This window comes from Phoenix dactylifera, chromosome 18 (assembly GCF_009389715.1).
Source record: "Phoenix dactylifera cultivar Barhee BC4 chromosome 18, palm_55x_up_171113_PBpolish2nd_filt_p, whole genome shotgun sequence".
Lineage (NCBI taxonomy): Eukaryota > Viridiplantae > Streptophyta > Magnoliopsida > Arecales > Arecaceae > Phoenix > Phoenix dactylifera.
In genome coordinates this window covers 7,458,985-7,578,376 of record NC_052409.1, presented here as the reverse complement: position 1 = coordinate 7,578,376, position 119,392 = coordinate 7,458,985, and the positions used below count along the sequence as shown (strand labels likewise).

At 39.8% G+C, this 119,392-nt stretch overlaps 7 protein-coding genes and 1 long non-coding RNA gene across 14 annotated transcripts; 3 read left to right on the top strand and 5 right to left on the bottom strand.

Moving 5' to 3' along the window:
• Nucleotides 1-4,472: 4,472 nt before the first annotated feature.
• On the bottom strand, nucleotides 4,473-5,301 carry LOC120104447. Its single transcript, XR_005506872.1, has 2 exons — nucleotides 4,966-5,301; nucleotides 4,473-4,887 (listed from the first exon to the last, which is right to left on the bottom strand). It is a non-coding gene; the product is annotated as an uncharacterized LOC120104447 (long non-coding RNA).
• A 20,656-nt stretch (nucleotides 5,302-25,957) lies between these two features.
• LOC120104476 lies at nucleotides 25,958-26,311 on the top strand. Its single transcript, XM_039115674.1, has one exon. The coding sequence runs from the start codon at nucleotides 25,958-25,960 to the stop codon at nucleotides 26,309-26,311; it is 354 nt and encodes a 117-aa protein (XP_038971602.1).
• A 5,503-nt stretch (nucleotides 26,312-31,814) lies between these two features.
• On the bottom strand, nucleotides 31,815-33,671 carry LOC103715826 (homeobox-leucine zipper protein HAT4-like). Its single transcript, XM_017844873.2, has 4 exons — nucleotides 33,459-33,671; nucleotides 32,974-33,281; nucleotides 32,797-32,876; nucleotides 31,815-32,487 (listed from the first exon to the last, which is right to left on the bottom strand). The coding sequence occupies exons 1-4, from the start codon at nucleotides 33,604-33,606 to the stop codon at nucleotides 32,124-32,126; spliced, it is 900 nt and encodes a 299-aa protein (XP_017700362.2). The 5' UTR covers nucleotides 33,607-33,671; the 3' UTR covers nucleotides 31,815-32,123.
• Nucleotides 33,672-42,511: 8,840 nt separating this feature from the next.
• LOC103715812 (phosphatidylinositol N-acetylglucosaminyltransferase subunit C) lies at nucleotides 42,512-53,895 on the bottom strand. 2 transcript variants are annotated; one of them, XM_017844868.3, is made up of 2 exons: nucleotides 53,533-53,895; nucleotides 42,512-43,856 (listed from the first exon to the last, which is right to left on the bottom strand). In XM_017844868.3, exon 2 carries the CDS (start codon nucleotides 43,672-43,674, stop codon nucleotides 42,766-42,768), a length of 909 nt encoding a protein of 302 aa, XP_017700357.1. In that variant the 5' UTR covers nucleotides 43,675-43,856; nucleotides 53,533-53,895; the 3' UTR covers nucleotides 42,512-42,765. The 2 variants fall into 2 exon arrangements, with proteins under 2 accessions (XP_017700357.1, XP_038971506.1); XM_039115578.1 differs by lacking the exon at nucleotides 53,533-53,895 and adding an exon at nucleotides 50,255-51,415.
• A 2,244-nt stretch (nucleotides 53,896-56,139) lies between these two features.
• Nucleotides 56,140-67,969, top strand: LOC103715811 (acid phosphatase 1-like). The gene is made up of 3 exons (XM_008803570.3): nucleotides 56,140-57,262; nucleotides 61,342-61,551; nucleotides 67,514-67,969. Exons 1-3 carry the CDS (start codon nucleotides 56,847-56,849, stop codon nucleotides 67,689-67,691), a joined length of 804 nt encoding a protein of 267 aa, XP_008801792.2. The 5' UTR covers nucleotides 56,140-56,846; the 3' UTR covers nucleotides 67,692-67,969.
• Nucleotides 67,683-89,860, top strand: LOC103715810 (lipid droplet phospholipase 1-like). 6 transcript variants are annotated; one of them, XM_039115577.1, is made up of 10 exons: nucleotides 67,683-67,786; nucleotides 71,255-71,322; nucleotides 77,848-77,918; nucleotides 78,078-78,311; nucleotides 82,789-82,952; nucleotides 83,057-83,112; nucleotides 83,221-83,273; nucleotides 83,415-83,535; nucleotides 89,210-89,307; nucleotides 89,390-89,860. In XM_039115577.1, the coding sequence occupies exons 2-10, from the start codon at nucleotides 71,295-71,297 to the stop codon at nucleotides 89,459-89,461; spliced, it is 897 nt and encodes a 298-aa protein (XP_038971505.1). In that variant the 5' UTR covers nucleotides 67,683-67,786; nucleotides 71,255-71,294; the 3' UTR covers nucleotides 89,462-89,860. The 6 variants fall into 6 exon arrangements, 3 of the variants coding, with proteins under 3 accessions (XP_038971505.1, XP_008801790.1, XP_026663777.1); XR_003387304.2 differs by lacking the exon at nucleotides 67,683-67,786 and adding an exon at nucleotides 69,841-70,247 and having other exon boundaries at nucleotides 89,131-89,307; nucleotides 89,390-89,754; XR_003387306.2 differs by lacking the exon at nucleotides 67,683-67,786 and adding an exon at nucleotides 69,842-70,247 and having other exon boundaries at nucleotides 89,136-89,307; nucleotides 89,390-89,431.
• A 7,293-nt stretch (nucleotides 89,861-97,153) lies between these two features.
• Nucleotides 97,154-103,000, bottom strand: LOC103715809. The gene is made up of 4 exons (XM_008803567.3): nucleotides 102,907-103,000; nucleotides 101,006-101,111; nucleotides 100,838-100,898; nucleotides 97,154-97,637 (listed from the first exon to the last, which is right to left on the bottom strand). The coding sequence occupies exons 1-4, from the start codon at nucleotides 102,938-102,940 to the stop codon at nucleotides 97,353-97,355; spliced, it is 486 nt and encodes a 161-aa protein (XP_008801789.1). The 5' UTR covers nucleotides 102,941-103,000; the 3' UTR covers nucleotides 97,154-97,352.
• A 2,117-nt stretch (nucleotides 103,001-105,117) lies between these two features.
• On the bottom strand, nucleotides 105,118-105,840 carry LOC103715808 (ethylene-responsive transcription factor 5-like). The gene has a single exon (XM_008803566.4). It carries the CDS (start codon nucleotides 105,838-105,840, stop codon nucleotides 105,118-105,120), a length of 723 nt encoding a protein of 240 aa, XP_008801788.2.
• Nucleotides 105,841-119,392: the final 13,552 nt, after the last annotated feature.

The following is a 119,392-nucleotide window of genomic DNA, read 5'->3' as shown; positions in this document are numbered from 1 at the left end:
GAAATCATGTCCCTCTTTCTTTCCAAATGGAATAGCAAACCATGGTAGCCGAGTTAGTCCCAGACCACTTGGTATATATATAATATATACATATACATATACATATACGTATACATATACATATACATATTGCGCTAGGACGGGCGATTCATATCTGACGAATATGAATATACCTAATAAAATCAAAGAATAAAAAATCTCGGAGTGCCCGAGGCAGCTCCCCATCTCAGCCTATACGGTACTACCCGTATGGCTGGCCACATAGGCGGCCACCCAATCCGCAGCCCCATTAGTTTCACGGAAGACATGCTTGGCCTGAAAGGCCACTCCATCCCTCGTCATGGCTCAGATGTCACGAAGCAAAGGGTGGTCATCATCCGCACCCTCCGGGCCCCCTGGATCCATTTGATAACCGTGGTCAAGTCATCCTCCAGGATGACTAAGCGAGCTCGCAAATCTAGCCGGGCATGTCAAAGGCCTGCCCATGCCGCAGACCACTTGGTATTTGATAAGGTCTTTTTGCTAGAGCTCTGCAGCTTTGCAGCAAAAGTTGGAGGATGGACTCTCTTCTGCTAAAGCAAAAGGAGCATCCTGAACTATTGGGCCATTTTTTAGAATAGGAGCATCTCTGATCATCTTAATGAGTTCAAACATGTGAATGTTATTAGCTATATCCTTTTTGTTCACCATATAGAGTTATTATTGCATTGATGTAATTATTAGCCAATGTGGTGAACGGAAATGTTGGATCGTAGATAGCTTCAACTAGAAAATAGTATTTTCCCAAGTTAGCATGTCATATGCAAATGATTCTACTCACTCTATACTATGAAAATGTAATACCAATTTGACACAATTCAAAAAATGACAACTTCCAACTATGTTTGTTTAGTTTATTATATGGATTTATGACATTACTTGACGTAGTCATTAAACGATACTAAGAGATGCTAAATTGTAATGCTCTAGTCCACAGAAATTTGTTGTTATATATTTTAGTCCCACATAGGCGTAAGCAAAAGAAGCCTCCCACTCTTCTACTACTGTAAGAGCCTGGTCCGAATGACCGGCCCTTCTTCCCGATCCCGTCGAAACATAGACTTCTAGGTGGTATTTGGTGGCCCAAATGGGATCACTGAGGTGATCTTAGATCACCAGCAATCCTTATCTCGGAATAATCTAATCCTGATTATTTAAGATCAACACTTTTGGTATGCTATGTTTCAGTGATTAAGAATTTTCAGGTATCTATGAGTAACCTGTTTGGTATTCCACGAAAATTCAAAATCACTCACCATATAATGCCAAATTACCCTGATATATTCCATAAAAATATATTTATTATTCATATAAAATATGCTATAATAAAATATTAATATATTTATTTACACATTAATCATTACTATAATTTATAAAATATATATTTATTAGTTTTATAAATTATCAATCCTATAAAGATATATTAATTATTATTATAGAATTATTATTTTTATTTTATACTTATAATATATTATTTTTAATATAAATAATTATTGTAATTAGAAAAATAATATAATAATATAATTAATAATATATTATTAATATAATATATGATATCAATATAATATAATATTGATATAATATATTAACGGTATATTGACATACCAATTTTTTCTGTTGGACCGAGAGGCATTTTTCTTGTCGACTTTCAACCCATGATCATCGCCCTGGAGTGGTCTTGGATTTCCGACCTCAAAGGCGAAAATCCGATCACTGGGTTAAATCATGATTTGAGGGATTGAGGTAATTTGGGATCACTGTCATGTAGGATCACTATAGTATAACCACATGCAGTGATCTCATCATTTCCACCCATGTCATCCTTGATCTGTAGATGATCATTCCATACCAAATGCCCCTCTAGGGTCCATCGAACTCCGACAATGCCATAGGAATTGGTCTACGAAAGCCCCCTCTTTTCTTCCTCTAATCATCTCGCACCCAAACCCCAATCAATCGTTGGCGAATTCTGTCGAGTTCCCTTAGATTTCCATTGACAGTTCTCTATAAGCCACTATCGATACCTCATCGGAAACAAGGTAATGAACCTCAAACCACTCTTCCTATCTTTTTCCCATTCTAATATGGTGCCACTTGCTCCACCATGATTTGGGTCCAAGGCTCTTTCCGAAGCTTCAGTCAAGCTCCTGGTGAGCTCTGTTGCCGTAATAGAGTTTCGGCTACCGGTCGGTGAGGCAAAATACCTTAGTTTATCCCTATTTTGAGCCGATCTATCATTAGTTCCTTTGTTCTTTTCTCCACTCTCGCCAACATGGCCATTGTTGCCGTTGTGAACTTCGTCTGAGGCTATGCTTGGGCGGATGTTCGCCACCGCCATCTCGAGATTTCCTTCATCTTGATCCAAACAAGGTTGCCCCTTTCCTCTGCTCACTCTCTTTCTCTCTCTATATGTGTTATGGACTGGTGGAGGGTCCAAACATCTAGGTTGTCCCTAGGAGGAGTTTAGGGTCGACATTATGTAGCCCTAAGAGCGGTGTTGGCCCGATCTTGTTACAATCATCTACCATATATTTCTATAATCTTCTATTGTTCATGGTCAGTTACAATTATTTTAATATTGAGATCCGATTCTATTGGTAAGCAACCATCTCGGCAAGAAGGTGTTCAGCATGATACTTTGTCTCCGTGTTCATAGATTGAAGGGTGGATCAGTATTTAGTTGAGTTTGTCACCGATAGAGATAAGAATTTCTATACACAATTATCTATATAGATATATGTATTTTTATAACATGAATTGATGGTTGGTTTTGTAATATTTGACGCATGATTTCTGATTAATTTCTAATATGAATATATAAGTATATATTTCTTTATTGTTTATACATAGCAAATATCAATGATTTTGGTTGCTTGAAACATAATTTTGGTTACTTGGAATATCATTTTGATTGTTTGGAATATGATGCTGGTAGTTTTGAATTTGGTAAGAAATATAATATAAAATTATATTTTTTTTGACATGGAAGAAATTGAATAACTTGATTGCTGAGTAAAAAGAATTTGGACTAGCTATATTATGGATTGTCATATACATGTCGAATTGTAACACTTTAATTTGCCGTTATGGGCTCAAGCATAAGTATTATGGATTGCTAGTTATGGATTGAATCATGATATTTTGGTTTTCCACCATAGGCCAAAGTGTGGATATTATGGTTTGCCGCCACAAGTCGAAGTGTGAGACTATGATTTGCTAGTCATGGGTCAAAGCATAACCGTAAATAGTCCAATCAGAAAGATAATTATTGTTCGAAAATCTGGACAGTAAAAGAAGAAAAGATATATAAAACTACTATTCAACAAAAGTTTTAGGATGATGATATATTTGATACATTTTCTTGAATAGGATATATTTTTGATGATGGACATTTGTATTTGCATATCCATATAGATTTATTTGAGCTATACTGAATAGTCGGTATTATATTTCATAATTTCTTTTCTGCATCATTATTATATGGTATATAGCTAATCTTTTTTAAAATTTATTTTTTCTATATTGGTGTGAATGTGGGAGATTCTTACTAGGTTATAAAGCTCACATCATCTTTTCTCTTTTTATTTCAGAGTTGCAGGATGCTTAGTCTTGGATAAGTTGGGCATGGAGTTCGAGCAATTAAGTTATTGGTTAGAGAGTTGATTTTTCTTTTTGATCCCAGATAAATTTTTGAATTTTGTAATTGAGTAAACTTTGCTTGTGATGGATTTATTTAGTTAGACTATCATTGTTATATTTTATGATTAATTTAATTATTTTGGTGCTGTTGGAAATTTCATTCATCTTATAGATCTTGCATGATCTCTAGGGTATCACTCTAGGATTTATGCAGCTGTGTTATGTGGCTGACCTGAGTGATGGATTTGAGGTGGGACAATTGTAATGCCTAACATTTTCTACAAATACTTTGAGAGGCAGAGAGAGATTATACATAAACTCCTCTAGCTACTTATACCATGACCATTTTAAAATTTTCTAACACTACACAAATAATTTTAAGCAATAGCTTTTTATCTATTTTTACTGTGAATTTTATCCATTACTTACCTATCATTTACTTGATTAGCAACCAAAGCAGAAGAACAGCAGAAGCAGCCTCCCACATAAGAAGGGTTGGTAGATGCAGGTCTAAGTGGGCCTTCCTAGCCTTATCCATCTTAATTATTGGAAACTTCTGAGTGGGACTCCCTGGCCTTCCAAAAATCATCACATTTGTTACCTGGTAACCACATTTTACAACAGAAAAGATGAAGAAAATATGGGAGGTGATGAGAGCAGAGAAATGTATGACATGAGGTCTACTTTTCTTGCTTGGCTGTCAAATTCTGGGAAGATTGGAGGATTGATGATATACTGCACTTCTATTGGTTGTACCAGTAGGCTGCGAGAACTTTCAATTTTGAGACACGGGATAATCGCCAAACCTTTCAAATGTTCGTCTAGAGAAAATATAAGTTTCTTGCAGACTTCTCCTTCTTCCTTTCTTCAAGAAATACAGACATATGTTCCACTTATAAAACAAAGATGGACTTACTTCACAAAAACCTCCTCTCAGATTCCATGCATGCCCAATTTCGCAGGACCCAGCAACAATCCCCTTCAAGGATGAGTATGGCCTGGTGTGATTTTCCTTCAGTGGATATCACATGTTTTGCTCCACGAAAGTTTCATCAGCACTGATACTTGGGATAATCGGTTGTCGCTGGAGAATCGCAGGGAATCTCAAGTTGGTAGGTGCGTTACATCTCGCAAGAATTTTGCTTGTCGAATTCAAAACCACTCACTGAAGCAGAGATTCAAAACCAGAAAGCACGACCACAAGTTGTCCTTCATTACACAAGCAGAGATTAAAACAAGCTTTCTGAACATTTACCCTCTATGCATGCATGCAGCTGAGATATGTACCTGTAATATTTATGATGGCCACCTTAATGTCATGGCATCAAAACCATAGAGTCAAGCCTCACCAATCGTCTCCAGATGGGTGCAGGTGCTGATAGGATGCTGGTTATAGTTGTGTAAAGCTGCTGAAGCTTAGCAATCAGAACAACTAATTGCCGGCATGGTGGAATTATGAGGGTGAAAGGTATGATGCAGATACCCAATTGCAATATGAACATCTCACAAACTCTTCCTGCTTGAGATTTAGCAGCTGCAGGATTCAATAATTCTTTGCCAACGGTCTGTTATATTTATAACCTTCTTGTTTCCAAGAGCTGATACATCCTAGGATGCTTTTACTTATTCATCTTAATCTTTCTTGCTAGCTGTTTCACCATTTCTAATCATTTCCTAGAACATATAAAACTTTTTATCAGGTCGGCCCTTTGTAGTTTATATTATTCTATGTACATTATTATTGGCAAGGGAAAGGGATGTGGATGCTTCCTCAATGGTTTTTGTGACTTTCTTAGCGGGTCCTAGCTTGGAGATTTTCACATTCTAGCAAGAAATTTGGCTTGTAGCAGAAGCAAAGCCTTATCCTCATTTCTTCCTTCTAGAAATCACCTAATAACTGCATTAAGCTTTTATCCTGACCTATTTTATGTCATTTCTTGTCTCCATCATATCTTATTAGACAGGAGTGCCTAGGGGAAAAAATAGTATTTTTGGCCTTGCGTTTTCATTTGATGCAGACTACAAAGCCATTTTGGTTTCTTTCAAGAAGGACTATCTCACAGGATGTGCTGTTATTTGTCACACCACTTGCAAATACCATATATTCCTTTCCCCTAAATATCTGGATGAGCAGATGGGAAGATATGAGGCCTGATACAGATCAGAATTGTCTACTGCTGCATGCTGATCTATGGGTGACATCTGCAGTTAATTATGTCTTGAGAGAGATCTTTTGCCAGCTACATCCAGTTCTCAACTATCACACATCTATCAAACGAATTCAAACAATCAAATTGTGGATTTGGATCAGACCCAAAAGCTTAAGCTGACAGAATAAAGTAAATTTATTTATATATTTTATTTTTTTTTACACTATTCCTCACATGTAGGCGGACTTTTTTTTAATGGATGAGCCCAACGTGTGAAAGTTTTAATAATAAAGTTAAAAAGTGCAGAGACAGTTCGAACTCAGAACTTCTGCTTTGATACCAAATTAAAATCACTACTTGTTATAAAAGTTTAAGTTGATATGATGAAATAAATTTATTTATATATTTTATGTTTTTTTACCGTCCATGAGAGTTGATCATTAGTTCTTTTGCATAGTCTTTTGGATTGGTAGCTTAAATTTATGGTTCTCATACCTGCATGGCTTTGTATTGCTTGTGTCCATATGGTTTTGGAAGTTTGCTTTAGTTACACTTTGTCATGATAACATGGAACAATCATCAACAGCAGTTTGGCATCCTTGAGCAGACAAAACAAAAGGATGAGTATGTCCTTATGCTAAATAGTTACTTCTCGATTGAAGTCACATGCATGTTGTTGGCAAATAATGGAGCTAGGGACAAGATTCAGAAATCCAAAATATATGGGGTCTACAATTAGTAGGTGGAAAGAGAGAAAAATTTTCCTTTTGCACCAAAATGTGCACTTGGAGAAGCTGTTCTTTGGTGAACATTTGATGGCGATATTATCATTTTGGCCCTGAAAGTCATCCAATCCCAACCCCTCAATGATTCCAGGTTAAAAAAAAAGGCTGGGTGGGAGCCATGAGAATGACAAAAAGGAAAAAGATTTTCATAGGCATTAAATAAAGGCATGTTTGGATACTCCAGCAAATCTGATAGCAATTGTACATTGAATTGTCTATTTAAGTATGAGCTTGTATCAATCAAACACCACCTAACCCACATACCATAGAAATAAAAAAAAGAGACTTTTATAGATTTTTTTTTATTCCTGCAGCCTAAAGATTAAGATTTGAGCTGGATTTGGACAGGCTTGTAAAAGATGCTACCTAGATGGGCCAACGGGCCAATTTTTATAGAATTTTTAGCTCTGTACAATTATCCAAACAGACCCCTAAGAAAAAATCCTAACTGTTGGAAAATGCAATTGGCCAGTCCTAAATTCCTCTGTTGCACAAAAGGGAAGATATTCTTTCTTTCTTTATTTGTTTTTTTTTTTTCTAGTACATTTGCAGGTTAGCAAGCCTTGAACAGAAATAACCAAAGGACCCAGCACAATGAAACACAATCAAAATCCATAAGTATCTGCAATCAGAACCAGGTAGTCCATGTCACTCTCCACTCCTCTGTTCACCATCCAATTAGTAGACTGGTTTCCTTCTCTAAAAGAGGTGAGAAGTTGAGTGCACTTTTGAATTGCCAAATGTCCCGGAGAAGAGGTAGATGATTGGGATTGTTTAAGCTGTTTTTTACTAGTCCACTGCCCTACAGTCAAGGAATCACCCTCCATCCAAGTCTATGTTGCTTTGTACACATATACTACAGTGCAAAGTCCCTCCCAAGATGCTATAAGTTCTTCAGTTGGTTGCATCAATTAATGGGCCTTTGTGATCTCGAAGTAAAGAGCCCACACCCGAAATTCTTCACAAATCCATCAAAATTTAGCTTCACTACTCCAAGGGCTTGGGGGTTCCAAGTTACCAAATTAGTGTTTGAAGGGGGGTCAAAAGGATGAAGTCTTCCTTCTAATGAGCTGCCATGAATTCTTTGACAAGGAAATGAGTTTTTCTTCATAGTATACTAGCAGTGCTAAAGCTCCTATCCTTTATTTTTCTGATTGACCAGATGAACCAACCAATGTATAAAATGGTAGATTAATGCTCTCATTTAGGTTCCAAGTAGAATGAAACCGGAGAAGATGATCAAAAGAGTCAGTAGGTAACTGAATGTTGTTCTAACTAATGAATTTATTCCAAAGAGAGGATGCTTACTGACATTTTAATATTGTTAGCATAATTTTAAGGATTACGTAACAATTTGTATTAATTTATAAATTTTTTTTTTTGTTAGTGTGATTTTGTATCAGTCAGTATTAGTCTTATTTCTTAGCATGATCTTGTTAGAGTGATTTTAGGGATCGCATAACAACTTGTATCAACGAATATTATTTTTCTTTATTAGCATGACCCTATATCAGCCTATATATATATATATTTTTGTATAGAGTCTGTACATGAGTATATGTAACCCCTGAGATGTATCGACTGTACTCGAACATAGCAATAAAATTTCTTTTCTCTCTCACTTTATCTCTTGTTTTTCTTTTTTTTAGCAAATATTTTAACATGATATGAGAGCTACCGATCACCTAATCTGCCATTACCATCTTTTCTGTCTTTGTTGTGGCCGTCGTTGCCATGTCTAAAAGCTTTGAAGACTCCCATTACCGATCTATTGATCTCTGTTCCCAAGTGAATCAACACCCAAAGATCCTCTATTTCTAGGTGAATCCATAGATTCTCTGTTTTTCAGTAGAGCCTCTATAATCTAGTGAATCAACATTCGAAGATCTCATTAGTAGATATGCATATCCTCTATTTCTGGTAGATTAATATCCGAAGATTTTTTATTTTCTAATAGATCTGCAGCTCCTCTTCACTACTTTTTTTCTCAGCTTCGGATCTTTAGTCATCCTTCCTCACCGTCGCTCGACCCCTTTCTCTGTATCTCCAATTTTATTTGCCACCTCCGGCTCCTTTACCATCCAGTGCAAGATATTTTGCTCCTCTTCCATAGTACCGTCGTCTACGAGGATCGTCGATCTTTGGTTTTCTTCTTTCTGAGCTCTATCATCGCTGCAACTTCCATCTTCTATGTGTCTTCTCATTGCTACATCATCAACAAGTCAATCAGCCACATTGACAGTCTGACACATCGACAGATATATCAGTTTACTATGTTAATCAGTCATGTTAGTGGACGCATTAGTCTACCACGTTAGTTAGCTATGTTAGTATTGCCAAATGCATCAGTTTGTTGTGTTAGCTTTCTGATTTGCCACATTAGTTTCTAAGCTCAACTCTTTCTTCAAGGCTGCCCAAGAATCAACATGCGGACGCCCCACGCCCATGTCATCAGCCACTCGGGTTCGCCACCACAGTTTGGCATCCGAGTTTAGGTACATAGTGGACATATCCACTTGGTCTCTCTCGGGCACTTTCATTGCGTTGAAGTAATTCTCAAGATCCCATATGAAATTTTCCAGCTCTTTAGCATTTTTTGATCCGCCAAAGCTCTTGGGCTCCGGGACCCTAACTCTTCCCCCTTGGTCCGGGTTGGAGGATGTTGAAGGAGCATTCAGCACAGCCCTCTTCAACAGCAGGATTTTCTCCTCCAAGGCGCGCATCCGATCTGTCAGCGGAGTCACCAAATTGGCATGCTCAGCCCTTTGGTGCTCAGCCCACGCGCTCACGTCTTGGACCAAATCATCAAGAGAAGTTTCCAAGGAAACTAACCGTTCATGATGCTCGGTGTAGATAGAAACCAAATCTGGGATTTCTTCTTCACCTGTGTTGCCCACTAGTTCTTCCAGCCGCACGACCCTCTCGATCAATGTCATGGCTCAAGAACTTCCAAGAATTCACCGAATCAGTGCACAAGGCTCTGATACCACCTGTCACACCCTTGAAAAGGTCGGAATGGAGTAACCAAATTTTTTTTGAGTTCTCCCTCTTTTCGGTGTGCGGCACTAAGGTAATGCCCCTGCCAAAGCCTCAGTCAACCTTCCACACTTGCTCACAGCTTAGGATCAAGCCCGCACGCCTTCGGCCCAACCCTTGGACACTTAGCCAATCACTCACACACCCTATCTCAGAGATGCACGAGGATGAAGGGAAAGGAGCCTTTCATTTCCACTTATCATTGCAAAATCCTCCCTCACAAGCCGAGGGAATAGCTTAGCTTCCGACGCTCCGAAAAACCCTTCCAGCCCACACAATTGGCTCGGCCAAACACCCCTTGGCCGTGGCCTGCACTTAGCCACACTTGGCCTAAGTGTTGGCCGATGGAATCCCTCAAGGCAAACCCTTTTTCTTGGAATCCCACACTCGGCCTGCACCCAGAAATCTTCCAAGTGCCCAAGCTCACCTCAACGTAAGCTCTCTCGGACTCCACAGGAATTCCAACTTCAGCTCTCAACCAAGCCCTTCACAAGCTAGCCTAAGAGCCTTCCTTCCTTCCCTCAACCGGCCATAACCTAAGCCCTTTTATAGGCATCCCTTGGGTCGGTTACATAGGCAGTTACAAGGTAGTTGAGCCCATCCAACCGCCTAACCAATTAACCACCTAACTGTTTCAGTTGAGTCGGTTGCAACTCCCCCAACTAATTTCGGTTAGCTGTTGCAACCGTTTCTTGATTCTTGTCTCAGCCCATGTGTCATCAGCCAAGTCAGCCAACCAGCCATGGCCTTGTCCGCCCAGCACCTTGGTTCCTTGTCCGCTCGCATATCCAGACCAGCCGGCAGCCCCATGTCGCTTGGTCTGGCTGGGTGTCTTGCGGTCTGGCTGCAGCCCAGGCTGCATTCCAGGCACCGCACGGCATTCGGCCTGCGCGCGCTCCGCTGCGCACGCCCGTGCTCAGTCCCGCGCGCCCCGCGCGCGCTCATCATTGCCACGGCGGTCGGCTGCACGCGCGCCTGCGCGCATCCCCATTTGGTCTCGGCGAGGTTTGCCGCATCCGGCCCGTCCGCGCGCGCCATTCGGCCCGTCCACGCGCGCCATTCGGCCCGCGCGCGCCATTCGGCCCGTCCGCGCGCGTTGCGCGCGCCATCCGTCCAAGCCGTCCAGTCGTGCGCGCGGGCGCACGGCCTGGCCTGTGTGCGCGCGTCTTGCGCGCCAGGCCAGCCCCATGCCAACTCTGTGTGCGCGCCCTGCGCGCGCCTGGCCTTGGCACGGCCAGACTTCGACGCGCTAGCCCACGCGCCGATGCTCCCAAGCCCGACCTGGTCTCCTCATGGCCAGCCTTTGGTGGGCGTCTGTCCTGCGCATAGGGCAGCGCCCATGCCGGCTGTGCACGCCCTCCGCACAGCCTTTTGCCCGGCCCTGCCGCGCCCAACTGCGCGCGGCCAAAACATGGGCCGAACATCCATGCCCGCTGTGCCACCTGCGCACAGCTTCCGTCACGCCTGGCCCTGCCGTGCCACCTGCGCATGGCCGAAGCTTGGACCGAGCGTCCATGCGCGCGTGCCCCCGCGCGCTAGACCTGATGGCGTGACAATCCTCCCCCGGCCGAAGTGGTCGACGCCCTCGTCGACTCCTCCTGCAAGAAAGAGAAAATCTGCTCCTCCAACTGCCACAAGTTAGCCGCTTGCTGCCATGTAGTCTCCGCCACGCCTTCGCCTTGCCATTGCACCAAAACTTCCGTATCTTTCCCCACCTTGCAGTGCTCAAGTATCCTGTCAATAGCCTTAGGGTACTCCTTGCCAATAGTCAGTGGCTCCTTCCTAGGAACCACCCGGTCTTCATCATGACTCACATGGTAAGGCTGCAAGAAACTTACATGAAAAGTGGGGTAAATCTTCAATCTTTCCGGCAATTTGAGCTTATAGGCCACTGCCCCAACTCTTGCCGTCACCCTGAAAGGTCCATCATACTTTCGCATAAGTCCTCGGTGAAGCTTAACCTTGCCTATTTTCTTCCAAATCGGTGGCGTGATCTTCAACAACACAAGATCACCCACCTGAAATTCCAATGGCCTCCTCTTCCGGTCAGCAAACTTTTTCATCGTCCGGATTGCCTTGGAAAGGCTTTCCTTGGCATTCTCAATCAACTCCTCCTTGTCTTGTGCCATTCCATGAGCAGCTGGGCATTCGCTTGTCTCATCTTGCAGCACCACATCCAAAGGGGACACGGGCTGAAAACCCATGCTCAACTCGGCTGGGCTCATCCCCGTGGAGGAGGTCCGGTTGATGTTGTAGCTGAATTGTGCCGGTTCCAACAAATCCACCCAATTCCTCTGGCTGGCTGTCACATAATGCCTCAAATATTCTTCTAACAGCCCATTGATTCTCTCCGTTTGGCCATCTGTTTGGGGATGGTATGCGGTGGAAAAGTACAGCTCGGTGCCCATGGTTTTAAAGAGTTGCACCCAGAATTTCTCTGTGAACCTAGGGTCACGGTCGCATACCACATCGCCAGGCACACCGAAGTTCTTCACCACGCCATTGAAAAACAAGTTTGCTGCAATGTCTACTGGGCATGGGAAAGGCGCAGCCATAAAGACTGCATATTTGGAGAAACGGTCGACCACCACAAAGACCGATCTCATTCCCCTCACTTCCGGGAACCCAGTGATGAAATCCATGGACAATGACACCCACGACTTCACTGGAATAGGCAGTGGCTGCAACAGTCCGGCATTTCTTTTCCTCTCTACCTTATCTATTTGGCACACATGGCAAGTCTTCACAAAGTGCTCCACATCGGCCTCCATCTTTGGCCAATAATAGGACCGAGACAAGAGCGCCATCATGCGCTCGGCTCCTGGATGACCCGCCCACTGTGGGTCATGGCTTTCCTTCAGCAAAGCCCTTCTACGGCCGCCACCCTTTGGCACAAATAGTCTCTTCCTACGAGCCAACAGCAGCCCGTCCTCAATCCAAAATTTTTGGACTGTGCCCGCCTGCACTTCTTGCAGCAACTTAGCATACTCTGCATCCTTGGCCGCTGCCTCCTTCAGCTGAGCCCTGAAAGTGCTATGAAATGCAGTGAGGGCAGCCACATACCCTTCTGCATGCTTTCTGCTCAAGGCGTCGGCGACAAGGTTTTGCTTGCCCGGTCGGTGCACCCAATCGAAGCAAAACTCAGCAAGATATTCTTGCCATCGGGCTTGCTTGGGTGTAAGCTTCTTTTGAGTGGCAAAGTAAGTGTTGGCCACATTATCAGTGATGATCTTGAAGCATGTCCCGAACAAGTAATGACGCCATTTTTCCAAGCAATGGATCACTACCGTCATCTCCTTCTCATGCACCGAATACCTTTGTTCCGTGTCATTGAGCTTCTGGCTCTCAAATGCCACCGGATGACCGTCCTGTGTCAAAACACCCCCAATTGCAACATTAGAAGCATCAGTGCTTACCTCGAATGGCCTCTCAAAATCTGGGAGTGCAAGCATCGGTTCATGTGAGATTGAGGCCTTTAGCTCCTCAAAGGCTTCGTTGCATCGGGTAGACCACGCCCAAGCCACATCCTTCTTTAGGAGATCCGTGAGGGGACTCACGATCTTGGAATATCCTTTGATAAACTTCCGATAGTAGTTTACAAGTCCCAAGAAGGCCCGCAATTCACTAATTTTGGTTGGAGCCGGCCACTGTTGAATGGCCTTAATCTTGTCTTCCTCCATGTAAATTCGGCCCTTGCTAATTCAGTGTCCCAAGAAGGAAATCCCCTCTTGGCCGAATTGGCACTTCTCCTTCTTGAGATACAACTTGTTGTCCCTCAAAGCTTTGAATACATAATGCAAGTGTTCTAGATGTTCTTCCAAAGAATTGCTAAAAATAACAATGTCATCTAGATACACTACAACAAACTTATCTAAGAAGGGATAAAGCACATCGTTCATTAGATTGCAAAATGTGGCCGGTGCATTGGTTAGCCCGAAGGGCATCACCAAAAATTCAAAAGCTCCATACCTCGTGACACATGTGGTCTTGGCCTCATCCCCTTCGGCAATTCTCACTTGCCAATAGCCGGATTGTAGGTCGAGCTTTGTGAAATAGGACACCTTTGCCAACCTATCAAAAAGATCCGCTGCGTTAGGGATGGGATAATGGTTCTTTACCGTCACCTTGTTAAGTGCCCGATAGTCGATGCACATCCTCAAGGACCCGTCCTTTTTTCTTTGGAAAAGCACCGGCGCCCCAAATGGTGCTTTGGACGGCTGAATCAGTCGGGCCTCCAGCAGCTCATCAAGCTGCTTCCTCAGCTCCGCCAGCTCCAAGGGAGCCATTCGGTAAGGGGCCTTAGCTGGTGGCATAGCCCCTAGCATCAGCTCGATCTGATGATCCACCGGCCGTCTCGGTGGAAGTTCCTTTGGCAGCTCCGTTGGCATGATGTCAACGAAGTCACCCAGCATTTTCTGGACCACTGCAGGTATTTCCTGCGGTTCCTCAATCTACACCTCCCGCAAGGCAGCAAGGAAGGTGCTCTCGCCTTGCTTCAAGCCTTTCTTGGCTTGCTTGGCTGTGATCATAGTGCCTTTGCCTTTCTCAGCCAGCGCCCATGCTTCTGTCGGGACAAAGCATGGCACCCTCTCGTCGCCCAACATGACGCCCCTCAAGGAGGCATCAAGCATGCCTTAGCCGATGGAAAAAATTCCATCCCAAGTATCAAATCGAAGTCGTCAAGGAGGACAACCATCAGAGAACATGCCCCCTTCCAAGACCCGAGCTCGAGGGTGCATTCGGCCACTCCTTTGACCGGCATAGCCCCCGAATTCACTACTTTGATCTTGCTGGGACTGTCGGCCACTTTCAGCCGCATCAACTTCGCTTGCCGCTGCGACATGAAATTGTTTGTCGCATCGGTGTCCAGCATGGCTCGGACCTTCACCCCATTAATCTTCACCTGGGTATACATCAAGCCTGAGTAAAGAGGGGGTACCTTTTTAGCAGTGAGCGCACTGACCACCTGCAGTGGGTTCACTCTCGGCGTGCCTTCCTCTGGCACTGCAGAATCCTGCACCGGCAAGGCATTGACAGTCTTTTACTTTGGGTAATTCCTAGCAAGATGGGGCTCGCCACATATGAAACAGCCCCATGGAGCCTTGCCCTTCTCCTGTTGCTGCTTTCGGTTCGGCCCAGCAGCAGGTGCTTTATTCTTTTTGGCAGCAAAAGGCTTCTTCTGTTTTGGCCATGTCTTGGCCGATTTGGCACCCGTGTCTTTTGCCTTCTTCGGCCCACTGTTCGAGTTGGAGGCACGATAGTCCACCAGCCCCTCAGCAGCTGCCATGGCCGAAGGAATATCCCGAACTCCTTGGCGTCGGAGTTCGGTCTGTGCCCAAGGCTGTAATCTGCTCAGAAAACTGAACAACTTATCTTCTTCGGACATGTTGGTGATATCCAACATGAGGGAGCTGAAATCCTTGACATACTCCCTCGTAGACCCTGTCAACCGAAGCTTTTTGAGGTTCTCCCTTGCAATCCACGAGGTGTTGCAAGGCAAGAATTGATCCCTCAACTCTTTCTTCAAGGCTGCCCAAGAATCAACATGCGGACGCCCCGCGCCCATGTCATCAGCCACTCGGGTTCGCCACCACAGTTTGGCATCCGAGTTTAGGTACATAGTGGCCATATCCACTTGGTCTCTCTCGGGTACTTTCATTGCCTTGAAGTAATTCTCAAGATCCCATATGAAATTTTTCAGCTCTTTGGTATTTCTTGATCCGCCAAAGCTCTTGGGCTCCGGGACCCTAACTCTTCCCCCTATCTCCGGGTTGGAGGATGTCGAAGGAGCATTCAGCACGCCCTCTTCAACAGCAGGATTTTCTCCACCAAGGCGCGCATCCGATCTGTCAGCGAAGTCACCAAATTGGCATGCTCAGCCCTTTAGTGCTCAGCCCGCACGCTCACGTCTTGGACCAAATCATCAAGAGAAGTTTCCAAGGAAACTAACCATTTATGATGCTCGGTGTAGATAGAAACCAAATCTAGAATTTCTTCTTCACCCGGGTTGCCCACTAGTTCTTCCAGCCGCACGACCCTCTCGGTCAATGTCATGGCTCAAGAACTTCCAAGAATTCACCGAATCAGTGCACAAGGCTCTGATACCACCTGTCACACCCTTGAAAAGGTCGGAATGGAGTAACCAAATTTTTCTTAAGTTCTCCCTCTTTTTGGTGTGCGGCACTAAGGCAATGCCCCTGCCAAAGCCTCAGTCAACCTTCCACACTTGCTCACAGCTTAAGATCAACCCGGCACGCCTTCGGCCCAACCCTTGGACACTTAGCCAATCACTCACACACCCTATCTCAGAGATGCACGAGGATGAAGGGAAAGGAGCCTTTCATTTCCACTTATCATTGCAAAATCCTCCCTCACAAGCCGAGGGAATAGCTTAGCTTCCGATGCTCCGAAAAACCCTTCCAGCCCACACAATTGGCTCGGCCAAACACCCCTTGGCCGTGGCCTGCACTTAGCCACACTTGGCCTAAGTGTTGGCCGATGGAATCCCTCAAGGCAAACCCTTTTTCTTGGAGTCCCACACTCGGCCTGCACCCAGAAATCCTCCAAGTGCCCGAGCTCACCTTAGCCTAAGCTCTCTCAGACTCCACAGGAATTCCAACTTCAGCTCTCAACCAAGCCCTTCACAAGCTAGCCTAAGAGCCTTCCTTCCTTCTCTCAACCGGCCAGAACCCAAGCTCTTTTATAGGCATCCCTTGGGTCGGTTACATAGGCAGTTACAAGGTAGTTGAGCCCATCCAACCGCCTAACCAATTAACCACCTAACTATTTCAGTTGAGTCGGTTGCAACTCCCCCAACTGACTTCGGTTAGCTGTTGCAACCGTTTCTTGATTCTAGGCTCAGCCCATGTGTCATCAGCCAAGTCAGCCAACCAGCCATGGCCTTGTCCGCCCAGCACCTTTGGTTCCTTGTCCGCCCGCGTGTCCAGATCAGCCGGCAGCCCCATGTCGCTTGGTCTGGCTGGGTGTCTTGCGGTCTGGCTGCAGTCCAGGCCGCTGTCGCCTAGCCTGGTCAGCTGTCACACCAAGGCACCGCACGGCATTCGGACTGCGCGCGCTCATCATTGCCACGGCGGTCGGCTGCGCGCGCGCCTGCGTGCAGCCCCATTTGGTCTCGGCGAGGTTTGCCGCATCCGGCCCATCCGCGCGCGTCGCCCGCGCACGCCATTCGGCCCGTCGGCGCGCGTCGCCCGCGCGCGCCATCCGGCCCGTCCGCGCGCGTTGCGCGCGCCATCCGTTCAAGCCGTCCAGTCGTGTATGCGCGGGCGCACGGCCTGGCCTGTGTGCGCGCGTATTGTGCGCCAGGCCAGCCCCATGCCAACTCTGTGTGCGCGCCCTGCGCGCGCCTGGCCTTGGCATGGCCAAACTTCGACACGCTCGCCCGCGCGCCGATGCTCCCAAGCCCGACTTGGTCTCCTCATGGCCAGCCTTTGGCAGGCATCTGTCCTGCGCGCAGGGCAGTGCCCATGCCGGCTGTGCACGCCCTCCGCACAGCCTTTTGCCCGACCCTGCTGCGCCCTCCTGCGCGCGGCCAAAACATGGGCCGAACATCCATGCCCGCTGTGCCACCTGCACACAGCTTCCGTCGCGCCCGGCCCTGCCGTGCCACCTGCGCACGGCCGAAGCTTGGACCGAGCGTCCATGCGGCGTGCCCCCACGCGCTAGACCTGATGGCGTGACAATCATTCTGTTCTACCATAACAAATTTTGTATTATCATATCAGCTGGACACATCAGTTTGCTATATTAGATTTTGAGTTGCTATATCAACTCCTAATCTACTACATCAGCTTCTAAGTTGCTATAACAGTTTATGTTCTGCCACATTAGGCTCTATGCTGCCATGTTAGCTCTTAATCTACTACCACACCAGTCTCTATATTGCTCAGTCCTAATTTATCACGTCAGCTTCTAAGCTACTACTTCTGCTTTTGATCTAGTACATGAGTTTCTGGATGCATTCGTGATCTGGTTTATAACTCAAATTGGCACCTATAATACCATTTTGAATTTGACAGAGATGTTAGCGTAATTTTAGGGATCACATAATAACCTGTATTAGCCCATAATTTTTTTTTTATTAGTGCAATCCTGTATTGATTAGTATTATTATTTTTTGTTAGTATGATCTTATTAGAGTGATTTTAAGGATCACATAACAACTTATATGAGCGAGTATTATTTTTCTTTATTAGCATAATCTTATATCAGTCTATATTATTTTTTTGTATTGAGTCTACACGAGTATATATAATCCCTGAAATATATCGAATATACTAGAATAGAGTAATAAAATTTCTTTTCACTCTCACTTTGTCTTTTATTTTTTTCTGCAAATATTTTAACATGGTATTAGAGCTACCGATCACTTAATCTGTTGCCACCATCTCTTCTATCTTTGTTATGGCCGTCGTTGGCATGTCTTTGAAGACTCTCATTGTTCTCAAGTAAATCAACACCCGAAGATCCTTTATTTTTTTGTGGGTCTGCAGATCTTTTATTTTTTAATGAATCAACTTTCGAAGATCTTATTAGTAGATCTACATATCATCTATTTTTGATAGATTAATATCCAAAGATTTTTTATTTTCTAATGGATCCGCAAATCCTCTCTACTATTTTTTTTTCTCGCCTTTAGATCTTTAGTCGTCTTTTCTCACCGTCGCTCGACCCCTTTCTCTGTATCTCCCATTTCATTTGCTACCTTCAGCTCCTTCAGCATCCAGTTCAAGATCTTTTGCTCCTCTTTCATCATATCTCTATATACGAGGATTGTCGATCTTCGATTGTTTTCTCTCTGAGCTCTATCTCTACTACATCTATCATCTTCTATATGTCTTCTCGCTGCTACATCATTAAACAAGTTAATTTGCCACATTGACAGACACGTCAGTCTGTCCTGTTAGTCAAACATATCAACAGATATACCAGTTTGTTATGTTAGTCAGTCATTTCAGCAGACGCATTAGTCTACTGTGTCAGTTAGCTACGTTAGCAATGCCAAACATATCAGTTTGCTACGCTAGCTTCTTGATCTACCGCATCAGTTTCTAAGTTGTCATGTCAGCTTTTGTTTTGCTATATCAAATTTTGTATTGTCATACCAGATTGAGACATCAATCTGCTATACCGGCTTTTCAGGAGGTAACATAGAAGATGACTTGGGGAAATCCCAGGTTTTTTCAGCTGTAATCATATCCCCTACTTTTTGGTAGTCATGTGAATTCAGTGAAGCTCGAAGGGAGTGTCAAGCATTGCATGAGAACCACAGTTGGTCGTAAAGGCTGCCATCATTTCTTCATCCAATAATCCAGATGAAACTGTTTAATAATAGGTGCAGCATCCAAACAGCTGAACAACATTTACCCCGTCTGTAACCATCCCGAGAGCCTCTAAATCTATGCTTCGATCCTACTACTTGGCTCCACAAAGTATCAGATGAAGGACTAGCTGACTGACTGCTTTAGCTAAGAGAGCTGTTCATCTGGTTCTTAGATGATGAAGTCCAAGTCCTCCAACATGTTTGGGTTTGCATGTAGAATCGCATGCGACCAAATGCTATTTCCTTTTTGTCAGAAAGAAAGACCCCATAAAAAAAGAGCTCATGTTCTAGCCAACACTGACTCGCACTGAAACACTTGCAGCAGCGTATCAAGGAATTGACGCCATTTCTATCTCTCAAGTCTGCCATGAATCTTATCTCTCTCAAGTCTGCCATGAATCTTGTCCACTGAATAACCAAAGTAAAAAAAAAAACATGATTTGTTTTCCAGAGAGAGGAGCTCCCAGATAATGCCACACACCACCACTACTAGAAATGCCAGAGGCCATTGAGTTCTCAGTTCTTATATATGTTTAAGGTCCCGGATATGTCGATGGAATGAAATATAAGTGGATTTAATGACACGGTGAAATGTTGTGAGGTCATTTATGGTTCAGAAACAAACATATGCTTGGACTCTGGTTATTACATTTTTTTAAGGTATATGGTTCATTAACAATAGAGCGAATTCTCAAATTAGCAGTCATAGTATTCGCTATAATGCATTAAATTGATATAAATCATGTATTTCTATCCACTTAAATGTATAGAACTATAGATTAGATACCTCTAAAATGTAACTTTTGATCCTTGTGCAGTTTATAAGAATGTAAGTTTGCCCTGGAAAATGATTCATAATAAATTGTGCAGCGACAATATTGGAGCTTCAAAACATATTAGGAGGAAACTTTTTCGCTAGAGAGAGAGAGAGAGGGAGGAGAGAGAGAGAGCCGCGTCAACAATCGTGCGATCTGAGGCATTTCGCCGAATAGGTGTGGGATGCGAAGATGCCTGGAAGCAGGTCGAAGGGTAAGGAGCCTCTGGAAACAGGAAGGCTGGAGGAGGTGAGGCGCCAAGCTCCCCAGAATGTGGCAAAGGGCCCGACGAGGCACACATTGTGGACCAACGATCGGATCTCCAATGAAGAGTTGGAAGCATTACAGAGATCGTTTATAGAGATCTTCGAGGTGCCAGCAGAGCTGTTGGAGAAGATAAGAAGACCATGGCAGAGCACGACGGTGTTCATGTGGAGCATCAGAAGGAAGGTACCGGTCGACTGGGTGGCGAGGGAGGTACGACGGAGGGAAAATCTGGCCTATGAGGTGGAATGCTTTACTATGTCGGATGGTGTTCTTACCGTCCGATTTGCCTGCGAGAAGGATCGAGACGCCGCCCTGATGAGTGGTCCGTGGCTGGTGGCCGGTCAACTGTTTGTTATGGAGAGATGGAGGCCAAACTACATCACCAGAGCATCCAAGGTTGGTAGAGTGGTGGTGTGGCTACGACTTCCCCGTTTGCCCCTGGACTATTGGGAGAAGGAGATAATACTCCGCATGGCGGCCAGGGCAGGGAGACCTCTAGCATTGGACGGTGTCACGGATCAGGGGAAGAAGCGGGGATTCGCTAGGGTGAAGATCGAGTTAGATATCAACGCTCCCCTTAAGCCAGGCATGTTTGTTAATGGTGTTGTGGAGGGTCGCAAGGAAAAATTCTGGCAGGCGTTCGTATATGAGAACATGCCTAAGTTTTGCTTCAGATGTGGGCATGTTGGCCATAGAAGGGCAAAATGTGTGTCCAACCCTAGTGCGGCGGCGGTTGAGGAGGAGATAAGAGGAAGTAGCGGAGACGGAAGCGCCAGAGAAGGGAGAACACCACTGAAGACCACCATTCCGGTGGGGGGAACGGAATCTGAGAAGGAAGGAAACTTGTTGTATGGCCCATGGCTGGCTACACCGCATCGAGCATGCAAGGGCGCCCAAGCTGGATGGCCGGAAAGGGAGGGAAGAAGCCTGAGGGCCCGACCAGCTCCGGCTTGGCACAGGGCCCTCCTGTCTTGGCTCCGAACCCAAGTGGAAAAGGGTCGAACCTACCCATCTCACCGCCAGACCTGGAGGGGTGGCAAACTCCATCCAAAGTGGCCCAGCAGCGATCGTCGGAGAAGCCAATAGTAGGCGATATAGCAGGCGGAATCATGGATTCGAACGGGATTGCAGTGGGCGGGGGCACCATTGGGACGATGGTCTCCCACTCAGGCTGGGCTGGGAAGGGCCTAGTAGAGGCCCAACGGGAGGCACCTATTGGGAGAGGCCCTTCAGTTGGCCTACCGAAGGAGTCCAACGGGCCGGCCCAGATGCAAGCTCGCTCAAGTGGCCTAGTGACTTCTCCAAGGCCCATTCGTCCCAGGCTTTGGATGGCCAGACGTCTTCATCTTCGCTCAGGCCCTTGCTCCCAGGGGTGTTGGGTCCGGCAATCTCCCGCCCGATTACAAGCTCCGAGTGACAGCGCGGGGTGGAAGGGGTTCGCCGGCGGAGCCGAAGTTCGCCTCCACCCCTGGCAGCAACATGCAGCCGCCGGATCGGAGTAACCGAAGCCGAGGAGAGCCGAAAACCGAGGACCCCAAAGAAGCCTTGGAGGGGGGTGTCTCAGGCTATGCCAGTGACGACTGGCTGGAGGAAGCGGACGGCGACGGGCAGGACTCCGGGCCAGACGAGCCTACTTTTTCCGGACATGGGAGGTCTCTATCTGTGGGTGGAAGGGATGAAGAGCAACGAGTGGGGGATGGCACAAGTGGATTGGATGGGATTTCATTGGGTAAGGCGTGCCGGTTGGCATGACATCCAAACAATGGCGACGTCGATGGCAAACCTGGGGATGCTGATGCGGGTGCTGAAGGCTCCACCCGGTGGCCCTTTCTTCATTCCTCCTCAGCGGCCACGGTGACCAACCAACCTGCATCAAACTCCCCGGACCCTGTAGCGTGCCATTTGGCACAGGGCACAATGCAGGGGGATTTAGCAAAGGAGGGCCATGTGATGACCCAAAGATTGATTTAAAGATTGATTTTGATGATCACAAAACCTTGAAGTATAAATACTAATGTTTGTGTTGCAAGGAGAAAGATATTTATTTTGCAAGGAACATAGCAAGTTGGAAGAACACAAGAAGGCCTCCAAAGCTCTCAAGAAAAGTTGGAAGAAAGTTACAAATTATTGGCCCAAGTTTCAAGTTCAAAGGATTCAATTTGGAGGAGCAAATTCAAAGGAAAATTCAAAAGAATAGTCTTCGAGTCGACTCCTGAGGAATTCGAGTCAACTCCGATGCTTGTCGAGTCAGCTCCAGAGTAGAACGAGTCGACTCCAGGGAGTAACAGACAGAAAGACAGAAAAGATATTTTGGACCCTGAGAGGCGAGTCGACTCCTAAAGAACTCGAGTCGACTCCAATAGCTGGCAAGTCAACTCCTAAGGAAAACAAGGCAAAAGTCAGAGAGCGATTTTCGACCCTGAGATTCGAGTCGACTCCTGTGGAATGCGAGTCGACTCCAATGGTTGGCAGGTCGACTCCAAAGAAAGCGAGAGTCGACTCTCAGTGGAACACAAAGAAAAAATCAGAGGACAGTTTTCGGACTCTGAGATTCGAGTCGACTCCCAGACAGCTCGAGTCGACTCCAAGGCAGCGCTACACCAAAATGGCAGAAGGCTGTGTTTCGGAAACTGAGAGCCGAGTCGACTCCGGAACAGTTTGAGTCGACTCCAAGACCAGACAAGCCAAAAATGCAGAGGATCAGTTTTCGGGCTCTGAGAGCCGAGTCGACTCCAAGAGAATCCGAGTCGACTCGAGGAAGAAAATCAGAAAGTATGTCCTCTGAATTCATGGGATGAGCCGACTCCGAAGATGCCAAGTCAGCTCCAGATGTTGGCGAGTCGACTCCAGGTTAAGACGAGTCGACTCCCAGTCGAGGATGCACAATAATTCAAATTTGGAACAGTGGCCGAGTCGTCTTCAGTAAAGCACGAGTCGACTCCTGCAACAGACGAGTCGACTCCTGATCGCGCGAGTCGACTCCGATCCCAACGGTAATATTGTCAGGAAGTGCAGACTATGTCCAACGGCTCTATTTTTGTCTCTAACGGCTATATTCTTGTTTCCACGCCATCTAAAGCTATAAAAACAAGAAGAGAGCTAGGGAAGAACTTATGGAAGTGGGAAAGAACATTTAGAGAAGAGATCTCAAAGAGATTACAAGAGAAATCTCTCATAAGCACAAAAGGGCCATCCAAAGTGAAATAGAGAGAAGAAGAGCATCCAAGCGAATCCCAAAGCTTCCTCTCCATCCGTGTGCTGCCTCGGTGATCCTCTACTTCGTGCCAAATCAGAAGAGGGTCAAGTAAAGAAGAAGCCGAGCTCCTTCATCTTCAAAACTCGTTTGAGGGCTTCTCTTTACTCTATTTGGTTATATTGTTATATTTGCTTGTTTAAGAAGCTTTGATTTGTTTTTAAACCTTTGTTTTAATATCTTGTAACTTGATTCAATCAAGGGATTAAATCAAGGGGTTAAGGTTTGTTGGTGAGCCAAAGGAAAAACCAACGGTAATAGGTTTGTTGGTGAGCCTAGGTTGAAACCAACGGTGTAAGGGTTCGATTGTGATCCCGGAAAAACAATCGGGGTGGTTCTAGTCGGTGAGCCTGGGAAAACCGACCGAGTTCGTTGTGACCTCGTAAAACAACAAGTTGGGTTGTGAGCTTGTAAAACAACCGGCTGTAATCTGTAGGATTATAGTGAAATTCCCAAGAGGTCTTGGGGAGTGGATGTAGGTGCTGGGGTGCACCGAACCACTATATGTTTGTTGTGTTTGTAATGCCTCTTGTCATTGTCTAACTAACGCACTTACTTACTTAGATAAATTGCTTGCTTAACTCTTATCCGCACATCCTTTAGTTGCAAGCATATTCAATCAAGTCACATTCTATACATCAAACTGTTGCTAAGTTTAACTTTCACTGTGCATCTATACAACTTAGCATAATTAATCAAAAACTTTAAGAAGTAGGTTAAAAGATTTAAAAGACCCAATTCACCCCCCCCCCCCCCTCTTGGGTTGTATCTACTGGGCAACACCATGTGTAGAGAGGGGAGCTCGACTGTGGTGGAAGAGGAATGCCTGTTGGAGGGCAACAAGAGGGATCAGAGGGCTGTGGTAAGGGCCCTGTAGACCTGGCGTGCCAATTGGCACAGGTGAACAATGAAGGGAGGCATCTTCAACTATTGCTCCATATGATGGCTTCTGCAAAGGAGGCAAATCACAATGTTGTGGTGAATGAAGGGGAGATGAGCGTGGAGGTATCTTGTGGTAGCAGTTTCGGGGAAGTGGGCCGTGCCGCTTCGTTGAGTGCATCATGAAGTTGCTCATATGAAATTGCCAAAGAGCGGGGAAGCCTTCCTTTGCCCCGGCTTTCTGCAGGTTGGTCCAATAACACAACCAAGACATTTGTGTTTTATTGTAGATTCGGTTATCGGGGAGTAATCTACAGAAGGCAAAGAGGGCGGTGCCGAGGTCGTGGGATTTTTATGCAGTGGAGTCTCAAGGCTTGTCAGAAGGTATTATTGTTACTTGGGCTTAGAGCAAGTATAGAATTGATGTCTTCAATGTTTGTATTCAAGAGATGATTATGGTAATCTCGGAAGGTAGTAGCACTCCATGGGTCCTTGCAACTATGGGTCCTTGCAACTATGTGTGCTAGCACTAATTTTAGGGAGAGGAGGATTTTGTGGGAGGAGGCCTCCCAAATAATCAGTCAGGGTCACCCGATGTTGGTGGCAGGTGACTTCAACTACATTGTCGGTCCTCAGGAGAAGATGGGGGAGGGACCATTCACTTACAAAAAGAAGATTAAGGAGTTTCAGAAATTTATTGACTCAAATGGATTGGTTGATCTGGGCTTCTTGGGCCCGAGGTTCACTTGGTGCAATAATCAGCAGGGACGGGCTCGAGTGTGGGAGAGACTAGACAGAGCTTGTGCTACTGCTGGGTGGGTTCAGTGCTTTTCAGATCATCATGTTAGACACCTACCGAGGATAGCGTCGGACCACTGTCCATTACTAGTGAGTACTAAGGAGCTTATTCCTGTCTGTTTCCCTTTTAGAGTTGAGAAGTTCTGGCTTGGTTATCCGCGATCCTGGAAGATGGTTAGTGAGGCATGGAGGATACCAGTCAAGGGAGATGCTATGTACCGGATATCCCAGAGGCTAGAATTGACGAGGCGGCTGAGAAGATGGAACCGTGAGGAGGTGGGGAATATTTTCAAAAGGATTGAGGACTCAGAGGAGGCCATTACCAGATTACAGTCTTAAGAGGTACAGAGTAGAGGTTTATCGGAGGAGGTGGGGGAGCTCAAATCACACTTGGCACTACATATTTCCTTCTCAGACAGCAGGAGATACTTTGGAGACAGAAGTCAAGAGTACAGTGGATTTTGAAGAGGGATCGGAATACCAGATTCTTCCATCAGGCGACATTGATCAGAAGGCATCAGAACATGATTAGAGTCATCAGAGGTGAGGATGGACAGTTGTCGGAGGATTCAGATATGATTCCGAGGATTTTGGAGATTTTTTTTAGGGCTAGGTGGACTGAGAAGATAGGGAGTGGGAGCCTAGTGGATACCCCGAGGCCTATGATTGGGGCGACGGAGGAGGAGACTGCAGCACTCATCAGACCGGTATCGAAGAGGAAGATTAGGGAGACGGTCTGGTCCCTTGAGGGGGACAAGGTCCCAGGGCCGGACGGCTTTCCTCTGTTGTTCTTTTAGAGGTATTGGACGATTGTGGGACAAGATGTGATGACAGTCATACAACAGTTCTTCAGTACAGTTACACTGTCTACTGACTGGCAGAGGACATTCATCACATTGATACCGAAGCGGTAGGATACTACTGAGCCGGGCTATTTTCACCCGATTAGCCTGTGCATGACCCTGTACAAGGCTACGGCAAAGATACTTGCTGTTAGGTTGAGGGACATTCTTCCGAGGTTGATTAGTCCGGAGCAGAGGGCTTTTGTGGGAGGACGGAGTATCACAGATAATGTGCTTATTGCTCAGGAGTTTATGTTTGACCTTCGCAGGGCCCCGATGAGGAGGAGTTTGATGGGAATCAAGCTTGATATGGAGAGGGCCTACGGCAGGATGAGATGGGATCTTGTGCAGCAGTCTTTGCAGGGATTTGGATGGCGTTCTCGAGAGATGGATCAGCTGGGTCATGGGATGTGTGCGGGGTGCTTCTTTCGCCATTTTGGTGAATGGAACGTCATCCTGTTTCTTTGAGTCTTTTAGAGGGTTGCGCCAAGAATGTCCCCTGTCCCCCCTGCTCTTCATTATCTATGCGGATGCATTCTCGAGAGCTTTTAGCCATGTTGTGTCCATGCATGAGTTAGAGGTTTACAGGTCAATGGAGGGGGTTGCTCCGATTTCTCACTTGTTCTTTGTCGATGATTGTTTATTGCTAGCCCAGTCGTCTCGGCAGGCCATGAAAGTCATTAGCAGAATCCTCCGGGACCATTGTGCAGTGTCGGGTCAGTGTGTCATTTTGTCTAAATCAGCTATATGTTTCAAGCCGAAGACTAGATTGGTAGTGAAGAACTCTATTCTGAAGATTTTGGGGGTGGGTGAGTAGAAGGGCGCATTGATATACCTGGAAATCCCACTCTCAGGTCAGCGGCTGCGTAGTAGGGATTGCTCCTCTCTGGAGTTTAGTATCGGGCATAGACTAGAGGGATGGTGTCACGACCCCCGACCCGTTCCCGGCGGGCCGCCGCGACGGTCCTAGGGTGCGGGTAGGCATAAGGCCACCAGCCACCGCGTAGAATCCTACTACCCATCAATCATCAATAAATTCTGAAAATTTTGGCATGATGCATGCACAAAACGATCACCTTTTCCTATGGTGACCTGTCAGGATTATCTCATTACATACAACAACACTACCTGTCAGAGCAGCAATCACATAATTTGTCACATAATGAACCTGGACAATATATATCAATACATCATCACAGGCATATAACTCATCTGTATAAAAATCTAGTTCCCATTCCATCCATGGTCAAACCCATATCCACAACAAGATTTATGACTGTAACTATATACTATATACAATAGAAGGTTTATAATACACCAAAATGTATAAACCTCTCGCTACATTATACTATACTATGAAGCGGCACAGCTAGCAGGCAACCACTAATCCTGCTCCTCTCTATACAATACCTGCCCTGCAATCAAAAATATCAAACTGAAGAGTGAGTATGTGAATACTCAGTGAGTTGAGTAGAGAGTACTATGCACATGAGACAAGATATAATTATGGCTCGAGGTGAAATCTCAAGAGCATATGAGCAGTTGTCAAGAACAGGATACACATAACTCAATATAAGAAATAAGGAGTAAATCATCACAATCCCAATCAGTTCATCTGGAGCATATATAGAATAATCAAATAAGTATGTATAATAACATGAATATGCACAACAGGTCATAGTACTGAATCATATAAATCAGGTGTCAATAGGCTGAATCATCAACAAGACAGCTATCAGGAGGTGGGTTTTACGCCCCAGGCGAACCAGCAACAACTCCCTACTGTCACATACATATGCAGGATAAGACACCATATCGATAATGTAAATGCTAGACAGCTGTCGGAAGGTGGGTTTTACGCCCCAGGCGAACCAGCAACAACTTCCTACTGTCACATGCATATGCAGGATAAGACACCATACCGATAATATAAATACTAGACAGCTATCGGGAGGTGAGTTTTACGCCCAAGCGAACCAGCAACAACTCCCCACTATCACATGCATATGCAGAATAAGACACCATACTGATAGTATAAATGCTAGACAGCTATCAGAAGGTGGATTTTACGCCCCAGGCGAACCAGCAACAACTTCCTACTGTCATATGCATATGCAGGATAAGACACCACACTGATCATGTAAATGCTGGCCAGTATCCAGAACAGAAATTCATCTTACATCTATATACTAAACGGCACCTCGTGGGAATTCTACATCCGCGGAAAGCCATACTGCACCTTGCGGGGTCTTACTATGCCCGGCGGCAAGCAGAATATAAGTCGTAGGACCGGCCGATCCTACGCCTAGGGCCGTGTCTCCCCTAGGAAGGGACTGGGCACCGCCCATCCAGAAGGCTACTATGTGCACAAAGGCCGATGTTCAACCCTCATTGACTATAGGTGTCCTGCAGATACTGCCAAGCCATGCATAAATGCCATAATGCACCCTCCCAATACTCTACTAAAAAGGAGTATGATCAAGACTACCATTCACTCGACTCCGACCCAATCATAAACTAACATCAGGGTTGGGAGTGAGGGTCAAGGAAGTGCAATACAACTCAATATACCACTAAAAAGGCTCTACAAATCTTTGAAATAGAGGAAATGAAATCAATTTACAAAAGAAATTATTTCACAATTCGGAATCAATTTGATTACTCATCAACCCCTCATAATTCCTCTCAATGTTCTCTCAAATGCATGTACAGAATAATCAAGCATGGAGAATCAAGATTATAGAGGAATCTACTACAACAATTAATCAATAAGCTCAGGTGGAATCAAGTCACACTTGGCAACATTCATGAAAATGAATAAGGAATGTGCTCATGGTGCAAAGTACAAACTCCCACTCACCTGTCAATCTGGCACAGTCCTGATACGCCTCCAAAAATCTACAGTAGGCAGTGAAAAACTTCTTTCTCTTGTTCCCTAGCTTCTTGCCCAACTGTGACATGCATTTACAATACATTTAGTCTTGTATCAAGGGCCATAATCTACGTGCCAATTATAATATAGGGAACTTTAATTGATTCAACTCCCCCGTTCCCTAAATCTTTTCTTTTCTTTCTTCTTTTTCTTTTTAATTAATTAACTCACCATTTATGTGTATTAGGAACTCCCTTGCATGAGTACAAGGTCCCTTTTAGCTTGATCTAGGCTTAATACCCTATTATAGCATGAAATTCCCTATTTTTCCACCCGGATGAACAGTAATCCGAACCGACAGCCGGTTACTTCATCCCGGGTTTGATCCACTTTCTAGACTCCAAATTTGATGAAATTTTTACCTAACATTCTACACTTATAGAAAATTCCAAAAAGATAATATGCATCACCATCGGAGGCCGATTGACCCCCGAAATAATTCGCCGAAGTTGGGACTTCGATAAAATTTTTCCGTAGTGCCGGAAAAATTTGTCGAAATCCGATTCTTCCTCTTTTAACCATCTCTACAACCCTTATCCGACCTCTCTAGACTACATCCACCCTTTGTATAGCCTAATATCATCAAAAGACTAGATAGGGACGGATATTTACCTTTTTCTTTTTGGAAATCGAGGTTCTTGCGTAGAGGGGAAGGAGACCTACGTTTTTTCCTTCAGCTGGAAGTGCAACCGGGATCTCTTTCCTCCTCGAATCCCCTTCCTCTTCTTCTTTCTTCTTCTTCTTCTTCTTCTCTTTTTCTTTCTTTCTTTCTTTCCTCTGTTTCATGCCTGAGACTCCCTTCCTCTCTCTCTCTCTGTTTCATTCCGTCTGAGACCAACTCAAACCCTCCAATTAAATCACATCAAGCACTATTCACCTTTTGTTTAATATTATTAAATTCCTATTTTACCCCTAACACTTCAACATATCTACCATTATGCCATTAATTTTTGATTCCTTCCCATTTTACCCTTACCACTTCAACGCATCTACAACTATGCCATTATCTTTTGATTCCTTCCAATTTTATCCATTATATCAATTTTAAAGGACTATTCTATCCCTTTTTATATAAAAAAAAATTTGGGGTTATTACAGATGGCAGATGCACACATTATCGATGATGGGAAGGATTACCTTAGTTCGATCAGTTCTTACCTCGATCCCTATTTACCTTCTCTCCAACTTCTTCATTCCAGTGGCATTTCTGAGGACTCTTGAGCAGATCTTTAGAAACTTTATCTGGGGGAGGAGTAGTGGCAGGGGCGGTATCCACTTGTTGGCATGAGAGGTAGTGTGTCAGCCGACCAGAATTAGAGGTTTGGGGATGCAGTCATTGGTGGTGAGACTGGAGGTTCTAGCGACACGTCATGTAGCTAGATTTATGCTAGAGCCTGATAGTATGTGGTCCTCGTTGATGAGGGCTAAGTATGATACTTTGTTGCCTAGGACACGGGCTGGCCGTCACCACTCACAAGTTTGGAGAGAGAAATAGGCCAGAGCTATGTTGGTGCTTTCGGAGATCAGATGGGCCATTGAGGATGGGTGATCTATTGATGTTTTGGAAGACAATTGGGTGACTGCAGTCGATCAGTCGTTTGCCGACCATGGTGGATTCGGCGAGGCTGAGTGGATACAGAGTTTGTGACTTGATGGACCCTGCTGGGGTCAGTGGAGGGTTGGACTGATTCGGGAGGTGCTTGGGGAGCAGTTAATAGAGTTGGTTTTGGCTCTACCGGTACCAGCCCGGGAGGAGTCAGACAGGTTAGTATGGATGCCATCAGGCCGGACACGGGTACGGGCTAGGGATCTTCATGCTCTGTTCAGTAGGAAGTCAGCTCGGTAGATTAAGGAAGAATGGATTTAGAGGATATGGGTTCACCCGCATGTAGCGCTCTTTATTTGGAAGGTGGCATGGGGGTGTCTACCGACCAGAAGTCTGCTAGTACGGTGATGAGTGTGGGTCACCCAGTTCTGTGAGGTGTGTACGGAGATTGAGAAGACTGTTGATCATGCTCTTCTGCAGTGCCCCAAGGCGAGAGAGATATGGAATAGATCACCTGTACCGTTACCCTGATTGGTGGAGATGGCACAGGATCTGATCCATGTGCTGAGAGTTTCTATGCAGAGCCCCAGACTCTGAGAGGGAGGATTTTCAGAGCATATTTGGCTTATCATATTTAGCTGGATAGGAATGCAGGCATATTTGAGGATAGGAGGTCGCTTCCGAGGCTAGTGGTGGATAGAGCTATACTGTACGCGAGGGAGGTTACCGCAGCTGCTGTATTGTTTACTACTGAGATGACCAGGGACATCTGGGGCACTCTTTCTGCTGTTGCAGCGCCCAGATTCGCCCTTGTTTCTTGGGTGCCCCTACCCCTTAGTCATCTCAAAGTGAACTTCGATGGTAGTATGTCGGTGGATGGTGTATCTGGAGGCGTCGGATTTGTGATCAGAGACTCCTTTGGTAGGCTGGTAGCAGCTGGGGGTCGGCGCACCCGTAGGCTGGCTCAGGAGATGGGTGGCTTGCAGGCCGCACATGTGTTTCGGAAAACGAACAGGGCAGCAGACTAGGTCGCTTTCTTCGTTGTCCGATATTTCGGAGATTTTTTTTGGACTTCTATAGGAGATTCCCTTTCCTTTATACTCTTTATATTTTCGTAACTTAGCAGGATGCACTTACGTTAGAGCTACATATTGTCACTTTTACCGAAGAAGAAGAAGAAGAAGAAGAAGAAGACACATCTTAGGAGGTCCCTTATTGACTGCAGATGAATTGATATTTGTTATCCTGGGCCAATGCCATCTCTGTTTGCAAGGCTATTCTGGGTATCAACTTCTTCATCTCATGACAACTTCCGAGGCACTCTCCACCATCACATCAATCCACAAGCAATAGTAGATTATAATACACAAAAAACAAGTGAATCCCGATACTAAACTGTTAATTAATAGAGACAATGGAAAGGGAAGTGAAAACTTAAAAATAGATGATGTTTTCTTTTGTCATTTTGATTTCTGACTCAACGAAGATATCTCTCACTGCAGAAATGCTTACTTTAATTGATTAGTATATATTAAAATAGCAACAAATTAATGGATTGGCACATGCCCGTCAAAAAAAAAAAAAAAAGACGGGAGTTTATTTTATCAGCCTCATCCATCATGATCACATGGGAGGAAGATTTTTCGTTCTCCAATTCCATCTTCATCTTCTACCATGCTAACAACGTATTTTTGCATCAATTGGTACAATTTTTTTCATATATCCTGGAGCCACTAGTGATGGTCATTTCTTAGTTTTGAGTTAGCATTTCAAACAATTTGAGATGTCATTTAAGAATAGCTTTAGGAGCTGCGATTGAGATAGGCAGATCCAAAAGGAGCCAAGGCCCATGGATTTGGATTCGAGTAGGGCGCGGCAAGGAACAAGCGGTGGTGCTGGCGGTTTGCCGGTGGAGACGAAGAGGTGGCGGTGGCGGTGGTGGAGGAGGAGTTGGATGACTTTGAGGGGGAGATCACTCGCTGGCAAGAAGGACAGATGGTGAGGGTGGTGGGAGGCATCATGTTCACCGGCAGCTGCATCGGTGACAGCAGCTTCAGCGCCCTCAGCTCGGCAGCTTCCTTCTGTAACCTTCTGTTTTCTTGTGTCAGCCTCTCACACCACCTCTTCAAGTACTCACAATCCACCTCATTCTGCTTCAGCTTGGTCCTATAACAATTTCACAAACCGTTGTCATATCTATTTCCATGTTTCTTCTATAATATGCTTCTATCAATATTATGCTTGGAGGTTTTTAGATCAAAATCATGATTTTATCATCTTCTTTGCTTATAAAAATATTCACAACTAAAAACAAATGAACAGTAGAAATTTTTCTTCTTTTTTCTTTTTTTGCTCTAGAAATTTTTTAAATTTTTTATTTCACAAGTAAAGACTTGAAGCTGTAAAAAGGTCAGAATTTATCGGATCTAGTAATATCATGATTTTATGGTAAATAGTTTACTTTAAGGTATTTACCTTGCTCTTCTGTTCTGGAACCACACTTCCACCTGCCTTGGCCTAAGGTTGAGCTGTTTTGCCAACGCAATCTTCTGCTTCTGCTCATTCATCACCAGCATAACATCAGCAAACTTACAAACTTCCATTGAAACCAAATAGAATGAGAAGTAGAATGAGATAGAAAAAGGAGCTTACTGGACTAAGGGTATTGTGCTCCTTGAAGCACTCCTCAAGAACAGCAGACTGCTCCTTGGAGAGCCGGAGCTTCTTCCGTGAGCCCTCTCCATCCTCCTCATCACTGACCCCTCTCGAGCTCGTCCTCTCAAGCCCATGAACCACGACGCCACTGGAAAATGGATCTCTCTCACTCCTCTTTCCACTCACACTCGAAAGCGTGCTACCGGGTGACGACGCCTCCTCCCCCTCCTCCTCCTCGAGAACACTCTCTGCCCCCGGCTTCCGGTTCACATCGATCCCCTTCAGCATCGGCTGCGCCTCCTCTACTGCATTGCATGAAATCCACGTTCAGACTTTGGACTCTTCTTTTCAGAACTTTTTTAAGATAACAATAAGCATTATATATGGATACTCATTTACCAAGAATCCCTATTTAGAACTATCTTTGCCAAATCTTGTAACAAAATATGCGAGATATGTGTAGATTTTACATTACAAAGTACCTGAAGAATGAAGAAGATTATTGATCCATTGTGGCTTTTGGCAGAGGGGGAATGGGGAATGAGAGTAGGTGGAAGAAGGCAGGGGGAAGGGGTTTTGAGAAGGGTGGAGGCTCAAGCTAAGGCGTAGATCAACCTTTTCTTGCATCATCTTAATTTGGTCTCAAATTTTTTGCGGCCTTCTCCTTTCACTCTTCAGAACGAAGGGAAAGTGAGAATGGGTTCAGCTTTGAGAGGATGGGTTGGGTGTGTTGGGGTTTAAGAAGAAGAGAGAGAGAGAGAGAGAGAGAGAGAGAGAGAGAAGGTGTTGTGGCCACTCTCCTTCCATAATGGCTTAGTTGACAGAGGTTTCACCAATAATGGCCATCATGATTCATGGTTTTTTTTAAAGGTGATATCGGAGGTTGAGTTGGCCATGGGGTGAGAGAGGAGTCGTCAACCGAGCCCTGAAAACCCGGCGGCTTCGCAGTTTGAGAGATTGACTCCTCTGGGTCCTAGGCTCCAAGTAACTTGTCGTATTCTAATAACATTTGGTTATACCAACGAACAGTCAAACAAAAATAAACTGAGGTGTAACTTGGAAATGACAAATAGATAATGTATATCTTGTGAAAGACTTTTATACGGTGATCCATTGGATACAAAAAGTGGATCATTGCGAAGATAGCCATCTGTTGATTTATGAAACTTGCAAGCTCATCAAAAAAGTAGAATTTTTTCAGACAGCATATGTGTTTCACGAGGCAAACTGAACTGTAGATGCTTTCTTTATTGTTCAGCATTTCAAAAAATTTATTTAGATTAGAGCTGTTAATTTTTTTATTATTTTTTTCACTTGACAGATTGTACTTTATAAGATCATTTTTTTCGATTTCGATTAGAGTAACCGACCACTAAACTCCGCAGCGTCGTTGCCCTTTTCGGGTGCCGCTGGTAACTTTTGAGCGGTAACAAGTGTAAATTTATGTACTTAGTGAGCTGTTCTTAAATTCGTGCAGCTGGGAAGAGTTCCCACTTTGCTCTTGTGGCCGAGCCGGTGGGCAGGTGCAAGAGGGACGGCGGCTCGAGCCGGGAGAGAACGTTGAGATCACGCGGTCAAGGGTACCAACGAAACGCACGTGTGGTCCAAAACGACTTTGTGGGGCCTACAAAACCGGTCGTGCGTGTCATCTTGGTCTTGCCGGTCCTTTCCCCGACACCCCCATTCCCCGAAATCACTGGGCTCCTCTCAATGTCGCATCCACCCCTCTCCCCTCTTTCCCACTTTTTCCTTCTCTATTGCATTGCCATCCTTTTTTTTTTTTATGACTGATAAACCGCTGGAAAAATTATATTTTTAGTCCTTTAAATTTAAATTTAATTTTTAGTAAAATTTTAAATTTTTAGAAATACAAATTTAATTTTTATTATTTTATTTTTATTTTTTTATTTCAATCATTTTTTCACTAAAAATTTCAACTGGCATTAACCAATAATTTTGTGGTCGACTATGTGGCATAACCCACTTAGATAGATAATTTCTAGGCCAATTAGTGATGATGTATTATTTTTTTTCTTACTGGTACTATTGCCAGCATATGGATGATGATGTGCATAATATATGAAAAATTTTATTTTGATGATATAACATATAGGCAATTATATGGCATATGGATAATGATGTGGCACATAGCATGTGCCACATCGAAATTTTCTGCCTAAAAGTGTCAAACCGCCGATTGTCACATTATCATTCATTTACCATAAATTATATTTTTGGTCCTCTAAGTTTTGCAAATATTTTTACATGGTCCTTATAGTTTAAAATTTTTAATTAGATTTCTCGATTTTCAAATATGATTTAATATAGCTTTTTTCGTTAACTCGACCGCAATTTTTGACATTGGGAACGTGCAAAAACCTTCAATTATGACCCATATGCCCTTGTTCCTCCTTCTGGGCCTCTTTCCAATCGCCTGGCCTTCCTCCTCCTACTAATTCGAGGTTTTTAAACTATAGGGATCATATAAAAATATTTGAAAAACTTAGAGCACCAAAAATATAATTTATGGTATGTGGGCGATTATGTGGCATATAGGTGATGACATATCACTCGATGATTGGACACTTTTGAGCAAAAAATGTCATTGTTGTGTGCTACATCATCGCCCGTTATGACGTCACTACCCATATTGCACATCATCACCCATACGACACGCCATCAAAATGATCCATTATGTCATGTCATCATCTATATGCCGATAGTAGCGCCAGCAAAAAAAAAAATTGTCACATCATCACCAATCAGCCACGAATTACCTATTTAAATGATTTATGCCACGTAGTCGGCCATATAATTATTAGTTAATGCCGGTAAAAATTTCTGATGAAAGAAAATAGCAAAAATTGGAGAAAAATATGCTATTAAAATAGTCATAAAATAATAAGGACCAAATTTGAGCTCTATAAAATTTCGAGACTTATTAAAATTCTGACCTAAACTTCAAGGACTTAAAGCATAATTTATCACAAACTTTTTCAAGTCAATAAATGCACTTTTTGGTTCATAAACTAGTTGAAGTACTTGCTAGTCTCCCAAGAAAATCATCGCTAACTAGCACATATAATCATTCTATCGTTCTAGTCTAATAATATTTATAAAAATTATATTTCACAACTTATATGGTCAATTCAAATTTTATTGTCTTTTTGTTAATGATAAATAAAATTGCTTATATTGATAGAATCATCACAACTAAAATAAAATCTCACAAAATGAGTCATGCGCGTGATATATAACTTTTTTAAAAGCATATGCCATTAATCTATGCAAAGAACGTTGCTAAACTAAAATTAAACTCAGCTTGCACTAAGACAAATAAATTCATAAACAATGAAAATATAATCAAATATAATTTACATTATACACTATATTTTTAATTATATTCCTATCTTTATTATATGTGAAGTCCTCAAGGGAATAAACAATGTTGATCTATCAGCAATTTGGCCTATATCAAGAACAAAAATAAAATAGTTTTTGTAAGGTAATAATCCGCTTTGCTTTACTCTTTTGATTACGAGCAACTTGAAGCTACATGTACGTTCTTGGGGATGAATAACTTATGCGAACCAGCAGTAAATAAATTAATAATATAGGATAGAATGGTTAAAAAGGTCACACTTATAGCACGTTTAGGAAGGCATCCATGAGCACTGATATACATTGAACAATCCCATCCACTAGATTTCTTCCATCATATTTATTTTTATTTTTATTTTTATTTTTATTTTTGCTAAAAGATAGGAGGGGGGGGGGGGGGGGGGGGGGGCGCGAGGTGAAACTCCGCCCGCGTAGCAGTCTCCATTGGACCCTTCTTTCAACAGAAAATATTCGATGCGGATAGACGGGATGGTCATCCTTTACTTATACTCTTTCCGACCTGTGGGTTGCCCCACATATGAGTACGTCATCTCAGAGCCATCTCAGTACAGGCGGACTAGATGACAATTCCACTGGATAGATCAGACGGGGGCATCCGGTCTTCACATTCTTCTATCATATTTGATAGGGTTATTTTGGAAGAAGTGACGCTTAGTCGATAGAATAGCAACTTAATTAAAGAATGATGATTAAATCTGAGATTTTATGGGGAATGATGATTAAGTGTGCCCCCACCTTGTGCCTGCAAGCTGTCCCACGTGTTTTCCGATGTCGCCTACGCGCCCCGCCCCCCGAACGAGGTCACACGTGCTCCCCACTTGGCCCCCGCATGCTCTGTCTCTCTCTCCTCACACACTTCTTCGGGTTCCAAAAGCCAAAATCCAAACCCGTTAAAAAGTATTCGTTATCAACCACAAATGAAATATTTATACATATAAAGAATATTGATAAAAAATTATCAACCACAACTAACGCATGATTCCTGTTGGTATTCCTTATTGTAGGGAAATACTAATTATTGGGAAAAAAGTGGATCACCCGGAGCACATGGTCAAAGCACCGAAATTCGGTGGCGAGCGTGACGACGGTAAGCATACATACTCTCAGCAGTCATGACCTCAGCGCGCACGACCTCAGAAGCTCCTCCTTCTCGATTCGCGGTCATCCCCGGATCCAATTTCCAGCAGCACCAATAATTTTAAGGTAATATTTTCGGCGCCATGTTTTGTTATTTGTATATAAAAATGTAATAGTGGCTAGCAGAAGTACATTTTTTGATCTATTTTTTTCAAAAAAAAATATTACTTCAGTTTATTCACTTTTCTATGTATACTTTATTTTGGCAGATATAATTACTATTCTTTGATGAAAAAAAGTATACGAAGTTATGCTAGCATTGATATAATTGAGGGCACCAACCAAGGAGTTTAAGCAAGATTTGCATTAAATCTAGTTCATCTAGTCATGTTTGACTCAGTTATGCTAGACTTTATGAGATTAATATTCATCTTAGCTCGAGATTGTACTCTTATACCATCCATTATAGTTAGATAGATCAATTAATTCAAAATATTGTAATGGAAAATCAAATCAAACTTCGCTTATAAAGTTTAGATCTTCTCCGATTTGGAGTTGAATGAAGAGGATTGATTCATCAATTAAGTCCATTCAATTACAGCCAGCGCGACTCTCCATGTTAGTGCTGAATTTGAGAGAATCCGGACTCCTAATATGGCGGACCGTTGCAATTGCCGGTTCATAGTCTAAGTTACTTTGTGAGTTTGGATACGGGTTCGACCGATATCGACCAGAACCCGGTAGCACCTGTTTAACCGCAAGAGCTAGGTCAAAGTCAAAAGTTTGACGGCCCCGCAGACCTAACCACATGCAGTAATGGTTGTAATTAACTTAAAGGAACCATGTGGAGCTTACGTGGAATCCCAGGGTAAGCCAGCCATGCAAAAGGTACGGCCTAAAGGGATCACACGTGGGTGGACGGTCAGTGGCCCCCTCCACACGAATGAGATCCCAACGGTCAAACACCACCCGGAAGCAACTCATTGGAGTAGGGTTGTTAATGAGCCGAGCTGCTCAGACTAGGCTCAGTAAAAGCCCGGTTCGGTAAAAGTCCGGCTCGGACTTGGCTCGTTAGTCAAACGAGCTCGAGCCCGAGCAGCTCACGAGCCCAAACGAGGTCTAGTCTCCCACTAAAAGATTTTATTTCATCACCATAATTCATAAAAATCTGACCACATAGAGAAAAATAGCCTGTTATCGCGAGCTCGGGCTCGTTCTGGAGCTCGTAATTGAAACTAGAGCTGATCACGGGCCTTCTGGCCCGCCCAGCCCGGTTCGAAATTTTTCGGGCTTGGGCATTAAAAAAGGCCCATGGGTCGGGCCTGGGCAGGAAAAGCAGCCTGACCAAAAAAATCGGGCCAGGCCTGGTCAGGCCATTCTGGCTCATTTCCAGATTCCAAACAAAGAAAAAATCGGGCCTGTCGGATCGGGCCTGGATAAAAATTTAAGCTCGACAGTCGGGCCGGGCCGGGCCTGGGCAAGGCCATCGGGCTTAATTTCTGCTGTAGAGCCCGATCCGAGCCCAGTCCAACTCGGATTTTGATCAGCTCTAACTGAAACGAGCTTTACGAGCTCAAACCCGAGCCTTTGCTTTGCCAAGCAAGCCCGAGCTCGAGCCCAATACAGAGCTCGTTACCGAGCCCGAGCCCGAGCTTCTGTGAAACGAGCCGAGCCGAGCTGTCGGCTCGTTAACAGCCCTACTTCCAAGGAGCTTCTTCTCATGTTGAAATTAAAAAAATTGGAGCCACTGAGTTGGCCACACGTGCCGAGGAGAGTCCTCACCCTGCAACTGAGCTGCCAGGTCCATTGGATCGAATCTCGACCGCTGGTTTGGAAGATTTGGTGGCTTTTGGAGCCTTGGACATGCAAGTGGTGCATTGGCACGGGGAGCGCACGTGCCAGCAGCCAGCTGGGTATGTTAGGCTGTCTTCTCTAGTGTACGGAAGCATGAGTGGCATTTTAGTTATATCGGCTAGAGTGGCATTTGGAACTAACCATAGAGTTGAGGCCTTGTCGTATACATGCAGGCTATTCAAGAATTGTTGAATTTGACACCATGCTTCACGTATAATTTTATACCACAACAAAGATACGACCAAAATAACTTTTTTTTTTTGAGATGCATACGAAGGACAGTAATACATCATTCTGACCTCTTTCAAGTGGAGAGAGATGCCAACTTGCTAGTTAGGGCAAGTTGGCATGATGATAAATTACTTTAGGTTTTGATATATTTGATGTAGGTGAGAAGAAGGAGTAGTTGTGATCATCCTATCTAATTGAAGTTTTCTTCTAATATATATGTATGTAATCTCACAAATCATCCCCCGTTTTAGCTAGATATCTTAGGGACGCCGTCTCTTCCTATTATAATAAAAACTCTTTCATTTCATTTCCACTCTGACGCTCGACTCCTTGCATTTAATAATTTTTCTTTTAAAAAATCGAGGCTGAGTCCTGTCTAACTCTGATTACCATGGAAGCACTCCAAACATGTCTTCCATCTATATTTTGGATATAAAAGCATATGTGTTGCACATGCACAGTATTAGTTTTAATAAAGAGAACAACATAAGGGAGAGTTCAACCAAGACGGATGCATTCAAGTATACATTCATAACATTGTCCTCAAATGATGTGATTTTGAATGCTAAGACCAATTCAACATTAACTTAGAAGTTTGATTTGTGACCAGTCAAATAAAGATTCTAGGTAAGACCATCCCATGCCTGCTCGAGCTATGTCCTTTGAATCGACAGTTCTTTATCAAGGCAAGGCCTAGAGAACCGCATGAGTGCACTAAAGCTATTATCTGCCCTCACACCTAGGAAACCATTCGATTCGATTGCGTGAGGTGTCATGTCAGAGGAAAGGTGACGCCCAGTGGACGCCCTCCTTGGAGGGAAAGAAAGGTTCCTTAGACTACAAGGAAAGGCAGATACCACTTCCAAATCCATACAGAACTTTTACATAAATCTTTAGCATACAGAATGATAAATCGTACCAATTTGAATTTGCAGAAGAAGACTGGTGTTAAGTCATGGTGGTGGTGAACTTGTCTCCATTTGTGATTGTGTAGATTCGAAGATATGCATGTTGGAACTTTATAGTTCTTTTTGATGATGATTGCCTAGGACTATGCCATGTAGAATATAATCCCATTAGTTGTTTCTCCAAGCATGTCACTTAGAACTATTACTTAGAATGTGTGATGCTCAAATGCCTCCTAGGTCCTTTTTGTTTATTTAAGGGGATGATGTTTCCTAGGTCCTGTTCGAATGATCTATACATTGTTGGAGCATCTAATTCCAGTTTTAGTTGGAGAAATATGATGAGAACCAAGTGGACATCATTGAGCATGGAAAATAAGCCCAAGACCTACCCTTGAATCATCTTTTTGGTGTGGATTCCCTGTCAATGGTTACAAAGTTAAAGGGCTTTGTCTCCAAATCATTCCACTAACCAAGCTGGATCACATGAAATGGTACGAGACAACAACAGAACGTTGAGCACAATCAGTATGTCCGCCATGTGTGGTGTCAGAAGGGCTTTGGTGCTGACCATGCAAATTAAAGGTTCATGCACACGTTATTGAGGCCCATTGAACTGTTCAACTAAAACTTTTGTATATAGTTTTGATATTTTATATAATTTAAGAGAGATAAAAAATGGGTGAGAAGAAGACTAAATAGAGTAGTAATCATATTCTATAGCAAATTAGGCTAATAAATGAATACATTCATTTGTAGCATGAGATGTAGAAAGGTCCAAACTGATGTACAATCTCTTGCTGAATCCATTCTTTTTCTTTTCTTTTCTTTTCTTTTTCATTTTGATAAACAATCCTTTCCCTTTAAAAACCTTAACCTGATTGATGCTTATTAATTGTGGTTATTTAGACATTATTTTTGAGGTATTATTTCATTATGACAGCTATTGCACGTGAAGAATAAGAATACTCAATACCTGAGCATTAGCTCATGGTACACCCTCTCGCCTTCAAGCGAGCAGTCCTAAAGTGGTGTTAACCCTCAAGACTTAATCCTGCCCGTTCGGGAATTTTTTGAAGTACAAAATTATAGTCATGCAACCAATAGAACTTAGACTAACCAGGTGCTTGGTAGGGTAGCTCTGGCCTCCTCGATCTTAAAGGCAAACAATGACTCAAGCAAATAACAGGCTTACGACATTATTTTTATAATGGGGACCCATGCAAGTTTATGTTTAGTCTCACATTAATTGTATACCGGATAGATCTTGAATACTTATATTGGGCTATCCCGTACCTGTTCGCTCTCCAGATCTAGTCAATCACCGTGGAGGGATCACCCTCAAAGAATAGACTGTCGGCCTAGCACCCATCAACAGAGATGGCCACCCGTTGATACGGGACACCTACAGATTGGTGTGGAAGTTGACCTCTTGCCAAATAACACATGTGTATCGAAAGACGAACAGTGCAACAGACTAGATCGTCTCTTATATTGCCCGGCATTTCGAGGAGGTCATGTGGACAAGCTTAACATGCAATCCACACCCATGTACTATTTACTTTCGCTTGATCCGATAGATTGTACTCACATTAGAACTCCATAAAATGAAATGCCGGTTTGATCAAAAAAAATATATTATATAGAGCTAAAAAATCTAAGTAATGCTTTCTAACTAGTAATTTTAAATTAGATCCATCATTGTTATAAATAGCATTTGAGTAGGCTCAATTTATAGTCCACGTGGCGAAAAAAACACTGTAGCATAGCTTTTGTGGGGCTGATCGCAGACCAAAATGATGTTTGTGATTGGATTTGCAGTATATGTGATTTAATTTAATTAGATCTAGACTCTTAACCAGGCATGACCTCTACAGCCTAACCCCATAAGCTGTCCTGGGTTCATGCAACTCTACGAATGAGCATTACTTAAAATAAAGGTAGCTGAACACTCATGTTAGTCCAACTAATTTACCAAACTTGTTGAACATGGCACACATCTGGTCATAGATTGTTAGACTAAATAGGGATTGGCGAAAAATGGGTTTGTTCAAGGTGCGCCACCCTAGAATATAATACCAGTGTTGAATAATTGTGATGCTTCTATCCAGACAAGAGGTGTGGAATATTCAACAATAAGAAAATAATTAGTTGCTTTCTAGCAGCATTACAGCAGCATGAAAAAAAAAAAGAAATTTGATACAAATGTTACATCGACATTTTACCACAGGATCTATACGTTAAAGCAGCATATAGCTTTGCAATCCATTCTGGACATGCCTTCAACGAATTATTGCAGGAAGTGTAGGAATACTGTTTCTCACTCAGTTATATCAAAGCAGAGCTTAGCTTCATCCCAGGGACCATTTATCTCAAACTTGTATTCCTGTATCCTTATAAGCCAGTAGGGGCAAACAACCGATACGAAAACCAGAAGACCCAGCAAAAGAACAAAGAGCATGCGATGCAACTGGAACACAACGCTCAAGGTCATAATCATCAATGCAAATGAGAACCACATATGCAGTCTGAAGGAGTATTTCTTAATGCAGAATGCGATGAGCGGCGCAAAAAGGAAGATTTGCAGGGAAAAGAACATTATGGCAAAGACATGAAGCCTAGATGGGAGGCGTGAAGCCACTAGAACTGAAGCTACTATTGATGCATTCAAAGAAATGTTGCTGGCCAAGGTTGGATTGTTCAGAGCACCAGGGGGTCTTATTGTGGAACCAGAGTAGTCGTGCAAGAAGAGATGGACCACAAGAAGCGACACAGTGAGTGCATATATAGAGTCTGAGCTGATAGACCTGGTGAGTGTATGATATATAGGCGCTAAAATGTACAAGCCACTGATGAAGAAGGAAATGTTAAGAAGATATCGAGAGAGAAGCTGCTGAGAAAGCTGACTTGTCGTAAGCAAAAGAACTGAAAAGCCGAGTGCTAGAAGGCCAACATCGAGTTTAAGGAGAGAGGTCTCATCAATGACTGAACCCAATGTATGAATCCAGACAGAAATCACCAGAGCAACGATGCAAAGATACTGAGATATGGAAACGGAGTCTTGCATCACCTTAAACAGATCCCTCTTTACAACATTAGCATTCATAACCATTGCTTCAAGGAATGACTCATCACTGTAGTTATCATTGTACCCCGGCTGCATTCCTCCGTAGGCTACTTTCTTCCACTTTGGACGATGTGATATCCTGTCTGCAGCACCCTTCATCATATGCTACCTAATTTACTAATGGACAAATGTTCAACTTAGGAAGGTCTCAAATATGGCCTCCAATCTTTTAGTATAGCTTTCTATATCATGCCTGCAATTTAGTAAATTTAAAGTTCATGCAATTAATCCATACAGAGAACCACCTTCATCCCAGGTTGATAAGCTCTCAGTTTAACTGATTCCTGCTCAAGGAAAAAGAGATGATTTTAGAGTGCACAAAAATGGTCCTCTATCAATAAATAGGGCACTCAATGGATCAATGGTCCTGTATCACATATCATAGCTGGCGGGTACATATTTACAAGAGCAATGCAATGATCAAGAAAAATGTAAAAAAAAGGATCATGATAGCAAAACATGCAACAAATACAGCAGATTGCTGCATCTTTGATTGTAACAACAGGGCTCTACATCCAATTAGGATCTTGCTTGAAACTAACCTAGTTGTTTGGCTTAGGTGTGAGTCCTTGCATTGAGAATTCAATTTTTGTTGTTAAAAAGTAAACAATTGAGGTGTTCTCGGTCTAGCTGGATTCTTTTAATGGCAGAAGACTATAAGCGTGGATAAAGATAAACCAAAATCTATAATTCTTCGTCAGATGAAAGCTATAAGATTAATATAGAAGATGTGTATAGATGTTTTCAGGATACTGCAATTTTGTCTACACATCAAGCAAAACTAGATTTATATCTTCCTTTTCCTTTGTTTTCTGCTTGTCAACATGGCATAAGGGGTAGTACAGTAAGGTTTTCTCCTTATTTCTCCTTATTTACATGCACCTAAAGTTTGATGATTCGATCATTTGAAGGGGACAATCATAATGAATGTAAGCTATTGCAGAGCAAGCATTTATCTAATTTCACCAGCACCTTAGGATTCAGGTATCAATTCTTCAATGGATCAGAACCCAAATATTTGATCAGGAATTTCAAAGCAGTCCAAAGGTTGGGTCCATAGTTGGCAACAAGAGCTGCAATTTGCGACTGGAAAGGAGGACCAGCGGCCCCAAGCAACTTCAAAACAACAAACAAAATGCTGAAGGCTATTGCAGGCAGCTGATTTGTAAATATCAATGGAAACAACAGTATAGCCCCAACACTTTTTGGAGTCTATTGAAGAATTGGAAGGTAAAATCTAGATAAACAAAAAGATCCAAGCTGACAACAAGATCACAGAGAAATGGCAAAGTTGCACCACAAATTGATAGTAGAATGATAGCAGTTTTACTTTTCTTGGATCTCCTATCCAAGAAAAAAATCAAGTGATTATAAACCTGAAGCTCAATCACCCTGCCATCAACTTCAGAAACAACTGATAATTGTCATGCAAGAATTATGATATCAGATCAAGTTCTCTTTTCTCCTTTGTGAGTTGAGACCTGGCCCAAGAGGTTCACTTCATTTGTATGTAATTATGGAGTGGAAAGTCATATTGAGACACTATGAGTGAGAGCAAGTAGAAAGTCATGCTATGCTCGATAAATTAAATCATAGAATCTCAAAACCTGTGAAGCGGTTGGAAGCTGCATAAAGCATACACAGATGGCCTATTCAGACATGGACTTCAGCAGATCATATTAATCTTTCACCGAATGGCCAATCTTGACAACTGATCAATTAAAGAACCAAGACATCATGGATGGGTGGACACATGAAGGCCAGCTGATAATACGATCAAGGGACTGGGCAATGGATATGGAACATTATATCGATTGTGCTAATATGACTTAAGGGAAGAGTGGGTATTCTTAAAGGCCAAATTAAAGGAGTCCCCGATCAGTAAACTGTGTAAGTGAGCAGCTGCATAAATTGCTGTCCCCTTGGTATGATATGCCTAAGTGTAAATGTTGTATATGGCGGTACAGTGAGGAAATCAATTACATAAAACTAGGCAATGAAGCAACATAAGGGAAGAGATGAAAATGAGATGGAAAAAAAAATCTGGCCTACCATCAGCAAAACTTGCATGAATTTTTTTTCTTTCTCAACATATGAAGTTAAGTAGTGGAGGATTACATAAAAGAATCCAAAAGATCACTTTTGGGAATCATATGTATGAGACTGACATTCCAAAAGGGACTAGATACTATATGAGTCAGCACAAGGAGATCCAATATTGAGAAGGTAGCATTGCCTTGTAGAGAATCTTGAATAAGAAAATTAAATGCAATTAGGGATGGTGCCTAATGGGCTTGCAGATGATTTTCTCAAATGCAATTCCAAGCAACTATCAAATGCAGTAATCAGTAATGTCCTAATTTTGCTAAAGATGTTTCTACAGAAGAGAAAAAAATACCATATCTGATGCTTAAAGGAGAAACGTCATTATCACTTTGCATTTTGCTTGTGCCCACGGGCATGCTGACCCCTCCCTGCTGTGCATGCCATTGGTCCATGCCTTGCAGATGGGGCCGGACTGACCATGCATGTAGCACCGCACCACTGCAGTGGTGGCCCCTCAGTGCACTGGCCAGTGGCACATGCAGCACAGAGAGTGCCGCATCTGCACAGCAAAAGAGAAACCACACACATCAAAACCTACCTAGCAGCCAATTAAGACATCCATCAGGCCTAGGCAGGGCACCCAGGATGTTTCCTTTTAATACCTCTAACATCCTTCTCGGGTCTTTCTGTGTAGGTTCAGACAAAATTTTATTTCTTTTTCATTTTTTTTTTCATTTCGCTCATTGTTTCCCCATATAAATATTCAGAAACCCATCTAAATAAGCCTATATTTAGCTAGAGTTCTTCTCAAAACCCTTCAATTATGTCACCACAAACTTCCTTTATAATTCTTTAAATATTAACTTCTTCAAGCCCAATTTATCCATATTATTAACAACTGTCCTGAATTGTCCCCACATATTTCAGACTAGCAAGCATTCAAACCCGTTATATCCTTAATATCTTCGCTCCTTATAAGCCATTATTTAATAATGTGCTTTCTACCTAAATATTATCTTCAGATAACACATGCCCAGATCTATTGTAACTTCAAAAGTCTATATAAAGATGGATAAAGACAAAAAAATGATGAGAGCATCAATCAGAAGTTCCTTGAAAAGAAATTGTTGGTAGAAGGGAAAAATGACTGCTCGCCCTTATCACTTCTAAAAATTAATTGGGGCATTGGCAGCAGATAGAAGAGGATTTTGAGATGGATGCTTACATTATTAGATTTGAAGTTTATGACATTAATAATACCACATAATGAAATACAATCTTCAATATATCATTGGACTTGATTTCATGATCATATACCACATCAATCTCCAACATGTGAGGAAAAATACATTCTCAAGTTCATTTGACAGAATACATACAAATCTTCACATTCACACTGAATGATGGCTTTGCACCAATTAAGTATCCTTAAGAATGCCATAGTTGATAAGGTTAATGAAGGTTAGCTTTCCATATTGATGATTAATGGCTTAATTCTTGACTATTTCATCTAAGATTGGAGTCATCAACAAATTTTATATATTCATGGTATAAAGATTCGTCATCAATCATTAAACAAATGGCTTGTTTCCCAAAAACCATGTTCGTGATAAACTAAATTTATTGGATTGTTCATACTCCATAGATTCAAAAATCTAATGACAATAATATTCAAATATTGGTGGTGATAGTGCCAAAATAATGCGAAACCATTGATTTAAAAGGCAGCTGTGAACTGAACAGGAAACTAGAGACCAAATGGTGCTTTGCCAGAAGGCAATAATTAAGCAAACGATTAAAATATTTATATTAAAATTAATTAGAACATGAAAGTTTTATAATACATGAGCATAAACAAATAAATAGAAATTAAAGCAAAAGAGATAAATTAGGGAAACATTTCCACAACTATTTAAAGACCTATCTTAGCGAAATATGACAGGGCATGTTGACTAGCAAAGTTACACAATTTCCCTGTAGATATTACCACAAATTTGATTGATCATCCAAAAACAAAGACACTCAATTATTTAACTGAATTATTGTGACCAGCAACTCCACCAGAATATGCATACGAATGCAGAGTTAGAATGAAACAAATATCCAAAAACTTGTCAAATTGTTTAAGCTGCATGTAGGTAAGGTGATTGGGCACCAAGAAGATTGGTCGGTTCTAACACTCTAACTCCCTCTGCTTGTACTCCAGACGGTACTATGAGCTTCTCATGGTGGTAGGTGCATTTGCTCATAAATGAGATTTCGTTGAAGGTTTTTAATTGTTGAATGAACAAGTGACTAGAATTAGTCTAACATAGGAAAATTGGTTTTACGAACCCTCATACCTTAAACACTCATAGCAGGTGAATTGATATGAGTACAACAATGGATAGTATCTAAAAGTTTGAATTGTTTGCCTTAGATCAATGTGATTTCAACTTACAACATAGATATCCAGACCAATAAGCATGAAGAATCGTACTTAAGATCCAAACTAACAGGAGAGGTGCTTGAATCTCAGATACAAATCCAGTCCTGTCTTGTGGACGTCACTATTGAATGAAAGTCCATAATAACCATTTTGAGATGCCAACCCGAATAGTTGGCAAGCCTTAATGGTTATGGATCAATCACTTCGAGATAAATCAGGAAATTTTCAATAGTTTTTTAGCTGTGGTGTTTTTTTAGCCATCCATTTCTCGATAATATATATATACCAAACATAAACCCTAGGCAGATGTCTTCTGAAGAGTTCTGTGCATCATTATCAATGTTAATGTACATGTCAAATATTTGATTAGTTTGTTATTATTTATTTCCAATAAAAGAAGAGCTTTTTTTGACTAAATTAGGACCTTAAGAACAGAAATCAGATAATGCATATTGATATTCCCCAACGTTGTCGACATGATATTGAGTATTGACCGCCCAATAAGACACAAAATGAATCCCTTTGTCCCCATATCTTGTATTTCTGCCTCACCCTAACCAGAAATTTCAAGTAAAAAAAAGGAAAGACTGTTGCACTAGATCGGAGAGTTCATAAGAGATCCACAACAGATTTGAAGAGGAATGTTGTTCTTGTGATATAACAAGATTATTAAAAGAAAAAAGAAAGATATTACGGTTTTTAAGTTAAAATTGCTCAAGATATCACCATTTCCACATGTGCCCTTCTATTGGCATATGCCATAAAGACAATTAAGGCCTGGAAAGGAATTTGAAAGTTAAAGTGGTGGTGGTGGTGTTTTGAGGGCATAGGATCTTGCCCTTCGTGGCATCATGATCTCTATAGAAGGTGGGTTTTTTTTTTTTTTTTTTTTTGGGGGGGGGGGGGTGGGTGGCGGCGTGGTGGGGTGGTGGTTTGGTGTGGTGTTTGCGCCTAGAGGAAGAGAAAGAGGTGTTGTGAAGTAGATGAGATTCAGGCTCTAGTTTCAGTTAGGAATTCTTCCAGTATAACCAGTACTAGGGAACGTGCCTTGCACACAAGACACCCGGATATATAAGGGCATCAATTCTCTCAATAATAGGCAAGCTTCCTATTAAGTATGAAATGAGAAGATAAACTCTTTATGGAGTTCTAACTTCTAGGTCAGTGGATTATGAAAGACAGCACAAAAAATCTAATAGATCATGGAGTTGATTATTAGTAAATGATGAATATATTTTTAGTGCAAAAGAAATTGGGTGCATCACTTGATAAAAGACCAATGGTACAATTTCACCTGTTACAGAAGCAGTTAGGCATATTCCACTAGAACGTGGTCATCAAGTTCAAAAAAAAGAAAATCCAGACTGCTAAAAATACAAAGATATATTAATCCACTGGGAGACTCCAAGCTGACTGAGCACATCAAGCTTCTCTACCCAGACACTAAGTGGATGTTTTTGTAAAAGACATCAACATATCAGTGGAAAAGAAAAGGAAAAGCCAAAAAAATAAAAATAAAAAAGGTTAGACACAGGAATGTTAAAACACGGTCCAATCCGTTTTCAAAAACTAAGTCCATTAATGACATAGCGCACATTTTAAATCGGTTAACTTTTTTATTCTAATCTCTTCTTATCTTTCTACTTGGTTCAGCATTGCTATGAAAGCACATGACTTGAAAGAAGGAGAGCAAATCTCACTAAGAAACCAAACATTTTTCGGTATTGTGCTTCATAGCATCAGTCCACTAACATAACGACATGAGAAATTTGAGGGGCAAAAAAGAGAGAGAGAAGAAGAAGAATTAAAGAATTTCACATGTTTGTGCAAAGATTTAATTTTTTTTAATTTAAAGTGCACACTAAAGAGAAGCACAAATACGATGATCGTGAGACTGTTGCAGTCAATCCATGGTGTAATTCAGTGAACCAGTACCAGAATCAAAGAATGTGTCTATCATGGCTGACAAACCAACAATATAATGTCCTTTGATGCATTAAATCAAACAACGTATATGCATGTGGTATGCGTTCAATAATTCATCTGAAAACCTACTGCGTAGTGCAAGGAAAACCGAAATTACAAGTCCGGAAGAAGATGCAAAATGTGATATGAAACATAGAGTATGCAACTTCAAATTGAAGCCACACCAGCAGCAACATCAGAAGAGGAACAAAAACATGAGTGGGTGGTAGAGATCGGACTTACAGAAGCAAAAGAAGGAGAGAGAATTCCTTGGAGTTCCGGGTGGAATGCTTGAGAAACAAGAGAGAGCGAGATGGTGGGCGACGGAACCGGACCTCTTCCAGTCCCGTCCCATGATGTGTTTCTTGGTCGATGAAAGGAGGACCGATACTATCCGCTGCTTAGCTATATCCGGGCCATGGTTGGTTGCAGGCCGAGTATAGAGAAGCCAACGGGTAGACTTATTATTTTCGGCTTTTTTTGAGTGCATTCGTACTTGCACTGTATAAGACATCCGTTCTAGAAAGAAAAAAAAGAAAAAAAGAAAGAAAGAAAAAATAATCGTTCACTTTTTGAGTCTCATGGGCCGGATCGGGTCAAAAATAGGACTAAAAAAATATCGGATCTAAATTTTATATTTTCTGATCCAACATGGCTTGACCCGTATAATATCTGAATCTAATTTGGATCGGCAAAATGAGAGGCCTGACTCAACCCAAATCCTATTTAACCTGACCTAAAAATACAAATTATATAAAACAACTTCTCCTTCACTCATTCAATGAATTTATTTAACCTAAACACTTCTTATTCATCTCAACAACTCCTTGTCCTCTCACATACTTTCACTTAATTACATTAAACATTCATTATTTATTTTGGTAGACTTTTGTTTATCAATTATCATATTTTTTAAGTATATAGTAATAGTTAAATATTTAACTTAAACTGTTGATTTGACCCTGTTTTGACTCAAACATTCAGGGTTGCACATTAATGTATGTGATAATCTTGCATTACCGGATCATTTCGCGGGCAATGAAGTAGTTTCATGGATGAACATTATGAAGTAGACTTGATAAATAATGTGTTTTTGTACTAACACCTAACATTCCAAAAGAGCAAAGCCCACATGCACACCCTATGCGTAAAAATATCTGTAACAATTAAATATAAGAGCGTAAAGTAAGTTTTAGATGATCAAAGTCTTGTCATTTAAAAGAGATTATTGAAGGGGATCATTTTTTTTGGATAATTATATCCCCTGAAAATGAGTCTTTTGATCCTTTCCTAATGGGCGCATATACAAGTCTGTGTAATGTCTATCAATGTCAGCAGGGGCAGCCGAATGCATTTGGAGGTCTAAGACGAACTCACTAAAGAAGGCCTTTTTTTCAAAAAATGATGAAAAAAATTTAATAAGTACAAAATACTTTAAAAATTTATTTAAAAATATTTCGTGTAGCCTTTTGAGATGCAAAATTACTAATCAAACTTTTATACTTAAGATTTATTAAAATACTATTTTCAATCGATAATATAGCTAATTCATTTAATCCATTTAAACTTTTGTGCTCTATATAGCAAGTAGTTCACTTTTATTCAAATTAGATGTCTGAACATGAAATGCCAGCAAGATACAGCTCAATCCCCAATCCAAATTCCACTCATCTCTATCAGATTCCCTCCCCAATGCTGCTATATATCATCCAATTTACAGAGCTCCCAAGATTCATGGGAGGAAAGATTTTCACCCAAGTTAGGTATGAATAACAATTTCAAGTTCCTTTAAGGGGAACCACTAGATGCAATTTTCCAGGGAAGACATTCTAAAGTTTCAAGCATGAGTCTACTTCTGGTTCAACAAAACCACATTTAATCACCTGCTTTGATGAAAAAGACCATTGATTAAGTAAAACTGAAAACCATGGATCCTTGTAATAAATTAGAAATGTTAATGAACTAGTTGATTAGCTACATAAAATTCTAATAATTCCAATTTGATTACAATTAATTAGTCTCTTCCACTGATATATGAAATAGACCTGGTGAACTCAAAAGTGTAATTAATTAGTAGTGTATAGAAAATAAAATGATTTGGATATTCACATCCTTTACAAAGTTCATATTAGTAGCACATATTAGCATCTCAGGAGCAGATTCTTCATTCCCTTTGCAATTAAGAAGCAACAATATCAGGTTTTCATGACTATCCCTCAAATATGTGGAGTAATGTAACATGATAGAAATAAAGGGAACTCGTAAGTATCCTTACCAACATGAAAAGTACCGAACCATGAGAAATCAGGTTATTCCTGTTGCTTTTAGATTTAGAGTCAAGAGAGTCTTGTAACTTAGCGGGACCCTTTTCCTGCCCTCAGGTTTTATAAAATGTTCGTGACAGCCTAATGTGCTAGGGTCCCCGTTTGCAATTCTTTGTATCTTTTAAATAGAAGAAAATGACTCTATACACTACGAGCTAGATTTTTTTTTTTTTGGTGTAACTGCAACTTACACATGCCGGGCGTAAGTACAACCTACAAAATCAGGAAAAAAAAAGATGACAAAGAGACTGAGGCACAATCGCCTCAGATGAACCCTCCCAAGTGGTGGGCCGCAAATGAAGCCACCTAGTCAGATGCAAATGAAGCCATCCAGTCGGCCGCATTGTTCGCCTCCCTGTAGACGTGTGTGACCCACGAGAGACCATTCTCGCTTAAGAGTCTACAAACGTTACAAAGCAGCATGCTCGAGCTCACACCGAGACTCCGGCTCCGTATCCACTCTATCATCGTAGCTGAGTCTTCCTCAAGCAGAATGTGGTCCGCATCCAGCACCCGCCTCGCATAAGTAAGGCTACGAGCTAGATATTGAATTTCATAAAGCAGCTTGGATTCCCACGTCCGATGCTTCCAATCACAAGCGTGGAAATTAAATACAAGTATATTTCCCTTTGCACCCTATAAAGTACAAGACGCCTTCAATGCAAAATATTTGCACTTCTGAGATTTCGGAAGCCCAACTCAGGTTTCACAATCAAGACAGACTATCTTAAATGCTAACAAAGCCTCGCTACTACATATATATATATATATATATATATATATATATATATATATATATATTACCTGATTTAAACCCTAACCTCTATCCGATGCAAGGGGCACAGGAAAAACATGAACTCTGACCTATAAAAACCCTAGTTCTTCCAAGAACCAGAGCTCAACCCGTTCGGCTTACAAATTAAACACCAGCTAGCATACAGGAACCGAAGAAGAAATATTTCATGAAAAAAATGAAGGATTCAAGAAAGCTAGGCCTAATTACCAACAAATCTAACTCTAAACCGTAATTGTCCAATGTTGCAATACTCCCAAGCTACCCGAGCTAGTCCAACTAATCCACGCCAAGGTTCTTTCCAGTACAAGATTTGAAAAGAAATCCCTCTAATTATCGAACCAAGAACCCAGAAACACGCGAGAAATCGCCATTACACCACAAGAAAGGTCGATTCGACTTACCGCTGCTATCAGAGGGATCGTACTCCATGACAGAGCCCTCCAGGAGACGAATTCTTTTGCGCGGACGCCCCAAAAAATGCTGTGGACACCTCGAAAAAGAGAAAAGAGAGTGCTTTCTCCTCGGTTAGGTCGAAAACGCATCAAGAACCGGGCGATCTGCCTCTCTTACATCCATTTTTTCCCCATATACCGCAAGAACCGATCCATTTCGAGCGCCCCTAAGCCTCCGTTTTGGAGTTTTGGGGAGAAAAGAAAAGAAAGAAAACTTTAATGAGGAGCGAAAAGAAAAGAAAGAAATAGAATGGGCTTTTCTCCCTCTCTTGTTTCGAAGTTTTAGGAGAAAAAAAAAATACTTTTTTTCTTTGAAAGTTTGGAGAGAAAAACAAAAAAAAAAACATACCTTTTTAATATTTTTACTAAAATATCCTAGGGGCATGCTTAAGTTTCAATTCTTTTCTCTCCAAATCCTTCCACTTATGAAGGAAAGAAAAGAGAGAATTAGAGATCTAAATTTTTCCTGATATTTCCTCCTTTTCTTTTCTTTTTCCTCCAATAAAAAACTCCCAAACATCAAAATTTTTTACTTTCCCTTCCATTCCATTCCTTTCTCCTTAATTCCAAGTTTTCAAACGGACGCTAAACGAATTCGATCGAGAATTCGAATAGCAGGAGTGGAGTTTAGGGGAGCTTCGTGGAGATCAGTAGATATAGAGAGAGGAAGCCAACGGCGTGAGAGAGAGAGAGAGAGGCAGGGGCGGCCCAATGCATTTGTCGGCTTGTGACGCTTGTCGCCACGACGACGCGGCCGCCACCTCGCCTAACCTCGCCTGTGAGAAGTCGAGAACGCCGAGAAGACGAACCAAACGGGGAACTGGAAAGTGGGAAGACGGAGTTTGGGATCGGCTTTGCCGCTTTAAGAATGGTTGCAACGTTGCTGCCGCCTGGGCAAACGGCCCTTTTTGGGGGCAGGGGCCTTATACCACCGAGGCAAGTAGAATAACTGATCTAATTAGTAATTATTGATTTTTTTTTGCGGGCCTACCTCCCGCTTTGCTTGTTTCAAACACTAGTCTTTCTGATAGGAAAAAAATGATTTTTCATTCATAATTCTCATTTGTACAGAAAAATTCAAATAGTACAAGAGACAAAAAAACGAAATCTATCCTGAAAAGATAGTGAGGGTGAGAAAGAAGCCTTTTATTTTTGACCGCTTTAATGTGGTCGAGTAGAAATTGATACTGAAAAACGATCCTATTTGGCCTTGTACCTAGTATTTTTTGAATTTATTATACATATATATTAAACAGTCGCCTAAGAATTGGATCAGCCCTGAAGCCGGTACATATTAATAAGATTTGAGTATGAGAGGCAGCTTATAAACCTATAGCTTTTGAGATGACATCTCAGTATTGGGCACCAATTTCCTTTTTTATCATCTTGCCTATTTAATATAGTATTTCCTTGTTTAAAAAATAATGAAGTGGCTTGCTACAGAAACTCTTATCTATCAAACTCAGATGCAGCAATATCCTCTTAAAGTGTTTGACTTTAAGATGGTGGCGTGAAAATGCATGTGGCGTATCTTCGATAGACAAATGATTGTATTTAGATAAACTATTCAAAATTTCAACTTGTTTATCTATATATGCTTTGATCTAATAGGTAATGAAAAGGAGTCAATATTCTTTATAAATATAAATAATTAATCAGTATCTTTTATTTAATTTATTGGTTTTTGTTTACAATTACTGTAAATATTAACAATGAGAATTGCTTGCTAGACTATAGGATCACATGATCTTGGTGTATCAATAATTTTCCTTTTGGTCATAATTTGACATATCTGCAATATGAGGCCAATGCTTATCATAACTTGATATTTAGGGATAACCTGAATCTGAAGTCTCTAGCAGCCATCTATTTTCTCAGCATTATTTGTCAATGATCTATTTGATAAAGATAAATCTCTGAGATGTTAGATAAGTTACATCTTATTTATATTTCAGTAGTGACAATTCTATATACGGGCTTCCATGATAGGTTTTTAGCATATACGCCGTGTAACGCACATAATATAGAAATGTATTAGTTCTCAAGCAAGTTCTTACGCAATGCTTGGAACTTTGCTTTTAAGACATAGAAAGTTTTGAAAAAATTTGAACTAGCGAATGTGAGCTATGTTCATAAAATGTCTCCATGTTTGCAAGAACCAAATTATGGAGTAAAATTGTACTACGAATAGTCTAAACAGGTTATGTACCATAAGGCAAATGGGGCAGCAGATTGGGCAATCTCTTACGTACCTGCAGTATATGATGCATTCTGAAGAGACTTTCTGGCTGGGTGAGGAAGGTTTACCCGGAGCGCTCTAGGAACTGTTATGTTTTGATCTTCTTGGGTTTATTCGTACCTGCATCCGCTTTAGCCAAAAAAAGAAAAAAAAAAAAAAAAAGACTAAACATGTACATTTCTCATTACAATCATGATTAGCGATCCATGTATGAGACCTCTTAATATCAGCTTTGATGATTTAAGAATCTTCTAAACATTACCCCAATTCATACTCAAAATTCAGATGACATGAAGTATATTTGCAAGAATATATGCTTCAAAGTACATACTTGGATTATGAGGTGCTGAGACAAAGGATAAATTTCTTATCATATCATCAATCGGTTGAACTCACGTGGTATATTTCGTTTTTATATTATCTTTATAAAGAATAAAATATAACATAAACTGATGATTCACGTGCAAAGCACGTGATCTTTAACGCACATGGATCTTCCTCCAGCTCCGTCGCCTCCCTCGCACGCCACTCCATCTGCCGCCCGGACGCGGGTTGTATCTTTCACGCGAAAGAAGGATTTATATTCCTTCGAGCGAATCCACCGTTGGATCATCCACAGGTCACTTTGAGAGATGTGCAGCGGACGAGTGACGGATTTGCGAAGTGCTTTGAGAGCTGTTCGGTGGATGATCCAACGGTCGATTTACGCGAAGGAAGGGGAATCCTTCTTTCGTGCGGAAGATATAACCCGTGTCCCTCCCACCCCCTGCTCTCCGGCACCGTCGTCCAGTTCCAGCCCCCTCACGAAAGCCAAAAACTAAAGGAAGCAAAAACACCTTTCTCCGGCGATTCCTCCCCCCACCGGCACCGTCGTCCGGTTCCATCCCCCTCACGAAACCTAAAAACTAAAGGAAGCAAAACCCCCCTTCTCCGGCGATTCCTCCCCCCACCCCCTACTCCTCCTTCCCAATAAAAAAACGGTTCTCTCCCTTCAAAACCCCTTCAAATCCCTCATCATTCAGCCATGAAATCATCCTATCTTCTCCTCTTGGCCTTCTCCACCATCGCCACTGCCTACCAAACCCTCGATCCTCTTGTCCTCCCCAGGCCGCTGATCCTCGAATACCCCCCGGGCGACGACCAAATCTTTCACTCCGATGTCGGCAAAGAGGAAGTCCAGCTGCGGTGCGCCAGCTGGCGGTTCGCCGGCGAGGCCAACAACCTCGCCCCGTGGAAGACGGTTCCCGCGGACTGCGGCGCCTATGTGAAGGACTACATGACCGGCAAGGCCTACCGCTTCGACCTGGAGATGGTCGCCGACGAGGCGGCCGCCTATGCTCGGTCCGTCTCGTTGGCCGGTGACTGCATGGACGCTTGGGTGTTCGATGTCGATGAGACCCTCCTCTCCAATCTGCCTTACTACGCCGACCATGGATACGGGTGAGATTCCATATTTTCCAGCAAGCTCTTTAATTTGATTGTATGAACATTAATCTTTGAATTGGTCGTAATATCAATTCTTGCATGTTATAAAGATCCCAACTTTTAATGTGTATGGGTAGTGACTGTTGATATGAGTGAGAGGAGCATTGCTCCAAAGTTATTGCAGTAATCTTCTCGCTCTTAGTTGTGTTTCCTCAAATAGCCTGAATTTAGGGTTGTGAGTCTTGTGACACTAGAATGGGCCCCTGATTTCCTTCTTGTGTTTACCATACTTTGGAATAGGCTAATGAATAAGTGGATAAGAAAGTTTCTTATGATGATAAGCTAGTGACTCTAAATAAATGTGCCTTTTGAGTCATTCATTCTCTTCTACAATCAACTGTCTCCGTTTGACCCTATTATGGGATGTTTTAACTTTCAAACGCATCTCTTGTGAGAACTTAACCAACAAAGCCCACCTTTGTGACTCTTATTTCGTGACCTGTGACACATGTTAGCCTTTTGAAGCAAGGTTCGCTGTCTCGGTATCGGACCTCGTACCGGTGCTGCCCTAGCTACTATCGGTACGGTATGGTAAGAAATTTTTTTGGCATACCGACACTTGGTATGCCACCCGTACTGGATACCAGTACCGAATCGGTACGGTACGGTACGTTCGGTACCGTCTGGTTCAGGCCGGTACAACATACCATGTTTTGAAGCTTGCAAAAATTGTGAAATTTTTTGCCATAGATAAATTTATAAATGTTCATATAAAATCCATTGCATCAACATCCTATAAATGCTTATTACGTGCAAGTCATCAGAATTACCTCACGAGAATAGAATAGTTCACCTATTTGAATTGTTATATGTTTCAAATAATGAATGGTACGGAACATGGAATAGTTGTGCTATGGGATGCCATATCTGGACCTTCGGCTATAGATGCTTGTGTGGGTGTTTAGCATACAAGGTTGCTGGAGCCACACTTTTGCTTGCTGCATTGCATATTTTTGACAAGATATGCATGCTCATGTGCATCCTGTGGAAATTGTTTATTGGAATATGGGCATTATTTTTGTGCCTAAGGTGGTTTCAAGCTAGGTTTTGCTATTCTTGTTGTTACTTTTTCTGTATTGCTGGTTTCTTACTATTGAAACCTCATTTGCTAGGATTTAAGTTTATTGAGCCAATATGTCAATAGGGCCTTGATGGAGGTTGATTCATGACATCAAACGATGAAGTAATGGCTAAAGATGTGAAGCTGTAAGTAACAAATTGGTCTAGCCAAGAGAGCTGAATAAAGATTCAAAACTAAGTTCTAGTGCACTGGAGCCCCTTGTTGAATAAGTTCAGCCACACCCCAAGTATAGTAGAAGGATCTTGATTAACTATATGCAAAAGCCAGGTTCACATAGCAAGAAAATAACCATGTAAGTTGGAGTGAGCAAGATTAAATATATGGAACATTTCGATTTGCCAGTGCCCACAGATAGACCATTAGTTTGCTTAATACTAAATGTGGTGAGCTTTTTGATGTGTTAACATTTTAGTTTATCTGGGGCAGAATACAAAGAGAAATAAGGTTCCTATAAATTTTCAGTAGTAGCATTTAGTGATTATCATTAGTATTGGTGACAAAAATCATGATTCTTTTGCAACCTACACTTACTTTAGTTAATTAGCTAGCCTTCCTCACTTTTAATATCAAATTAGTTATAGCAACAGACATTGTTGTTTATTGTCATAGCAAATCATGATAATCCAACTATTCATCAACCTTAGAAAAAATTGGCTACTGATGATACCTTAGTTTTGTGATGCATACTAGATAGATTGTCACTGAATATTGATCCAGTGATGAAATTGCTGGCCCTGAGGCCCATGATGCCATTAAGGTGAGTAATGTGTTAAATGGGTTTCTTCTGTGTCTCCCAAACCGAAACGCTTTGGAGAGTGATATGACTTGGGAAATATCTGTATTGATTCCCTCCCACAAAGGGTTCCACCAAGGTTCGCTGTCTCGGTATTGGACTCTGTACTGGTGCCACACTAGCATTGTGTCGGTACGGTACGATATTGATTCTTTTCAGCGTACTGAGTAGCAGTATGCCTTCCGTACCATATACCGGTATGATACAGTATGCCCCGTACCTGTCTAGTTCGGGCCGGTCCGTTGAACCAGGGATTCCACTCTCTTTGTTGCTAAGTGTTGAACTAATATTAGAGGTGGGTTGCTACTTGAACCGGTCAATCCCAACAATTTCGGATTCAATTCAAGTTTGGGATGCCTCTTTTCTGCTTGCAGTAGTTTCCAGAGCTGTCTTCCATTTTATCTTGTTTATTTTAGTCTATCACTTATTTTTTTGCTTCTTTTTGTTGATACTCATGATTCATGCTTTGGAGGAAAATATATTTTCATTGTTTTCTTCCACTAACCCTAAATCTTTCTGACTAGAACTTCATAAATCTAATGTCAACTCTTTGTTTTAGCCAGGGTTGGCAAATATCAGGGTTCAGGTCAATAAAAGCCTAAAATTGCAATTTTCTATGTGATATGGACCAGACTTGAACCATTTTGGACTAACAATTAAATGTCTAAACCATTTTTAGTTTGGCCAACCAGGACTAATCTAGTTTGTTTGAATTTAACCTAATGACTGATTACTGCACAGGATATAATCTAAAGAGATTTCAAATTGTTTGTCTTTATTCAGCCAACTCAAACCTGACAAGCTTGTGATAGGCTTTCAAAGCTGTCTATTAAGGACCTGGGTATTCTGTATTTTTAAACTTGGAAGCCCCAGTTTTGAAGCCTTGGCAATTTTTTAGAGTTTTGTCTTGATCTTTTTTTTTTTTAATTTATTTTATGGGTTAAACTGGGCCAGTGAAATGGGCTAGACAAAGTTTTGCATCCCTTGTTTTGCCTTAATTTATAATCCATACTAAATAAAATTTGAAAGACTCCATTTTTTTTTTTAAGAACCTGGGTTGTCTGGATTTTCCAAACTTGCATGGTCCTGTTCTGACCCTGTTTTAAAGCCTCAGACAATTTTATTTCCTCTGAGACCCAATTTTCAGAGTAGGGTTCTGTTTTCTTGACCTGGTATTTTCTGAGTTAAGCTGGGGCAGTCGGATTAGACAGGATTTTGCCACCCTTGCTTTAGCCTTTATCTATAATCTGTAGTTCTGTACTATATAAAATTTCTAAATACTCCATTTGTTATTTTTTCCCCCCAAAGCCAATTAGTTTTTCGTAAGAAAGCTATAGCAAGTGATGTATTTCAAAATGGCAAATCATGTAAAATTGTAAATATTTTGTGAGACTTACTTTCTTTTGCAATGTATATTTATAACTGCATTCTTTACAACCATATAAATTTTGATTAAAAAATCTATTAGAAACCACATGTATCCTTGTATGCAATGTACAAGCTGGTGAAGTAGTGTCACTAATTCCACTAACTCTTGATTTTTTTCAATTATTCTTTTTTTTTTTTGGTGGTGGTGTTCAGAGCACTATTTTCTCTCCATATTCTTGGTAATGTTTTCTATTGGTTTTCTTATCATAAAATCTTCAAATATTTGAATTTCCAACTTGAAAACCAACGATTTCTTGGGTTATTTGTTAAATCATTGAATGAATTTTTTGTATCAGATCTTCATAATTTGGTTATCAACCTCATTTGTATTGCATGGTTCTTATGATCTGGCATTCTGTATGCAAGTATAATGCATGATCAGACTGAATCCTTTATTATGGTTTGTCTTGTCAATATTGCAGCAAAGGCCCCATTTCTCTTTATCCAATTCATGATGAAATAATGTGGCAAAACATCTGAAGCTCTTGCCAGAGCTATTTATGTCTTGGATATGCTGCATGAACCCTAGTTGGAACAAATTCTTCTTTTTGTTATTTATTAAATATCTTAATGTGATCTTTTATGTTTACATTTTTTTGTATTACTTATTTGAACTTTGTTGTCACTTGATTTTATAATCTTCCTCATTAATGAATTCAGGGATAATTAAGATCCCTCTTTCGTTTTGAGTCTTTCATTCTTGTATGATGGTTCAGTTATTTGAAAATGCAGTCTGGAGGTATTTAGTAGTCATGAGTTTGACAAATGGGTGGACAAAGCAATGGCTCCTGCTATTCAATCCAGCTTGAAGCTATATGAAGAGATTCTAAGGTTGGGTTTTAAGATTTTCTTGTTGACAGGTCGAACTGAAGGACAAAAGATTGTTACTATGGAGAATTTGAAGAAAGTCGGATTTCGGGATTGGAAGCAGCTTATATTAAGGTACATTTCTATGTTAGTATTCTTATTGAGTGAAACCATATTAGTCTTGCTATATCTACATTCCTTTTCATAATAGAATCAAGCAATTATTTCTGGAGTTCCCTGTTGGATTTAATTTGGAGATTCTTTCTGTTTTAATATTTAAGGTCTACGATTTATGGTAGTTTTTATTTCTTTATGGATTGGTAGACCTACATTTTGTAAAATATTAAGCAAAAACTGCTAGCTCGATGGACATGTATACTTAATTTTTTTTTTCTGATGTTTTTCTCATTTTTAACGAGAAGCCTTGCTGGGGAAAAAAGTTTGATTTTCCGAATTATAACATTTAATCTTCTTTGCTTCGAATTCTCTTTTCTTGAATGGGCGAAACTGTTTTGATTTCAGACAATTTATGATTGAGAAACATGCCTCAATGGAAATGTTAAAGCTTAAGAAAACTAAGTGGTATGATATGTTGTTCTTCTTCATCAAAGTTTGTGGCCAAGGTATTTGTTTTTTTTTTTACACAAACTTATTCTCAACTATGTCCATATCCTGTGAGCCGTACATCTTACCTTTACCTTTTGCATTGCCCCACAGCGGCGCCACAAAAGGGTATTTGACAGTGAGCCGATAAACTATGAATTGGTTCCAAGCCTCCTTGATTCGATCCTTGATCAACTCTTGATCCCATCGCCATCAACCGCTTAGATCACCTTTCATCTCATGCCTTTGCTTCAACTTGATCGTTGATGTACATCACATCACAGAAATACAACCAGATGTAAAATAAAAATAAAAATAAATTACATATGAAAAACATGACCTTCCTGTGCTAGACATGAAATAAATAGCCATTTCTTAATCAATGTAAGAACCACAAAGATAGGAAAGTTTTCATCTAGTGAAGGGGTCTTTCCTAACAAGTGGTATCAGAGCAAGGTTTTGTGCCTACAAGGTGTTTGATAAAATTCTTGTGTGACTCGAATGGAGGATTCTATGGGAGGCATAATTAAATTGACATCTTCCAACTATGCCATTTGGAAACCTAGGATGGAGGATATCTTTTATTGTAAGGATTTGTATGAACCTATCCATGGAGATGAGGCTAGGCCAAAAGAGAAGACTGACAAGGAATGGGAGATAATGAATAGAAAGACAGTTGCACAAATTAGACAATGGGTTGATCAGACTGTGTTTCATCATGTTGCTCAAGAAACCAATGCCTTCTCTTTGTGGAAGAAATTAGAGGCCATGTATGAGAGAAAGACTGCACAGAATAAAGCCTCTTTGATTAGGAGGCTTGTCAACTTGAAGTATAAAGATGGGAAAAGTGTGACAGAACACTTGAATGACTTCCAAGACTTGGTGAATCAGTTGACTACTATGAAGCTTGTCCTAGATGAGGAGTTGCAGGCTTTGTTACTTCTTAGTTCTTTGCCAGACAGTTGGGAGACTCTTGTGGTGTCTCTAAGCAATTCTGCACCTGACGGCAAGGTCACTTTGGATATGGTAAAGGATAGCATGCTAAATGAAGAGGTTAGAAGAAAGGAACAGGGAATATCTCCTGAAGCTGAGGCTCTTGTGACAGAAAGAAGAGGTAGAAGCAAAAGTAAGTATCCTTACAATAGAGATAAATCCAGGGGCAGGTCAAAGTCAAGGAAAGGCATAAAATGCTATCATTGTGGCAAACTAGGACACATGAAAAGAGAGTGCAGAGCATTGAAAAGAGAGCAGAACACAGAAAAAGGTGAAGCAAAGACAGAGGAAAAGGATGTTACAGCAGTTGCAGCTGATGCAGATGTCATTGTTGTTAGTGATGGTTGTGTCAACCTTGCATATGAAGATAGTAACTGGGTGATTGATTCTGGTGCTTTTTTTCATATCACTCCACATGGTGGTTTCTTCACATCCTATACTTCTGGTGATTTTGGTTGTGTTAGGATGGGAAATGATGGTTTATCCAAAATTGTTGGCATGGGGAGTGTATGTTTAGAGACCAATACAGGGTGCAAGTTGCTACTCAAAGATGTTAGACATGTTCCGGATATCCGCCTCAATTTAATCTCCACCGGCAAGCTTGATGATGAAGGTTATAGCAATCATTTTGGTGAAGGAAAATGGAAGCTCACAAAAGGCTCTTTGTTGATAGCAAGAGGAAAGAAAAATAATACTCTCTACATGATGCAAGCAAAGCTAAAGAAAGGAGAGGTGAATACAATTGATGATGATTTCTCTACAAAGCTTTGGCACAAAAGGCTTGGGCACATGAGTGAGAAAGGACTTCAAATTCTAGCCAAGAAGGAGTTGCTACCAAATACCAAAGGTGTGTCTTTGAAAACTTGTGTTGATTGTTTAGCCGGAAAACAACATAGAGTTGCATTTCATAGAACACCTATATCTAGAAAAATTAACATTCTAGATTTGATACATAGTGATGTATGCATGATGGATAGTAGAACTCTTGGTGGTGCACTTTATTTTGTTACCTTTATTGATGATCATTCTAGAAAGGTATGGGCTTTTGCTTTGAAATCCAACGATCAAGTCTTGGATATATTTAAACACTTTCATGTCATGGTTGAAAGAGAGACAGGCAAGAAGCTAAAGTGTATCAGGGCAGATAATGGAGGTGAGTACAGAGGGCCATTTGAAAAATATTGCAAAGACTATGGCATTAAGCTCCAAAAGACAGTTCCTAAAACACCGCAAGAAAATGGAGTTGCAGAGAGAATGAATAGAACAATTGTAGAGAGAATCAGATGTATGCTCTCTCATGCAAAGTTGCCAAAACCATTTTGGGGTGAAGCTATGAGGACTGCAGTGGATTTGATCAACCTTTCTCCATCGGCTCCTTTGGATGGTGATGTGCCAGAAAGAGTTTGGACAGGAAAAGATGTATCCTACAGTCATTTGAAGGTGTTTGGATGCAAGACATTTGTTCACATTCCAAAAGATGAAAGGTCTAAGCTTGATGGAAAGTCTAAAGAATGTATTTTCTTAGGTTATGGCCATGAAGAATTTGGATACAGGTTGTGGGATCCAAAAGACAAAAAGGTGATCAGGAGTAGAGATGTTGTCTTCTTTGAAGATCAGTTTATTGAAGACTTTGGAAAGCAAGAGAAGCCGAAGTATTTGAACAGTTCTCCAATTAATCTTGATCCAGTTCCTCCACCTATGGTCCATGATGATGATAGGGGAGATGTGCAGGATGACAGTGAGCATAGTGATACAGGTGCTAGTGAGGGTTCTACAGGTGATAATGGTCACAGTGAAGCTTCAGAACATGGTGAACTATCAAGTCAGTCTGAAATGACAGAACCAGAGGTCAGAAGGTCTACTAGACAGCACAGAGCATCATCTAGATATCCTGCTTCAGAGTATGTTTTTCTTACAGATGAGGGGGAGCCAGAATGCATCCAAGAAGTGCAGAATCATAAGGACAAGGATAAATGGTTTCAAGCTATGCAAGAAGAAATAAAATCCTTATATGAAAATCATACTTTTGATTTGGTAAAGCTTCCTAAGGGTAAGAGACTACTCAAGAACAAATGGGTATACAGATTAAAGGAGGATGAGAGCGGCTTAAAACCTAAGTACAAAGCAAGATTAGTTGTGAAGGGCTTTGGTCAGAAGAAAGGTATAGATTTTGATGAAATTTTTGCTCCGGTTGTGAAAATGTCATCTCTTCGGATTATATTGGGTTTGGCAGCTAGTATGGACCTTGAGATTGAACAACTTGATGTGAAGACAGCCTTCTTGCATGGAGACCTAGAGGAAGAAATTTATATGGAGCAACCTGAGGGGTTTAAAACTAAGGGCAAAGAACATCTTGTTTGCAAGTTGAAGAAAAGCTTATATGGGCTTAAACAAGCACCAAGGCAATGGTATAAAAAGTTCGATTCTTTCATGATGGGCCACGACTACAAGAGGACAAAATCAGATCATTGCGTCTATGTGCAAAGGTTTAGTGATGGTGATTTTATCATTCTATTGCTTTATGTAGATGATATGTTGATTATTGGCCGTGATACTAACAAAATTGATAGGTTGAAGAAAGACTTAAGCAAGTCGTTTGCCATGAAAGATATGGGGCCCGTAAAGCAAATGCTTGGCATGAGAATTTCTCGTGATAGAAAGATCAAGAAGCTTTGGCTATCACAAGAAAAGTATATTGAAAGGATGCTCGAGCGGTTTAATATGGAAAAGGCTAAACCGATTTCCTCTCCACTTGCAAATCATTTCAAACTTACAAACAAGCAATGTCCTACAAATGAAAGGGAGAAAGAGGAGATGCAAAAGGTACCCTATGCTTCAGCAGTAGGAAGTTTGATGTATGCCATGGTGTGTACAAGACCAGACATAGCATATGCAGTTGGTGTTGTGAGCAGATTTCTCTCGAATCCTGGCAAAGAACATTGGGCTGCAGTCAAATGGATACTTAGATACCTTAGAGGTACTTCCAAAGCTTGCTTATGCTTTGGAAATGGAAAAACTATGCTAGAAGGATTCACAGATGCAGATATGGCTGGTGATATTGATACTCGAAAGTCTACAACGGATATACATGATGACTTTTGCAGGGGGAGCTGTTTCATGGCAGTCCAAATTGCAGAAATGTGTTGCTTTGTCCACTACAGAGGCCGAATATATTGCGGTGACAGAGGCATGTAAGGAAATGTTGTGGATGAAAAGATTCCTCCAAGAATTGGGCTTGAAACAAGACAAGTATACTCTCTTTTGTGATAATCAGAGTGCCATTCATCTTAGCAAGAATCCCAGCTTTCATTCAAGGTCGAAGCACATTGATGTGAGGTATCATTGGATTCGGGATGTGTTGGAAGAAAAGCTTTTGCATCTAGAGAAAATCCATACCGATGAGAATGGGTCGGATATGATGACTAAAATTTTGCTTAAGAAGAAGCATGATATTTGTATGCTTAAGGCAAGCTGGGTGGAGCCTCTCACATAAGATGGGAGGGGGAGAATTGTTGGCCAAGTCCCACCTTATGTGAGGTGGGACCCAGCAATTTAAATAAAGAAAAAAAAGGGGAAACAAAAAGAGGGAAAAGAGGGGTTAGGGTTTATTATTCTATTAGAGGGTGGATGAGAAGAAAACAAAAGAGGGTAGCCGTCTTGGGAGAAGTGCTTGTGGAATCCATCTCAAGGAGGAGGTGAAGATCTTATTCAAGGCATTTCAAGAGGAAGAAGAATCTTGTGCAAACCTACACTCGGTGAGATTGTTCTCATTTTATTATTGGAGCCTAAACTCTTTTTCATATAAACTCTTTGTTTGTGATCCAAGGAAGAGATCCTTGATGTATGTGATCCTCTAGCTTAGTCTAGAGAAGATACTTTGTAAGCCCATTATTGTTGATAGTGGAGGTTTGTGGTGGACTTAGGTCCGGTGGTTTTTTCCCCTCATATTGGAGGGTTTTCCACCTAAAAATTCTTGTCTCTTTCTTGTGGTTTGTTTGTTTTTTTTGTGGTTCTTACATTGATTAATTATTGTGGTATTCTCATTCTACTCACACAAAGATAGGAAAGTTTTCATCTAGTGAAGGGGTCTTTCCTAACAATATGTCTCATTACATGCCAGCACTAAATTTGTAAATCTTACATATCCTGATTAGCTGTTTTCATTAAATTTTGTTTTGTCGGCAGTTGTTTGATTTCCTTTCAAACAACTTCCAACCAACTCCATTTAATAATGTAAATTGTTCATGTAATTTCTGACAAATTCATTATACTTCACAGATTGCTGAAGTGTAGGTATTTGAATTCAAACATGCTCTCTAAAATTGGCATCAAATTTGTTTTTTGTTAGAATCTACCTGATCTCAAGATGATTTGCTCCTGAAATTGGCTTCCTTACAATCAGTGGATAATTAAAATGTTCCTTAGAGCTTTAGAGGATAATATTTGTTGTCCTCTGGTTTAATATTGCTTGCTGATTCATCGTCGATATTAATCTGCTCAGGGGTGTGAATGACCATGGAAGAACTGCAACAATGTACAAATCAGAGAAAAGGTCTGAAATAGTAGCCAATGGATACCGGATACTTGGAAATTCCGGCGATCAATGGAGCGACTTGTTGGGTTCCTCTATGGGCAACCGCTCATTTAAGCTCCCAAACCCTATGTACTATATTCCCTGACGGCGCAGCGGCCGAGGTGTTCTGGTTCATATTGGGAGATTGTTTTCTGACAGGATCATTGTCAGAAAATTGTAATTACCCAAATGCTTCCAAGCGTAAGATACCTTCGTTTATACACTTCATTTAGTTAAATGTCAATATCTCTCCTGCTGTACTAGTACAAATAAAATACCACATGGCAGATCAGAGACTGGAACCTCATATGCATATGCCTCACATATGAATGAGTGGTGTGAGAAATGAGTCACTCTGATTATTCATGCAGCTTTGATTTTCTGCATTTAAAATATTCAATTATTTCTTAAGGAAAGTCAGAACATTGTGATGCATCCAATATTACAGTTCGGATATAAAGTTATAGGAGCTTCTCAATATTGAGGCAACTTTGATTGTAGCCACCACCTTCATCACAAATCTAGCACTGCTTTTAACCATGAAAGAACCAACAAGTCTCCATAAAAGGCTCAGGTTTGAGACCTTATTTGCAAACCTTTGGATCAAGAAAAGTGCAGCAGAAACCACCGAGTCAATGAGGGCAGTGTTCCTCATTACCCTTCATTCTGCCACATAAGAAATCGCATGGCTCTTGCCAGTCGAGTGATATCTGGTTATCCAAAACAGAGTAGTTGGAAGAAGGCATGCTTGTTATAGTATTTGAAGGGTTCCGGTCTTAGTTTAGGATTTGGGCTTTGGCTGGCGGTTTAGGGTGGGTCGTGTTGGGCCTGGATCTTAGTATGGAGTTGACTGTTGATTTTCGAAACCAGACAGAGATATAGGCCCTGTTTGGGGGAGCTTTTGGAGAGCCAAAAAGCACTTTCTGGCCCTCCAAAAGTACTTTTAGGTAAAAAAGAGTGTTTGGTAAAATTTTGAAAAAGCTGTTTCAGCTTTTGCGGAAAGCTGAAAACAGCTTTTTGGCAGAAGCTCCATTTTGGAGCTTTCCAAAAACGCTGTTTTCAATTTTGTCGGGAAGCTGTATTTTTGACCAAAATACCTCCATTTAAAAGTTCATTTTTCCTCCCAAAAAACTCCATCCCACCGCCTCTTCCTCTCTCACCATTCCCGCTCTCTCTCTCTCCCTCTCTATCTCCTTCTTCTCCTCAATGCCGCCGGCCCTCCTCTTTTTTTTTTTTTTGGTTTTGTTTTGGGAGGCCGCCCGTGGCTGCCCAGCCACCCGTGGCCGTGCTCCCCAGCCACCGCTGCGACCCACCAGAACAAAAAAAAGAGGAAGGAGTGGCCATGGACGCTGCCTCCCCGGCAGGCGCCGCGGCCCGCCGTCCCGGCCTCCTCCCGAGCCCCCCTCCCTCCGCGGTCGCCGGGGCCCGCCGTCCCACTCCCCTCCCGAGCCCCCTCCCCCCGCGATCGCTGGGGCCCGCCGTCCCACTCCCCTCTCGGGCCTCCTTCTGCGGCCGCCGCAGCCCAGCCCTCTTTCGGCGCCACCGGCCTCGCGGGAGAAGAAAGGAGAAGAAGGAAAAAGAGGAAGGAAGGAGAAGAAGAGAAGAAAAAGAAAGGAAAAGAAAAAGAAGAAAAAGGAAAGAAAAAAAATGGAAGAAAAAAAAGGAAAGAAAAAGAAAAAAAAATAAATAAATAAAAATGTATATAAATGAAAGAATAAATAAATAAATAAATAAATAAATAAAAATATTATTAATTATTTAACTAATTTTTTCATCTAGCTAGAAAATTTGTTAGAGAAATAAATGGTCATCAAAAGAGTGAAAAATTAATTTATACTAATAATTATAATATGTTATACATTTATTATTGCATTATACTATAAATATAATATAATATTATGTTATGTTAAATAATTTAATATTATATTAAATTATTATCCTATAGTATACAATGTTATAGTACTATATTATAATAATATAATATTATATTATATTAATATTATACTATATTATATATTTATGTATTAATATATATTATATTTTATTATGTATTATTGTATAATACTAGTAATGTCTTTTATGGTCATTTTGTCATATAAAAGTACTTTCTCAGTTTGTTTACCAAACAAATGTTAAAGCGCCATAGCACTTTAGAAATGTAGTTACCAAATCGCAAATAACTTTTTATGAAAGCTCTACTTCCAACGGCTCTCCAAACTTGGAAGGACAGGATTGTGGTGGTCCCCGGTCGTCATCTTTTGATGGCACAAGTATTCAACGGTCGAATCGCCGGATCCTCCGAGAAACGACGATGGCGAGGAATGGATGCTGTGTCCACCACCACCTAACGGCCCGCTCCCGACTTGTATTCCACGCTTCTCCTATTTCGAGCGCATCCGCCTCCCCCCCCCCTTCTCTCCGCCTGTTTATTTCCTCTCTTTCCCCGTCGTCGGAACGCCAAATTGCTGCTCTTTCCCCCGCCGTTCCTCGCGATCTCGGGACCCGAATGCGATTTGAGAGAGAGGGAAGGCATGGGAGACGAGGGGGAGGGCGTTTGCTCAAAGGAGTCCGTCAATGGTGGAACGGACGTCTGGAGCTCCTCCGCCTCTCCCGCTTCCTCCCCCGACCATCTCGTCGTGATGGTCCATGGAATCCTCGGGAGGTCAGCGTTCTTGCGATTTTTTCTTTAAAATTTTTCTTTTTTTGCTTGATTCGTGGAAATCTGATCTGGATTCTGGATTCTTCGTTTGAAGCGATACACCTAAAAAAATGGGGTCTAAATTACTTGGAAAGAGATCTTATTGATTGGTTGGTTTATTTGTTATTTTATTATAGAAAAGGTTACTTGATGTAGAGTGATATTTTGGATTCTGCACTATTATTTTATTTCTCGTGCTTGCGAATTAAAAAAAATTAATTTCTATTAGTCTTGTTAAGATTTTTATTGTTGGGAGGACACTGAATGGAAGTCTGGGACACGTATTTTTTTCACTAATCCTCTTCTCAAGAATAGTGTTGATGTATGGAAATTTTTAGAGATTAATACCTGTGCTTGAATTAGTGAACACGGCATTAACTTTCGTGTACTTTATGTTAGGAAGATGATGCTAGGCATGCCTAGTTTGTGAGGTGTGGCCTATTGTGTCGTTGTTTTATTAGTATCATAATTTGAACATATTCTAATTTGTAGATTATGTAAAGCTGGTCGATCTATGAACGGGCCTTTGCGGCAATTATTGGTTGGTTGACATTATGGATGAGCTCGATTAGTGTCCATTTAAAGTTTGTCTTTAATTTCATGGTTACATGAGACAAATTAAGCAATTGGACATTATTTCACATTTCAAGTCAATCCCTGCTATGTTTGGTATTATTTCCCTTCAGTTGAAGTTCATTGCTTAAGTTTGAGACAATGTTTTTGTAATATTATTTCATCTTCCTATAAGTTGAAAATGGCACTTTTACCTTTCCCATAAAAAAACTAGAGAAAGATATTGGAGATGTTTTTATACTTGCATGATATGTATTGCATGATGCATCTAACTGCTGATAATGCAAGCTATTTTGCATATTACTTTTGTGAGGCCTTCCTTTTGATGTTTTTTATTGCCTTTTTTTTAAAAAAAAATCCTTCTATTGCTGTTATTTATTGAATATGGCCTTGTGCAGTACCGCTGACTGGCAATATGGAGCTAGTGAGTTCGTTAAAATGCTTCAGAACAAAGTGATAGTACATTGTATGTTGATTATCAACATTTTTCATTTAGAGAAAAATATTTTTCCTTTCATTATTTCCTTGTCTTGTCAATTGGATAATTCTGTGTTTGTTAACATCATGGGTTGTATTTTCATCTTAAGAATAATCCATCTTGTTATACTGGCCATACTTTTTTCATGCATTGAATTTATTTATGCTCTGGTTCTTGCTATCAAAAAACTGTACTTGTGGTTGTATGATGCTAAAATGGGGCCATAGCCCAGTGTTTGTACTTCGTAAGTTGATTATCAACATTTTTCATTTAGAAAAAATATTTTTCCTTTTATTATTTCCTTGTCTTGTCAATTGGATAATTCTGCATTTGTTAAAATCATGGGTTGTATTTTTCATCTTAAGATTAATCCATCTTGTTATACCGTATATACTTTTGTCATGCATTGAATTTATTTCTGCTCTGGTTCTTGCTGTCAAAAAACTTCACTTGTGGTTGTATTATCAATATAGATGCTAAAATGGGGCCATAGCCCAGTGTTTGTACCCCCACCCCAAAATCCACATGGGAGGAGGTTCTAAATTTGAATCTTGGTTGCATCGTTTCCCAAGTATTTGACCTAGGTAATTCTTTTAGATGGTGCCCCTACCAATATTCTTAAGAAAAAACAACAAATGGTACTGTTGAGAAAGTAGACAACATAATTACTCTTCTGCTGATCCTTAGTAGTTGGGGCAAGGCGTAGTTATGGTTGTGGATGATCTAAATGCTCTTTTAGTGCCTCCATAGTCAAATTGGAAGAGCTAGAGGAAGTGATAGGACTGGCATAGGCTTCCCTACATTTAAGCTACTGTTTTCAAGGATTTTCATATTGGGATTCATGTGTTTTTCTACTTAAGATACTCAAAATGATGGAATGTGCTTCATTTCTCATCATTGGTTATTGAGCTTTTTATGTTTTCTAATAACTTGAATACTTGAAAGTTGAAACAATTGTTGGATATGCATTGAAAAGCAAGTTGCTTCCTTTTCATTTTCATAATGATTATGACAATGACATGACCATCTTTACATCAAAAGAAAGTTACTTTGTCTATTAAATTGTGATATATTGTATTTATATCTCAGTTTTCTAAAGGAAAATGAGTTGAATTAGTCAGACATGTCTTTTTTGGATAATGATTCAGAGCTTCGGTAATGCTTTCCTGATTGGGAAACATATACAATGGTACATATTTCTGCAGAAGTACTTCACTCTAGAGTTAAATTATATTTAAATTAAATTCAATTAATTTTAACATTTTAAGTTGAGTTTAGGAGTTGTAGATCAGTTTTAATGGTCAAATATTTATTTTTTTCCCTGAAAAATGAGAGGGTTTTATTAAGTCTTTTAAAATTCTTTTGGGTCAATGATAGAAATTGGATCTCAACCATGTTCGATTTGCGCAGGTAGTCATAAAAATAATTTATCTTAATCAGCAAGGCGTTGCTGGTAACAGCCCCACATCCGCTTAAAAGAGGAAGCCAAGGTTTGATATACTCATCATGTGTCAAAGAAAGAAAGGAGGGGTACCCACTCTTTCTTGGTCATCTCAAAGGTGGTGAGGAGGAAATTAAGGAAAAATAGGAAGAAAAAGGGGAAAGAATTTTTTTTTTGTTTGGGGTGAGAAACAAGAGGAAATGAAAAGAAAAAACGAAGGAAGAAAAAGACAGGATGGCTAGCATTCTAGGCTAACTGATCCTCTCTCTTCCTTCCGCGTTACTTTTCTCCATACTTTCATCTTTTTGGATCACATAGAAGTGCTACGGTCCATAGGATCTAACTGCATTATTTTATGTTATAAATGGTGAAAGAGATAGTACAACAAACCTTAATCAATTTCTATATTTTTTATTTGTATTTTCTCTATCCTTCATTTTTAGTACCTTTCCACCAGCTAGAGCTTGAGGAGTCACCTCTAGAATGTTGATGTATTTGCCCTAGGATGTAGCTTCATTCCTTGTGCAGATATTCTCTGGAAAGTTTCAATTTTAGATCTGAAATTTATCTATCAGATCCTACCATACTGTAGAGGTCCTCAGGGTCTCTTGTATGTCAAAATGATAACTGAATCTCATTTGGAGAAACCAAGTTGAGGTGCTTTGTCCACATGAACTTCTATCCAACAGATCATTTGAAAAGGAAGGAACTGGTTTGTGCTAAAAAATGGTTATTGTTGCATGCATGTGCTCATTAATTGTTTCTTCTCTAAGGTTGATTTTCCAAAGCACTTTTTAAAACTTGATGATTTCCTGCAAATAATTTATTTTGACTTCTGCATCCATCAATTTAAATGTGTTAGGCTTTACGTCAGGACATCAATTTAATGACACAATCTGCAAGCCAGATGCCCATCTCTCTCTCTCTCTCTCTCTCTCTCTCTCTCTCTCTCTCTCTCTCTTTCTATGTCGAAATCATCCAGACATTTTGACTTAACATGAAAAATGCCAAACGGCCTTGAAGAATTCTCACCAGTTACTATAAGATACAGGGTTGAAGAAAAATATTATGCAAAAGTGTGATGTATTCATAACACATTTCTTATATTTGGTAATTGTAGAAGTGGATTTGTTCTTTCCTTTTTTTTGACCCCCCTATATAAGTACTAATCATTTGGAACTTGATTTTCTATATTGTAGTGAGCCCTTTCTTTTAATGATTAATAGATAATATCAAGGATTAGGTTGGGGTGTATTAGGACAATACTATCAGTGTCGAATTGGTCTAGTAGGAAACCTGATAATCGAGACATGTCGTTAGTTCGTTAATGGGCCATGACATTGTGCCTGTTCTGCTGAAATCAGTTGGGACAGGTAGGTATCAAGACCAGTTCGGGTGGTACCAAGCACGACTGGACCACGTTGCTTAATGTTGCAATAAAAAAAGAGAAAGAGAGCTGTGTGGGGTCCCTTTCTCTTTCTATCAGGCTTAGTTACAGGGGCAGTGTAGGCATAGAGAAAGAGAGAGGAAAGAAAGAGAGAAAGAGAGGGAGAGGGAAAGAACGAGAAAAAAAGATGAGAGAGGAGAAAGGAGGGTAGATCCAGCCTGCCCTCATAGCGATTCGTATGCCCATACACCTATCATTAACTAAAAAATATATTAGCATTCACTTGTATACTCATTTAAGAGAAAAAATTTAAAAATTGAACAAACAAAAAAATGGCATTCCAGTACAGCATTGGGATGCCAAGCTATCCTTAGAGTTGGGATGGTAGCATCATGGTTAATGTTTTAAAAACTGATATCATTGGTGGTATTGGTTTTTGGTTGGATCCGTATGGGGCTGATCCGTCCACAACAATACGACAACATACCAGAATGGCAAAATGTCCATTTTCTTTTTGCTCGTTCTTTATTTTTTATATGTTTCTATGCATCATAAGGCTATTAGGGTGATATTTTTCATATTTTTTGTGATTTAGTTGCATTTTCAATGGGTGTGATAGCGGAGTGTCAATATTGATAAGGACACTCATTGAGGCAACATGGATTTATAAACGGGCAATATTTATAAGTGAAAAATGACATATAAAATATAGTATTGTAAAAGCAAATATATAATAACCCACTTTATAAATTCAATAACAAGTACATTGTTTATGGCCTTCATAGATACTTGTGTTTTGTTCGTAGTCTAGATCTATGATGTTTGATAGTGACCTAGTTGTGGCTCCTTATACTATGGCTGTGTACATGTAGCAGTCATAGGAGCTTGGCCATCCCTAATTAGGATAGTAGAAGGTAGCATTATACTCTGACCTTGACTATACCCATATCTGTAGTAGGGCTAATGTCCATAGTCGATCCTCCCAAATAAGATGAGTGGAAGAATGCATATGGGGGGCGTATTGTTCGCTCTGACTATGTGTTGCACATAAGATCCACTTCCAGTATATGATGAGATCTGTTGTCCACCATAAATATTTGATACATTGGCAAATCCATGGTCTGCCGTACCGGTCCGTATCGGCCGGTACGTACCGATCCGGCTTGGGACTGGTACCGGATCAGCGTAGAATCCGGTACCGGTAGTTTATTGTTGAAGAACTGGTCCCGTACCGGTTCGGGACTGGTTCGGACCAGTTCGGACCGTCCCGACCGGTTCGGGACCGGTACGCCACCGGTTCGGACCGGTACGCCACCGGTTCGGACCAGTTTCGTACTGGTCCGGGCTGCCACCGGTACGCCGACCGGTACCGGTATGGCGGACCTTGGGCAAATCCATCAATCTTCGCTTTCTCCATTTGGTGTAACAATTCTTGAGTATCCCGGTACTGCTCTCATCTCTTTTTGCCTCCCATCTAATTTTGTCTATCAACTTAGCTTCTAATGGACCAGATATGCATATAATCCTCCTACCTTTGAGTTTAGCCTCTTGCAAGTAACTCTCTAGTCTCAATGTGTATCTATCTCGATAACACTAATCTTATATGCCCTGAGATACACCATTCTTGGATCCTCTTCTATAGGATAGCATCTCTCTGCTATGTCTAAATTTTGTCTAAGCCTTGTGGTCTTGATCTTGCATGTCATGTGAGAACCCTACCTCGATGAACGGATCGAGCTTCTGAGATAACCACCACCTCTAGACTGACCATCTTGGCCACCTTGACCTCCAGACTCGTCATCAAAGCTATTATTATCATCATTACTGGTATAATAAGATGATCTAGGTGAGCAGGGATCTAATGGCTCCTCATTGTCATCTTCTCGGATTGGTAGATCATCAATATCGACTGTAACATCCCATCCAAGATGCCTTTCTTTTATTACTTTTTGTGATCCCGAGGGAACATTACGATGTCATTTTCTAGATAGAACAGTATGATACCTGTTTTACCATTCCATTTTTGCGGTATCTACAACCATGATCTTGGTGCTGTCTTGACTCGAGACAAAATTGGTACAAGTTTTGGTATCGGTATTTTAAACTTCAATTAATATGATGTCAAACCTTTATTTTTCCATGTTATTGTCGAGAGAAATGCCAATGGATATGCATGAGAAAATGAAACTTGGAGAAAATGTTAAATAAGTTCATATTGTGAAGGAACGGATTTACTTTGAGACATCCACTCTTATATTTTGCCACTTAAATGTCTCATCTATTGAGTAGATGGTGGACTTCTTTTAGAACACCCGTACCAGTGCATGGTCTCAATATCTAGTAGGCATAATTTCTGCTTTTTGTGTTGGCGGACAGGGCTAGATATAAGATTGTAATTAGAACATAGTATCTTCAGGATATCATTAGATTATGTGTCCACATATAACCAAAAGACACATTGTGAATTGGGTTTGTCCCAAGGATCACACCCATGGTTTGCTGTACCATCCGAATTGCTCGGTTCAGGGTGTATCGAGCCATACCAGGGGCGGACCGGCATGATTCCGCCACCCCTCAGTTCGAGATATCGATGGAGGAGGAGGAGAGGGAGAAGGAAAAAGAGGAAAAGAGAGGAAGGGAGAGAGAGGGAGAGGGAGGAAGGGAGGGAGGGAGAAGGAGAGGAAGGGAGGGAGAGAAGCCGAGGGAGGGGAAGAGAGAGGGCTTTTGAGCTCCCTCTCTTCTGATGCTACGTAACAGGGACAGAACTCCCATTTTGAAACAAAATTGGCTTCGACCCCTTTATTTTTTCTGATTTTTTTTAAAGTGAACTCGGCAGCCCCTATTTCACATAAAAAAATTCAAAAAAAAAAGGAGGCCAGAGTCTCCACCCTTGTAGCACATGAGGAGATGGAGCTTGAAGGCTCTCTCTCTCTCTCTCTCTCTCTCTCTCTCTCCCCCTTATCTTTTGGCCTCTCCCTCTCTCTCCCTCCCTTCTTCCCTCTCCCTCCCTCCCTCGCTCCCTCTCTCTGTTTTCCTCTGTTACCATCGCCCTCTCCCCTCTCCCTCTCCGGCTCCCCTTTGTTGGTATGCTGCAAGTCGGCATGGGATGGTACCGTACCATATCATACCATCAGGCAACCGATATTGGTCTCGGTACCAGTTCCACCGACCTAAATCACACCTCTCTTCTTCGAAACCAAAGGTTCTGAATTCGATTTTTGGGTGATGCATATCCCCAAATATTTCAGACTTGGATAATTAAAGTGTGGATGAGTTTCCTTCCCTCTTTCTAAAAAAAAAGTATATACGAGTGGCATATATAGAAGCGCTATAACATATTGCATGTATTAGATCACTACCCTGCATCAATTAATGTTTCATGCTTCCAACTTTTTTGCTATTTGCTCCATAAGCTTGGGACTATGAGAACATAAATGTTGTACAAGGCGCTTCTATCAGCAAAATATTATGGACTCTGTTAAAAGCACTTGATGAACCTAGAATTTGAATTCCTTTCTTGTTCTCTGAATTTTTATAGAGTCAAGTAACTTGTATTTTTCTTAATCTTGCTCTCTGAATAGTCTTTTGCTGCAGAATATTGTAAGTTCTAAGTTACACCTACCAAAAAGTAGATCCAAGCTCTTCATCTTATATGTTTCACTGACTTTTGTTGTTTCCTTTCTAGGTAGTGAATGTAACATGTATAGGTTAACACTAGATGGTGTTGATGTTATGGGCGAGAGGTTAGCAGATGAGGTCAGTTCATCATTTTGATAATGTCCAAGTATGCCTACATTTGAGGAGCTGATAATGATAAGATAATAACTGATTTTGTTTTTTTATATTTTTAAATCAGATATATTTTGTTATGATGTTCATTGTTTTCCATTTTTTTGACATTACCAATTAAATCAGGTTGTTGAAGTTATCAATAAAAAGCCAGAAATTCAAAAAATTTCTTTCATTGCACACTCTGTGGGAGGATTGGTTGCAAGATATGCAATTGGGAGGCTGTACAGACATCCTGAAGGAAATTCCTCACAGGAGAATTTAGGTGGCGTCTGTGTCAGAGGAACCATATGTGGTTTGGAAGCAATAAATTTTATTACTGTTGCTACACCTCATCTTGGTTCCAGGGGAAACAGACAGGTATACTTCATTATACTTAGCATATGTAATTTTTATCAGATTTATGTGGCTCCATAATGTCTGAAGAAAGATAAAAATGTGTGAACATTCACCTTTCATATTTGAGATTTTAAGCCTTTTGTTATTAGCATGTAATTTGATTAGAGAAAACACACAAAGGATTTTTTTTTTTTTTTTTAACATGCTGGGCAATTTTTTAATCATTGACAACTGCTGGAAGGGGGGTAAATTTTTATATTTGCTGTCATCCCATACATGGAATATCAATAAATGTATATGCATAATATTTAGAGACTACCACACACACACACACACACACACACACACACACACAGAGAGAGAGAGAGAGAGAGAGAGAGAGAGAGAGAGAGGCATGGCCTATTATACATGTATCTGTATGTACAATTGCTTCTTTTTGGTGGATCAATTGTAGTTTTTCACTTTTAAATATTTGTTTTAAACATATCATGGAGCAATTCATAATTACAACCTGTCCAACACTTTGTTTCGGAACTTTATGTATCAGGGCTCCACTAGTTTCTTTCAAGCTTGATAGCTTCAAACATGTCATAAGAGAGGGAGAGGCATATTCTAGTCCAGTTTACATCATTGGAGGTGATTGCCATATCAACCCCTATGAAATAACATGCTATCTTATTTTACTAAATGTTAGAATTTGTTAACCTTATCATCAACAACCACCCAAAAAGTGGTCAAATGTTGGATATTTAATCTTTTTCTTTTTTCAAGCATGCAGAATAAATTTGCCAAATTTGCAGATAACCTTGATTTTCTTTCTTTTGGCCTTTTCCATTTCTAGCAATAAGTAGTGGATGGAAACTGCTTCCGTGACCATTCTTTTATCAATGCTTATAGGGGATAAGGTTGTTCTTTTGGTTTATCTGAATCTTATATAGTTGTTTTTTTGTGCCGTACCGGCCCGAACCGAGCAGTACGGGGCTATTGTACTATACCGGTTTGGTACCAATATCCGGTATGGGTGGTATACCGACACTCATTATGCCAAAAAAATTCCGTACCATACCGTACCGATACTGTGCTAGTGTAACACTGGTAAGGAATCCGGTACCGAGATAACGAACCTTGATTAGATGTTTATTTCGGAGATTTAGATCATTATTTTGCTGCCCTTTATAACTAGATTTAAGTTAAACTGGCCTAGATCCATTTTTAAACATTGAAGGAGTTTCTGGATCCTTCAAAATCATTTCATCTTTTGTTGTTGAAGCTGCTTCCATTCATAAGTTGCTAGGGTAGGTTTTTAGGCTATTTGTGCCTTTGTTGTCTCTTGTCGAATCCCTTAGCCTTTTGCATCTCTGTCTCAAGTTAGTTTGGATGTTAAAGCAATGTAGATCTTTTATTCTTTCTCCTTTGTGTTGCTTCAGAGTTTTAATGGTTTTCCCTTCCCTCTTTTTGTCTAGCTGAAATTTAAGAATTCGACACAACCTCCTTGTAAGGAATCCAGAATTCAGACCGACCATATAAGTTGTTAATTACTCACTGATCTTGTGTTCATAACATTTGTGTTCACCTCGATGCATTCGATTCAATATAGTAGCAGAAACAATTGTTTATGCATTACTTCATCATTGACTTTTGAGTTTTGATCAACATATGACTTAATAGAATGCTTGTTTTTGACTTTGTGATATTGTAAAGTTGCTTTCCTCTCATTCCATTTAGATTATATTAATGAAATTATACTCATCGGAGCCCAGCCCACTAGCGTAGTTTATAAGCCAAGATCTGATATTTTGGGCCAGCTCTTTAGGCCGATGTGGTTGGGCCATCCCCTTAACTGCCATGATAGGAAAAGGGTACTTCGAAAAAGATATTAATGGGAAATTCACGCGAGGAGTGAATTTTGATGGAGGTTAGGAGCGTGCTTTCTTCGTTCCTATTAGCATAGACAAACCTTGGGAGAGAATCAAAAGCAAATTGCAATATGACCATGCAGTATGCTAAAGGAAGACAACAAATTACATGTGACCTAGGTAACATGCTATTATGCTGCTACCCAATTGCAGACTCTAGCAACTAGGTATATGTTGGTTTTTATCATTGACACATGTTTGGTAAAATTCAGGAAACTAATTAGCAGTTGGTTAACTACAGTTTAGGGGACACATCATTTATCAGAGGCATTTCATTTCAAAATGAATGCAATGTAGGGGAGTTAGTAGTGTCTAAACCTCATATTGGACTGGGAACGAGATCCCAAGGAATTGGAAATGGCATGAGGATTATTAGATTGTTTTTCACTTTATAAAGGGTAAAAGCAAGGTCCACCGTACCGGTACCGGTCGGCGTACCGGTGGCCGGCCGGACCGGTACGGTACCGGTCCGGTCCGGTCCGTACCGGTGGTTTCAAAAACCACAGCGCGCGGCGCTGTGGTTCTAAAAAAAAAAAAAAAAAAAATCGTACCGGTGCGAACCGGCCGGTTCGCACCGGTACGAGGCCCGTACCGGCCGGTACGGGCTCCGAACCGGCCGGTACGGGCCCGAACCGGCCGGTACGCACCCGTACCGGCCGGTTCGGATAAAAAACCGGAAAATACCGGTTTTTTATCCGTTCCGGTACCGGTCTAGGACCGGACCGGTACGTTACCGGCCGGTACGGGCCGGTACGGCATTCCATGGGTAAAAGTAATATGTAAAGTTCCACCAACTCGATTGGACTGAATTTATTAGCCATGCTATGGATATATTAAAGACTCAAGAGTTTGATGAAGCAATTATCTAGACAAGTCATAGCAATCCTCCATAACCAATTTCTCATCTTGCTGACTGTCATGGTGAGGTTTGCCGTGATTCAATTTGACATGGATCCACTCTTAATGTGATGGCCCTCAACCTTAATTTTCAAGGAGGTTCAAATCAGGTTAATCATGACTGTCACCTACTGCTGGACCAACAGGAACCCTTCAGAGTTGATGTGATTAAATAGTGGGAGATGTGGATTGTGGGTTGCACTAGGATCCAGCTGGCTATGCCTAGCAACTCTGTTCTTACCAGGCAAGTATAGGACTTGTAGAGAAGTTGCTAGTGTAGTATCATGCTGTAAATTGAATAATGCATGAAGTGAAAAGGCCTAGTACTGACCTGGGAGAGGATGGGAGAGAGGGTAAAGCTGACTAAAAGACCTTCACCACTGCCCAATCATTAGACCTTAAAAGTAAAACTAGGTAGGAGAGATATGATTGTGTGTGCCTGCTAAGGGTGATTATGCATGCATGAACTAATATGATTAATGTATGACCAAACTAGTATGATTGATTTAAAGAAAGACATGAAAGAGAGAGGGTAGTGTTAGGGTTAGGAGAGATAGATTGATGAAATTGCAATCTTTAGCTTTTAGCCCTCTGTGATGTCGCTTTGGCTCCAATTGCATTAGATTTAACCTCCTAAAACCTTGGATGCTTTTCAAAGCATCAAATCTGACCAGAATAGAAAAATGGACTGGAACTTAGTAGCTTAGAGGTGAGGTGTGAATTGGAGGTTCCTTGGATCAGGGATGGGATTGGACTGCTATTTATTGTGGAGGACCCTTGGCAATGGCAACCCTCCATATTAGGTAGGCTAGAGCCTTGTTTCGAAGCATAAGTATGTCTTCAAGACTAGGCAAGGGAGCTTTGGACAACCAAGGAGTGTTGGCAGCAAGGAGTGTCTATTGACCCTGGGTCAACTTCCATGTCAATGATGTTGAATCACAACATGTGCCAGCCTACTAAAAAGGGCTGATGGGACTTCCCGAATGTGCTCACCAGCCTTTTTTGGCATTAAAACACATGGAGAACATTTTCAATGTTTAAATATTTAAAATCTTATTAAAAATAAAAGATTGCCTGAATTGAATTCAAATATGTGGAGATAATAATTCAGAGGGCCTTCTTGACACGAGGCACCATGGGGGCCTGACATATGACCTGCTGGTGTATTGGATCCATATTTGATATCCTTCAAAGGCTATTGTCAAATCAAGTTGTGTTAAATCATCTTCACAATCTTTTATTCAGGTATTTGTGATCTTCCATTCCATGTATCATGAACCAGTTCTTGTAATTGGGACCTAAATAATCCCTCATTATCAGGTTCGATACTGGTCTTCATTGCTTGCGACTATACCATCTCACTTGATTCCCATCATCTCCTAAGCTTCTTCCAGTTTACTTCTTTAATAACCATAAGATGTGTTCAGTGCATGCATGTACAATACTTAAATATCATAGTTGCATCTCATATTCTTTCTTTCAGTTGCTATAGTTATGGAATTGATGATGGGCCATAAGTATTACACATCCATGACAACTTTTATGCTTTTTAACTTTCTAATAGTTGTTACTTTCTTCATCTGTTTTGGTGAATATAAGGATTTTGTATTACTTCTATCTAATATTTTATCTAATACTCACCATTTGACATGGCATCCCGTGATTGTACTTTTAATAATAAACAGGTTCCATTTCTTTTTGGCGTCACTGCCATTGAAAAAGTTGCTTCTCGTGTCATTCACTGGATATTTAGGAGAACTGGTAGGCATCTTTTTCTTACAGATAATGATGAAGGACAACCTCCCCTTTTGCTCCGTATGGTGGATGATTGTGGTGATCTTTACTTCATGTATGTTTAAACCTTAGACTATAATTGTTCTGAATACTTGAGTTTTGATTTAATATTTGGATTGTATGCATGGAACAAATTTGATATAATATACGCTTATGTAGGTCTGCTTTGCGAGCATTTAAACGTCGAGTGGCCTATGCAAATGTGGGCTATGATCGTATCCTTTTGGTAGTTTTTTTTGGGCTCTGTCAACTCTAAATTTTGTGACCTGTCCAACTAATGGTGTGACAGTTGCTAATTGTTTTCATGACTAAATGGAATTAAGATGTTGTAGGCTGGAGAACATCATCTATCAGACGTAATTCTGAACTGCCAAAGGTAGCCTTTGTGATCATTATTCTGTTAACAACTTCGCTGTCTTTGTATTCTAGTTGATACAGTGATCTGTAGCTTGGTGTTAGAGTAATGGAGATTGTCTTTGACTTCCATCATATTGATATGTCAAATTTTTTTATGCAGTGGGAGGATTCTTTGAGTGAGAAATACCCACATATTGTATATGAAGAACATTCAAAAGGAACCAATGCTGATCAATGTGAACAAGATTCAGTCATAAACAGTGACTCTGATGAGTTAGAGGGTAAGTATCCTATTTTTTTATATAATTTTAGTTGAAAATTTTGGGTAATAGTGTTATTCATTTTTTTAATTAAATTAGTTATATTGTTCGTTTTCATTCTGATGTGTTCAATTTTAACCTCTTCATCAGCACATCTAGTAGAATTAATATTGGATTCTATACAGGCATTGGTGCATAAAGTGCAGGATGGAGATTCTTCAAACTCCAGAAAATAGGACTCATTGATGTGGCTATTTTCCATGATGCTGCGAATTGAGATGATTAGCATAGATAATATTTCATTCTAATTTATATGTGGATCTCTGATATAAGCTAAAATCCAAATAGAGGATCTGCATAGCATGTATCTCTATGTCTACATGCTAACACATTCAAGTAATTAGAGCTTTATGGAAACATAACCTACTTTCAAACCTATTTACTTGACCATCTGAATTTAATTCATCTGACACTATCTGAACAGTATCTTTGAGGACAGGCTTAGAAACATTAGTTTATTCATGGGGCACAATTATTTTCATCTCTCTTCCTTAGACTTTTATCTTACATCTGTATATGTACATATGAAATATGAGTAATGCTCATTTCCATTTCACATCTGTTTTTATACCTACTAAAGATTTCAATTTCATTTTTTCATATATATCCTGTCTATATTTCTCAAGGAAAACACATATGGAAGTGACTAGGCATATGATGATACCTGCTTCATTTTCGCCCCTAAAATGAGCCTAATATACTAAGTTACTGCTTGGTCTTTATTTAGAACCAAACTTTGGGAAATCAATCAATTACATGTCTAACAAATACCACAAAAAATTCAATCTCTTGTGTATATATTATGATTAGATGTAGATATTCAAAAATTACCATTTGATGGAATTATGTATAATCAAAATATATATTTTGGACCATAGCGCTTAAATAGAAGTTCCCTTACAAACTTAAACATATCTACCTATACACAATGTAGACCTCCAATGATATCAACAATCATGCAAAACTATATTTTCTTGTCTTTTCATGAGTCACTTAATCCAAAAACAATTCCAGAAGATTTGGTCTTCTTTTTTCTGAAATGGATACACTATATATCTTGTCACTGACTTTCAAAGATTGTAAAATAAGTGGAGTGAGCTATATAGCTCAACAAGTAAACCTCTACCATGATCAAGTATATAGATTTTCATTAAAAAACACGACTCTTAAATCATAACACATAATTCAATGTATCATTGACAAATCCAAGTATGGTTCATTAAAATAAAAGTTTTGATATGAAAAAGAACTAATGTAAAAGGATCAAAATAGATGATTTTCCAAGAAGAGTTTTAAATAATTCACATTAGGTCACAAGTCATATTTTCCAAAAATTTAAAAGAAAGCTCGCTGAATTTTTGATAAGGAAAATCTCAAAAATTAAAATCCTCTATAAGGAAGAAAACAATGAAATAATCAAAACTCATCTTCCATCAAATTATGATATTCTTTATAATTTCATATTTTCTTATAAAGTTTCACTTATGCCCTTGAGGCCACTCATATCCTCTTTGCAAATACAAGCGAGGCCACTTATATCCTCATTGATAATTCAGATGAGGACACTGATAATTCTCATATCTGGTATAAGCGAGGTCACTCATATCTTTGGGGTCCCCTTGTACCATTTGGTCAGGGATCTACTTATATCACATAGCCATGGTTCCCCACCAATAATTCGAGTGAGCCACTCATATACCACCGGTTATGGTCTTTTTAGATTCTCATTGGTGATCCAAATGAGGCCACAAATACCATCTAGACAAAGGTTCCTCTCCAGAACTTGAGTGTGGCCTCCTGGCTAAGGATCCATTTTTCAATTTAAAATTATGTTAGTGTTTCATACTTTAACAAAATTCATAAAATTCCATAATGAACAACTAATTAAAGCTCCTAAGAGAACAGATACATTGTTTAAGAACTGGCATTTGGAAGAATCAAATAAATAGATGATTTCAAATCAAAGTAGAGAGACTAGTTTCAAAATAACGACTTCAAAATGCAAAGAAATCCATTCAAATAAAATAAATAGTTTAAAATAATTCAATTCCATATTTTCAGGTGACAATAGGTAAGTTTCAATACAATTTTGAGATTAAATTCAATTGAAGAGTCAAAATTTCAAAGATCATAGGATTTGGAAACAATAGTAATGTTTAAAACTTCAAATGACACAATCTTGATATTCACGAGAACTTTCAAAGAAACAAATAGAATTTGGTTCCATCAATTTTTGAAAGGTACTAGGATTCTGAATCCTAAAGACATGAAAAGATGGAAGCAACAAAGAGATTGAAAATCAGAAAATCTTAAAACTATAAATCTGAAGGCATGGAAAAGTCACAATGAAATTTATAGTTTTTGGAAAAGACTATATGACTTAATATCAGGACACGAAATCTTGAGATGTATTTCAAAATCAAAATAAATAATATTTAAACTCAAGATGCATGCATTTACTTACCATTTAAAGCCAATGTAACCTACAAAAGCCTATCCAAGTTTTCTTTCATCTCCTCCTCCTCTCTGCACTATCTTTCCTTACCTCCCTTAGCTGGTCTCCCTTGCCTCTTTTCTAGGAAAGGTAGGTTGGCTTAGGTAGGGCCCACTAGATTGCTCACTTAGGTGGGTTTCTAAGTAGGTTGGTCCTTAAGCAAGAGAGGTTAAATTCCAACAAGTCCCTTAGAAACATCAGTTAGATGAATATCATTTTGAGTAAACATCCTCTTCTCTATTTTATTTTCATTGCATGTATATAACGAAGTACACCTCATTTGAGTTCAACTACAATGCTCAAAAACTCAGATTCCTTAAGGATCAAAAGTTGGTTTCTCAGTTTTAGTTCAAACTTCAAAATGTTTTTGATAAAAGGATCAAAACACATTATTTTTTAAGAATAGAATAATTCACATTAGGTCGCAAGTCATTTTCTTCGAAAATTCAGGCAATGATTCCCTGAGTCTCTTTGATAATGAAAATCTTAGAAATTAACATCCACTATACGGAAGAAAATGATAATGTGGTCAAAACACTTTTCACATCAAATTCTGATATTTTATATAGTTTTGCATTATCTTATGAAGTTCCACTTATACCCTTGATGGCACTAGTATCCATACTGCAAATGCAAGACCACTCATGTCCTCACCGATCATTCATATGAGGCCTCTTATTATTCTTGCTGCTAGTGCAAATAAGGCCACTCATATCCTTGAGGTCCGCAGTTATCATTTAGCTAAGGGTCCATATATACCTTATAACCAGTGGTTCCCCATCAATAATTTGAGTGAAGCCACTGATATGCCACCTAGCTTGGGTTCCATTTAAATCCTCATTGCCAATCCAGATAAGGCCATAAATAGCACCCAGATAGAGGTTCCAATTGGAACTCAAGTGGGGTCACTCATATACCTTCTAGCTAAGGGTCCACTTTTCAATTAATAAAAGCTTCAAAGAGAACAGACATTTTGTATCAAAACTAGTATTTAAAATGCCCCAAAACTATATGATTTCAAATCAAAGGAGATATATTAATTTGAAAATAACTATTTCAAAGCACTTGCAAGTCCAATGTTTCAAGATAAAAATGAATATTTTTAATGCTAACTTAAGTCCACATATCCAAAGTAAGAATAGGTAAGTTTCAAGACAACTTTTGAGAGTCAATTCAATTGAAGAATTGAAATGTCAAAGATTGCAGGCTTTGAAAACAATAGTTATGCTTACAACTTCAAAATGACAATCTTGATGTTGACCACAAGTTTCAAAGAAACAAATAGAATTTGATTCCAAGTCACATGGAAGAATTACTAACAGAGTAGTCCACCAATTTTCGAAAAGACACTAGGATTCTGAATTTCAGAACACATGCAAACAGGTAAGTGGCTAAGAGATTCAAAATTAGAAAACAAATCTTAAAACCTTAATTTCTGAAGGCACGGGAGGGTCACAAGGAAATCCATAGTTTTTAGAAAAGACTATATGAATTAGAATATTGGAACATGAATTCTTGAGATTGATTTCAAAATTCAAATAATACTTTAACTCAAGATGCATGGAGAAGTTACTTACCATTTAAAACTAGTGAAATCCACAAAAGCCTATCCAAATTCTTCTTCTCCTCCTCCACTTCACCATCTTCCTTTCCTCCTTAGCTGGTCCCCCTTGTCTCTATTTGTAGGCAAGTTTTCTTGGCTAAGCTGGTGGGGCCCACTAGATGACTCACCTACTTAGCCCGGTTGCTTAAGTAGGTTAGTCCTTAGGTCAAGCAAGAGAGGTGATTGAATTGGGGTGGTCAAGCAGGTGATGACTCAGCAGGTTAAATTCCAACAGAGCCCTCAGAATCATCAATAATTTATATGAATAAAATTTAATTAAATGCGACAAAGATGCTGAAAAGAAAAGATCAAATTCCTTAAGGATCAAAAGTTGGTTTCCCAGTTTTAGTTCAAACTTCAGATTTTAGCTCTGGGACAAAATTTCAGCTTGGAATGCTAAGCTATTTCTTGAATCTTCGAATCCATAATTTTTTTTCTATCAGGATATTGCTAAAATCCAAAAGTCCAGCAGCAAAAGTCTTATAGATTAGTCTCTAGGCTACATCACCTATTTCAGTACTATTCAACACTTAGGGCATTGGCTGAAGGTTCATATTTCAATCTTAAACATATCCACGCGTTCGCATGCACACGCACACAAACACACAAAAATACATACATACATACATATACACACACACATATGTGCTTGTGCATGTGCATGCACTTGTGCGTGTGCATGTGCATGCTCTTGTGTGTGTGCATGTGCATGTTTGCTGAAGTACAGGAGGGCTATTATAGGATTTGAATTAGGTTTTGGGATGTTAGCATCCATACCAAGAATTAGTAGAATTATATACTTACAGTGAAGTAATCGCTATATCCACAAATATACGTACCGTGAACAAAATGATATTGTGGAGTTATTGCTTATGCTGTGGTTTTATTTTTGTCAAAATTATAAAATCATTATCTCTAAAGAAGTGCCATGGTAATTTTATATCATTTGTCCCTACATTGCCTCATCAGTTAATGTTAAGAACATTTCACTTTAAAAAAAGCTGCTGCTCAAATATTTAATCTAATTAAATCCATCGATATTGGCACCACAGTTATAAAACTTGGAATTCTCTAATGCTATTGACCACATTAATTGCGGCTGCCACCTGGGAGGAGGCTCTAAACCTCAAAAATGTGAGTGGCTGGCTGATGATTCTCTAACACATTTATTCAACCAGCTTGGATTTTGCATGCAGAAGTGACTGAAACAAAGAAAAAAAATGTGTAAGAGAACCCTGACAGTTGACCTATGCTCTCATGTTTTAATATTTTTCGTCTTTTCTCTTCTTCACTATAATTTTGTCTGTTTCGGATGTGTTTTGCAACAGCCACTGAAATTTTGTGCAGGTTTTCTTAAAATTTTCCATCGTTAACTAATAAATAATCAGTATAGTTGTTTGATTGTATGTTTATGTCCAATCTGGATTTTGTTCTCTGGAGGACTTTTGGCCATTATCAGTGCAGCTTGCAGATAAATTCAGCGTACCAAGAAACTGCATTTGATTGACATACACCCTCATTTGGATCATCATTTGCAGAAAAGATGGTAATAGGCCTCACCCGTGTATCGTGGGAAAGAGTCGATGTTAGCTTCCACAGCAGCAGACAAAGGTTTGCTGCACACAGTGTCATTCAGGTCTCTCTCTCTCTCTCTCTCTCTCTGTGTCTGTCTGCACATCTGTCTCTCAATGGTTGATTTGTAAGGGTGTTCCTTGCAGGTGAAATATTATTTTATGCATGCAGAGGGTGCAGATGTTATACAACACATGATTGATCATTTTCTTATTTGAGTGAGCTCTTTCATGTTTGTGGCTCCTGAGACCAATATCCCTTCATGATCCATCATCGTGGACGATAGAAATGTCATCATTTAGTCATGAATGCGCAATTCAGACCTCTAAAGGTCGTGCTTTCAGCTTGATTCAGTTGAGCAGCCAAAGGCTTGAGCCACTGCATAGCTGAATTGCTATCATAACCCTTGTGCAAATTGTAACGCATCCTCAAGATGACTTTGAGGAATCACAAGATAAACTAATATAATATAATTATTTGATGCCTGTTTATAGGTGTTAATTTTTTGAAAGGTTATTTCGCAAATTAAATTGGGAAATTTGTTTCATACTTGCATATTAATTCTTGTTCTTCAATATTTATGTAAAAATCCTTGTAAAGTTAATTGTTTGTACAAATCAGTCCTGCTAGTTTCGATGATTGAATCCGAGTTAATGGTAGCCAAAATTGCAGATGGACAAAAATATATTGCCTTTTAACAACAAATGAGGCTCGAGATTTTCTCTCTCTCTCTCTCTCTCTCTCTCTCTCTCTCTCTCTCTCTCTCTCTTTCGGGACTCGGCTGCTAAGGAATCAACAATGGATGGGCATGGGTTAGGAAGTCAGTTGAGGGTTAGGGTAAAAATGTTTAAAAGATGTGTTATGAGAATATTGAAGAGTAAACTACATATTATCTTCATAATTTTTGTGGTGTATATAAAACAGTAAGTACTAAATGATTATCTATGGAAAGATGATTATATATAGCAGATTAACCAGATTGTAGGTATTTGGCACCTCTTCTTCAAGCATTGTGATCTGTGGGGCCACCTGCAGTTCTTCCTACAAGCACACGCAGTGAGTAGCCTTCCAACATAATACAGAGGAAACAATGGAAGAGCATCACCGAATCGAAGTTTCTACACAGGAAGTTAAAAATAAGAACTATAATGCTATTCATGAAGGGGCTGAATGAACTGGTGATACAATTTCTCATTTATCAATTCTAGAACTCATTCCTGACACAGGTAAAAAGGATATCACCAACATTGTATTATAAGCTCTCTTAATATCAAACTTTACACTAGATTTTAGAAGACCTTTTGCTAGATGAGCCCTCGAACTATGTAGATTTATTACCTTCTACAGTTAACCCCTTGACAAGAGCTTTGTGATAGTCACTGATAAGTTTAAAAATTATAAGCTGTATCCTATAAACTAGCACTTGCAGCCATATATTTGTGTATGTCTCACATTACAGGACAAACAGGTCAAGTTGGCTAATATGTTTTGCACCTCTGAATGAAAAATTCAATGTTGTCTGTGCTGGATAGCTTGACATCAGATGTAATGAGCCTCCCAAAGACAGGAGATTTATCAGGTTCAGTCTCTGTGATGGCTTTCTTCTCTTTCATCAATTATGATGTCCCTCTCCATCCAAGAATAGATATAACTATTGAGTTCTAGAAGCTTCAAGCAAACTGACTCAACTGAATCAGTTAGAGGATCAACTGATTCAGCTTCATTCCCAGCTGGACAGACTACATCAACTCCAGCTGGATCAACCGGATCATAGAACAATCCAGAATACATGCCATTACTATATAAATGAATGTAATTCTGAACTATAGTGCATTCACTCCATTCTTTCTGTTTTCTCTGTTACTGTAGCTTCATCCCAGATCGTATTTGTAAAATGTTTTCAATGAAACGCTGTTACATACAACTCTGTTTCAATATATCCTGAGAACAGAATACAGTTTCTGTTTCTATTCTTTCTTCTCAAATTCTATCATGGTATCAGAGCAAAGTTCCTGCATATAGATCTGAAACCACAGCTTCCAAGATTTGCAATGAAGATGGAGATTCTCTGGAGTCTTCTTGATTTTTTTTTCTTCATCTGCCAAAATCAGTAACACCGGTTTTCACTTTCAGTAAAACTGGTTAGATGATCATCATATGCCTCGAATCCATCTTGAGGTAGCGTTACCTGATATTGAAGAAGACGAAGAACCAGAGATGAATTCAGGACCTCCTACCCGAATCAGGCGAGCAAGCACCGAAGGAATAGACGATACCACAAGAGGCGATGATGATCCCCTCTTATCTCCAAAACTCAAGTTCGTCTTATCAAAAATCCACATTCTGGTATCTTCTCAACTGTCTACTGATAATTACCTCATATGGCGTTCACAAATTGTCCGAATATTTCGAGCCAGTGGGTTTCTTGAGTTCTGGATGAAAACTCATTTTCAAGACTCACATCAGATGATCCTACTGCATCTGATTACCAAGATAGCTTACTGACTGATCAATTGTTGGCCACGGCGTTGACATCAACGATATCATCTGCCATTCTCCCCTACATCATTAATCTTGAACATACTCACCAGATATGGTCGACATTAGATCGGAGGCTCAACTCCTCTACTAGGAGTCATATTATTCAGCTCAAGAACGAGCTGTCTAACATCAGAAAAAATGATTTACCAATGCATCAGTACCTCCATTCAATCAGATCCAAGGTAGATGCCTTTTTAGCTGCCGGTTCTGTTCCAGTCCAGAGGATGTGATCTTACACATCTTGAATGGTTTGCCTGAGTCATATGACTCCTTTAACACTGCCATTCGCACTAGAGCATTTAACATATCGTTAGATGAGCTCTATGCTCTGCTCAGTAGCGAAGAACTTATCATAAACAATAAAAATCACCCCTCAGCTGCATCAGATCCAGCATATGCATTGTCTACTATAAGAGGCCGAGGCAGAGGCAGAACCTTCTTCAACAGAAGTCGAGGTAGAGGCAGATTTTTTCAATCCCCTGTTACAGGGTCATCAACCAGTAGAACAAGAGATCTGCAACCTCTACCTGAATGTCAAATCTGCTGTAAACGTGGACACACAGCAGCCAATTGTTGGTTCAGAACTGACTTCAGATACAAGGGAGTTAATTCATTACAAACCAATAGTCTGAATCAAGAATCTGTGCATCAGCCTCATCGTCTAGCAACAAACCAGCATCAATCTCAAGCGTTTTTATCTGCTGGACCATCTCGTATTCAAGACTGGGTGATGGACAGCGGCGCGACATCCCATATCACCAGCAATTCTTCCGTTATTCACAAGCCAACTCAATACCATGGACAAGAACAGGTCACGGTTGGCAATGGGGATGCTCTTTCCATTAATCAGCATGGTACCGGTACCTTACACACACCAAATTATTCTTTTTATCTCTCCAAATTATTACATATGCCACATATTTTCAGAAATTTATTATCTGTTTACAAGCTTGCCTCTGATAATAATTGCACTATAATGTTTGATGATACCGGCTGCATAATCAAGGACAAGAATTCCAACAAAATTCTGTTCAAGGGGAGCTATACTGAGGGCTTGTACACCATTCCATTCTCCTTTGCTTCACCAAAATCTGCTGCAATTTCCAATAACCAGTGTGCACTACTATCAGACAGTTCATCTTTTTCAATTTGGCATCAACGTCTTGGGCATCCAGTGGCTGGAACACTTTCCCAAATACTTCATCTACTGAAAGTTCCTCACTCAACTAAAGGCTCTGGATTCTGTCAGCCATGCAGCCTTGCAAAGTCTCACAAATTACCTTTTGGATCAACAACAGAGCGCTCAAATAAACCTCTCCAGCTGATACGTTCAGATGTATGGGGGCCATCTTCCATGGCATCCACCAGTGGGTATCGTTTCTATGTCCTGTTTTTGGATGATTTCTCAAAATACTCTTGGATATACCCTATGACTGCTAAATCTGAAGTATATCAGCATTTTATACATTTCAAAGCTTTAGTTGAAAATCAGTTCTCTACCAATATTAAGTCTTTTCGTTCGGATGGAGGAGGGGAGTTCTGCAATGGCAGGTTTCAAAAATTATTTCACCTATCAGGAATTGAACATCAAATATCTGCACCCCACACACCTGAACAAAACGGGAGTGCTGAAAGGAAGCACCGTCACTTATTAGAAACTGTTAGGAGCCTTCTCATTCACTCATTAGCCCCTCTACACTTCTGGGTAGAAGCTTTGTTAACGGCTGTACACCTGATAAACAGGTTACCAATCTTGAGTTTGAACTCTAAATCACCATTTGCAGTACTATTTCAGAGACTGCCTGATTATCATTTTTTAAAAATGTTTGGTTGTCAATGTTATCCTTGGTTGAAACCATACACAGTGGGGAAGCTATCTCCAAGATCATATCCTTGTGTATTCTTGGGCTATGCTCTTCAATACAAGGCTTATAGATGTTACAACCCTCAAATAGGAAAAGTGTTCATATCCAGACACGTTACATTTGATGAGTCTTCATTTCCTTTGGCCCAAGCTAAAAGCACCACATCAACACTACCTCCATTATTACCGTTTTCATTATTAGTCCCATCATCTTACGACTTACAGTCCACATCAGGCAGTCCCATTTCCACTGCTCTGTCACAGATACCTTCTACACCTTCATCTCAGTCACCTACACCTTCATCTCATCCAACTTCAGCATCTCTTCCTACACCGGTACAAGTAGACAATTCATTCAATTCATCAAACAAACACAGTATGGTACGGTAGACAATTCTGCAAACAAACACACAATGGTTACAAGGTCTAAGACTGGTTCTTTAAAACCTGCTCAAATATTTGATCTACATCATACGATCACTGCTACAACTGAACCCTCTACATTTATTCAAGCATTTGCTGATTCGAGATGGAGAGCAGCCATGTCAGCTGAGTACAATGCACTGCTGGATCAACAGACCTGGATACTAGTACCTCGGTCCTCTAATCAAAATATCCTGGGCTGCAAATGGACCTACAAAATAAAAAGAAATGCCGATGGATCTATAGCCTGTTACAAAGCAAGACTAGTTGCACAGGGTTATAAGCAAGAATATGGTCTTGACTACCTGGAAACGTTCAGTCCAGTGGCAAAATTTCCTACAATAAGGATTCTTCTAAGTCTTGCTATATCTTGTCATTGGCCTATACGTCAACTGGATGTATGTAATGCTTTTCTACATGGCACCCTTGATGAACAGGTTTACATGCAGCAGCCAAAGGCTTCATTGATACATCCAAGCCTGACCATGTGTGTTTATTGAAGAAAGCCATTTATGGGCTTAAACAGGCTCCAAGACAGTGGTTTGCGACATTCACAAATTTTCTTCTCAAATTGGGGTTCCACACGAGCAGTGCTGATTCCTCTCTACTGATTCATAATCAGGATGACATAGTGACGTATCTTCTAGTGTATGTGGATGACATTTTAATTATCGGAAATAACTTGCAATCTGTCACAAACCTTATCTCCACTCTTCAAGGAAGATTCAAAATGAAGGACTTGGGATCTTTATCATACTTTTTGGGAATTCAAGTATCTTCTACGGCAACCGGCTTACATCTTAGTCAGAAAAAATATGCCATCTCTTTGCTACAAAAAGCGGGTATGGAGCACTGTCGTCCTCTTTCCTCCCCATTATCATTCAAATCAAAAGCTTCTAGCAATATGACAGATCCATATCCCAATCCACAATTCTACCGCAGCCTGGCAGGATCTTTACAGTATCTTACAATTACTAGACCGGATATCACCTTTGCAGTAAATTACATCTGTCAATATATGCATCAACCGCTGCAACATCATTTTATCATGTTCAAACGGATACTTCGGTATGTTCAAGGCTCTCTTGATCATGGTCTATTCTTCACCTCAGGCTCCTTTGCTCTATCAGCTTACTGCGACTCAGATTGGGCTGGTGATACAGATGACAGACGTTCTACCATGGGGTATTGCATCTATCTTGGGTCCAATCTCATCTCCTGGCATGCAAAGAAGCAGCCTACTGTAGCAAAGTCATCCACTGAAGCAGAATATCGGGCTCTAGCTGTCACTACCTCAGAAATAATATGGCTTCGCAGATTACTTAATGATTTTTCTATTGTTATGACATCACCTACACTACTTTACTGTGATAATGTATCTGCCTTAGCTCTTGCCACTAATCCTGTTTTTCATGCCAGAACAAAACATATTGAGGTAGATTACCATTTTGTGCGGGAAAAAGTTCAATCTCATGAAGTTTGCCTAAGGCATATCTCCACTAGTGATCAACCGGCAGATATATTTACAAAGTCGCTACCTACTGCTCGTCATCATCTTATCAGATCCAAGCTTCGGGTATTTCCACACCCATCAGCTTGTAGGGGGGTATCGAGTTCTAGAAGCTTCAAGCAAACTGACTCAACTGAATCAGTTAGAGGATCAACTGATTCAGCTTCATTCCCAGCTGGACAGACTACATCAACTCCAGCTGGATCAACCGGATCATAGAACAATCCAGAATACATGCCATTACTATATAAATGAATGTAATTCTGAACTATAGTGCATTCACTCCATTCTTTCTGTTTTCTCTGTTACTGTAGCTTCATCCCAGATCTTATTTGTAAAACGTTTTCAATGAAACGCTGTTACATACAACTCTGTTTCAACATATCCTGAGAACAGAATACAGTTTCTGTTTCTATTCTTTCTTCTCAAATTCTATCAATAACCTGTTATCATCTTTGGGAATGATTACCCACCTCTCCTGAAGACATGAGTATGAAGATGATTGGTGAAAAATGTCATAAAAGAAGTTTTTAGTCCCATCGATATCAGTAATTGGTACCCTTCAATTCTTGACCTAAGTTGATTGCTCCATAATTTGTAGGCCATCGTTAAAAGGGGTGTCAAGGCCTCCCGATTGCAGCCGTAGGACTCTGTTATTCCTTCAACTTTCTCCTTCGACCTTTAGCTCTTTTTATTTCAGAATCAAATTTATCCGCAGGATCCTTGCACAATCCCAACTGTGTTTCACTTAGATGCTCCTTAAATTGGAGCACTTATTGCCATTTTAACATGTTCAAATCCTTCAAGTTCAGTATCTTAAGCTTTTGCGTTAGCTTAAACATGAGAGCTATTACCACCTTATGAAGCAAGCCATCTGGATGATAGAGGAAAAAATAAAAAATCCGGTTCATTAGTACAGCTGCTAATGGATTTGAGTGGTTTTGGACCCTCGGAGTCTTGAGTAAAGCATACTGCCATGGCATTATGGTCATCAAGGATATTGCAAATGCAACAATATAGACCTTGAGGATACTGTAAAACCACTCAAAACTTAGCAGAAGTTCTATTAAGTTCTTTGATCCTTTTTTTCTCTCTGGGAAAGTATTCAAAGTTCATCCAGGAGGAAGTTTTTTTTTTTTTAATTTATTGTGTCAGCTGAGATTGCAAGTGGTTGGACCAAGACCAGAAATTCCTTAATCAACACCCATTGAGAGTTAGCTTCAGATGCAGGACTCGTCTGGATTTACTCCTGGTGGATTTATGACCAAATTGTCGGCCCGTTTTGGATTACTTCTGTATTATTGGTGGTGTCCAGTATTTCAAATGTTCTACTTTTTCTGGTCCAGTGAGGATTCTCATGCTGATCTGAGTTCAAACATAAAAATTTGGATTCCAAGAAGCATGTTTAATGACCAAGAAAAAGAAAAGAAAAGAAAAGAAATCAAAATCTTTACAAAAAGACCATATTGAAAGAACCTCGATTCAATCCAGAGTCTGCCGAGTCGCAGCAGGTGGACTACTTTAAATTCTCAATCATTTGCATTGCTGGTTCAGACTACACCAAACAATCAATTGACAAATATCAACTCAAGTAGTTCTTGACACAATTCATTATATATATCATGCATGTCTCTGTACATTCTTGATTTAAAACCATGCTGTCTACAAGCTTATTTCCAAATTATTGCTTGAAAAATATACATAAAAAGGTGGCATCACTGACAATTTTCATGTGAGACCGCATCATAAAGGTGTAGGTAGAAAGAATGGTCTAAGACGGGGTGGGCGACTTCATCTGAAGTGCTCTGACTCCAGCTAATGCTAGAAGCGTAAAGGTTGGTACAGCGATAACGTTAGGGATGAAGTGGAGCCGGAACTTCTTAAGCTGTGGCGTATTCTCCCCCGTCTTCTTAAGATACAGAACAGCAGGAGGGGCCGCCATCCCGGTGAGTATCATAACTTTCTGATTTGGCTTATGTTCCTTAACATCTTCCTTCATGAAATCAATCACAGTTTCCTTCTTTTTTCCCGCGGCTGTCCATTTATCAAACAATTTCTGTGCCAAGTCAGAAGAAGAAGAAAACAGTTAGAAGAAGATCAGATGACAAACCACATAGACAGAGAGGATCTCTCTTGCACTCTCTCTCTCTCTCTCTCTGAGATTGCATGATCCACAGCTCGTTCAGAATAAGTATGAAGAGCAGTCCAGTAGGGGATAAGGCATATATGTGTTTTATTTTCATTTATTTCTTTAATAATATGGAACAAGCTGGCATTGCAAAGTTACTGGTAATAAAAGAGAAAAAGGAATCACAAGATCAGCATAAAAACATTGTCTTATGAGTTCATGATACTGGCTGAGCTTAATGATGTTTAGTTCTCTCCTTAAAGTCATTCTTATCTTCTATCATCTTATGCATTACATGAGAAATTTTAAAAAAATCAAGAGCAGATTACCAGACTTTCAAACAGGCTTTCTGAAAAATATTGATACTAATATATGAACTAATTAGCAATATGTGGGGCTTGGAAGTCATGATTAAACCAGCAACCCTACAATTATTTAAATAAGCTGTCTGTTCATAATATGATGAGAGTGGCATTTTGATTGTATTCAAGATAATTCTGTTCTATTTCCTGAATTGATTATCTCAAAACGCATGTAATTGCTTCAATGCTTTCCAAAATTACATTTAGGAGCAAGAGAAATATCACATACTTGGCTAGTTTTGGGCATTTAAATTTGCAATAGGTTCGCAGACAGAATCTTTCAAATACTTGGATAATATGCCCCTTAATTTATGTGGACCTGAATAGCCATCATCATGACTTACAATAATCACAGCTAACAAGCTTTAGTGCATTACTTTTTAGGTTCAGGTCTGTCAATCCTTCTCTTTCTCCTGTACCATTTGGAGTGTTTATTCCTAATCAAAGATAGTTTCACATTCTGTCTTAAAACTTCCAAGGTCTCTCATTGCTTTCATCCAAGTATATGGACTCTTAGAATGTCTTCCTATACTCCTCTAAATGGGCTATTGTAACTGTCATACCCATCTATCTATATTACAAACAGAAAGTGCATGGATTCATGAGAAGCATTTTAGAGTAATGCTCATTGATGAATATAGTCTACCTACAATTCTGAGGCTTAATCCTTCCAATATAAAGATATAGTTCAAGATGCTTCCTCCTTCAATTTTCTAGCCAAGGTCTATATCCATAAGGGAAATGCTTGGCTAACCAGTTTACGCCATTCAAATGATGGTGTCGTCTCGTATAGAATTATGCTTTCATTTTGTCATATACTAGCACAATTTTATCAGTGATGATCGACAAACAGCTCATTAGTCCTGCAAATAGGTGCTTATTTTGCCATTGCGAAATGGAGATTGCAGATTATTAGGTCCCATTTTCCTTCTCTGCTCCTGCTGCATGGAACTCCTTTTTCACTTGCTGTCTAATTACTTTTCAACGCTTCCCAAGTTAATCTTGGAGATTGCCTACAGTGAGAGCAGCTCTTTGGGCTCTAATGTCTTCTGCAGTTCCTTCACCACATTGGTAACCACATCGTATGTGCAATTATTTAAACATTTAGTCTATGATTGGAGGCCATGTTTGGTTGCCAGGAATGAAAATTAGGAAATTCTTTCCATTCCTTAGAAGTGTATTCCTTAGAATAATCGTCGGGAATGATTAGTTCCAATTCCTGTCTTTGGATAAGTCCAGGTAAATCCATGGGGAATGAAGCAAACTTAGTAGCATACAATATAAAGTATAATTATATCAATATTAACATTAATATAATAATATTATTTTATAACATTGTTATAAATCACAATATTAATATACCATTTTAATAATAATAATAATAATAATAATATATTATTATTATTATTATTATTATTATTATTATATAACATTTGTTGATAGTTATCATATAAATAATATAAATGTAATATTATAATAACTATAAAATTATATCGTAGTATTTATAGTTTCATTATTGTTGTAACAATGTAATTGAATAACAAAATAATATCATAACTAATAATATTTCTAAGATATCATATATTGTTCAATAATATATTGTTTAAAATATATAATAATATTAATATAATGTATAAAGTAATATTAATATTAGTCTTACAACAATGTGTTGATATTCTATTATAATATTATACAACCAATAATATTAAGTAGTACTAAATGTTAATGTTATTGTTGTTATAAAAAAAGCAAATAGAGGTAATATGATAAACAATATAATAATATCCTATATTATTAGAATAACTATAAAATAAATATAATAATATTATGTACATAAGAATATAAATAAATAATATATAACATATTACAATATGATAGCAGTATTATTAATAATATATATATTTTTAATATAGTAAATATTATATGATATTTCAATTATATGTTAACATTATATATAGTTATACTAATATATATTATTTTGATATTATATTATAAATAAATAATTAATATTAATTAATGATATATATAATTGCATTTTATTGTTATTTGGGCATATATCCAACTTGAGAAGAGGACACCCAACCCTTTTCTTTTAGTACGGTTTTACGCCTTTTTTTTTATAATGAGAATCCAATATCCATGGAAATTAGCATTTCCATATCCAAATCATTACCAAATAGATGGAAATCTAATACTAATTCTCACCTCCCAACTCCTATCGACTAGATAGAGCCTTAGCCTAATGCCCTAATGTCTAATGAGAATCTATGCTTGACCGTGAAAATTTAATCTCGGCCTATCAATTAGATGCATAGCACATGCATGTGCTCTTCTTACCATCATGCCAATAAAGTTAACTTTTGCACATTGCTAAAATGTGACCGCCTATTTCCATCTCAATTTGTAGCTTACGATACCAAATTTTAGCTCGAAATCGAGCATCAATGTTATTGCTTGAACTATACGATTTATGTGTGTCACGCACGATATATAAAGTTTCAAAATTTGTGAATTCTTGATTCCAAAGAATAAATCTAGTTTGTCAATTTGCTTCACAAAATTTTATTTATTCCTATTTGTGGCATCCATGCTGCTGAGCATAAGTAGGTGGAATAGTACAGCATGTCAAGTTATGATTGGCATTGAGTTGAACAACAAGGGGCAAATGGAATTTATGGTAAAGTGACTAGAATGTGTTACTAATCATAAAAATAAAGAAAGCTAAGCTCTGCATCAAAAAAACAATAAAAGGAAAGCTAAGCTGACCTTTATCTCTTCTTCTGAAGGTGCTTTATAATGCTTACCAGGCAAGATTGTATTGAATTCGCTGCAGATTGTTTAACAGAAAATGATGATATTAGAATGATGGTATAAAGTATCAGTCAATTGAGGTTAACTAGAAGCAGATAGTCGCAGGGATGAAGGAATTCTTACTTGCAAAGAGCAATAAATGCACGGTGAAATGCATCAAAATCCTTAATGTCTTTAAAATATTTCTCAAAGACTTGATCGGTAGCTACTGACCCAACCCCAGGTAACCCTGTTGGAAAGAATAAAACAGTCTAGCTGAAATTGAAATTTGCATGATATGAATGAATTATAGAGTCAGAGAGTGGTGAGAGAACACAAAAATAGTATAATACATGACAAATCTAGTTAAAATAAGAAGGTTTCTTTGCACAGCTCTTTGGTGTTGCACCAGAGATATTAGCTTCCAAGAGTATTGAATAGAAGTTGATTTTAGCAGTTCCATTTACTAAATTAAGTTCTTAGCTCTCTTCAACAAGTCAATACAACTATCTACATTATGACATTGTACAAGAATTCCTAAGCCATGACATTAATTAGCTCAACCCATCCATTTCAGTTCATCAAAATAAATCCTTCATCTCTACTTATTGTTACCAAGGTTTGTATTCTTTGTCAACAAACTCATTTCCTACAACTTCTCTGCATCCTTCATCTATGAATTCCTTAATCCAAGTCCTTCTAATTCCTTCAGACAAATCTCAGGTCTTTATCTTTTACAATGACCACCCATAGTTTCTCTAAACATGCTCTTACATTTTCAACCAGTTCTCCATCACTAAATCCTTTAATAATCTCTTTCAATATACTAATTTTCAAATTCAACAAACATAGATTATCTTGTAATTTTGTCTTTCCTCTTTTATCAATGATGTGCAACTGGGAGGATGGTGAAGATAGCTTCTTCTATTAAGAAGGTGATTGTAGTCTTTTTAAAGTGGATTCTGGGTTTTAGGAATTATGCCATAAACTTAACCTAGAAATCTGATAGGGAGTCTTCAAGAAGTTTTCAGTATGTGACTTCTACTTATTGGATGTCAGGCACCCCAGGGAAAGTATTTGATAGAATATGCAACTAGAACTTTCTTGGCACTCCAGGGAAAGCATTTGATAGATTTCTCTTTCTTATTTCTTAGAAGGCCTCTCAGAATCCTTCAGTCTTACCCAAATTTCTATTTACCTACTTTGAATAAAACTTGAACCCCAAAAAATCCTTCAACCCTTGCCCTGCTTACTTCTTTCTCCCTCCATTTCTTTATTCTCCGTCTTTCCTTTTGACTTATGTTTATCCATTGTCCTATAGCTATCAAGTATATATCCTATATAAATGAAGAAGAAAAGGTAAGTTTTCTACAAGTGCTTGTCATTCCTCTTAGCCTACAATTGTTTATCTGTTGAGGCGCATCATGCAGTACTCGATGGCTGCCATCAGGAGATGGACAGTCATCAAACAAGGCATGCTTATATGTCAAACAGGGTATGCCTTGTTTGATGGCCATCCATCTTCTAACGACAGCTATCGAGTATTGCAGAGCACTCTGTGGTGCAAATAACACAATGTAGAGGATCCTGGGTCAAGTTCCAGATCCATAGACAGCAATTTCAAGCACATAGACTGTGGCAAACGAAACGTCATACCGCAGAAATCATTTATAATATTGCAAGTGAGACCCTAGCAGCACATCCGAAAGCTACAATATGAATGGATTCCTTAAACCATTGAAACATGTGATTCGCTATAGTCCGAATTGGCCTTGCAATCACCAATGATAATTGTCAATGAAAGATGCAACACCACAAAATGAACACTACAACATCAGCATCTTTAATGGACCGCCGAGATCACATGACTAATAATCATGGGTACTACTTAGTCTTACTGAAACATGTGTACAAAAATTAAGGCAACTCACATAACTGCAAAGAACATCAGATCCATTAAAAAATGAGAGAGAATAGCATCAGCAAAGAAAATTGTCAGTCTATTCAAATTTCAGAAACCATAACCATTGGAAGAAGTTATTTACCAGCTTTTCGCAATAAGCTCATGGGGATGCCCATCAGGCCCAAACAAAGATAGATCTCAGCAACAATGGAAGGAACTCAGATCAAGAGCCTGCTCGTGTGAGAGGATATGTGGGTGAGGAGGGTGTATATATACAAAGAAAAAAGAAAGAATAAACAAAGTCTTGGAACGAAGGAATGGGAAGTTTGGAATGGGATGCGTGCCTTCCCCCTTCCTTTTGTCATAACAGGCGTTGCTTGTGCTCGTCTTTGGATTCGTGGCCCGGGGGAGAAGCTTTTTGAGTTTACCTCACGTTCCAAGGCGTCGAGGAATCCTGCCAAAAAACCTTCAATAAACCGGGAGGAAAGGCTTGAACTCCATGTACAGCATGGTTCGGTTGGGTTTGGTTGGATCTGAGTTGTGTCAGCTTTGGGTTCGGGTCGAATTTTAGGTTTGAGACTGGACCAGGACCTGACCAATTCTCAGCCTGCGTTGGAGAGGAAGGAACGATTTGTGGTCGATCAAGCATGATGTAATAAGGTCAGTTTGGCAAGTTATTTGGGTCTAGCAACCTAATCGAACATTGGGTCTAGCTTCGATTTTGATCGTTTCAATATGATTTATTTATATGCTACATACCCCCAAACCCTTCATTAAATTGGGTATTGCAATCACCAGTGGTAGTGAACCAATCTATATTCCCCTTATGACATGCATCCCAAAAATCCCATGGCCTTGTTTATCTGGATGAGTATAGCTAATATACCCTCTTTCTTGTATCATTTTCTTTCTCTTAATTCGGCATGTTGTACCTACGTAAGAGCCGTATGAAATGCCATTTTACCAAAAAAAAAAATCTCATGGCCTTTTCAGTATTGTTGTCACTCCCTCATGAAGTGAGGAATGGTGCAATGTAGGGAAATTGTTGGATGTCATCGGTGTCTATGTTCCGATGAAAATTGTGGTATCCGGTGGTGGCAACGTAAATCAGTTCCTTACAAAGACTCTAATGATCTACAAATCTTGTGCGAGGTATCATGCAATCATTGGTTCATAGGAGTCCAGGAACAAAACCCTGTAAGGTTGAGGCAAATTTAGGTGAGAAGCAAATTACCTCAAGTAAGAAGTGAAAGGGTGCAAAGAGGTTAATACTAAAACCACCTCTACCAATTATGGTGCAATCTTGGCCATTCTTGCACTGTTTTCCTTCCATATCTCTGCATGCTAGCAAGAAAAATAATAGTCCACATGTCTGTTAGATGTTTCTTCACCAACCTTAATCTCCAGATGCTTTGCAAAGAAACAAGGGAGTCTAATATTCTAGCCATATTGAGTATGGACTTAAACATCTCTTATGTATTAAAGTATATCTAGAGAGTAGTAGACATCGAAAAAAACAACCGAAAAACTGGGCCTTTCTAGTATGACAAAGAGTTTGTACCTTACTTCTTCTATCCTTTGCTATTTTTATTTTCTTCTTTATTTTTCCCTATCTTTTGATATTTTCAGAGCTCTGTATTTACCTGATTTTCTAGTCTTAATAACTTTGATGATGGGAGCATGTCTTAGCTCTTTCCTTTTCGTTAAATAAAATGAAGTCAGGATCTTTTCATTGTATTATTTTTTTCCTTTCCCTTTACTTGCAATCCAAATAGAAACCTTTTAACTCATTCAAATCACGAATTTTTTAAATCATAAGATGACCGGTCGTCAATATACCTCTCGAACTCAGAAATTTTTAGTATAATCTATTATACATGAATATCATCTAATATACAAAATTGTACACCGCAATTATTATACATGGATCTCTAAAACTTGAGAGGATCCAAACTCCCAAAATTCAAATTTTAAACCTCCCCCAAGAAAGGTTGCCAACACTGCATCAATGCTCAATCATCTATTTTGAGCTATTAAATAGAAACTTTTCCAATGAAATTGTTGAATTGCTCTGTGGGGAGAGAGAGAGAGAGAGAGAGAGAGAGAGAGCATAACAAGATCATTTCACATATGAAAGAACAAACAAATCAAGAGCAATGTTATGGTAACTTGAAAAAATTCCACTTTGTCAACTCACTCAAAGTGGGCATCAAGAATACAACAACACAACGTTTGTAGTAGCCAAAGTATTCAGACGCACAAGGTCTCTATATACAAAAGCTATAAAATATGTATGTATATCTAAAAATAAAGGAAAAAAAAAATCTTGCGGGCTAACACCAGCGGTTAGCTCTCAGATCACCATCAGCTGCGGGAACGGCGGAGATAACGGCGACAAAGGCGGCAGGCTAAATATCCCCTTCCCGTCCCCGCTCTCCCACACGCTCGTCCAGCACGACGGCGTCAACGGGCACGCCGTCGATGACGGAATATTCTCCTTCCCCTCCTCATCCCCGGAATCCGGCGACCTCTCCCTCTTGATCGGCCTTTCCTCCTCCGCCACCGCGTCCTCCCTCCCCCTCTTCCCCGCCGCCGTCGCCGGCGGTTGCGGCTGGCGGATCCAGTCGGCGGATCTGCCGATCTCGTTGGGGAAGTTGAGAATAGCCTTGCTCCCGCGCAAGCGGTAGGCGGCACGGTCGTAGGCCCGGGCTGCCTCCTCCGCTGTTTCGTACGTCCGAGCCAAACCCTCGAGCCCCGCCGGTTTCGGGTCGCGGATCTCCGCCGCGAACTTCCCCCACGGGCCTGCCGCACCCCGCGGTACCGCCCGGAAGTCCGCCGGCTTCCCCGCTCCGGCCTCGTCCACTCGACCCTTCGCGCCGGCCGGAGGGAGATGGCCAGGGGGGCGGCAGGCGATTGGAGTCAAATCGGAACCACCCCAAGTTGTGGTTGGCGATCCGATCAGAGGCGGGATCATTGACGGCGATGATTCTGGGGGAGATCGGGGGAGTGGTTCGGCGAGGAAGGTGCTGTCGGATGAGGGTTCGGAGAGCCGAGGAATTCGTTGGTCATCCGCCATGGGGTTTGAATTATTTTTTCTTACCCAAAAGAGGAAAGAAAGAAAGAAGTCGCTAGAAAGAGGGAAGGAGGAAGTGGGTGCGGGATGGGAGTGATGGGGAAGAGGAAGGATATTTATAAGTGATAAGAAGGGAGTGAAGAAAACGTGGGAGGAGGAGGGAGGCAAGGAGTAGCCCGCTTTCCCTTTTGTGCGGAGAGGATTTGGTCAATGATTCAATTGTTTGGACTTTTGAGGGCTGATGCTACCTTTAACAAACCCGCGGAGGAAAGAGCGGAGCCGGTCAAAGATAACGGCCTCTTATATCATTTGGGAGCCATTTCCCTATTTTCTCCAGGATCAATTTTTGACGGCAGTATATATTTATTTTTGTAATATTTTTGTGGCTGTAGATAGTATTAGAATCTATGACATAATTAATTCAATGACAGTTATTAGATGGCTTTCTATTCATTGCAACTAAAATCAGACTTTATTCTTTTTCTGCCAAATTGCTTGACAATTGTTACATTTTTTATTTTCATTTAAAATTATATTATATATATATATAGATGGTGTATTATATAGCCAATTATACTGAATCAATGTTTTGAGATTCTAAGACACACCATCCTGCTCTATTATTAAGTATTTTGTTTGCTGATTCCCGCGATTTACTTATACTTGTTTGGTTAATTTATCCATTTTTACCAAAAAAGAAAGAAATACTTTTATATACATTCGTATATACATAGAGACATTATACATACCACACATATCTATATGTATATACATATACCATACATATATATATATATTATATATATATATATATAATATGTATGTATGTAATATGTATATATACACATAATTTTGTACTATATTTATCATCAATAGTCACAAGTAGCATTGGTGGAATTGGTAAAGCACATGGAGCATAAGTGATAAGAGGTGAGATACTGGTGCCTTCCATTACTTCAAATTCTCATTAGCATTGTATGTGAAGAGTGGCGACTTTTTTTTTATATTGTTATAAGGATGCACCTTTATATTTTTAGAATTTTAAACACTCCATCACATATACTGTAGAAATTAGTGTATCTTCTTTGAGTGTGTTTTTTTCTTTTCATTATTAGATAAAATTATTTTGAGCAGTTGATGAGGTTAAGAGATGCCACCTCTAGAAGTGTTACTAACTCAAAGCTCCATGGGCCCACTAAGCTTTGCATCTTATATCTCTTAAAAAGGAAACTCCTAATGCAACGAGCTGATAATGGGTATATGCATGTCTCCCAATACTGAAGCCTTCAAATTTGATGGAATATACAATTAAAGTTAAATCTTTGGCCATGCTTGCAATCGAGCTTATACGATTGATCATCTTCACACTAGACTTTTTTTCTTCTCCAATTAGCATCTTTCCTTTTCTACTTTAATGTACATATTTTTTGGTAAATACATGCAAACTCTTTCCGCTATAATTGATAAGGAGAAAAAAAGAAAAGTACCATCAAAAATAAGTAAAAATTTTTGGTTTGTCAAATAATAATATTCATGCAAATACTTTTTTTTTTTGAATAAACAACATGTATCACTTCTGCAAAATATTAAGGACCTTTTTTATGTTGTTTTTTTTATTCCCTACAAACAAAAAAGTGAAAAATAGCCTGGTTATTAATGTTGAAGATGGTATTTGCACCGGAACTTGTGTCATTCAATGCTTTTATTTTCAAATTTCTAAATTGTATATTTGCTTCCAAAGCAGTTTTATACTACCGTTTGTTCAGTTTAATTAAACTTTTTTTGGATTTTTGAAAATAAAAACAAAAAACAAAATAATTCCATGCGGGCCCTAATTTGGCATAGCTTTCCGCTTGAATCTAAGTCCTTTTTCTTCTTTCTTTCTTTCTTTCTTCTTTCTCCCTCCTCCTCTCTTCCTCTCTCTCCCTTCTCTTCCTTCCTTCTTCTTCTTTTTTTTTTTTTTTTTTTGGTAAAGTGCTGCGCATCTTCATATAGGTGAATGTGAATACAACATCCAGATCACAGAAAAGTAAAAAAAGTACAATATGGAGGAACGTCTGATACAGAGTCCAAAAAAAACCTTTGGAATGCCGGACGACAAAAGAGGCGACCCAGTCTGCTGCCCGGTTGCCTCCCTAAAAATGAACGCCTGGAAAGTCAGCCAGTCTGAGTCGTCCTACAAGACTCTCGGATGAGGGGATGATCATCCCCAAACCGATCTATCCTCTGAATCCAGTCGATCATCAAATGAATCACCCTCAAGTACAACCCGCTCGGCACCAAGTACTGCTTCGCATAGGATATACCCTCTCAGACTGCCTGCAACTCTGCCTCAGCCACTGTAAGTCTGGCATGCGCCGTCTTTCAGGTACAGATAATTCGACCCTCCAGTCATATCATCCACCCAAGTCCGTTTCAGCGTAGAGAAAAACGGCTTTCCCAGCAGCGTCACGGCACATGCATGCCGTCCTTCACATGGGTGAGAAAGTCAATGTCTTCCTACCGTTGGATGGACGGCGACGCAATCGGACGACGAGACGACGGGTGGACTTCCGTCAGAGCACGATCCTTGTCTCCCCTTCACGTCGATACCGGGTAGAGAATCTATGGATGGATGGAAGAACACCTATCCACTCGCAGATCCGTCACCTTACCCCTTACAAAACCAAATGGGAGATTAAGCTAACGCCTTCGGCCTTCGCCCCTTCCGCACTGGACAGTCCGGATCTCGGAGGGTATGTTTACCGGGCATGGTGGGATGAGTCAAAAGTTCAACACGAGCTTTCGGGTTTTGTTTTTTTGGGGAAGAGTTTTAAAGCCACGTGCAAGTATGACCAGATCGTCTTTATGCGGAAATTATGAAGTATGATTCACGAACTGATGATTAATTTGTTTGACGTGAGAGTAGAGTGGACTGCCACGAGTACGAAAGAAATATTTGATGATTTAATTAATCATCTCATGATGTCTGTCTCCTGGACGGCTAAGAACAGGTCCAGATGATTTAATTATTGAGCTAAGTGGAGGAAATGCTAGCTGAATTGTAGGTAATTAGCCCTAGATATATAAAAAAATATAAATATATAAATAAATCTACCTCGTCCTATCATCTTAAGTCTTTGAGACAAGTGGTGAAATTTAGAGTAGCTGGAAATTTAGCCCAATCCAACCCATTACAGTACTTACATGGTTACCCAAAGCAAAGCACAAGATCTAATGTGTTTCTTCCAACAAAATTTAAATATTTACCTAAAGCAAGCTAACTTAATCTAACCTTATTTAATCAAAGCTGATCAAATCTAATATAGTCAACTTAAATTTACCCTACTTTGGTTGTATTGCGATTTCAATCCATTTAGCCAGGTCGGGTTCGGGCTAGTCTGGTTGGGTTCAAAATCAGGTTCGGTCACAGTGAGGGTTAACTAATTTGTAGTTAGTTAGGTTTCATCAAGACACACGGATTTGATTTGATTCTTAAAACTATGGAGCCTAGTGATTAATGAGGGTGGGAAGGGTAGAGCACCTTCTCCCTAGCTCTATAAACCAGCAAATCCCGTGAGGAGGGTGTTTGGTATATGGTGATATGGGATGAAGATGATAAGATCACCATATTAGGTTGCACCATGGTGATTCTATGTGGCAGTGATTGAAAATTACCCTCACTCCTCAAATCACTATCCAACCTGGGGACGAGAAGATGGGTATCGAAGATCATCTTAAGATAGTGATTTTGGGTTAAAATTTAGGGATAAAAAATGCTACTCAATTTTAGCAGAAAAAAATAGTATATTAATATACTATTAATATATTATATCTATATATTAAAAAATAAAATATAAAAAATAGAATTTAATTTTTAAATCTTAATTATTTGATAAATCAATTATGTAAACAAATAGTCGCAATACATGTAACAATAGATATTGTCCTAAGTGGTCTGATGAACAGATAGCATTGGATGTGGAGGGGAGAAGTAGGTGAGGTGCAACCCTCGTAATCCTTATTCAATTACAAATTCCCAACTAATCATCGTCCATGCTCCCAAACCAAAATGATCAATTTTATTTTTGTGCAAGAAAATAAAAAAGATCAAATCTTGAAAATAAATATAACAAAATATCTAACCCCAAACAAACAAGATCATTGTTTTGAGCAAGATAAAGGGAAGGGGGGATCATATCTTGGGGCAAATATGATTAAATGGCCATCCACAAAACAAAAACCAAAAAAGCTCTACACAAAATCAAGAAAATAATCTAAACTTTAGCATTCATATTTATCTAGAAAATCCGAGAGAGGTTAAAGAAGATGGAATAAACCAAGAATCTTACCTTGAGAAGTCATTACTCTTGTCATGCTTCAAGCTCATATTGCTTTCAATTCGTGGTTCGGCTTGTCTGATGGACAAGAAAATATATAAAAGAAACCATCAATAAACAAATCTTCCAATAGATAAAGAAAAATAAAGTGGATTCAATTTGATTCAATCTTGTTTGCATCAATTTGATCGAGAATCTTTACCGTCTTTTTCTTACCAATGTCAAGTTCAACATTCGAATCTATCTAACAAATTCCCATTGTCGAAAACCTGAGATTTTTAATATTGGGAAAAAAAAAGAAAGGCTAAGAAAAAGAATAAACTAAAAATCATACCTCGAGATATCTATTATTCTTACTGCTCATGGAGCTTGCACTACTTTCGTGGGTTGGCTCGCCTGATGGGTGACAAAATGCATAAAAGAAACCATCAATAATCGATTTTTCAATAAATAAAGAGAAATATATTAGATTCTAATTTGATTCAATTCTATTTTTATCTATTTGATCGAGAATATTTACCCTCTTCTTCTTTTTAATGTCAAGTTCCAGCATTCGAACTAATCTAGCAAATCCTTATTCTCCAAAATCTTGAGGTTTACGACATTGAAAAATGTTAAAAGAAAGATGGGATAAACCAAAAATCGTACCATTGCTCTCACCATGCATCGATCTTGTGCTGTTTTCAATTTGTGGATCGGCTCATTTGTTAGGTAAGAAAATATATAAAAATAACCATCAATAAAAAAGTTCTACTATATAAAGAGAAATAAAGTGGATCTCAATTTTAATTCAATCCTATTTCAACCAATTTGATCGAAAATCTTTATTCTCTTCTTCTTGTCGATGTCCTTTGATATGGCATCAAAATCTATCTCTTCATCTCGCTAGCTTGAGAATACCAGAGAGAAATGGAGGAGAGGATTTTTAATTGATCTATGTTCAGAAGAATCCTAATTAATTACGAAATGATAAATCTTTCCTTTTTAACCAATGTCATCTTTCCACTTATATCTATTTTTAGAATGTTCTTAATAGGCGGGTGATTTTAAATTTCAAAAATCCCTACTCCTAAAATCGGACTGACGTGGTTTCTTGATAATGTGGCAGGGATGCTATTCTCTCTTATTTTAATTAAAATTTTTGTGAATTTCAAGAAAGGGGAGGGACTTTCTCTGTTCTATATGTTTAATAGGTTTATAGAGATGTGATATCAATTTTTGGTTTGCTAGAGGTGGAAGGAGGGTTCAAAATCTTGAATTTGACAAAATGAGAAAAAACTTAGAAAGGTAATTCAAATAGTTGGTTAACCAACTAGGAGTCTAACTGGAGACTTAGGACAGTCCTGGTCTAGTGCAATAGTTTCACCTTGCATGATGCAATCTTATAATACTCTGGATGGGCATGACAGACCACCTTGATTATTTTTCTTCTTTCTAGTTCTTAAATATTGTGAGGATCCGTGCGGGCGTGTGTTTAGTCCCACATCGATTATTCGTTGGGTAGATCTTGGGTACTTATACAGGATCAAGGAACCCAAATAATAACTTGGCGGCTAGCCATTTTGGGTGAGATCCTGGGTTGTTACAAATGGTATCAGAGCGGACCCGGCCCATAACCTATGTGGACTAGGAGATACTACAGCACAGATCTATTGAAGCTGACCACGAGCTGATCGTGGTGTTTTGTGATTGGATTCGAATGGATTTGAACCCTTAGCCTGACGAGGACGTCAGGACTTGAACGGGGGGAGTATGTGAGGACCGTGCGGGCGTGTGTTTAGTCCCACATCGGTTATTCGTTGGGTAGATCTTGGGTACTTATACAGGATCAAGTAACCCAAATAATAACTTGCGGCTAGCCATTTTGGGTGAGATCCTGGGTTGTTACAAATATCTTGTACAAGGCTAAAATGGGCTAGCAGAAAACCATTGTTTGCATTTTGGCAACCCAAAGTAACTTTATTTATTATAAAAATAATACTTAGGAGGGAATATAGTTTCTTTTAAAGCTATGAACAGGTGGCTGCATTCGCTCTGAGAAATTTGTTGATTCCAAAGAAGGTCAGTTTTATAGTTCTTAGAGGGATGGATTGCTTTTTGTGTATCACAATTTTTTTCCCCTACAATCTAAGGCACAGATTTGGATTTATATATTATTTCAAATGATGCTCAATCAAAGGATTATTTGTTCATTGGCAGTGATCTTTCGTTGTGCAATATACATGATGCATTCGAATAACATAGATGGATATGAATCTTACATTGCCAAACCATTTCGGATGATGGCATGCCTGCAGGTACATGGCTCGTCTCTTTTTTAGAAAAATAAATTTTTTGGCATGTAGCTACTTCTATAAGGATTTTTTTTTTTTTTTTTGCTCTACTGCATGTAATTCCAAGTATCCCATGGCTATTTGATGGAGTTAATTTTTTAAGGTTTTTTCATAAATACCATTCTAAAAATTTAAATTTAACGTGAATATCTTTTTAAAATTTATATTTATTTCTGTACCCTCATAAAATACTATTTTTGTATAAATGCTCCTAATAACTGTTCTTCTAATACCGTTAATAAAAATCATATTTATTTTAATTAAAAATAAAATAAAATATTAATATAACTTTTTTGTCTTCCATCGCAATCATCTTATAATTTTAAAGCAGGTATCCATTAAGGGTATTTTAGTCATTTTGATTTAAAACCATTAATTTTTTAACAACATTTGATGGTGTGGATACATATACAAAAATAAAGATAGAAAAAGGTATAATAGCAAAAGAAGTATTTTACAAGAGTACACATGCAAATATCAATTTTAGAAGGATATTCATACAAAATTTAATATTTAAAAGAATATTCATGCAAAAAAATCACGCCTTTTTAAACTCAAACAGAGAAAAAGGGGAAAGGTAAAACTTCATTATAATTATTAAAGTTCAGATTATAAAATTCAAATCCAAAATTTTTTTTCTCACCAAGCAAAGAGGTGAGATGATTAGCACAAGCTCCTATTTATGATTATATGGTGAAGAATGTGATGCTCAATCTTAAACAACTTTCATGTGATAGTTAATAATATGCCTAATATATAGTTAGGTACCACATATTCATCAAACACGGCTTCAAAGGATTACTACATCATAATCTACTTTTGACCATTTCTCTCCTTTCATGCACGTGCGAGGCACTTCCCAGTTACGCCACATTTGGCTGCTTTTGAGGAAAGCTCGCGGAACCCACCGCACCTTGGTCCGACGTCGCGGTATGCGCGCACGTGAAGATTTGCGGCATTCTGACTTCAAAGGGAAAGACTCGAAGGCTCGCAGAACCCACCCAACGTCGTCGTATTCGCACACGTGAAGATTAGCAAAAAAGAAAAAGACGTCCCTTTACTTGATTTTCTTTAACATGCTAACGAATCTAATAGTAATAATAATAATAATATTATTATTATGTACAAGATCTTGTTGACCCCCTAATGGATTTTGATGAATACAAAATACTAGAGTATAATTCCCTTTATATTAACAATTTATTTGAGAATTTCAGGTATTTAACTAAGAATATTGTTAAGAATTGTCAAGGCATGTTCCCATATTTTTCAAGAATTTTTTAAAGATTTTTTGAGATGAAGAAAACAGATCAGGGACAGTTGAGACGTCTCCGGTTTGTCCCAGAGACGTCTCTGGCACGAAGAGGATGAATTGGCACGTCTGGAGACGTCCCGGCACCTGGCGAGGCGTCTCGCAGGGTCGGAGTCGACTCCCGACTCTGCGGAGTCGACTCTCTCAGAGACGGCAGAAAGGCCGATTTCAAGGGATGCGCGCGAGTCGTCTCCGAAGGACGCGGAGTCGTCCCCACGCATAAAAAGCAAACTTCCCGAGACGTCCCCAGAAAGCGCGGAGTCGACTCTCTCAGGGGATTCCAGAGGACTTGTTTTTTGGTGATAAGACTGCGGAGTCGTCCCCATGCAAAAAGCGCAAACATCCCGAGACGTCCCCCGTAAAGTGCCGAGCCGACTCTCTCAGAAAAAACAGAAAAACAAGCATTCAAGCTGTTCTTCTTCAGAGACGTCCCCGTAAAGCGCCGAGTCGACTCCAAACATCGTCAAAAGAATTTTTATACAGCCGAGACGTCTCGCGTTCAAGCGGAGATGTCTCCGGAGCGCCCTGGGACGCGACTGACACACTTTTGCAGGTTTGTTTGAATTTCAAACGGCTATATTTTTGTGTCTAACGGATCTATTGCTTGTAGGGCTATAAAAGGGAGCTTTTAAGTGCCTTTAAACAACTTCTCACCAACCAAACACAAGATCATTCAAGAGAGAAGAAAGAGAAAGAGGTTCAAGGGAGTTAGTGCTTTCAAGAGGAGAAATCAAGTGCATTCAAGCTTTTCCATCTGATTTCGTGCTCAACTACTCACTCCCACTCGGCATTCAAAGCTCGCATTCAAGCAAACGTGATCCACATCGGAAGAACCACCATCACCCACGCTTCCAACGGCAAAAAGGGTTCTTCCGGTTTTGTTGTTTTTCATTGATATATTTGCTTTCTTAAGAGCTTTTAAATCTTTGTAAAACATTTGATTATTGTGCTTGTTCCAGTCAAGGGACTTGGAACAAGGGATAGGCGTCCCAAGCCTAGGTTAAATTGGGGGATTGTAGAGTTCGTTGTTAGCCCGGGGTAAAACAACGAGTTGGGTAGTGCACTCGCAAAACTACCGGACTGTAATCGCTGATTATAGTGGAAATTCCCAAAGGTGTTTGGAGAGTGGATGTAGGAGCAGTGGAAGCTCCGAACCACTATAAATCTTTGTGTGTTTGCGTTTGATTGTGGTTGCAACTTTAGCTTCACCTTTGCACATACACTTGTGTGTTTTGTTTTAATTAGACAAAAAGTTTTAAAACACCCAATTCACCCCCCTCTTGGGTGACCATCTCTGGGCAACAAGTGGTATCAGAGCAGGTGCTCTGTGTATTTCTTGAAGACCTAACCGTCTTTGCCAAAGATCAAGATGGCAACACCCTTTAACAATGTTCTTGCTGAGGAGCAGGCTACCAATAGACCTCCACTCTTCAATGGGACAAATTATTCCTATTGGAAGACTAGAATGAGAATTTTTATTCAAGCACAAGATTATGCCTTGTGGAGGGTCATAATCAAAGGACCACACGAACCATATCACATAGTTAATGGCATTCAAGTTCCCAAACCTGAAGAGGATTGGGATGAGAATGATAGTAGGATGGTTCAACTCAATGCTAGAGCCATGAACTCATTATTTTGTGCTCTAGATGTAAATGAGTTCAATAGAGTCTCCACCTGTACTTCCGCCAAGGAAATATGGGATAGGCTTGAAGTTACCCACGAGGGTACCAATCAAGTCAAAGAGTCTAAAGTGAATATTCTAGTTCACAAATATGAGTTATTTAAGATGGAACCCAACGAAACTATATCATGCATGTTCACACGCTTCACTGATATAATAAATGGTCTAAAGAATTTGGGTAAATCTTACACTAACCCAGAACTTGTGAGTAAAATTCTCAGGTCCTTGCCAAAAGCTTGGGAAGCGAAGGTCACGGCGATCGTAGAAGCTAAAGACCTCAACACATTGGCACTTGAACAACTATTGGGCTCATTGATGACGCATGAGCTCACAATGAAGCAACATGAAGAAGATGTGCCAAAGAAGAAGACAATCGCACTCAAGGCTACTTCAAGTGTTTGTGAAGAAGAAAGCAGTGAGAGTGAAGAAGAAGTGAAGATGAAGACTTGGGTTTAATAGTAAGGAAGTTCAAAAAATTCGTGAGAAGAAAGAAACCCTTCCCAAGAAAGAAGTTTGGAGGGAGAAATGATTGGGAAAAGAAAAAAGAAAAAGAAAGAGACCCAATCATATGTTATGATTGCAAGAGACCGGGACACATCCGCTCCGAATGCCCTCAACAGAAGAAGCACTATGGAAAGAAGAAGAAGAAGGCGTTGAAAGCAACTTGGAATGATAGTGACACATCCTCCTCCGAGGAAGAGAAGGAAGAGACCGCAAACTTGTGCTTCATGGCATTCGACGACGATGAGGTATGTCAAAGCTCAACTACAGATTTTACTTTAGAAGAATTATATGAAGCTTTCCAAGAGCTCATGAGCGATTGTAGTATGTTAGGAGCAAAAAATAAAGAATTAAAAGCCTCCAATCAAAAACTAAAGGATGACATTAAAAACCTATTGATTGAGAAGGAGAGCTATGAAATGATAACACCATTGACCTAAAGAATAAAAATTCAAAGCTTAGCATTGAAAATGAAACGGCAAAAACACTCATTAAGGAATTAAATCTAAAAGTCAAATTCCTACTCAATAGTAATACCTCACTTGCACAAAATGTTGAATCCCTTAAAAATGATAAGGAAGAATTGGCTAAAGAAAATTTGGACCTTAAAAATGAGGTACACAAGTACAAACCAATTGTGCAGAAATTTACACATAGCTCTGAAAAAATTCAATCTCATTCTATCCAATCAAAGAGCTGTTTTTAGTAAAGCCGGATTAGGATACAAAACCAGCAAACAACAAAAATATCTAAAGAACTTTTTTGTGAAAGCAAAAGATTTCAAAACTGAAAAAACCTACATGCTTTCATTGTGGGAAAAGTGGACATAAAGCCTATTCTTGCATTCAAAGAAAGATTCAAACTAACCAGAATACATTTGTAAAGGATAAAAATACAACTAAAGTGTGGGTGCCTAAGGAAAGCAACTACACTAACCAAGAAGGACCCAAAAAAACTTGAGTACCTAAGAGCTTCACGTGATTATTTTGCAGGTATGCCTTGCAGCCGGGAGCAAAAAGAGAATGTGGTATCTTGATAGCGGTTGCTCAAGGCATATGACCGGTGATGAGAGCCTTTTCGTCACCTTGAAATCAAAAGAAGGAGGAGTAGTCACATTTGGAGACAATGCCAAAGGTCAAATCATTGGCGTTGGTAAAATCTCCATATCACCCTCCTCATTTATTGACAATGTATTGTTAGTTAATGGATTAAAACATAATTTATTAAGTATAAGTCAATTTTGTGACAAGATATTTAAAGTGTCATTTGAATCTTCCCTATACATAATTAGTAGTCCAATTGACAATGAGATCATACTTATGGGACATAGGCGTGGAAATGTTTACATGGTAGATCTTGATGATCTCACCATGAAAGATGGCCAATGTCTTGTAGCCATGGATGCCAAGGTCAATGAGACTAGCTGGCTATGGCATCGTAGGTTAGGGCATGCTAGCATGGATTTAATTTCTAAATTGATTACAAAAGATCTAGTCAAAGGACTACCAAAAATAGACTTTGAAAAGAACAAAATTTGTGCTGCATGTCAACTAGAAAAACAAACAAGAAGTTCTTTCAAGTCTAAGAACATAGTTTCAACATCAAAACCCTAGAACTAATTGATATGGATTTATTTGGACCCACTAAAACTGCTAGTCTAGGGGGTAAGAAGTTTGGTCTTGTAATTGTTGATGATTTTTCACGTTTTACATGGGTTTCATTTCTTGCCCACAAAGATGAGTCCTTTTCCGCTTTTATCAAGTTTCATAATAGGATTTCGAATGAACTTAATCTTAAAACTAAAAGCAATTAGGAGTGATCATAGTACCGAGTTTGAAAAGCAGCATTTTGAAAAATTTTGTGAAGAAAACGGTATCAATCACAATTTCTCGGCCCCTAGGACACCCCACACTACCAGAAAACACGCGTATAGTGACGGAGATTCCCGTCACTATACCGTGTTTCCGGTTACTAATACGGAATTTGTGACTGGAGCTCCCGTCACGAAATTAGTTACAAAAACACGCGTCACTAAATTCTCAATGACGGCGGCGATTCCCGTCACTAAACTCCGTGACAGAGCCGCCGTCACTAAGCCGTTACAAATCCAAAAAATTAAATATTTAAAAAATTACATATTTTCCGTCACTAACCAGTCATTGAGTTAGTGACGAAGATAACTTGGTCACTGATTTTGTCACAGAATTCGGTCACAAATTTGGTCACTGATTTGTCACAACCTTCAGTGACAGATTTAGTCGTCACAGACATGGTCACAAATTTTGTCACTAAATTTGTCACTAATTCCGTTACTGACTCACTGAGCAAAATCAATTTTTAGAAACCAAAATCCTGTCACTAAGTTTATATTAGCTCGTCACAATACTTGGTAAACTATTCAGTAACCAAATTTGGTCACTGGTCACATTCCAATAATCTGGTATTTTTGGTACATTGATTGGCTCATAATAAAAGAAAAATACAAGCTAGAGCCTCATCCAGTCATATGCATAAACAAACAATGGAAGTGTTCTGCTGAAAGCTTTTCATTCAGCATCTCTCCTTCCAGAATATAAGAGACATATATAAATGTCGTCAGTATATGATTCCAATGGACTGACATAAATGACTTCAACTCTGTCAACCGGGAAGGAGTCGGAATAAGAACTTGTACTCGTTCAGATAGAAAGCCAGCAGTATGCTTTGACCCTTTGCTTTTGCATTGCCCCTTGTTGTTTCCTTTAACCTATTTCATTCCATTCATCAGAGGGGCAAAAAAAAAAAAATAGAGAGAGAGAGAGAGAGAGCATTGCCCCTTTTGTTTCCCTTAACCTGTTTCCTTTTGCAAAGCATATCCCATCTGAAGTTAAAAAGAAAGCATTACAATTCAGTTCATAGTTACTTACAGAAATATAAAAACATGAGCAAAAGTTAAGAGTGACATTAGATGAGGGCATACCTGAGAAGCTGAAATTTTAACCAAAATTACAATAACCAATGACAACATCCATAGTCAAAGCAAAACTAAAAAAGTCCCAAACTATAACAACATCCATATTTAAACCAAAACCAAAAGGGAGTATCCCATGATCATGATTCATCTCACTATGAATTGGATTCAACATTGGCCGAGCATTGAGTTGATTGAGTTTCATTGTAGAAACTTGAGTTTATGACATCTTCTACAATCTCATCTAACTTGGCATCCTCAACATCTACATTGAAATATTGCAATAATTAATAATAAATTATTCAAAAAATAATAGAAATATAATTAATAAAACATATACCTTTCTTTTCCAACACCCAATCTTGAGTACAAATCAAGGCCTCGGCAATATTCAGTTTAAGTGCACTACGATACTTATCAAGTACCCGCCCACCGATACTAAAAGCAAATTCAGTC

What these genes read in the sequence shown, in the direction of transcription:
- LOC103715809 (XM_008803567.3), bottom strand. Translation starts at nt 102,940, where the DNA reads ATGGGCATCCCCATGAGCTTATTGCGAAAAGCTG. An exon ending in GCATTTATTGCTCTTTGCAA is followed by an intron (nt 100,899 to 101,005) that starts GTAAGAATTCCT and finishes AACAATCTGCAG; the next exon opens with CGAATTCAATACAATCTTGC. An exon ending in CTTCAGAAGAAGAGATAAAG is followed by an intron (nt 97,638 to 100,837) that starts GTCAGCTTAGCT and finishes GACTTGGCACAG; the next exon opens with AAATTGTTTGATAAATGGAC.
- LOC103715826 (XM_017844873.2), bottom strand. Translation starts at nt 33,606, where the DNA reads ATGATGCAAGAAAAGGTTGATCTACGCCTTAGCTTGAGCCTCCACCCT. An exon ending in TAATCTTCTTCATTCTTCAG is followed by an intron (nt 33,282 to 33,458) that starts GTACTTTGTAAT and finishes CATGCAATGCAG; the next exon opens with TAGAGGAGGCGCAGCCGATG. An exon ending in AGCACAATACCCTTAGTCCA is followed by an intron (nt 32,877 to 32,973) that starts GTAAGCTCCTTT and finishes ATGAATGAGCAG; the next exon opens with AAGCAGAAGATTGCGTTGGC.
- LOC103715811 (XM_008803570.3), top strand. Translation starts at nt 56,847, where the DNA reads ATGAAATCATCCTATCTTCTCCTCTTGGCCTTCTCCACCATCGCCACT. An exon ending in TACGCCGACCATGGATACGG is followed by an intron (nt 57,263 to 61,341) that starts GTGAGATTCCAT and finishes TTGAAAATGCAG; the next exon opens with TCTGGAGGTATTTAGTAGTC. An exon ending in TGGAAGCAGCTTATATTAAG is followed by an intron (nt 61,552 to 67,513) that starts GTACATTTCTAT and finishes TAATCTGCTCAG; the next exon opens with GGGTGTGAATGACCATGGAA.
- LOC103715808 (XM_008803566.4), bottom strand. Translation starts at nt 105,840, where the DNA reads ATGGCGGATGACCAACGAATTCCTCGGCTCTCCGAACCCTCATCCGAC.
- LOC103715812 (XM_017844868.3), bottom strand. Translation starts at nt 43,674, where the DNA reads ATGATGAAGGGTGCTGCAGACAGGATATCACATCGTCCAAAGTGGAAG.
- LOC103715810 (XM_008803568.3), top strand. Translation starts at nt 70,117, where the DNA reads ATGGGAGACGAGGGGGAGGGCGTTTGCTCAAAGGAGTCCGTCAATGGT. An exon ending in GTCCATGGAATCCTCGGGAG is followed by an intron (nt 70,248 to 71,254) that starts GTCAGCGTTCTT and finishes GGCCTTGTGCAG; the next exon opens with TACCGCTGACTGGCAATATG. An exon ending in GCGAGAGGTTAGCAGATGAG is followed by an intron (nt 77,919 to 78,077) that starts GTCAGTTCATCA and finishes CAATTAAATCAG; the next exon opens with GTTGTTGAAGTTATCAATAA.
- LOC120104476 (XM_039115674.1), top strand. Translation starts at nt 25,958, where the DNA reads ATGACCCTGTACAAGGCTACGGCAAAGATACTTGCTGTTAGGTTGAGG.